Raw genomic sequence first — 144179 nt, 5'->3', positions numbered from 1 at the left:
ATAATAATAAAAACAGAGCTTTTTAGACAGCTTTAAGATTTTTGTGCGGGGGAAGTTTTTACGCCTCTTCAAAGTCTGGTGAGCCTTAATAAAATGCGATCTAAGTACTTTATATTTCACATAATATTATTGTTTTTAATTAATAACTGCTTAAATTGGTAAATTATTATTATGTAAATGGTTTTTATGAAAATTTTCTATAAAGCTTTTTATATTCTGGCTCGTGGTGGAAGGGTCGAAGTTTCTAGAGATTACTAAACTTTAGCGATTTAGGTCCTTTAATAAGCGCATCTTTAAGATATGTATCTATAAGCTATCTATTGTATCAGACCCTCAAGAGATTAAGGGCAAAGCCCCAGCGGCGGTCCTGACTCGAAAGAACTAAGACTGTAAAGTCTTAAGTGATAATTGACTAAATACTTTGAGGTGCATTTAAAAAAAAAAGTTTATAAGTGTATCAACAACTAATTATGAGTATTAGTAAAAAGTTATTGTCTATTCCATAATCAACTAAAATAATTGCATAAGATCAAGTAGTACTTGCGTTAAAATTTAACGTCAATATATTTGTCATCAAAATGCATACCTGATCCGAAAAAATGGTCGTATATAGGTATCAGTTCGGCTGAATTCTTTTGCTATTGCCATCGAGAATGATATTTTTTTATATGTAACTTTTGTGCATGTGTGTAGCATACAAATAAATACTTAAATGTTTTTTTTTATAAGATTGTGATAATATAAAAAAAGATCATTTTTATAATACAAACTTGTTGTTTATATTAATAATGAAAGCCTAAGCATAAGAATTGCGTGCTAATACAAAGTCAAATAATCTCTGTAATGTGCTTACAAGTAACTGGATACCTAAACCTGCATTATATTATTGCCAAATATACCGATATAGAAATTATCGTTTTGGTACATATAATATAACAAATAGTCTGTTTCCGCCTTATTTCATTGCATTGGTCAAAATAGTAGGAAAGAGAAGAACATTCACTTTTATTGAGAGAGTATTTAAGAGTGAGTGAACATGACGTACTAAACTTACTTTTATTATAAACTTGTAGTCCACTTTAAATAAACAAGAGTTCAGTCAAACGATAAAGAATGCAACCGCACTTTTACTTCAAGTCATTAGAATCTAAGAATTTAACTAAATCTACAGACGACTTGAAGACTACGTAACAAAAGACTTGAAGAAAATAAACTACTTAAAACATTACTTGTAAAAAAATTAAGTGATAATTATACAGTAAATAAGCAGGTAAGTGAAGAAAATTTTAGTATTTGCTTTTTCATTGCATATAATTAAAAAAATCAAGAAAAATCAATGGCGGGCATATAAAGTACTAAAAACTTATTTTATAATGCTCTATTCCTATTTTTATATTAAATTAGTCCTAGATTGAATCTTAGGACTTATTTAATATTCTTCTTAGCAAGATAAAAGATAAACCACCTAGACATTTGAAGAATCAAAAATCTAGAAAATCTGGAAACACACAGTATTTTTAAAATAATAAAAGATAGATCTTATAACCAAACGCAGACCACCCAATAGCACATCTGTTCTTAGACGTTAATCAGCAATAAGTGTTGCTAAAACTACTACTCTTTATTTGGAAAGGATGCACGCCATGTAATATGCTATGCATTGTATAATAATAATATTGTTCTTTTACTCTTTGGCTACCGAGTGCTGGTGTGGCCAAGAAGGGATGCAATTGGCCAGCAAACGACACCGCAATACTCTCACAAAAATCATAACCAAATCCAGAACATCATTTTCGAAAAAACTCGACGCCATTTACTGATTTTTGTCCAAATGGTTAATAATATTAAATTCCGATAAAAGCACTAAAGCTGTATTTATCTGCAGAAAAAACGCATATGCCACAAATAAACATCGCTAACTAAAAACATATATCAATACTCTTAAATGTCGAAAACCAATACTTTGAATTAACTCTGAATACCAAACTAACTTTGAAAACTTACATTGATAAAACTGTTTGTAAAGTTAAAACTACTCGTTCTCGATTGCATCCATTTTAAACAGAAAAAAGTTAGTTAATCACTAAAAAATACATTGCTCCTCTACAAATCGATTACAAAAAAAATCACTCGATTATCCATTAGGACTTTTCACTTTATTTACAATAACAGTTAGCAATATAATCGGATTTGATTATTTTCATTGGTGAACTATATATATGTTCAAATATCTAAATTTGTACTTATAAAAAAATACTATTAGACTTTCCTTAGCAGCTCAGTAAATTTAATGTGGAAATGACCGACCATAAACTATAAATATTGATAAACGTGAGAACGTTAAAAATATGTACGTATATATTACATAAACTTCCTTTTAAATAAATTTATTAACCTGATATATTGAACAAACTCATATATATATTTTATGTGTAAACCTTTTTTTATGCGTATATGAATTTATACATATACATAATACACCTATAATTTTTATATTGAAAGCTTTTGAAAGCTTATCGCCTCGAGCTGTTTCCTTGGTGCCATTGTTACGGTGTCGCACTATAAATTGCCTCAGTTCACTGTCAATGGCATGCGAGATCGTAATTTAGATCTGTGATATGTTCATACACAAAGAGATTTATTAACAAAATTACCATGGTAATTCACGAGTAATAAATCCAAAGCTCTCATAAAATTAAATTTAAAATGGACACTTGCTCAATTGATGTGTGTAATGGATCATAATACAATCCATTAGCGTTGGCTATGTGAATGGATTGATTTAAAATATATTACATAAAAGCTTATTGCTTCAGGAGCAATTTGAAAATAATTTGTGCGAAAATGCCAAAAACAAAAACTATAAAAAGAGATTTAAAATTTAATTTAACAAAGCTTTTAGTAAAATAAAATACTGAATTATTCACGTAATAAATTTATTTCGTATTTTACTTGTTAATCGTTATAATATAAATAATAATTAATGAAACGACTTGGCAAAATAAATATCATTCTGTAGATAAATGTCACTCAACAGTGAAATAATGATATTTACTTTAGGCATATGTAAGTAAACATTCATATGTACATACCGTTGTAGAGCCCTCAGTTCTATTATTAGAATTGTTAGTCATTTTGGTAAATCAGTGTATATGTTATAGTTATTATATTTAATGTGAATAGAGCTAGCGAGCTCAATTAAATGTTGGTATGGTTTATATTTCATCGTTTGATATTATTGAATGCCTAGAGGTTATTGATAAATTGTCATTTGATACATTAAGTTATCGATTATTGGCTTACGATTTAAGACGCATAGATAAGGAATGGAATAAATAAAGACAAAGTAAAATTTTTGTTGCTATTCTCTGTTCAGGACAGTGAATAATCAACAATTTAATATGAGGTATTGACACTCGCAGGTCATAAAAAAATTATTTTGACCTTCTCGAGGATCAGACCATATGATTAAATTCTCTTACCAAAAAATTACAAATTACAAAACTAACTATTTTGACAATATTTTTAGTGGCAATATGCACATTTAAATAATAAAATTATATTTACTTAAAATATATTATAGGTGGCATTTTTATGTGTTTTTCGACACTTTGTTTTAGTTATATTTTTGTTTGACTATGTTATTTGATTTATCTATGACATTGGATTTATTGGCACTACAAATGCTACACAGATCATTTTTTAAGTACACAAATACTAAATTGTATATATATGTTAAAAATAAAAGAATCACCTTGTTTTTTTAATGCGGATAATTTTTCCTTAAATTCAATCAAGACAAAATATTAATAAGCAAATTATTTTGAAAAATACTATTTTTATAACTAAATTAAAACTGTTAATTCTAAAAATATTCGCTATTTTATAAATATTACTATTTTCGTTTTCGTTTTTTAGAATAATATTATTATAATAGACATTACGGCATCTCTCTCTCTTATTTTCAAGCTAAAGATGCTGCTCATTTTTTTAGTAACCGGTTTACGTTTTCGCGTTTTAAATTACTTCAATTTATTTTCAATTTCCTGATAATTTTTCTCTGATTTATCAATAATATTATTATCAGAAAGGCAACTGTTTGCTTTTCCGATGATTAATTTTTACCCTTTTATTTTTTACTATTTTTGCATTAAATTATAATAAAAAAATAAACCTAACCTAACATATCCTATATCACTTTTTTTTAATTTGCATATGTATTGCAAAATTTTTACTTTCACTAATAAGTATAAAAAACGTGCAATAAAAATTCATTCATTCAAAATACGGATTAATTATTATAAACAGTAAAAATGTTATCTATTGAATGCAAGCTTAAATAATATTGAATTCTATACTCAAATTTAATTTTATATATGTATATACTTTTTACCAATTGAAATAGAAAAACCTTTGCACTGTCCAACGGATCTAATAGAAAAACCTTATATAACATAGTAAAAAAATTTAAATTAAATATACTAAAACAAGTTCATGCTGTAATTGTCACAATAGATAGTATAGTTATATAAAAAAACCGACTGAAATTACTTCAGAAAAACATTAAACGAAAGAATAACTTGTAATATATCACCAAAAACTTCTGAAGATCTAGAAAATGCAATTCATTATATAAATAAAAATATATAAAATGCAGCATGGAGAGCGTCTCCTGCTTTAGAAAAAAAAAAAAAAACAAGGCGATCTAAGAATATTTTAAAAGCTTCTATAAAATACTTGCTCTAAAGAGTAATAATGAGAGTAAAAAACCGTCAATAATTCAGTCTACCAGAGTTAATAACAAAAAATCGTCAAAAAAGACAATAGAGGAAAATCTAAAGCTTTCGGCAATCACTTACATAATACAATGTTATCATTTCCGAGAATAGACAATGGGATTTACGAATTTTTAAATGCACTTTTTCAGATGGGAAAACATTTTTTTTAATTCTGAATAAAATAGGTAAAATAAATTATAGAAAAATATATAAATGCCAAGAAGACACAGAGATATGTCTTGATAAGCGGCAAAGTGATAAAATAAATGCCGGTGAAAGTCTTTAAACTAATGACCATTTAAATCAACTCAGTTTAAGATTAAACAATTTTTTAACCCAATAGAAGATTGCCTAAATTTAAATTTCACTAAAACCAGAAAAAAAACTAGACGATATTGTCACTTACAGACTTACAAATCAAGTCAAAAATAATTGACATACCTTTAATATAATTTTTCTTTAGAAATAAAAATTCTACAATTAAGCAAGTGCAAAGGGTGGGAAAATATGAAGACTTTAAAACTACTATTTGTTAGATATAACCAAGGCTTTTGATAGTGTGTGGCAGTATGGCACCCTAAACTACTTTCAAAAGTTAAAAAACTGCTTTCACACAACGTCTTTTTAATAATCCAATCTTACCTGAAAGACACTTTCAGGTTCAGATCATAGAAGTAAACAAAAAACTGTACCAAATATCATCAGATGTGCCTCAGACGTTTTTAGACCGATGCTGTATTTGTTTCTCAGATAAACTCAACAATAATTACTATATTTGTTGACGACACTACAATATGGGTGTTAGATATTGACCCAAAAATAGCATGGAAGAGACTAATGGAACTTAACTAGTACTAATATTCTTGAGAGATTTTAGAGTAAATTTCTCAGGTTAGTGACTAGTGCTCCTTAGTTTGTACCTAAAATATATAATAAGTGACTGAAACTGTATCAGTGTAAAAAAAATAATTTAAAAGATGATTGAAAAAACACTAATAAAAAGTAACCCTAACAAGCTAGTAATTAATCTGCTAGAAGACAATCTTATAACTAGCCATAAATTTAAACATAAATCTAATAAACATAAGCAGTATCATGACCATTCACAAAAGTCCTAGCATGGATTTATTTTATATTTATTTTATATTGTTAATAAATTTTATATAATTTTTTTTCTTGACAGAATATAAATATACTTCTCGTATATTTCTCATTTTTAAAATGCTTATCTTTTATTATAAACCAAATAAATGTTTATATTATAAGATGCATTATGCAAAAAAGAAAATTGTTTTCCTTGAAATATGATGATATTTTAAGCTAGAGTCACGCCTGTTATTTAAATCGCGACGTTTAAAGTTACATCTTTTCTGGATAAAATATTTCATATAATAACATTTATACGAGAGCCTCGAAATATATTTTTATAATATGATGTTTGACGTTAAATTTGATTTTTGGGTAAGCATCCCATTTATGCGGTCGCACACACGCGAATTTGTATAATCCGAAGTGAAAGATTTACACAAGAAGGCTTTCAAGGAATAGTATGCAGACGTTTGCGTCTTCTCCCACGGCCCGCTTGTTAAGTAAATGTATTCAAATTTGGGAATTAGAGAAACCCACTCGGATTTAATTTTTCTCGACACTTGCCACGTCCAAAGGGATGATCCCCGTCGAGTGAAAAACGTCTCTGTGAAGGTTTAAGGAAGACGCGCGGAAAATTGGATGCTGGATATCTCTCCTTTTCTTGTGCGACAGACATCAGCCGCCGCGTCTTGCGGCAATTTGTTTTAATTAAAACTTCGCATGTTACAAAAGGTGAACGACGACACAAAAGTGATGTTGATGAAGATTTATTATTAAATTTTAAGCTTTTTTCTACCTTCCTTATCGCGATGTGAAACACACCGAGAGAGGTAATAAATATTAAATTTTGTCGGTTAGTGAAATTAACGCTTGAGATTATAGCTTTGATAATTACTATTGCAACATTAGGTTTTACACAGTACTGCTCGTTGAAATCTATCACAATGAATTAATAACAAATATACCGATAAATTATTAAATAATAATAAATTAATATATCAAAAAATACTCGTTGTATCTCGGATGCGATTAATCGCACTAGATCATAAATCATAGGATCTTTATCGGGCTTAATGTAACCACTAGCATGTGATCGATGCAAAAGCATCGCTAATTTGTCATTAAGGGCAATTTGTTGATTATTTTTTTACTATGTGCAAAAGATAAATAGAGTTTTAATAAAATAAAAATTGGACACTGTAAATAAACTCTTATTCACCACCAATAAGAATCAGGCTGTTATACACACATAGCAGCTTTTGTACTAAATATACATCAATGATATTTGAGACTTTATTACTTTTCATTGTAATAAAATGTTTGAAAATTATGTTAAGATCCAAAGATCCAACTTCCAAGTGTCTCCAAGTAGCTACAATGTTTGCGCTGCTGGGAGTAGAGCCAATCTATCTATCAGCGTAGCAAAGGGCTGCAATCTTACATTTTTGTAGGGGTCGTTTATCTTAAATTTTGAGCAAACGGATGTAAACCCCGAGGGGTAAATTTGACCTCATTGCAAGGCAATTATTTCCTCCGGTTGATGCGATAATATATATGAAACGGTTTTACTGTTTAAATTTTTTTACCATAGCCTTATTTACATGTATCAATATTTATATGTATCGAGATTGAAATTTATACAATTTTCAGACCACTCGTTGAATGTGAAAATATTTTTTTTGCGACTAACAGAACGCTGACGCGCATGACTATCGGAGATGTAAAATTTATTTAAATTACACTCCAGTTATTTAAATTATGATCGTTACGCACGCATTATTATGATATTAGTAACATACTACAACATGTTTGTTTATATTTTAAATAGTCACATTTTCTAGGTGGTCGTTGTTAAAAAGAGTCTTCTCTTACTAAACACAGTCACGACACATTCACTTCCATCAGGATCAATTATCTGAAATTCACACAATGCCAGACTTTTTTACTACTTCGCTTCTAACGTAGGACAAATAAGAGCTCATCCGAATTCGCAATAAGCATAGCTACGCCTAATTACTACTTTCCACTTTACTTCAACCCTGATCCAGCTACCAAGTCTAAGATCCACAAATTACAATCGAAGATAACGTGACGTGAATAAGACTACGAATATAAACAGTCTCCTGCAGGTTAACTTGAACGCGGATCTCACTCGCCACAGTCTAGGTAGGAGGTCGCGCCTAGCATCCATCTATACACTGTACTAACGAGAAAGACAGACAAGCCCTGGGTCATATTATGCAATTACTAAACAAATACTGGCTGTCCAGAGTCTTACATCCACAATTATTACATTGTGTTGGTAGTATATAGCATATACTACAAGCACAGCATTACAATAAACAATATCATAGAAAACTTCAGTGGAAACAGCAGTATAACAAACTAATAAAAAAATCTATGGTTACTTATCTTTCCAGTATATTAAAAATAAATTAAGTTATCACTCTTAAAAAAAAATACAAAAATAATATGCAATTTATGATTTAATATACACATATATATATACCTAAAAATATTTTAATATTTACTGTTGAAAGTCCAATTTTATATATATATGCTAGAATCCAAAAAAATCAATAAAGCGAAATCCGCATATAAAATTTTCTCCCTGTCAGACTTTTTGACAGTCGGTGAATGTTTCATTTTGATAGCAAACCAAAGATTGGGAAAAATCATGATTTTATATTTTGTCGCCGCGGTTGGCATTTTATCAATGTGTTGCGAATTAAATCCCCCTTTCAAAAAAAAGTGATTCATGTGTCAGATAAGGGTGAAACGCGTCAATCAATTATGGTATTTGAATAATATTGTACAGGGTCCATTGTTCGTGGGCAAACAGGCGAAAAGCGTTAAAATTAAACGTATTCGCCCAATCGGTTAATGGAGCTGTTGACCCTGGACAAAGGGCGTGCCGAAATTTTTATGCACTTAATTAAAATGACCGTAAGGGTTTGACCCGAAGCTCGCTTGTGCGTTTCCCAAATTAGGTAATCAATTTTAAACCTTACTCTTGAATATATACGAGCGCTTGGGAAATTATAGGATTAAATAATTTTGTCAAACTCCAATATCCGCACATTTAATGTTCCATATACAACTTGGAAAATGTTCTAAATTGAAACGTTTATTCAATTGTACCGCTATTAACACAAGCGTAAACTAATTTATGTTTATCGAAATTATTATTTATTCGTATATACGCACAGATGTGGCACATTCAATATATGATACAACATAATCTGAATAGCGAATTAAGGTTGACCCAAAAAAATATTTTTAAATTATTTTATTTTAACAAATAAAAAATCTCAATTTGCTCCCATTATTTCTATGGATTTAAGTTAAGCAATTTTATTTTATCACACTATTTAAATAGGTACGAAAGTCGTTAGAAATAAAGTGACAAAAAAAGTAATAAAATTAACTTTTATTGTGATTTTTAAAACATGTATAAACTAAATGGGAATACAATAAAAAATTAAATTAAGCTTGAAAGTGGAAAGCTCGTTTTTGTGACATTCCCGGTATAAGTATATTTTTGTTAGACACTACTACTGATTTCTTTCCTTAAAATCAATACAATACTATCAATATTTTTTTATTGCTTATTTGATTTATGCACATAATATATATTTTAACTAAATACATATAATCCCAAAAAAGTAAGTCATTTTAACAACTTTAATTTATAACATGTTAGTTGAAGGAATATATCAACTTGTAACAATTGTATAAATCTAAAATATATGTACTGAATTTAATTACTTATAAAATACACAAAATTAAAATATAATTTAACTGTCAATAAGTTACTGTTATCAAGCTTAACCGACCAAATCTGGTTTAAAATGTATACACTAAAACGAAAAATTAAATACGAAATAGTAAAAACACCAAAAGCTTCACACTGACTGACATATTTACAAATATGGAGCTTTTTTATTTTTAATATTTTAAAATCTAATTGAAACATAAAATATACTCTTGCTTTTTTTACTGTCAATTACGATGTCTTTAAAAAGCATTTTCTATAAATACGTGTCAAAGCTTAACGTAACTTCGCAATAATAAATTAGTATAAAATCTTAAAAGAACCCGAACAAGTCTGACCTTTCATGTCAGCGATAAAATTACGATTATTTAAAAATAATTATTCTTTCTATACCAAATTTAATCTATTTAAACTTGTTATTAGTTTAAGAAATTATATATTCTTTTTAAATGAAAACAATAGATAGTTAATGTTATAATCATTTAGACGTTGACAATATAAAAAACGACAATCTATCGTCATATTCAGAACACATAAATATTAAAAAAATATGCCTGTTTTATAATTAATAGTATACGTTAGTCCCTGCAGTTGTGAAAAATATATGATATTCGAGACATGCGTCGATCAATGCGCATTATTTTTAATCATAATCGAAAAGTGACCACAATGGTTTTGCTTATAAAGAGTCACTCGAGAAACATTTTCTCAAAAAAACATCAGTTATATTACTTCATATAAACTTGTAAGTCTGTATTTATGTAAAACAATATATTGTCGATTAATAAGGATTTTCTGCTTGATTTTTAACAATATCATATGTATATTATAATTAGTGTTTCTGTATTAAATTCATATTTTTAGAGTATTTTTCTAAAATATACAATTTAATATAAGCATAAAACAATAACAATAATAATAATTTTAATTATCAAATATAAATATGCAATCATAGATTTAACATAAGTAAAATAATAAAATCAAATTTTGCTTTTGCAAGACAAGATAAAAAACAATGGAGAAAATGATTTAAAGATTTTTGAGGTCAAAAAGGTACTTATCGTTTTAAACGTTGATAGCATTGTGAAATGAAGGTGTCATTAAAATCGCTTTATTATAATTGCTGACATCAAAGCCTGTTAGAAAACGTCGAGATCAAAGATTTGATTTTGTAATCAGCGAGAGAAATGCTGAAATTTTTTCTTAAGAACTTAGCAAAAATCATTTATAAATATTTTAAAACTCCATATAAAAAATAAAACTACATCCACAAAAAAGTATTATAAGATTTCGCTTATCTGAAAAGCTTTTTAATATATTATAAGAATAAAGAATGCATTTATTTGCAACACTTATAGTAATTATCTGTGTTTTAATTATAAATTATTATAATACTTATCTCAACTTTTTGAGTGTGAATTTTTTCTCAAGAATATTAATAAATTATTATAAATTAAAACACTAGTAGTTATTTTCTCAAATTGTATGTCATTATTGTTTCAAATGAGAGATAGGTATGTACGTTTGTAGATACAAATATATGGTAAATATTATCATTTCACATCTCAGCTACATAAAAGTAAATAAAATATAAAATAAGCCATATTCTATACGTAATAAAAAAAATGTAAATTGTAGCCTTTACAAAAAATGAGGTTTTTCGGCATCTTCAACCCCAAATCATTTCCATCATATACAAATGCAAAATAAGCGTTGAAAACTGCCAGCGTCGCGTTATCAAAATCGATTTCCAATAGCATCGACCATTCGGATTTCTTGGAGCAGGGGTTGCAAAGAATTTCTACAAACGATGATTTGATTCAATTAAAAGCATTGCCTCCAGCTTTAAATCAATTTTGATAGCGGCCTCACGCAACACGTCCACATTAGGCCGTATCAATTGGCTCGTTTCGGCTCCGGCGATAAATTTGTCGAGAGTATCAGAGTGTAATGACGGACACGGGTGGCTCACACCCTAACTCCACACCCTCACATACATTATTGATGCTATGGCCGTTCTGAAGGTTCAGAGGGGAACCCTGGCTGGATCAAAGTGCGGCACGTCGCCCATACAAAAGGAGATATCGAGGAAAAATGGCGTAATGAAAGTCGGTAGGTAGATGGATGGAATCTGCCCGGGATGAATCCGATAAATATACCATTTGTCACGTGGTCCCCTAGCTTGCTTTTGCAACCCGCCAACTTTATTGGGGGGTCTTTCGAAACGCTTGTAGGCTAATATTTTACGAAATCCCTTCACGACACCTGTTGGTTCGCACCGGATGCCTAATTATCATAATGGATTCTGTCAAAGAGTTACAAATTCATTTGATCTTATCGGTTTCGATAAATATTAGGTGTGGCAGAAAATACGTAATAATTAAATATCGTAAATATATGTATTAGAAAATTAGTTGATAACCAAATTGATCACCAACTTATTTTTGTTAAAGAAAAATTCACGCATTGACCGTGAGAAAAACAGTTTGTCACAATATGCCTTAAGAACGCAATAAATAATATTCTATTAGTTTTACAATCCCCTAACAAAAGCTTGCGTTATTAATGGGAATAAGCCAAAAGCACAACAGCGGTCGTTCGGTGCCTTTACAAATACAAATGCTCTTTTCCACCAGTTACTCTTGACTTATGCCACATGAGTATTAATCTGAACTTGTAACATGTGGAGCTACGCCGACCATTGAGAGAAACTGAGAAGACCAAGAAAGCAGCTGCTTCCCTTTTCACGTCAACACTAGTTCAGCTACGAAACCTCAAATCCAGAATTCAACCAAATCTTTGAAAACGACTGAATAACGATACGCAAACAGTGCTACTAGAATATTACGTAAACGTACATACAATAATTACGCAAATACGTTATTCAAATTTTTTGAACAATTTTATAAATTTAAAACAAATAATTTTGTTATTTATTATTTGAATGTATTAAATTCTAATCTAATTCTAATAAATCTTTAGATTTCTATTATTTAATGTTTTGCTCGTATTCTAGAATAATGTAACTTAAAAATAAGAGACAAAATGACGATTTATTTTTACCACACAATTACGATTCGTAATAATGAATGAAATTTGCCATATTTTGTGTATTTTATGTATTATGAATCACAATATTTAATAAATAATTCAATAAATTTCTGAGTATATTTTTGTAAAAAACCAGCAAACTTTTCATATATTCAAAAAAAATTTAGTCAAAAACAGTTATATTTTTGAGTAAAGCGTAATATTTTTTTAAATTGCCAGTTTTCGATGCTTCTTAAACTATTTTTAGTAAAAACATTGGCAAACATTCTAATTCGACAAATTGTAAATCAAAAGTAATAATAAATAAAATTTATTATGATAAGAAACCCTTTTGTAACGTGATTGAAATAATAAATATTTTAATAATAATATTTCACATGAATAAATTTATTTATTTGTTATACCAACAAATAAACTGTGCTTAGTTAGCAATAATTTACGAAATGGTTAAAACTTTAAACGAGAAACGTTTGTTTTAACTATTTTATGAAGATTGTTTTATTAAATATATTTTTTATTACGATCATTAATAATTTAGTTTGCCTGATTTCTTTTGTAATTAATTTCACTAATTGCTTATTATGGATTGAAAAGCTTATGTTTTATAACAGTTATAGTAAGCAAATACAGAATAAAAATTCTAAATAAATAAAACTAATTAAAATTTGTTTTTTGTCGAATAACATTCTTTTTAACTGTTTATTTTGTATTTTTATACATCATACATATAAATTGTATTAATAAAACTTTTATAATTATCTACTCTAACTCCATTACAAAAGATGTAAATTCAGTAAAAGTAATTTTTCGCCAAATTGAAATTAGCACATAAAATATACATAAATTAGTATGTTTTATTATTAGGCAGATTTACTGTATTATATATTAAATTAGATGTTCAAGCAACAACACCATACATATCAGTGTTGTAAGCCAATGATTTTTATAATTTTATCTGAGAGAATAAATTAGTTTCAATGGATCATTACTGATCAGATTTTCCTGATTTTTTCTAAATTTAAAATGATGAAAGTTTAAAACCTATCCTTAATCCTTTGCTCTTTGATGACACTTTAAATTATAATATATAATATAATTAAGTTATTAAGAAAATCGTTGCTTATTGAAAAATTCGTTGGAAAATTATCAAATATAATATAATTAAGCCATCATAAAAATTGGGTAATTTTTGTGATGCAACACTTAAATTTATTGATTTAATATTTAAATAGCTTATGCCATAAACAGGTGCTTCTCCACATATTAGCAAATTTCTAAATGGCGTGCATAAATATCAACCGCGTTGAAAGGGTTAAATGAGCTAATTTCTCTTTGAGATAATCTAACATTGATATGATATAAATAAAAAAACACGTATCTGAATTAGTAAATAAATAATTTAATATGTTTATTTTAGAATTAATGTCAATACGAATATCCGATTTATTGTATGACTGAGTTTATTTTTAATCTATATTAGAATAAGTTTATGAGTGTTTCTCAACTTATTAGAGAGCTAACATTAAGATCCCATTGTGTCCGATTTAATATATGGCCATTTGAGTATATGACTATTATCTATTTAAAAATACATATATAAAACGAATATTTTTTATTATTTTTAACTACTTGATAAGATACTTGACTTGACATATATCGTACTATAGGTTATTTTAATCAATAATCTACATTTTTACAGCAGCATATAGTATGTATATTTTTCTGGGAATGTAATAAACATTTTATTAATCGATAAGCAATTTACGATACTTACAGATAAGGCTTTAAATCCTACCACCTTCAGAGCTAATTTAATTCCATATCCTCTTTCAATCAAGTTTTGCCTGGATCTGATTACAGCAAACAAGCTTTAATACAAGGGCAATCAAGATAAACCCGTACTTGAAATAAAAATTATCACAAATATCTAAGTATAGAATTATTAATTAATAATAATGTAAAATATCGATTAAGATAAACAACTATAACTAATAACTTAAGCGCTTTCTAACAAATTTATACCGCATGTGTATAAAAATTATATCATATATTAGATACTCTCTCGACTGTTTATATTAAATTTTTCATTACATTAAAGGTTCAATAAAAACTTATGTTAGGCGAGCGTTAATACACCTAGGTATTATTAAAATTTAATATTTATGTATGTTTGTGTATACATAGTATGTGTGTTATTTTACTGGAGCTTTCTTTTTACTGCTTTTTCTTCGATCCCCATTACATTTATTGAAACAGTAAATGTATATCGAAACGGTTGGGTTTGATCGTCATCCCAGCGCCTATATTTCACGTTATACCCAATGTTTTGATTGATTAAACGAAATATCTAAAAAAATGTGTGTTATTAATTCCAAATACGCATAAATCCATATGAAAGAACCTGTCGTGCCAAAACCGTGTATAAAAATAATACGTCATGCATGGCATAAAAAATATTTTTAATCCAAAAAAATGCATTAAATCAAAACCGACCCGTTTGACAACTTTTACATAAATCCCATATTTATGAAAGTCCGTACACATACAATATAAACACTCAGGGTGTGTGCTCCATATATCGTGTTTTGCATATCATATCTAAAACTAATACAAAAAATACATGCACTTCATATATGGACAGTTCGATACTTGTGTTTATTTTAAAGGGATCTCTATTTGGAATTGTTTAATATTATGTTCGTTTTCATATAAAAAATGAACACTCTTCCACTATTCTGACCCGCGGCACGTTTCTAGCATAAATCTTTAACATTCCTCGAACTCGCCTATCAGACTTTCCGTGAAGTTGCTCGCCTCCTTCATTATTCATTACGGCAAAGTGTTGCATAAACCTTAATTATACAGAAAATACAAACAGAGCTCAATCCCACTGATTAACGGCGGGAGGGGGGTTGGATTTATAAAACTTCAAATTCAATTTTAAATAGTTAAACATAAAGTTAGAAACATTTACCAAATAATTTCATTAGGATTTTCTCGTAAAAGTTTAGACGTAAACTGTGTTAATAAAATATAAGTAAGAGTATACGTTTTAATATTAATTAATTTTTAAGAAACATTCCTGATTTAATACATAATAGTCACATCTCTAAAATATAAATCATAAAAAATTGATAACTCTGTCACTGAAATGTGTGCAAGACTGCAAAACGTGTAAAATTTAATTCCCCATTCGGTTCACGAAATTATCAGAGCGTACATAAATTAACTGATAAAAACTGTCTATAAAAATAACATGTAGTATAAGCAAACCTTTAACTATCTAAATATATTTATTTTATTAAATAAATCATGGTTTGATGTATTTTCTTTGATAAAGTTGAAAATTTTACATATAAAGCAATTAATATGTGTAACATAGAACCAAATAATCAGAGTAATATTTTATTACAAATATTTTTGTCAAAATATATAGCAAAAAATTAACTCGCACATGGAAGTTATGCAAACCATTCCACTAATATTTTAATTTTTTAATGCTGTGAAACAGTAAAAATATATTTCACAGACAACTCATGCAGAAAATATTTATAAAATACTTTTTTCATATATTAAAAATTTATACACCAGACAATTACTATATAGTAAAAAAGAGTTTTGTACTTTATTTATAATGCTAACTTTTAAAATTGATTACTACAAAAATATATTTCACATTATTTACAATTTATACGTTTCTTCTGATTCCCGACTATTTCATGCATTTTTTAACGGCGTTCGCTTAAAATATGTATTCTATTCCAGGGAGCTATTACGATGTGCATTATAATATATCCCATGAACGTGATCGGGAATCGTAAGCGACTGGCATTGCGGTTTCTATATAATGCATGCTTGTGAGATAAAATACAGAAAATTCAAATCTATTATCCGCTCTGGGGGCTGACTATGGAAGAAACGTTAGAAGACAAGGCATAGATCAAAGTGCCTAGTAGAACGGTCGTTGTTTTTCCTGCAGCTTTAGTGAGAAATATTTTCACAACTCGGCGCTAGACATTTTCCCTTTTAGCGTGGTAAAAGCTGGCTTAGGCTTGTTTTCTGCTGAGAAGGCTTTATTTACATAAAGACTTGCGTTCACACTTTGATTGGATTTTATAAAGCATTGCTTAAACGCTAACAACTATCACTCAATGCTAATATGAAAATCTTTAACTAAGAGCATTATAGCTAATACAATAGCAACAGGAAACTATTTAAACACCTATAGTATTATATATAATGCTTTGATAAACTTATTAGCACTTCTTTGATAAATTACATTCTCGCAAAACTACTATATTTAGAAACAATCTAAGCAAAATATAAACATAAACATCAATTTAATCCAAAAGTAGTTGGAAAACATATTTTTTGATATCGCTTTTAAAAGGAACACATGTTTTGCCCATTGCTCTGTCGTCTTTAATTGTGCGACAACCATAAATATAAAAATTTTAATAACCAAGAATAAAATGGCGAACATTGAATGTTATATGAAAATAAAAAAAGGAAATAATGCAACTACCGCGACTAAAAAAAAATTTAAGTGTATGATGAAAACATGTTAAAAATGTTATATGTCGGTTTTAATATATTTCAACAAGTTTCAACCAGGAAATTTATCCTTGGAAAACGAATCCCTTGGAGGTTAATGACATAAAAATTCACATTGATGACAAACAACTTCAGGCAAAAGTGAATGCAAATATTCGACTGGCCTTTAAATAATTGCGGAAAAGTTTAATATTGACTAATTTAATATTATAAGAATAAAAATAGTATTAAAACTTGTATATCTATAGAATTTATTAGATAGACACAACTAGCAGTTCTTTGCTCGCTACTCGCTAGAAATAATCAAGAATCCCCCTTAGATACAATTTTGTTACAGAATTTTAAATTTATTTAACACAGATTAAGTTTTTATTATTTTGCTTATGAAGTTCAGTATAAAAATATTTTATACTGAACTTCATCAAATCTCATACAATAACATTTTTGTTTAGTTTTATTTTTATTTATATTTTTGCTCTTCTGTTATAGCTATACAAGCGTATGTACAATGCGTTACAACTGGGTAAATCTGTATTAACTTAGATATGATAACTACTTACAATAAGTATTAACTACCAAACTTTTCAGTGTGAGAATCACTCTAATTTATATAATTAAATATAAATTATTATGTGTATTACAATAAATAATCAATAGATGTTAGTTTGCAGCTGAGACCAGATTTTAATAATATGACTTTTTCAAGTCTGCAGCCGTGGCTCGAGCCCACGACCTCTGGTGTACCAGTCTTGACCCTACGGACTACCCAATCCTGACCTTATCATATAGGTATAAAATAAAGAAATAAAAACATATTTCCACTCGCTCTAAGAACTGGAATGATTTTTATATGTAAGGGATAAATATAAAACTAATAATTTGGATATGGTTTTATTGTATTTAACAATGTATGTTATATTAGGTAATAGATTAACTATAAAGAGTTCTATAAATAAATTAAGTATTTTATAATAAAAATACACCAACTAGCTTATCACTGCTTTGCTATTTATTTTTATTAATAAATAATTATGTATTAAAGTATGCATGAATTTTTGTATTATAACAACATATTTTCATACTTTTTAATGATTATTTAAATTACAATAAGCTCGAGCTCTATGGAAAATTAGGGAAAACATCAGATTTGTTAACCATTTGTTTGCCAAAATTCGATACATCAGGTCTTGCCACTTAAGCAAAAAATCCTAGTCGGACGGGTATATTTATAAAAATATATTAATGTATTATGTAATAATGGATATTTAAATAAATTGCTCAATAAGCAAAAAGTTTCTTAAGCCACATTAAAAAATATTGATCTTGTGCATCTCATACTTTATAGCATAAAGTATAAATATGTTAAATAAATTAAATAAAATTGTAGCACATAAATCACCTAGTATGAGAGCTAGTGATAGAAGCAAAAAATACAAAACATTTGTTTAAAAAAAAAGCGAAGATGTGAGTGTACAGTACAACAAAGTATAATATAAGGAAATTCAGGCTTAAACCACAAAGACAAGTTTGATAATCAACGTTAAGTAATATTAAAACTAAACTTAAGACAGCAAAAAATTAAATTTTATTTATAATATATTTTTCGTATAAAATTAAATTTTATGGCAAATAAATCAACAATAAGGTAGGATCGATATTGTAAATAAATTTAATTGCCATTACTAAATCAGTATTTTTCAAATATTGAAAAATATATGAAAGTCAGTAACAATGCATTTTTTAAAAGAAAAAAATATTTGTCTTGAAGAACAATCTAATTAAAACTGTTGTTTTAAATAGTTAAAGTACATAGCAATACTTTTAAGAAAGCTGCTTATTTTATGGCATTAAATCACTTCAGGTTATTTTAAGTCAATAACGTAAATAAAACAAATAATTTTAAGTAAGGTTTTTAATTTGTTAGACAAGTTGTCTTTACTTTGCTGCAGAGAAAACAAAATAGCAGCAATGGAATTTATATTAAATAAAAGCTTACGTGGATGTGAAAGATTAAAAATTTCAAATTTATATAAAATGTTTAATTTGTTTCCAAGTCTACGAACTGAACGAAGTAATATTTGTATATTTATTTGATATTCATAGAAAATGCTAGAGATTACTTTTTTACTCGTCTATGAGAAACGAGCTTTAATATTACTCATGTTAATGCGGTCTTAAAGCTTTTAAAAATCGTCTAGTAAAAATATTATTTTTATTAAATAGAAAACCTTTTAACGTGTGAATTATTAAAAAATAACATTTTAATTGCAATTTTAAAATGTATATTAATAATTTTCATATAAAAAATATATTACATTTATTTTATTTAACCATTATTAAAAAAAACTTTTTAAGCAAGTAAAGCTGGTAAAATGAACAAATTCATTTTATTCGATTAAATAATACTTTTATTTAACAATGCAGAATTAAATGTATTATCAAAGCTTAAAGCTAATGAGCTGTTTTAATATAAGGAATCATTCATATTTAGCACATTCATTAAAATAATAAAGGAAATATAGAATTATCATTATAAAATTAATACCTTTATCATTATTTAGAAATATTTTAATTTAAATAATAATATCAATATTAATTTATCCTTTTTTATATTATATTTTGCATTAAAAATAGTACTACTACTATTTTTTAGATATTTTTACAAGTATAAAAATCACACAAATAAAATAAACATTACTAAATTATTACTATGGGCAATAAAAACAATTTGCATAAGTTTTTAACCTAATACTAAATAAAAAATAAAGACTCACCGTTTCAGATAACTAGCAGAACTCAAATTTCTCCTATGTTTTAAATATCACTTTTTTCGAGAATAATTATTATTATTGAATGTATAAAATAAATTGAACTGTAGAATTTGTGCACATATTTAAATTGCATGAAAATAATATTGGAATAAAATAATAATTTTAAATAGGTTTGAGGGGGTGATGCGGAGGGGGGGGGCTAAATTAAATATGTCCGTACATATGTATATTTTTTACTTTTTTTATATAATAAGTCCAATATCGTATTATATCTTCACTGTTCAAAAGTTTAATTGTTAGCCGTTTCCCGCTGTAGCCGTCGTAGAGGTCGTAGCCTCAGTGGCGTAGAGAAGCTCTACGGCGACTGGAGCGCAAAGGCTGGTCGGTGCCTGCATGCCACTCACTTGTTGCGACATGCGCACGACTATACCTCATTTTACGTAGGTATAATCACACATTATACACCATTTTAGTAAACTCAGATATAAGTTTATTATTATTTTAGGGTATTCTTATATGTATGCAAATTGCAAATATAATGTTTAATACAGCTGCTCTAATCAGAAGTACTTAGGTAACGTTCTACATAGAAAATCGGATGCAATAAACGGTAACCGCTTCGGTAAAATGCCCTTGTCCCTTAGTTATCGTGTAACTTTTCCTCGAGAGACTCGTTTCTTAAACGTGCTAAATTTTTAAAAGAGCTTCCCTTAACCAACTTCAGTGGTATATCTACGGATGGACTTTTAGGGACGTGAAACTAAAACCCTCTTCTAGTGCCGCCATATAAACCGAGTACGTTAATTGTAATTGGCTAAAAGGTCACATACTGAATTTTAGTATTTGCTTCGTACAAGTGTCTCAAAAGTCAAGTATTATTTGTCAAGTCAAGTATTTATTTTTAATAAATATGATCTAAAAAATATACAAAATGGCCATTAAGAAATAAATTACACTTGCTTCTATTCTAAATACAAAATCACCTATAGTAAAAATATTTTTACATTTACTACTAAAAGAATATCATTATTAACATAAATAATTTTAAAATATTAATATTTTTGAAATAATATAAAAGAAATTTAAAATATTTCTGGCTTTGTGAAATTAAAGTAATTACAAATACATAACAAAATAATCTAAAACCATTATAAAATATAAACTAAAATATTTTTATACGATTAAGTATTTATCTTAAAGAAATATGTTTTACTAAAAAGATGAACGATTAATTAACAATGTTTATATTTTTAAATTTAGCTAATTGTAATATGGAATATGATTCCGAATATAGTTTCATTGCTACTATTAAAAACAAACCCAGAGTTTTTAATCTCATCGAAATTTCAGAAACCAAAGAAATTGCCACAAATATAACTTCCGGATTCAATGAAGCTCAGGAGAAAATCGATACATATTTATTTTTTTAATCGCTCGGTATAAATCAATTTTTATTACATTAAACACATAAGAGGTGTATATGTATCTGAAAAAATTCTGTAAATCTTGACGATAGAAAAACTCTAAAATATTGAAAAATTTCCCTTCAACATTTTTTCCGTATGATCCTAAATGCTTATATCATATTTAAAAGGTAGTAAATTTATGCTACGTCATCCATTTACAGCAAGTATAATTGAAAAAATTTAGCGGGTATGGCTACAAATAAAAAATCAACCACCTATTCCAACTACAAATGCTACTCCGATAGAATTATGAAGGTTGAAAAAATTACCTTGTCGTAATTTAAGAATATGTATTGTATGCAGTTCCCAAAATGAAGAACTAACCTAATTTGTGCCAGATGTAAAAAAGGTGTACACGGAATATGTGTAGGCCAGCATAAATGCGAAGAATATGTATAATAAACTTTATTTTTTATGACGTAAATATCATATTTTTATTTTGCAAAAAATGTTTGCATATGCAGCTTAATACTGACGTCTAAGAAATATTAAGAAAAATTGTAATATATAAATTAAAGATGTAAAATTTATTGTTCAATTTGGTTTTATATTATTAAAAACCATATATTATTTTATAATATTTTTTTAATATACTTTATAATTAACTTAAGGTTTTGCTTTGTACATACGTTTTACAACTGTTATGTTTTTATTATAGCGTATAAAATATATTACGACTGCTTTTCATTTAAAAGAATTGTTAATATTTTTTATATCTCTCTTTTTAGTTAATAAATTGTTGGCAATTCTTACATAATATGAAAAAATGTGTGACACTCAAATGAGTATAAATTTCATTTATAATGTGAATTACACTTGCTTTAAATCTAGATACAAAAACATCTATAATAAAAAATATTTGCTCACTTGCTAATAAAAATAATATATATCATTACTAACATGAATTCTGAAGTTTATAATTTTTTTTTAAATTTGCATATTTTTAAAATCGGATAAAAATATTTAATAAAAATTCAAAGATTTTAATGCTTTATAATATTTGTGTAACTACAAATATATAACTAAATAGTTAAAAATCATTTTTAAAATATAAATTGCTTATTTCATTCTGTAATTATTTTCAGAAAATATGATTTTTTTAAATATAAAATGTTCATTGAATTTTACAAATATTAGAAGTTTTAGATGTACTAAATTTTAAAAAGTTACTTGTACTTTTATGAACATATCTGTAATATATTTAAATCAATGAATTTATTTTTACTATAATACAATACATAGTAATTAATTTTTGATTTCTTCGTTAATGATTTTAAATATTTACAATTAAACTACTAAAGAGACTCGCACTGTTATAAATTTCAGTTAAAAATATTATAAAACAAAAATATGTTTCTAATAATCGTCGCTTTTTCAGAATTTGTTAATATATAGTTTGACATAAATGTACATTCGCACATGTAGTACGTTTTATATTAAAACTGACGAAAATACTCAAGAAAATATATTTTAATTGGAAACTGGGACGTTCAAACACTGCAATGGTTTTAATTAATACAGATGTCGTTTTTTCATTTAATATCAGTACATTCTATAAATTACTTTTTTAATTTTTTATTGTTTTTTATATTAGTGTCAGGGGTAAAAAATATTGTCTCTAGAGCAAGCCACATTTAGTTAACCATGGTAAAAGAAAACTCATTACAAATATACCCCAGAAACTTTAAGAGATTGTCATTGAGATTTTCGTACAAATGAATCTCTGCATTGTTAAAGTTAAATGTCAATGGAGACTAAGTTTTAGTGCAAAGCTAACAGTTTGTAAATCAATCTGCGTCACTCTCGACAACTATGCTGACAAAACTTGAGCCGAGAGAGCTTCACCACGGCAAGAGAGAACCGATGCAATCGGATCGCGTTTGCCTCTCTTATCCGTTTCCAACAAAAATAATGCTGCTGGGAGATCATCAATAAACTTACGACAGCCCAGGTAGGAAGTCATACAGTGCATCGCTTAGCGCGCAGAGCCTCGATGTAAATCTCGGGCAAGTATATACATATATAGCTATTTAATAGCTTATGAACGAAAATTCTTACGTCTAGATTAGGGCTTCCATCACGTATAAAACGCGCGCTTCAAAAATTACCAAGTACTCTGTTATTTTTTTTATGGATATGCGGTTATTTTAAATTTAATATATAACTTGATATCTCCATTTGAAATATATATCTCACACAATTTTGAATAAGCAAAATTCTCTGGCTATTCTTCTATTTTGCAAATCCCATTTAGAGATTAAGAGGGTAGTGAAAGCGGTGTATCGAAAAGGAACAGGAAATCCGTATTTAACGAGTTGATAGTATTGTTGCATAATTTAAGTTTTATGACACATTTTATTTTGGGATCCACAAACCTCAAACAACAAAAAAAAGGTAGTATTTGCTTAAAATAAACACAGCATACTGGGGACGGTCGTTCACAAAAAACATCATTTAAATCTATTGTTATTATTTACTATTAGAATCTTGATGGCTTGTTATCCATCGGTTGATGAAGAGCTCTTTAGCAATATATGTGAACAGATTTTTTTACACCTTAACGCTCGAGGACTCGTATGAGTCTTGAAAGAACATTGTTTATTAACCGTGAACTTAGGTATGAATCCTGCTTTAATAAAAAATACTAGGTTACCAGCACGTTTTCCTCTATGTGATAATCAGAGATGGTAGTATACTATTTCTACGTACTATCAAATTAAAAATAAACTATATTTTACTTCAAATTTTTGTACAAAAAGACGTTGCCTTTTTGGGGCACGTTATTTTTTTATGAAAAGTATGCAACATAATTATTTATTTCATATAAAAATTAATATTTTATGTTGCAATTCTTTAACAGAAATAAACTTCACTGTCAAACTATCGGGCTAGGTAAACATAAAACCAATTCAATGAAAAGAAATCGAAACATCCTGATAGTACATCAATTACCAAAGCTTTCCAATCTAAAATTCTGTATTTTATTGCAAAATTAAAATGTAAATCGTTACGGTATATGTAGATAAATTAGATTACACAGTAATCAAAGAACTTCCAAAAAATTTCATTCATTAACTTACAAACATTTTTACCGGGTGTTTGTTATTTTATAACTTCCTCACCATGGGAAAACCGCAATGATTCACAGATTAATAAACCAATGGGAAAAAATTACAATTCGGATAAATTATTGCAGTATTGGTTTATTGCCATGATTAAGTAAAATAATTAGAAAAAAAATATTATTGCACTTATAAGGATTTCTGAGGAATAAAATCCTGAACGAATAAATGTGTATTTTTCATTCCTAATATTTTGTGTTAATTTAAAATGGTTGCAATGGTTACAAACCAGTTATTTATAACCTAATAATATGTATGATTAAATGCTACTATAAATGTATAAATACATATAAAAATTTCCGTTTCTAATATAATATAATTTGCACTCACCAAATATTTCGGCGGCCTTTCCCTGCTTACAACTGCCACAGACACATTTATTTTTATCACTACACTTATTAACCACACTATATCACTTTATATATATTTTTTATTATTTACACTATTCACGTTATTTTATATGTATAAAAACACTTATTTTTTTCACATTTTATTTTTATTAGCTGATGGTTTTTCAGCTTATCCAAAAGCCTTTCTGGTGGATCGAAAGCACGGGAAAGGCAATATGTGGTAGAAACTGATGAAATGTCTTCAGAATCGATAGATTCCACTTAATTCTGCATCCACTCTTACTCACAATTTAATTTTACTGTTACGATTCAAATTTGTATAGACACTGAACGAATAAAACAATGCGCATTAAAATAAATAAAAAAACAACCTTCTTTGTTTATTCCTTTGTTTTTCGAAATATTATGTATCTAGGTAGCAACGCGATCAACACCTCATATATTTATTATATTCAAATATACATTAAGCCTTATATATTATTATTAAGGCCGGTCGTTCTGTTTTTTCCGTGTCTATCATCTGGATGTTACGAAAAGTAAATATCATTCTAAAATCTCTTTTCTTATTCGTTTTCCAAATTTGGATAAACGTTTTACCTTTCCTGCCATGTTTCATCTGTAGGGGCCTGAATTGTTTAAATAAATATTTTGCGAGTAAAACACTATTTTAAAAATTGTCAGCATAAATATGGTGCCACTTGTCCAGACATGGGTTTAGTACTTTCATCGCTCTCTTTCGTCCATTTTGGTGATTAAAATATGTTTTAATTAAAATCACTGAGTGAAGAGCAACTTTCACAAAACATTTCGATCGATAGTTCAGAAGAGACTAAATACAATGCATTCCTTCGATTATAAAATGCATTTTTTATTTGTGTGGAATTTCCAAATTCGGGATGCATCATCTAAGATATAAATTTTAAAAAGGTATGTCTCAATATATTTAAGGGAAAAATCATAAGGAAACATATCTTAATTGGTTTACATGTTACAGGGAATTTACTAAAAAAGAGAAGTGCTTGCCATTATTCTGCGAAATCGCCCGGCCACCAAGTAAAGTTCGGCAAAAAAACCGCGGGCGGTAAGCTGTTAATACTTCAATGCAATTTTGGAATCAATTACACGGAATAAATTATTTGATCAGGTAATTAATATTTATTATCGATTTAGAAGTAACAAGAAATATTTATTCTTCACTTTTGAAAATATGAAAAGAGCAAATTCTGCTTTACTTTAATATTTTCATTCAAAATTGTATGATGCTTTCAAGTTTATAATTCGCAAGAGTTGACAATGATCGGTACTTGATAATTTGACTCATAGTAAAAAAAAATATTATATATTGAGTGTACATGAATATTACCTATATTATAGATAATAGATTTTTTTATACATTTTTTGGTAGTATACCTAATAAGTTTATTTAAAATAAGCTATAAAGGTTATGTAAACTTTATTTTACGTTTATGGCACTTATTGCTTATATTGTTGAAAGAAATTTTAATTTAATTATTTCAACAATGAATGTAAATGTGTGGTTAAATTCAATTAAAATAATTCATGGTTACTCTGAACCCTCTCAAAACGAAATTAAATCTATTATATTTATGTCGAATTATCAAATATTTTATAACAAAGCTGAAACGCTAACAATGCGAAACAGAGTGGTATGAGTAACGGAGTAGTGAGAATTATTGCATTTTCATAACAGAAATCCTGTCTATTGTCGAAAACAGATATATGGTTACGTAGTGATATATAGCATACCAACATGAGGATGGTTTAACTGATAATTGCGTTTTCCCAGTTCCAAACCGCAAGGCTCATTTCCATTGGAGACGAACTTGCCGCAAACCAAATTGTGTGCATGGATTTTTCCATTTGCTTATTACAAAGGAATATTTTGATTGCTCTACTGATTAGGTATTACTAATAATAGCAAAACATATACCAAGAAATCTTATATATATGCAACTATATTATTTTAACAATGAAAGTATGCTTCGTTCAGAATTGTGTTCAAATTGAATTTTCTCAGCACTGCGCTTTATGTAGCAACTCGTAATAATATCTTAAACCAGAGACTTATTTCGTTAAGTTCGTACTTACGGTCGTAAAGTTGATTACAATGCACCGATTCACCACCAAAACTAGGTGTGTAGTGACTTACTTTTGAGTCTGTCTTTTGTCTGGGTCTCTACTTAAATTATAACTTAGTCCAAGCGAATAGAATCAGGCTAATTTCCTTTGTATCGGTAAACTTTCAGTATATATGTGATTGTATTGACAACGGGAACGACTTTAATAATGTTCTTTGATAATATTTTTTATATAAATTAACCCAAAATACCTATATTTTTTAAAAATTAATTATTATATTTTTGTACTATTTTTTAAATTCTCTATTTATATAAAAATAATATAGCAGCCATAATTGCTTATTTCCCTAATATATATAATTTACAACTTACATTTGGTCAGTCCATTTAACTAATATATTCATTAGACTGATATTTAATTAAAGTTTTACCGCTATTCATATTTTAATGTATTCTGTATATAAATATTGTTTTTACGTTTTGCGTCAAAAGTTTTAATGCTACAGAGAGATGTCTTCTAGTTGCTTTCAACTTTTATTTAAAGGTTTCAGCTGCGAATTAATAATGTAATATTTACTTAAAATACTATATTTTTCTCAACGCTGCTTACTCGTCTAAAATCCTCCATCTGATACCTTATGAAAGAGCGTGTCACGTATAAAACATCAAGTAGTTAAACACTCGTGTAATTTGTTGGCAAGTCTATTCAGTGGGGCCGGCAGAACGTTAACTTATTTATCTTCGTCTTGTCGCTGCTTTGATGCTAATATGTCCTAATGGACTTTACTTTTATATAAATAGATGTGTTTAATTAGTGTCATTATATTATTGTATATGATAATTCATTAGTACCGTACAAGTTTAAAAATTAATGGAGAGTAAATAAAAGTTAATTAACATGATTCATAAACCGATAGATTGTATTATATGTGTCTATTATTTAACTTCACAGTTAAAATCTTACCCTTATTTTGTATAAAACTAGTCCAATCGATAATGACGCACGATCATAATATACATACGTAGTATAAAAACAGTATGTTATTATGAATATATATATAGAACTACCATTAGCATTATTATATATTAAAATAAATTGGTAATCAATTTAGTAAAATTTTAACTCATTGATCAAATGTTTATTATTTCATGCATAATTTTATTGAGAGAAGTATTGAACTTATATATTATTATATATAATGCAGGCCAGCAAATTGAAGCACGGGTGAGAAAAAACCCGCTCACTTGGCCGTAAAAAGCTGGGTGTCCGCCCATAAGGGTTGGACTCATATGGCCTTATTACCGGTAATGGCAGTGGTGCACGCAGTGTATTATACGTAGTTATACCTCTATCCTTTGCATTAACGATTTTTGCAAGTTTCGCTTCAGGGAGTGAACATATTTCGTTTGGTTGAATAATCAAGCGATGCAATTGGCCCACTAACATCAGCATCTGCGATTCGTTGAAGCTATCTCGAATCAATAGTATAAAAAATATGATACTTTGTCATATCGCGATTCGAACCAATATAATATATTTATTCCTACGTCAAAGCAGTCTTGATACTATATTTTTGGCACCCAAAGCGCGCAAAAGTTGAATAACCGATTATGAAAAATCTGTCTTTGAATCGCATATGAACCCTAGTATTTAAATTGTAATTATTTTGCCTATTATTAAATTAGTGATTAATTTATAATTACAAATCCAATTAATCATTGCCATACATATCATTAAATCTTAATGATATGTATGTTATATAAATATTTTATAATAAGATTAATTCGGCTCATATAGAATATCACATACATATAACCTATAACTCACAAGTTTAAGTTCATTTATCATTAACGATATTTTGCAGTGAGATAAACAGCGACCAAAGTTGTCTTCAAAACTTCTTATCACTTATTTCACGTTACTATAATTTACTTATCTATTTATTTTAATTATATATTGCCTACAAAACTTCATTTTTATTTACTAATTCAAAGTTGGATTCATATCTGTCATATATTTAAAACTATTTTCAATAAAATAGATTCATTCATGCGTTAACTAAATTCATAGCCAATCATTCACACACATAATTAAATTCATTCTCAAAGTTTCAAGTCTCGTTCAAAGCAAATTAATTGGTCTATCTAGATTTCAATCGGTATTGATTGTAAGCACTAATGATTTGTTTACATTTATTAGGTGTATCGATGCAGAATAATGAAACTATTGACTGTTAATTATTATTAAAATACAAAAATTACTTATGCCTGAATTCATAACGAATTTCTATTCATCCATAATTAAATTTACTCTCAAATTCAGAATTCACCATAGTCCAATTACCAACTTGTCCACGCACACTTTATCGGATAATAGCGATTACTGCGGGCATATTTGCATATCAACTAAGACAAAAGGACTAATTCTAATATTTCGAATTTGCATGGTGGATTATTGTCCCAAGCGCGCCCAAGGTGAATGTCGGTTATGACATAGATGCTGTGAGCCGTTTCACATTCGGACTGGGAGATTATTGTCAATTAAATGCCCCTTGCGATGTTCAACACCACTCCAAGGAAGAGACACAGACGTAGTATGTACACAATTGTGGAGAATTGCGGAGAAACATATCCCCAGCAGATTTTACCGCAACCGAAAACCATATTTCGTTGCGGGTCAATTGTTTGAAGTTAAAATAGTTTTGCACGGAGCGGTCAAAGAATACATGTATACACAAAAGAACTTTATTTTTTAACGTATACATATATGTATGAGTTATATAGATTCATAGATACACAATAATATTCATGTATTATAAAACCATTTAAAAATTTACAGATTCGGCTTAAACAAAACCATTTTCTATTGTGCTTGAAATTGTATAAGTTGGTTCCAATATAAAAAGTCGACATTAAAATTATTTCATCCACCATTTTCTTCAAACCTTGCGCCTTCTTACCATAATTTATTTTGATCATTGCAACCCTGGTTTAATATTTTGCATCAAAGATATCAACATTTTATGATAATGTAATTAAAAAAATTACTGAGAGGTGAAATAATGTTATATATTTCGAATAAAACAATATTTTTAATCATTAACATAAAAATAAATATTTTTCTTGTTGTCGTAAAAGCCAAATATTTTCTTTAATAAATAAATAAATATCACCACATATATTGTTTGAGGTTCGTTAGCTCAAGTAATTCATTAATACATATTTTTTATATTTAATATGTACGACCTAGCTCGATTTTAATTAATCATTACGATATTAATCTGTGAGATAAGGACACCCTAGAAAAGCCTCATTAGATCTTTTAGTCACGATAAAAATTTATAAACACAAAAGTTCATATAGGATCGATGAGATCGATATCGATATTATTTTTGTAATACACCCATACCTCACTATCCGGCCGCTCTTTATACGGCCTTTCGCTATAACGGCCCTCTTCAATTAAGGCACGTTTTCGATTAACGGCCTAAAATGTTTCGCTATAACGGCAAAAAAACTTTTTTTCGATGTCGATTTTAAAAAAAAATTAAAAATAGATTTAATTTGCATAATTTTAAAATGAAAGGTGAAGCAGCTAGCGCCGATGAGGCCGCATCTAAGGAATATACCAACATTTTAAAGGGAATTATTGAAAGAGGTGGTTATAAACCTGAACAAGTGTTTACCGTAGACGAAACAGGGCTTTATTGGAAGCGAATGCCTGATTGCACGTACATTTCAAAAACCGAAAAATCTGTGCCTGGTTATAAGGTGTCTAAAGAACGATCAACTTTGCTACTTGGTGCAAATGCCGCGGGTGATTTTAAACTAAAACCACTTTTAATATATTTGTCCGAAAATCCAAGGCCTCTTAAAGGACTAAATAAAAAACAATTACCCGTCATATGGAGATCCGACTAGAAAGCTTGGATAACTAAAGCTACTTTAGAGGATTGGATCAAAAATCACTTTTGTACAGAAGTGAAAAAATATTTGCGAGACAATAGCTTAAGCAACAAGGCTTTGCTAATTTTGGATAATGCACCAGGGCATCCTACTAATTTATCCGAACTATCTGAAGATGTCATGATTGAGTACCTTCCGAAAAATACAACAGCTCTGATCCAACCAAGGGGTGCAATAGCCACTTTTAAGGCATATTACCTATTATAAGGGAAACCGATGGTAAATCTTCAATTAAAACCTTTTGGAAAAACTATAACATCAAGGATGATGTTGACAGCATCAGTGAATCACGGAAGGAATTAAAATTAACAACAATGAACCATGTTTGGAAAAAAATATGGCCAGAATGTGTAAAAAGTACTGATGCAGAAGTTAATTGCCTTCCTGAAATTAGGCAAAACATTTTGGATCTAGCACATGATCTCGGCTTTGAAGGTTTGAACGAACGTGATGTGCTTGATCTACTTGAAGCTGATAGGGAACCCCTTTCATATGAGGAACTCATTCAGTTGCAAGCAGAACCGGCATTTGATGAAGAGACAGAGCCTGTTGTATTCAAACAGCTAACATCAAAAATATTGTCAAAAGCTTTTTCCTATTTCGAACAAGGAATAAACATCTTCCTTGAAAACGATCCTGATGTCGAACGTAGCGCTAAAGTTTCTCGAGGAATTAACTCAGCCATTAGCTGTTATTAATCACTGAAGAAAGAAAGAGACAAAAAGGCAAGACAAACAACGTTGGGCAATTTTTTAAGCCAGGCCCATCCTTACCAGCGAAAAATGAGAACGACAGTGATCTGCAGGCTACCATTTCTTCATCGTCTTCAGATTAAAGCCATTTTAAAAAAAATTATGTATGTATTCATACACATATTTTATGTAACATGAAGTTGTTTCATTTTTGTTAATGGATTATTGTTGGTTTTTGGAGTCTGTTATTATTTTATGTACAAATGTATGTACTTGTTATGTATGTATTTTTGATTTAAATGAAATAAAAAGATAAAATGCATTTTAAATGATAAACCATGTTACATATTTAACAAATTTGGAACCGATCCCATTGAATTTGTATGAATTTGTATTAGAATAATTGATTCGTTATACGGCTTTTCGCTTTGCGGCCAAGTTTCGTGGAACGTATCTAGGCCGTAAAGCGAGGTATGGGTGTATACTAACTTATTATAAACGCTACAAGTACTTGCGATTAAGAGACAAATAATGTGATCTTATGTTATCACGACTTGGGTTTGTTTTTTGTTATTTTTTTATATATAAGGACAATTAAAAAATATAAATTATTTTTTAACTATTAAATAAAATATTATAGAATTAACTTTTTACTGATCTTAAACATTCCTGGGGCTGTATATATTATCAGTCTGATGCAAATATTCCTAATGCTTAAAATTTGTATGTATTTAAATAAACATTTTTTTGGTAGAATTACTGAAGATTTAATCTGAAGCTTTTATTATACAAATTAATTTTTACATTACTAATACTCATATATTATCAATATAGCACTATATATTTCAACTCATCATAGAACGTCGGTTCGTGACAATGTTCACAAAGTCATTGATCCTTTTCTTTGTCGTCACGTATCGCGAAGAAAAGTGCATTAAATTTTAGTTTCAGAGCTTAAAACACGCGTTATATAGTCATATAGGCATACAGACTTGGTTTTATATCGCTGCTGCTGGAACTATATCGAGTAAGCTTCGAACTTAAGTAAAAAGCTTTCATTTCCTATTTGTCAAAGACGCTATCACCTTGGACACATTTTCAATAGTTTTTACCGCCCCCATCTGCATGAAGTCATCTCCGTATAGAGTGAAGTACTACACAACCTGCTTGTGACGTGTCTCCCAGTCTCATCCGGATTGCCTCCTACTTCCATGATTTAATGGTGGAAAGAGGTTAATGGCGTGCTTTGTGCGGCCCGATAAGCTCCCAAAGCTCGGCGTTTACGTCTGGCGAATATCTAGTCTATATGCAAAAACTCGAAAATGCAACTTGCACCGTCTTCTAAAGATACATACTGAAAATGCGCATTTTTATTTAAAAATTTAACGAGGGGTGGAGATTTAAAAATAGCTGATAAATCTTGTTTATGTTTATAAAAGTCAGAATATTCATTTTAAACGAACGATATAAATTATTACTGATAACATTTTAAATAGTATTGCAGAATTTATTGAAATATATTATAAAATTAACATACGTATTTTACACAGATGAACTAATAAAATGTTTCGTTTATTACTTAATATATAATTTAATTTATTTATGACGTTTTTGCTGTTGTTCGTTTAATGCCAAATGCTTCATATATTTACATATTTTAAAAAGAACTAAAATCTCTTATTATACTTTTGCTCCATAAATCTGGCTTCCTACTTATAATAACGGTACTTTTTACGCTAATTTATTATTGTTAAAATAACGATTATTTATATTAAAAATCACCCATGTTCTTATATTGTTTGTGCCATTTACAATAGTTTTTTTGCGTTCTTTTTTAATGTTTCAAGTCAGGTAGTTCTACCTTTATATACCCTATTGAAAGACATGGATTCATTGTCTTATTAAAATCATGAAACAAATGTTAAAAATCAATATTTCTGTATTTGTATAAATTGAAAGTTAGTACAAGACTTGGCAAATACAATATAAATAAGTACCCCTTTTAACTGAAATTTGGCGTGGCTTTTCTCAGTCTATATTTTCACTAAATTATTTTATAGCTCAAAAATTAAATACGAATATGTCTGAAATACTCATTAGCACATGTCTTCTAATATCTATACTTGATTAAGAAATCACTGTCAGTGGATATAAATATTTTGATTACACCCCTATATTTAACAAAGTCATATAATCAGTGCTTTATGATATATCGAGCACATTAAAGACATTTCAAACACATGTTTTTTACTGAAATTAATTTTTATTAAGTATTTTTTTTATTAGTATTATATTATTAAAATATGTGGTAATCGAGAGGGCACGTTTTTTAGTAATAGCGCATTTTTATAAATAAAAAAATCGAGTTTAGTGCCGTAGCTCGAACCCGCGGCCTCCGGATTACTAGTCAACACTTTAATGACTACGCTACTACAACCTATACATTGATTTTAATAATTTACATTATTTAAGGTATTTGTTAAATATATATTTAGAAAGTAAATAATTAAAAATAAATTCAAAGTAGTTTTCATGTTTTTAATTAATAAGAATTTTAATATTGTAGTTATACAGCGACCTGTTTCTTTTACATATAACTACATATTTTATATAAATATGTATTTATGTTAATGTGTTTCCAATTGCACTACTCTACGGCAATATTTTTTCATTGTTCAAATATGTTTTATTAAAAGCAGGTTGCCCTGTTAAACAAACAGTGATTTTTTTGTTATTATATACGTAATATATTGTATTTTCCTTTTTTGTTTTTAAAAACATGTTCATTCAAAAAAATACGGCAGCGATTTGCACATAAGCATTGAATTTTATATACGAAGCCTGCGTTGTATTGTTTTAATGCTAAAAGCATACATGCATTATTTCTTTACTTAAAATACGCCAAGAAACATTTTCAGCAACAAAGCTTTGTTAGTGATTTTTCTTTGAGACAATGCTTTGATATGCATTAAAGAAAAAAATCAACATCAACTAGAATCTAGGTGACAGATTTTTAAATAATCAGTAATTTTCCATATATATTATTTAAATTGTTACTCAAATTTTTAGCATTAAATGTTTATTTGATACTTAAGCAGAAGAGTATATAGAGTATATATCTATACGTGTTTGACTGTCAGAAGTAAATATTAAATGCAAAAACTTCACATACATAGGTGACTCACTTCCAATATGACATCGTTTTAAAACGACTACCTTATAATAATATCTAGAATATCTTATAACCGAGTGTTTCAAAAGCTCATTTTAGCTCTTCAAAAGTGATGCAATTGTGATTAAAATAAAAATAAAATCCATGTGAAGCAAGCGAAACGATGGCAGGGTTAAACAACCTCAAAGGTCGAATAGGGTTATTGGCTTTACCTTGCGCTTCGTAGCAACACACATATTCCTGACTAACCCTATTTAATTTTTGGACCTCCGCTGTGTTACTACATACCGCTGTACGTGATTCAATTGCGAATATTGCAGTAATTTGACTTGTGTTTGTGATGAAAGGAATCACAATTTTTAGAATTTTCCTTTACAAAATAAATATCTGTTTAATTGAATCAGACGTTTGCCCATAAATTAAATCATTAAACGTTAAGATGGGATCCAATTATCTCTGAGAAATTGGTGCAAATATTAAATTATGTAGAGAACTTCTAAAATTTCAATACGTCATTGAATTTCTTTGAGCTGTAATAATGTAAACACACGGGCGCTTCGCTTCTCGAATAAATTAATACCGGGGAAAACTCTAAAATTATAAGTGACTCATCTAAGTCGTATATTACACATTCAAGCATTCGTATAAGTAAGAATACATAAGCCGTTCAAGTTTAAAGTCTGTCAATGACAGTTACGTTGTTTCACAATTAACTTAATAAATAACTTATTGAAACTTTCTACGACAATTGTTTTGAAATGTTAAATCTTGTATTAAGACTTGCTAACTTTTGCTGTTTGTTGATTGTTAAATAAAAATCAGTTAAGCTAACAGTAATACAAGTGGAAGATTTTCCATCGGAATAAGACAGCAATCCGGTGCATCGCAATATCCCGTCTTTGTTTGCGTGTTCCGTTTCGCATCTTTATAATTCTGTTATACACAAAACGAAAATTTCTTGAAAATTGCATTTTCTCACATACAGTTTTATGACCCTCGAAGGAGAGATGTACAGTTACGCCATTAATCTCGCCGAGTAACAACATTCAAGACGTAAGATTTCCTTCCAAAGTGCTTTTAAGTATTTTCACACTTTTGTGCTGTAAAGAAATAAAATTTGAAGCATCGCAGAAAAGTGTGAAGAAATTGTGTTTTTAAAATACGTATGTTAAACAAAACTATAGTATTTTTTTTATTTAAAATCGTAGCACAATTATATATCAAAGATGTTTTGCCAAATATTTAGTAAAGAGTTTATACGCTGAAAGTTGCAAGCCATTTTTGTTACCTTTACAGCTTTAACCTTATTATAATATTGTACAATAGCTTTTATGGTGGTAAAAATAGAGGCGATTTTCTTTATTCATTTGCAAATTACGCTATTTTCACTAACGTCCGCGTGACGTGGCAGATTCTATCAGGCATTTTAGTTTGATTTTACTGAATGATTCGTATCGTTGCGAAAGGATTAACTGCGCTTAAAATACATTGTTAATTTGTTTTTGTATACGACAATGAATTAAATAACAGGTAAAAATCTGTCGTAAATTTGAATAAAATAAAAGTAACGTTCATAATAATAAAATATCTCATGTCATATGTAAACATTCGAAATAATAAATTAAATAATATTTATCGTTGGCATTTTATGTAGTTGCCTATTAAGTATAATAACTAAAGTTGACGTGAAAAGGGAAGCGGCTGCTTTCTCGATTCTATTAAGTCTCGCTCGAAACTTTCGAGAGAGTTCAGATGAACGCTTGTGTGTCAAGTTGCAAGTAACTGCTGAAAGTTATTGATAAAAGTTCCTGACGTAAATATATTCTTAGTAAAAGTGTCTGATTTTTGCATGTTATTTATGCAATTCTGTACGCTTCTTTATGTATTACTTATAAAAATCGTTGCATGTAGATTTGGCAATACTTTAAGCACGTTCTACAACTAGCCATCGGCATCTATCAATGCAGTATATCTTTTTGTGTTTGTAAAAGCATCCAACTGCCGTTATTGATGAATTTGGGTTTTCTTATTTTTTAGAATCTTTGATTGTTATATGCTTATTTATTTACGAGATATTTTTGTTTATTGCGCTTTTAACACATATCTTAAACAGGTCCTTTTCTCACGCTATTTGCGTATTTGTAATAAGTACTTTACATTTGATATAATATACAGAAAGATACTTGTCATTAGGTACATGATTTATATATTAAAATGATTTAAAAACTATAAAAAAAATAGAAAGTTAAATTTAAAATATATAAAGAAAATAATTTAACAGAAATTGAAAAATCAGGTTATTGCAATTTATAATTGTTTATATTATATTATATACAAATGATATTGCGAAATTAATAAAAAAGTAAAAATGAGCTATGATCGTTTTGATTGTTTATGTAAAAAATAGTATAAGCCCGAATTTAATAAATTATTGCTTTGAGAAAATAAATTAAAATTGAATATATGTATGTATGTTAAGCAACTATGGTTACTGACTTGTTGATAAATGTAAATTAAAATGAGTTACAAATGCGTAAGAAGTATAACTTAATTTAAAAATCATTTATGAATACATAGTTGAATAAAATTGTTCTAAAAGTATGAAAAGTTAGTATTACAAAATTTAATTTTCTTAGTAGAAGAGAACAAAAAAATATAAAACAAATATTATTTTACTTTATTTTTAATAAAGAAAAATTGTATAAAATTAAGGAATGATGCTATATGCTAAAATATTAGTCAATAAAAAATATTAAAATATAAGAAATATACAAAACAGTCTTTAAAGAAAAGTACAAATTGTGGATTTTTTACAATATTATTAACAGTATATTTTATTACTGAAGTTGTTTGCTTTAGTATATTTTGAAGTATTTAAAAAAAATTAACCATTACTATAATCTGGATTTTGTAGAAACCATTATGAGACTACTGTTTAATTGGTCAAACAACTGTATTTTAAGCTTGCTAATATTATTTTGATAATCGATAGAAATCTATATATTTTTAGCTTTTCAATAAAAAACATTTTATTTTTCCAATATCCATAATCGTAGCATGTTTGCGCCTTTTACTTTTATATTAATTTTCACTGCAGTAAGATTTTTTCAAATATTTCTTAGAATATAAATTTAAGATGCAGTCAAATAATTTTAAGATTTACCTGAAAATCTCGATACAAAATATTCATTGCGCTGAAGTTGTATAGAAAACATTTAATTTTACAGATATATTTTTTCGCTTTAAATCCCGAAAATTTGCTATAATTTGTGGAAAACATAAATCTAAAATTTATATAAAAAATAATATTCATACCTACGTTATGTCCGGTAAAGTGGTACAAGGTTTATCCGATTTTATTATTTTTTACTCATTGTACCTGGCTGATCTGACTCGTGGCATTTGATAAGAGAAGTTACTATAGCCGTGCGACAGAACAATTTTACGGTAAGCGAACATTCCCTTGTGTTATACACCCCCATTGTACCCTTGGGGCGTATGTGAATCTAGAAATTGTCAAATTCCCAAAATCCACAAGTTGTATTACAGTCGAATCTCGCCCTATACTAAATAAAGCATCCGCACGTGCTTATTGATTGTTTCTTTTATTATTATATATGGATATATTTATATAAACATGTAACTAAATATAGAAATAAAGATATTTTTGTATTCGAAAAATGTGCGATTTTCTATCGCCAGTCAAGAAAACAATGTACGTGCTCCCAGTTCAAATATTAAGAGCTCGGGGCGATTAAAGGATAAGAAAATCCTTTTTAGAAAACATTTATTAAGGATATCTCGCACGTTGAATCATACATATAGGTGAAACTCTTTTTATTTAAACGGTATTACCGCAGATACGTCACCTCTGTATAATTTATTATGCTTAAAATAATATTTATATCACATTTATTTTATATATAAATAAGCGTACTTTAAAATCATGTTGTTTCAGTAATTAATATTTAATAAACGTATACATATTTTTTTAACCATTTACATTCATTGAAGCCTAAAGATTTAAAAAAAAACACAGAACACAAGAAACTTACAATATTGTTTAAATCACACACTTTTTGATTTTTAGAACAATAAAACTATTGCTTCTAAAATATAACTAAACAATTACAACTGAAAGTTGCTTTGTATAATAAACTAAATTAGATACCGCATTTTGAAAAATAAGCCTATATTAATAAATTAAAAGGTAGTTGTCAGACCTTGCTCTTTTAATTAGGTCATTAAATTTTAGTAATTGAAGCAAACCTTTATTACTCTAGTGTTTGCATCGAGCATCTACAAATTTATATTAAAAGAATAAATTAATCCGCAGAAAAGCGAACACTATTACTGAAAAGGCATATATGATATACTATTTAATTACATTTTTACTAAGTTTAAACCTTTCACTTTATATTGTATTACCACAAAATTATTATACTTTAATAAGCTCATTTTTAATCGTTAAATTCTACGGTTTCACCCGTTATAAAATGTCTCGAAAAAATTGAGAAAGTTTAAATAAAAACGTCGCAAAATGGTTAATGTATTTTTTACGTATAAAACTTTTATAAAAGTATTATCTGGAAACTTTAACTGAATACGTTTATAATGTAACACAATTTGTGCATTTCCACTCTGAATCGAAATGGATATGAAAACTTTACACTCTAACGTTTTATTGTCTTTTTCTGTTCCACGAGCAATTTTCCCGTGGTACTACCACTGCACTCCGACCGTAATAAAATGATGAAGCGAAGTTCTTTTCAAAGGATTATTATTAATGTCTTCGCGGGCTTGAAATATGGAGCAAAAAAAGGGTAATTCCCTTGTCGTGCTCGTTACTAGGTAAGTTTAAAGGTAGAGGTGCTGGCTGGGAAGTTTAACCAATTAAATTACACCAAAGTGCTCTTAAAACTTGTCCCTTCGACAATCCTAGGGGAGCTGATTCCGTTTAAATTCACATACACTACCCAGCACACCGTTGACAACCACTGGTCACCCTTTAGCGCCAACGATAACAGATAAGCTTTACGGTATCTAACGGATGCTTGATTATACGACAGCACACCCAGCAGCGCAGTTGTCAGATGAGTTTCAAAGATAACATACAAAAAATAGCCTGAGATACTAAGTAAGTAATTAAAAATGTATCAGCGCTAATGTTCTGTTTTAATCGCAGTAAATTATTACGAAAAATATACTTTTAATACGAAGGTGAGTCAAAATAAAACAGGAAATGTTTTTTCAAACAAATTTAGTATTAGGCTCAAAAGAATATATTACACAAAATAAATACATTAATAAGGCAATAACTTATTAAAAGCCTACAGAGTGTAGCTCAAGCCCACGTTCAATTATTATTGTAAAATCTATAAAATAAACCTTTTATCTTGACTGTTTGACAGTTATATTTTTAGCAAATTATTTATGGTTGCGTTTAAGATTATGACTATTATCAATTTTGAAAAGTATTCTATGAAATGCATCGTTTTATAACCCTTACCTTAAATTAATTTCATTTTATATTTTAAAGTTTGCTTGCAAAATATTTTGATTCATAGTATTATTAAGTTAATTTTAAACCATTTTTTTATAACAAACTGTAAAAATAAAATCTGTATATGTGGTTAATACTAACACTTACTCAATTGATCCATATTTACCCCGTTCTAAAGCATTAAGATTACCCCTGTCAGGTTACAACAATATATTAAATAAATAAATAAATCACGACAGATCACAGCTGTTCCGATAAAACCTCAGCCGGCAATAATACAACTCGATACGCCAGCAACGCTTCTCCGATTTCCAAGATCTGTCATTTTAACCGCCTAATATTAGCATATACATGTTTCTTATATATTTATTAATTCATATATGTTTATAAAATAAATTGTAACCAGCTTTTCAGGCGTCTATTTGGCTGTAAAGACACGCCCCTTCATCCCTTAAACCCATGGTGACCCCGAAGTGATTTAACACTGAAGCGGATATTCAGATATATTACATTTTATATTTTAAAAGACATTTATACTTCAATACAATGTTGTGACTTTTTTCGTTCTTTGTCTCTTTTGGTCTTTTAAGCATTCAAATACTATATCATTAAGCTATTGCTGATAATGTATTATAATAATTTCTTTATATAAAATTAATTATGGTAATAAAGTTAATGATAACATGATTTTTTTACTTAGGAATAAATTAAAAATATATATATAAAATATCAATTTATGTTCACTGCATATTTATTAAAAGCTATACTTCTTGTTAATATTATATAGTAAAAGAGTTTCGCAAATATTCGTATTACACCCTTATAGTTTACTTTACAATAATATGCTTGTCATTACATTTTAAATAATAAAAATTCCATTTAAAAATATTTTAATAAATTTTTATAAATATAAAAAGAGCTTACTATATTAATCCATGAAATTAAAAAATGCAAATTTGCACTGATCATTAAAATTATATAAATTAATAACTTCAATATACTTGGCTAAAATTTAAAAAATCAGTATTAATGTGAGATTAAGCTTTAAAACAATGACCCACACAACTTATTTTTACAATAACGAATTTAATTCAGATAGTTATGGAAATATACTTATGCAAATTAGAAGTCTGCATACACGCGATAGACAAATGCGCTGATTATGGCACAAAAGGGCGAAGATTTACTTACAGTTCAATGGGTTAATCTAATCCATAATTATAATACATGAATTTCCGACTATAATTGCTTAATATAAAATAATTAGATTTCTGTACAAAAGTTGTTTCTAAGTAATTAAAAAAATATTATATCTTTATGATTTTTTTAACAAATGTAAGCCATTACATTTTATTAAATTACCAAAACATCTCTTAAGTCTAAGCTTTTGTCACTGCTTTATAATCAAATACTTAATATATGGATTAGTATCGTTGTAATAAAATAATATTTTTTTTATTTAATAGATAAAGAGTTTTAAAATTAGTGAGCCGTATTATTTTTAATATAAAACATTGTTAAGTTTTTGTAGGTAAACAATTAAATTCTTGTACAAAAATAATTCTTATAAGCGAAACACATTTTTTTAATAAATGTGCAATTAAGACCATGAAATTTATTTATATTAAGTGTTCCATCTTTATTATTGACGATAAGTTGTAATAAAATGGAATAAAATTAAAATCCAGTAAACAAATATTATAGCAATTCATTACAATTAATAATTTAAAATATCAATTGTTTGGTAAGCACTTTCATTACACAAAAGCACTGTTATTTACCTTTGCCTTAATAAACATACATAAAAAATAAATTATCTTAACAATCATGTTGTGTACTCCACTTATTATGTTATCATAAGCTAAAATATTTATTATATTTTTTTTATTTGATTTTCACGTGTAAGTTTATTAGTTTTATAAAACAAACAAACTTTCTCAATATGTACAATTCGCTTAACTGTACAATGCGGATTTACTAACACATCCGAACGGTTTATAGAGCTCGCAGTATTGATTGCTCGGGACGTTAATATGGCAATATTAAACGACAATGTGTCCAAAGAGTAGGAAAACACAGATGGAAGGGGCTTCTTTTTTATTGAACTTTGATCCGAAAGTTTTTCAATTAGACCTATTCGTCACAAATAAAATCAGGAACTTCCCTCTCGGAAATCCAAATAAAATATATGTATACGTTTCGTGTATTTTGTACGCTTAAAATACGATTTTTCAGGATTGACTGTCAACATATTGGACAGGGAAGTTTTAATTGTGAAAAAGGCTTAGTATATATATACAATCAAATAAAAAATGCGATATATGTATATGCTTTTAAAAATGTAAAATATAAATAAAACCTTAAATCTATTTCATACAGAGATGTATATAAATTTAATATATTGTATTTACTCACATGGCAACCTGCGTCTAATTTTGTTTGTTAACATAAATTTGCCTTAATGAAAGGTAAGATTTAGTAGGACCTAAGGCTCGGCTACAAATCTTAAACGCGTTAGACTTCATGCTAGATTTCACGCACAATAAATTACATATATATATATATGTTCAAAGCGATCTAAAAATCTATGTGAGCATATTGTATTTAGTGAATATGTTTTATACGTAGAAACATAACATACTCGTAAATTAAGAGCCTGATATTGAGCTCCTTATTAATTTTTTTGTATAATATCTTCAACGAGCTAATAAAATAAATAAAGCCAAAAATTAATTCTAATTTTAACATATATAATTACTATTTAAATTACTTGTATATTATTTTTTTTAAAAATCTTTCTTCTTCTCTTCTGGATGCCTAATTTTTTATACCAGAAGCCAGAACAACATTTGGCATTTTTTATCAGTTACAATTATCCGAAAGAACCTTATGAGAAAGATGTACGTAGAAAATTTTAAATATGTTGGTTCAAAATGCAACATATTTTTTTTCAAAAACATAATAATAATACACGTAAACAAAGGAAAGTTTTTTAATTATAATATTAAAAAATTGAATTTACTCCGATTGATTTTCGAGCCGCCGTTAATACATTCTGTTGTTTCGACCAATGAAAAATAAGCATTCAAATATAAAACAAGATGGCCGACAGTAATGTGACAACAGTTGTTAATAATTTTGCTACGCGACAGTAATTTTCATTATGTTGGCATGTGCGTTGTTCGATTTGACTGAATATAAATAATTGGATTGCAAATTACCTAGGTATGTTATAACTATGAAAATGAAATATATACATTAATGTGTGTAAGGATTATAAGAATATATTGATTAAACTAGATAAAAAATCATCAAACAATCTTCGTTATGAAATCTTCAAATTTTGAATTCCCGTCGACGGGCTCCAAGACCGAAAAGTGAGTTTTTCCTTTTACAATACATACAAATTATCATTGCTTCTGATTTAATACACATATTCGTTAAATTTGCCGAATTGCAAATAAGCCAGATATGTTTTAAATTTTAACGTGTATATACCCTTAGTATGTATGAGAATTGAAAGATAATGTCAATCAAATCGGTGCTGTGGCAGTGGGAACGCTATACATATCAGCCAATGGACAGCTTATAAATGTGTAGTTTCTTAGATAATATCTAATAAATGACATTTTACAATGATTATAAATATGTGATTGCATACCTGGAATAATCGACAGCCAAAATATCTAAGAGTGGGTTATTTTTAATTCTGACGTAGCAAAATATGTATCTACGTCATAATTTTTTTTCAATTTTTTTCTGTCATCATTTTTCTTTTGGAACAGCCTAATTTAAGATATTTAGTTACATCAAACTTATGCAGTATGTTCTTTATAAAAAGATAACACTTGCTGACAGTGACTTCACTTTTTTGTTTATATACGTATATCAATTCTACGTTGTCGTCATATAGGTCATCAAATTGATTGATCAAAACGATTTTCAGATTTTTAATTGTGGTGCTTAATTTTTTTAAGCTGTGGTTTTAAAGATTTTATAGACTATTAAACGAAACACAAGTGAGATTAAAACAATCGCAATTAATTAATGACATGGGATTTTCACGTAGTAATCGCCTCGGGTTAAAACGTTGCAAGACAACGATATGAACCACGGTATTACGTGTGTGTTCAACCAACGTTGCCGAGAGCAAATAATCCCGTCTTCGCAGGAAGAACAGAACAACCCTTCGGCTAGCTGGAGGGAACGCTGGTCGGTTTGCATTCGTGTACATGTGTGTATATTGCAGTGTGAAAACAGCTATGTGGAATGTGCGGGATTAGCGTAACTTGTATTAACTACATATATATATACGCTAGTATATAATTTGTGTACAATACGCTCCCCTTTGGCCGTACGAACGCGAACACGAGGCCGTAAATCATACGTTCAATGGCTCAATGATACCGTCTACAACCCGCCCGGTTAACGATATTAATTTTGTGACGTCAACGACCGCAGTCTCTGGATTAAAGATGTTTAATTTAACCCGTGTGGTTAAGCATAAACATATGTAAATATCATTGCTTTATTCACAACTGTTCTGAATTCAAGATTTATGTACAAACCAATGTTTATTTTGGTTTGTTTATTAGGCCACGAGGCTCATATTTTCATATATTCGGCATTTGGTTTGCCTCGAATGCCTTCTTCCTGCGTCTGTCTCAGCTCGTCTGCCATCTTTCTGAGCTCGTATCTTACAAATAGTCAAATATTTTATATTAATAATTCGAAACGGCTCTGTCGAATCACAAATGTAGATGTTAGTTGGCCAATTGCATCGCTTGATGGTCCCACTAACGATAAATAGTTACTTTTGAAATGGCGACTTTTGCAGATCATTAAAGAGATAAATGACGATAATAATTTTTGTGTAGTATAAATGCATTTTTATATAAACTGATTTTATAGTAGTGCTTACGAGTAATTAACACCTCGGGGCAAATGTGTTAACAGGTCGTAAGTAAAATCGTATAATTATTACAAACTTTTTTAGCACATAATTATCTCTTTTATTAGTAGACCTTTTGTCGAGGCGAGTTGGTATTTCCTTTTCATAGTACTTGAAATGGTCGTTTCACTGATCTTTAAGTTAAAAATGCAACTGGTTGGAACCTTTACAATAGAAATTCACTCCGAGAATTTTTTGCGCTAATCCATGCAGTGGATCTTGAGTTGCCAACTAGACAGAGAAGACAACGCTCTTACTTTTTTGGCTCTTGTTTTAAATGCCTCTAAGCAAATGATCATGTTAGCAGTTTGCCATTCCTGTCATTTAAAGATTTCGTTCTTTTTGCCTCGACGCTATGCTTTCGACTTAAACAATCAGATGTTAAGGTATTACTGTCCTTATCGAGGCCCCTTGCGGCTACATTTTTTTGAGCTGCATTTATGCAATCAGACGTACTAATGTATTTATTATTGAAAATTAATAAGTGGTTATTAATTATTAGATTTACTAGATCTTTGTTGAAGAGGCGCATATACTGACATACAATATTGGTAGTTATGGGCACTGTGTCATTATGGCTCACCACCGCTTAGGATAACTAGAGTAGAGTACGCTCGGGATAAGGATGCCGGTTTGTTATTATGTGCGTGTACATGTATATGAGAGGGAGAAGCGATGTAGCGTGTACTTCGTTGTCTCGCTTTCTCTTTTAAGGACAGTCGCTGATTCGTCAACGCTGGTATTCGTCATTAAAGTGCAGTGTGACACAAAAGTTCGATCTTCTTTAGTGATTTATTTTAAATAATTTTGTGTTGATATTGGTTTAACCCAGATATGCCCACTGTCTTATGGGTATGTCACTAAACTCGTGCCACTGTTTTTTATTTATAAATGAAATTTTAAGAGAACAAAATTTATTGGGCATATCTGGGATAATTGATATTAAGGCTTCAAATATACACTGTAAGTTATTCGTTCTCTTACCCGTGGATTAAAATATTTTAATTATTTTTCCATTAATCAGTTCATTGTTGCTTTTTTTTACACTATTCTCTGTAAGGCCTAAAAAATATATTATTCATATCGTTGCGCCAATGATAACTTTTTAATTTATTCAATGTACTCTAATGATTTAATAGAGTCGTCGAGCCATTAAACAATCTGCGAATAATTTCTTTCCCCATTTTATATCTTTTTGCTTTTGAAGAATAGCTAAAGACTTAATTATTTTTTTGACTAGTGAAAGATTTTGAATTTTGCAAATATTTAATTAATGACATCAATGTCTGGTTTCTTCGATTATATAATATATTTTTAATTGTCCATTGAAATTTCCAACTTAGCTCAAATGTATGTATGTTAAATAAATATATATTTTCTTTTAAAATAAAATAAATAAATATTCTGAGCGAAATTGTTTTGAGCCACACAGTTCACACACACAATAACAAACCGGAATCCTTATCCCGAGCGTACTCTATAAATCAAATAATAGCATATAGAAGCTGTTAAGAAACTCTGGCACAACAAAGAGCATTCCAAAGAATATGAACTTCTTATTCTGCCTAATAATACAAATTTAATGAAGAACAAATAAAGAATTAAAGCATGGACGGCTATTAAGACACGCTTCAAAGTAAAATTAGGCACAAATCACTTCGCCACTTTAGACCATACAATCCAGTATGACTAATCTGGACATTTATGCTATTTATTTTACAACTGTGCCTATATGTAACCGATTATTAGAAAATAAATATATTCATAACAGATTCACGAAACATCCCATTTGACTGACAAGTCAACACTATGACTCAAAAAACTCTAAAGTGTATTAAAAAGATTTTAATATATAATTTCTAGTTTTAACACAATCTAGGGCTTAATTTACTAAACTGTTAATTTTATTTTGCCTTTGTTAAACTTACTAATTACACAGAACAGTAATTATATTTTCCAATTTGTCTGATTTAATATTTATATATTTAACTTACTCTAATAATATTGCACAGGATTTTTTAAAACTTCTAACATTCAAAGTGAGCGTGACCTTTTAAAATGAGCATCATCAACGATGTACTTCCGGCCACTTTTATAGAGCTCGTTATAGTGCTTGAAGGTATGCTCTTTATATGTTATCAAGATATCGTGGATTTATTTCAGCGGTTTTATCTCATTTCTGAGAAATTTTATCATGCCACGATACTCTAAATTGACTTTTTCACGTATTCCTATGCGCTTACTAGTTGACTGAAACGTGTTTATAAAAAATATAATTTTATAAAAAAATTATAAGTTTACCATATTTACTAAATCTCTTACTTTTCTTTTTCATTCAAAACTTCCAGTTAAAACATTCCTTACCCTAATTAATATATTAAAAAAGAATGTGCATGTTTGTATAAGTTGTAAAAAATAAATAAATATTTATATATTGTTTTAAAATGCTTATAAATATTATATTCAAGTTGTAAGTTGCGTCAGCAGAAGCCATCAAAACGCTTGTTGAAGTAACGGCTAAATCCCAAAACTTATAAATATATACTAGTTTCATATAGTTTAACATGATATCCAAACACTTAACTCGATCATTTTTCTAGTACCAGTGCTTTCTATTTTAGAACACTTTGATCTCCACGCTAGAAAAAAAACCTTCACTTAATTTTAATTAAATGTTAGCTATATATTGTAGTTATTATATATTACTTTTCAGTATGTCGCAACTGAAGTGCAGTGCTTTAATAAAAAATAACTCTTATCTATCATTTAAATGAAAGCACTATGTCTCATTCAACCTGTCGCCGCTTTCATATTTTAAAACTCACGAAACTCGGTTTGTGTTCTCGGTTAAAATGTAAATATTGTATACGCCACAATCTTGAAATATGTTTTAGTTCAGTGTATTTATTACACACGTTTCCATTGTCTTATCGTTTCATACTGAAGCGATCGTTCCATTAGTTAATAATTATATTGCGCTGTCGACGAAATATTATTAATAATTATTTCGCACGCGTTTAATCGTATTTAATTTATTAATAGTCTAACCCGCACACGCCAAACCTACTGCCATTGTTAAGTCAAAATTTCAATAAGCACACAAATACGAGTGACATTTCAGAGAAGTTTGTCTGCCAATTTGGTGTTCCCGCATATCCTTTCGTGTGATAAATAGTTGAGACACAAGCGTATGTTTGGCATAATAATATAGCATTAGGTTGTCCCATATAAAATGTGTGAAGAACACTAAGAATTTAAAACATCATATTTCTCAAAAAAGTGCGTAGTAAACTCTCACTGAAACATTATTTTTTCATAATAATATGTATGAGATAATAAAATATTTTTTGATATAGTAAATGTTATACAGGCATTCAAAACATACATAATTAAAATAATTGTCTATGTACCTAAAATGAATAGCTTTAGAATCGTGTATGTTGCTACATATTAGGTTTACCCAATTGACAAAAGAATGGACGATGGACAAGTAATCTAGTAAGGTGGCTAAAATTCTCTGAATTTAATTAATTTTCTGAAAAATGAAAATCTACCAACATTATGAATTGAATGTATTCGGCTATAAGGGTATTGCATACATGTGATAGTGGTACATTTTAAAGCGAGAACATGTTCTCAGAATCCCATTGATTCTAGCGATTAGTCTCTTCGCTACAAGCGGCTTCATTTTCAATTCACTTTGACTTTGCCATGGTAATAAATAAGTCAATATGACAGGAATTGACTTTAGATGTGAACGATTCTCTAGTGGTCAATTTAATGTCAAAACATATAAAACAAATTATTCAATTCTGACAAATAAAAATAGGCTTGAATCAAAAATGAAATTAAAAAGTATTTTTTTTAATTCCTAATAACACAACTAATAAATTATTTATATTCTCTACGAATCGTTTACCAATATGAAATTCATAACTAAGCACCTAGATTAATTTATAATTGAATCACTATTACACCAATATGTTCCATTACAAAACAAACAAACATCGTCATCCAATCTCGATGCAATTTCCCGTCCATTTTCCGATTGACGTTAATTAGCATACGTCGAACTGAAACGTGAAATAGCACTTGGCACTGTGAATTGTGAGGGGCCTCGTTAATTTTTAATCGAATCGCTGATTTTCTACTACGGCTCCAGAATGGCACTCGGTTTTTCCCAACATTAAACATGTATACGGATCGATCTTTAGATTTTTTAGGTTAGGGTTCAAAGTGCCCGAGAGTGTGTGTGTGCAATCAGTAATCTCGAGAGCTTTACATGGCTCAATTTGCATGTTGTTAGCATAAGTGCAATTCATTTGCATCTTATATAGTATGTAACCTACACTAAACAAGCCAAATGGTGTCAATTAATTTGAGAATAAAAAGTACACCTTTAACGTGTCGTTAACTTTTACGTTATTTAAAAATAAATTGAATACTGTGTTGTAAAAGCAGAGAATATCCATTTTTGTAATTTACATTACATACGTAATTATCAAAAGTTCTGATTATTTTTTTACATTTTAGCTTTTTGCAAAGGTAAATTAAATCATGTTTCTTTAAAATATGCTTTAAAAACATGCTGATTATACAAATAAAAAATCTATCCAAGCGGAATAACGAGAAATGTTGTTAAACTATATATTGATATATTTGAACTTTACAAATAATATTACTATTATAAGAAAATATTTACTTTTAATTGAGATAGTAATAGATATTTTAATTAATTATTTTATAATTACTACAAATGTCTTCTTATAAATATATATTCACTAACTTTACCACGCCATGTCACAAAAAATTGGAACATTTCTTAAATATTAGGTAATTCTGGTATTTTTTTTTTTTGTTTAATAAAAAATTTAAATATCGTTCTTTCAACTATATTTTGGTTTTCAACATCGATGATGTAACAAAAAACTATAAATTAGACAATATCGATTTACAACATAATAAAACGTTGAATATTTCATTTTCGTTGGCAAAAAATATCTAACAATTGTTGTCAATGCTTATCAAACCAACTAAAGAAATAATCAGTTTATTCATAAATTATTTCGTGTGCTTGACGTGTCCTCGAGTGCTTGACGTGTCATATCCTAGATTGTTTTCTCATGAGATCACCTCATTGCTAAAAAGAAAGCACGCCTTTCATAAGTTATGGAAGAGATCGGAACATCCATCTGCTTTCGAGGAATTTCGTTCATTAAGAGCACGCGTTTAATGTTTGATAATTTCCTGTCATCGTAATCATTACAAAAGTGGCCAAAAACAAATAATTAATGATCCCAAAGCGTTCTGGAAATTCATTAATACTAAACGCGCTACTCAGTCGACGTCGAAAGTGATGAGCCTCGACGATAAAACATTGGACGATTCACAAAATATTGCTAACGGTTTTGGCAATATTTTCGTTCTGTTTTTGAGGAATATTTTTCGCCTTCTGCTCAGTCGCTTCCTTCTTCATGTTCTTAGTCTTCAGTACTAACCATCAAAGAAACTGAGCACTCAGATCTTAAATACGGATTTAATAAATTATAAACAGGGTGTTCTTCTGGAGCTGATTTAATTCCCGATTTTATTTTGAAGGGTTGCGAAGTCAGTCTCGCTGCTTCTCTAAAATGTATTTATGATCTGATTCTCAAGACATCATCATTTCCTGATCTATGGAAATGCACAAAAGTCACCCCTATTATATATAAAGAATTATAGATCAGTCGCAGTGTTGTCAGCTCCTGCTAAATTAATTAAAATAATTATTCATAAATATCTCTATAATCACTTTCGGCAAGTTTTGTTAGACCAACAGCACGGGTTTCGTCCTGCCCGTTCCACTGTTACTAACCTTCTGTCGTTCACAAAAATGGTGACAACATCTCTCGATGCGGGAATTCAAGTAGACGTCGTGTATACAGATTTTGAGAAAGCCTTTGACAAAGTTTGTCATAGGTTATTATTAAAAAAATTGTCGAACCTCGGTTGCTCGGATAATTTAACTTGGTTATTCTCGAGTTATTTAAGCAATCGTAGACAGTTTGTAACCTATGGTGGCCGATTGTCGAAAGAATATTTTACCCCTTCGGGGGTTCCTCAAGGGCCCAATCTGGGCCCTCTGCTTTTTGCGTTATTTATCAATGACATAAATACATCAATTACAAATTCAAGTTTTCTTCTGTACCCAGATGATTTAAAATTATTTAAATTCATTCGATCTGTTGTGGACTCCTTCTCTCTACAAAGTGATTTAGACTCTCTGTGGAGATGGGCTTCCGTTAACCGTCTGCCCTTTAGTGTCGGAAAGTGCCATACTGTGTCATTTTCTCGATCCCGTTCGCCATCAGCTTATTTGTACCATCTCGGTGGTAACATTTTGACTAGAGGAACTTCCACTAAAGATCTCGGAATCACTTTCGAGAGCAAATGGAAATTCTCTCTACACATACACGACGTCTGCCATAAATCTTCCAAGATGCTGGGCTTTGTTATGAGGAATGCCTTTCACTTTGACGATCCGTCAGTTATTCGCATCCTCTATGACACCTTAGTTCGTAGCATTCTTGAATCGGGATATATAATTTGGAATCCCCCGAATAGCCAAATATTCCATTTTAGTAAAAAAAATTCAAACCTTTACGAAAAGACATTTGGTTATTATCCATACATATATCCCAGCGCCTTTCTTTTAGGAGCGTCGCAATACGATTCGCTGAGTTCTCGCAGATAGTTGTATGTCGCTAAGCATTTTTTCAAATTACTAAAAAGTGCTGTCGACAATCCAGCTATTCTCGAGGAATTCCAGTTTTGGGTTCTGGAACATTTTCGAGAATCACGATCGCGTCCTCTTTTGATAACCGTTAGGGCTAGGACTTCCGCACTTACCGACTCGCCTATAGCTGTGGCCATCCGGCTCCTTAATACGCTGGCATTACATATTGACCTGTTTAATATTAGCTACGAGGAGCTGATCCAGTTTGTATCATTTAATTTTGATATTTTATAATTTTTTGTTATTTTTATTATTTTTAAGTATTGTTCTATTTATGTATATATACGTTTTTTTTTTGTAAATTTTAAATTTGTTTTCGACCATCGTGGCGCATTGGGGTAACCTGTTAGGCCACGATGGTCTTAATTTAATCTAAAAAAATAAAATAAATATTGCTATAAAATGAAATAATAACTTACATTTATTAAAAACTGCATTCACTTAAATGTAAATCTACTACATTAGCTTTGTACCATAAAGTCTTGCTATAATGAGTATGTACTCTAGTAACAACTATTGCCAATCTTATATTTCTTACAGTACGAATTATTTAAATTACATATTTTTCTGGAACATCATTATTTTGTAATACTATATATTTTCTATAACAAATGTATACGCCAATAGGTTTGCTAGAAATCTCGCAAATTTTTATATGGTTATGTATAATACACATACCCTTTGAAAGGTAAACTTTCAGAGATCAAAGCGCCGAATCCAAACAGGACCGAAAGTAGCCTCTCATGGCCAGAATTCAACAATTTCAACGACAAACTTGTGCATTTGCAAAAGCTTTTCTCATTTGCCAGACGAGCGAATCTCTTTTGGGTCACTCAACACAAGGACCAACTAGGAATTTGCAGTAACGTTGCTTTATACGTATCGTCGCACGTAGTAACGTAGAACCGTGACCTATATTACCCGACGATATACCCAAATTCAGTTGATACTCATCCACTAGTATTGTATTATTTAAAGCTATCTAACAGTTAAACATTTTTGAGACAATATACACATAATTCTTATATTCTTGCATGCTAAGAATATTATCTCGAATGTCGGAAAGAAATGTTGATGAAGTGAGTAATTAAAAAATCACTCTTAAAAGAATCTCAATTTTACTTCTATGATAAACTTAACAACTGCATGTTTCGAGACAATCAACTACACAGTGATTGTTATGTTACTCGTTAAGGTTTGAAGTTTACTTATGTAAATGATACCTCGCGGTGTTATATTATATATATGTTTAAAGTTTTAGTAAATAAGCTGAAACTTTTAATCACTTTAATATATTTTTTCGCAAAAACAGCAACAAGTAATCAGATGGCGTAAGATTTCTGCGTATTGTTTTTCACAATACAGAGCGTAAAATTGCCAAGCGGAAGGGAGCCGCTATTAAGATTTGCAGACTATCCCTTATCCCTCGAGACAGGGGTAATCCTTGGCGCTGATGAGAAATGGTGAAGCGGCAAACCACCCTTGATACCAACATATTATATATCCGTCGCCAAGAAAACACATTTGATAAGCGTGTCGTTTCAACGTCTGTTTCAAAGCTTTTGTAAACTCACATCCACCGCTAATTTAAAATAAATATTTTATAACCACGCGTGTATAATAAAACATCATTTGGTGCGACTTTCGGTGATATTTTACACAAGAAAGAAATTGCCACTGAGATTAGGTGTATATCCATTTAATCTCGAACAAAACATTACGTTCCTCAAATATTATTTGGTGTGTTTTTATGAACTATAAAACAGATTCGTGTTAATCAATCTGATATCATATAATTGGCGGATAATGAAGGAGATATATTTGGGGCAAATTCTAGTATTCTCAGGAAACTGCTATTGAATATAATATCTACTATTAATTAACATGCAACTGTCATGTCTAGAATTAATATCAGATATGAAACATTTATTTTAGTTAACTTTTCATTGAAACGCTCTACGTCATTGGCAATAAATATTTATTGAGTTGAATTGAGTCAGTTATATTATGTTTAATAAAATCACAAAAAAGTAATTTAAAATTATTAAATTTAATATTAAACATTGCTTTTTGTGAATCTATCTAACTTACCTTACCTTAACAATCTAGAAACTACGAGGGATGATATATAAACAACAAACTCCATAAAATAATGACCGATCACTTTACCAAACTCTGACCTTAAGTTGTTCTTATTGTTCGAACTTAATGAAACTTTTCTATGAATATGTCTACATTTGAAATGAAATACTATAAAAAAATGTTTTAGACACTTAATTTTATTTATTTTCTGTGTCACACTAGTTTCTTTATATTTATATTACTCATTATCTATTGAATTTCTGACTAAAAAGTGAAAATGAATCAAATATTCCTAATTATTATTTGATGAAATTTATATTATATAAATAAAAGTTTATAATTTGTATATAAATATAAAAAAATATTAATGCAAAAGTATTAAAGCTGTAAAAAGAGTCGTTAGAATGCAAATTTGGGTATTTACAAGTCAATTTAAATTAAAATCACTGAAGGTTATTTAAAATAGTGCAATAAAAAAGCTTTTCGATGCTCACACGATAAACATATTACATAAAAATTTTGTTAAAAGAATTTTCATGACATGAGTTACGAATAATTCGTGACCATGGCTGGAGCATCGCAGCCGAAATATGGAAAGAAAGTAAGCGAAAATCGCGATGAATCCTAATATAAATATATTAGGATAAGAATACATACAATAAGTATTTATTTTGGATGTAAATATGACATATTCATCTATGTAGATCTTGATTCATGTGGTTTTCAAACTCCCCGCCTATTTCTAGAATCAGAGTTTGCAAACTACTAGTTTCGTCTCACTTTTATTATTTTCTATAATATCTACCTTCTACTTCATTATTACTTCAAAAACAAAAATATAAATTTCATTCACAACTGTAACAGAATTCAGTAAAAGATGAAAGAAAAAGACCAGAAGTAATTTTTCATTTTCATTTCCACTGGCGTTAAGGTGACACAATCAAATTATTGGGAATGGGAATTATAATTTTTATGGAGGTTTCGGGGGCGTAGCCCTAAGGGTGGTTGATCTCGCAGCCAATGAGACTCTTCGGTGAATCCTATTAGATTTTTTATTAAGTTATAATTACAATTTTGACTATGGACGATTACGGCGTACGTTCGTGGCGCAGGTGGTGATGGCCGTAGATGATACTCAGGGTTCTTAGGCTGCGTGCGGTGAGTGGTCAGGTGTGATCTGTCGGTGAAGGCGCGTGGCTGGTTCCTCCGGATGGCTGCTGGTAGATCTTGGCTCTTTGGTGGTCTGCGTCGCTGGCTCTGCTGTCTGGTGGCGTCTCTTGTCTCGTGCCTCAGCCGTCTCGTATCTCGGACCGTCTCGTATCGAGCCTCCGATCGTCTCTTGACCGTCTGCCCTCTCCTCGTCGGAGTCGGGGATGCACGCTAGCTGGCCAATCGCGATTGTGCATCGATCTTCTAGCTAATCGCTGCAGTGGCTTCTTAGAATTCGAGAAATCGGATGTGTATTTCTGAAAGCGAGTTTTTTGCTTGGCTACTATTACTAGTACTGTTTTGTCACAAAAGGGATTCTCTTAACGACCAGTGTTGTGTGGTCAAAAGAAGTCCCTCTTGTGCCATGATTTTTGTCTCATTGTTAATGAATGAACGTTTTTGGTCACGGTCATTAACAATGAGACAATCGCCCTTCTAAATGTGCCTATATGTGTGGTCGCCACAAAGGTGATTATTTTAACTACTTTTAATGCATTTATTCTATGGATCAAAAACGATTAAAAGATAAATAGTTGTAGTTGAAAATAACTGATTTAATAAAATAAAATTTAGATAGTCGCAAAAAAGTAGTAGAAACTATTACAGGCAGTGCTAACAAAAAATGTAAAATACCAACAAAAATATATATATATATTTAAATATATTATTAAAATGCATACGTAAGGTTTATCATGAAATTTTCTGTCAAAAACGATGTTAATTTGGCATAAGACATTAAAGGCCAGAAAGAACCCCTATTAGAACATCGCGTAATTTTTCAACCTTCCTTCCGCTAAAAAATATATGCATATCTCGGTAACTGTTGATATTTGTATGAAAATATCACCTTTGGAATAAAATGTTGTCTAAAAATAAACCATAAAAAAATGCGATGGATAGTATAATTCGTAAAGTTTACCCGATTTGTCTATCTCAATAAAAGCTATCAAATGAAACACTCTAGAGATATTATTTTGCTTACAAAAGATTCAGCCGTGAATTTCGAGCGTAAAACCATTTTTTTAAGAGAAATAATATAGCTAGATTCTTAGTTGTTCAATTTACAATAATATTGTATAGATTTTTGTCTCCAAAACTGTTATAATACTTATATTTTCTTACTTTTAATACATAAATATATAAAAAAAAATTACTGAAAAATTTTGACGTCAGCAAATTATTGTTTATTTTTAATTAAACCATATTTTTTGGCCCATTAATTAAAATTACATTTATTTATGAATAAAGAATATTGGTTTATGTAACTTTTCTACGTACTTACACAATAAACTTTGTCCAAGTGAGAGCTAACTAATTTTAAATAAACGAGTTTATTTATCACTTTGCGACACGTAATTAAAAGTTATAATATATTGCATTCAATTAACTGAGGAAGCTCGCAGTTTGTCGTCGAGACTTGAAACAATTCCCTTGAATCCCGTGAGTTATAATCATTATTATTTCAAGTTACAAAAACAAATCCAAGGATCTCTCTCTAATGCAAATAGTATTAAATTTTATTCACACCCGTAATTATCAAGATTTGCCTCGAACGCCGTCAAAGCGGACGACCGTAATATATTCATCAAAAAGATAATCTCAATGGTATCGGTATTAAGTTAATTTATATATGGAGCACAGTTTGCCCAATTTCATTAGGCAACTAAACGGTTTTTGCACTGTATTTTATACAGGCGCTCCCTTAATTAATTAAAAAGTTCATCCTGATACTCATGGTTAAGTTTCTCAAATTGAATAAAATGTAAATAATAGATTCATTCATTTATAATATAAACCAGCGGCCTATATTCTTAAAAAATAATAATTAGCTTAATTAAATATTTTAATAATTTATGAATATTATCTTATAAATACTTAATATGCATTTAAAATTCGTATAAGTTGTATGTTTTCAAAGAAAATGGACAGAGATTTTGATTCAAATACTTTTCTCGGTAATTCGTTATACATATTAACACATCTTCATAAAAATTACCTATCTATATGTCACATTTTTGTTACCTAAATTCTAATATATACTTTATTTATATTATATACTTCATCTAAAAACGTCCATAATAAAACGTAAATTATTTGCATTTATACAGTTTTGATTTATCGACATTTAATAATATTTTACTTAATCTGAACCGACATCAAACATTACACATATTATATATTTTATTAACTTTTTCACTAATGTTGGGTTAACAATATTTTATTTGTGTTTTATCCTTATAAAGGTATACACCTTACTTTGTTTTGTCGGGAACACTCATAATCGTTAAAAGAGTCCCTAAAAGTAATGGATTTTTGTCCCTTGAATTTGCAAAGGAACGGCTTGCTCAAAAGAAACAAAGGACAATAGAAAGCAATTAACGCTAAAATCTATTGTGGACCATTACAAATACCTTCTCCTAACGAGCAGGTAGTGAAACTTACAAATGTAATTGTTGCCGAACTAATGCAAATCCGAACGAAAGATTATAGGCAGAGTAGGGTCATTGATCTCCCCCCCTTACCGTAACACTGCCATAGAAAAATCACTTCCACTTACACAGTACTACCGCTTTGCTTCTGATTTGTAATACTAGAGAGTTCAACTTAAACTTAAATCTAGCAGATATACCGAATCAACAAAGCCAACAATTATTTTCGAACCCAAAAAAAAAACAGACGCTTCCACTTTAATTGTCCGTTTTGATATATTTTGGAATCTCTAAATATTTAACTTTATCTTCAATGACTTAAATACTTTCTAATAAGGACCTTAAATTATATCTTGCCATTTTTAGTACTATTTATTTAATATAAATAACCATTTGCTAGATCTCAAAGACTTTATCGGGCGTACGATGTTTTTATAATTGGCTTTAATTCTTTTAATTAACTTAACTATATTTTTTATATAAACTTAATATATACTAATACAGATTATTAATCAGGTTTCTTATTAACTAAAAATGCAATTTATATACATTTAGAAAGCAATATAACGCCGTGTTTATGTTTGTATATACATAAAACTAAATGCTTCTGTATGCAGCATCCCGTGATTGCCCCGGCAAAGAGAAAAAAAATACAATACCGGAAAATAAAAAGTATTGGATAAACACTAACTTAACTCTTTCATACAATATATAAATGACTTAATAATACATATTGCATGTATCTTATGTATATTTTTTTATAAATTTATAATTAAGATATGCACTAAATCATTACACATTACAGGTATCTATTAATAAAATGGAATAGTTGGATATTCAAGAGATATTATAGATTAATAATTTAGTATTTATATATAAGTTAAAATAATATGTTACCATAGTATTTAATAAGAAACATAGATGTACATATAGTTTATACTAGAAATAGAGATCTTTATTTAGATAGATAGGTATAAGAAAACGAGTACGACCAGGGGTATTTGTGAATTTGTATAATAATATTCCTAACACAATCCGAAAAAAAATGTAGTGGGTTAACACTTTTGTGCATTAAAAAGTAAATTATAATAATAATGTATTTTTTGTGTTTATATTATATTTTAAAGTATGTTTTGATTATATTTATTTAGTGTATAAATAATTAGCTATATTATCTAAATAAATTAATAAAATAAATAATAACAAATAAATGAAAATACGCTTATACACACACACACCATAGCGCCTATTTCTCCCCCACCTCTTCATAATTTTCGCCGAAAATGTCTTTGTGATCTTGTTAAGTAACTGGATAGCTCGTGTAAAATGAGCGTTCTCAGCGCTGACGTCCTGTCCGCTACGGGCAAGAATAAGAGACGCGATCGCGACTCTCTAGGGCACTCTAAATCTCACAGTTAAAAGTCACCGAGCAATAACGGATTATCGCAACCACCCATTAGCAAATTCAGAAGGTGACTTATTAGTTTATATTTATATTAAGGAAATACTTATGTTCTATTGCTTGATATTCATTTCTGGTGATCAAGTCTTTTCTACGTTTTTTAATGATTTTTAGGTGCTACAATAGTATTATATCTACCATTATTACGGACTGTATTATGTTACATCAGTGACATTGAAAGAAGTTACAAAAGCTCTCTTGAAATTCAAGAAAATTGCTCTAATTATTTTGTTTGTATCCTTGGCTAACAACCAAGTGGAATGTTTTTCCCTGAATCCTGAGTGTTGTTCACATAGAATATTTTGGGAAAAATGAAATCCTTAATTGTTTAATTACTACTTCTTTCATCAACTTTTCTATAAAAGGCAACATGTTAATTGTTTTTATTTCCTCGACTTTTTACTATTTTTTTTATTTCATGTATATGTATAATAATAACAATCTTTAAATTATCATATATTTTTCTTTCGAAAAGTACTATATTTACTAAATAATGTAATTTAGTTCCTAGTATTTTCCATGTTTCTTTAATTAAATTTTTTTTAAATTTACAAATTTTATTCACTGATTTTTATTCACCAATTTTCACATTAAATGTTGCATCGTTGTATTGTACTAATTTATTGAACTGCTGTATTGAATTCACAATCTCGTCAGTACTCTCAATGTAGTATGTATTTATTTTTCCTGCTATGATTATCTTTATATATACATATATTGACAGCAATCTTCGTATTTCTTATATCATTTCTCTAATTAGTAATTATTTTTTTATTGTTTTCCACATTTTATTAGGGTATTTTTTTATTTTTTGAAATATTTCATATGATTCATCTCTTTTTTTCAAATTATTTTTAATGTCAAAATTAAACCACACTTTTGGGTCGAATTGATATTTTGCAATTAAATTACATTGACTTATTATTTTAATATCCACAATAATAAAATAACATTGACAGTATATTTGAGTTGATGTATTGTGATTTATGTGAAATGTTAAATAAAATCTTTAAATATATGGGCCATCATGAGCCATTGGGGAAACTTTTCAAGTCATGATGTTCAGATTTTTAATAAAAAAAATAGTTGTTGGTCAATAATCATATAAAAGGGCTTCTCGCGAACATATCAGTGACATTGAAACGAAGTCCTACTCACTCAGACATTATCATATTACTTTTGAGCGGCAACTGTGGTTTAAAATGATTTTATAAAACTATTTCTGGCACAATAAAAAAAATTAAATATGCTTTGGTTTTGTAATGTCCCGGATGAAAGTTGTTTTTGACATTGCGGTTACAAATAAAAATCGCTATGCGGTTTCATGTTTATTATTTTCTATTAAATACGTAATCCCATCGATGTGAAGCATTTTCCGCAGCGTTGATACTACAACGTCGGTTAATGGAAATGTTATTAAAGTCCTTTCGGATGTTTCGCGACCTCCGCGGGAACAAAACAGATCAAGCCGACAAAGAGGTAGATTTCGTTGGTGTGGGGTTCACGAGGCTCGTCACAACAGTTTGCTTTGAAGCGTCGTTAGCCTTAATTTAACTTTAATTATGAATAATAACGGGGTGGGTATTTCGCCAGGGCCGGTTTTAGTATTTTTCGCCAGCGATTCAATTACTCCGCTCTGTCGGGGAGAAAAAGAGCCTCTCGCCCAATACAACGCCCTGGGAAAACGCGAGGCTGGAAAAATAAGAGTGAAAATTACACTTTTACAAGCCCTGATTTATGGTTGAATAGGCTTAGGTGTGAAAATAAGTTTTAGATGCCAGGAAAAAGTTTTTTTTTGTCCGCTTTTATTTCAACCGTAAACGGTTGAAAAATAATTGCTTCGATCTAATCGCGTGTTGCTGTACCTAGAAGCTTTTATATATTATTTACGAGAGCACCATTTTGAATAATAATATAAAATAATGTCAAAAATAATCTTGAGTAAAAAAACATTGCTGCATAAAATTAAGATAATTTCCAAATACCATTATATTTTCGACTTCATGCCACTGTAGAATAAATTCGCAATTATATGCTATAAAAAGACTCAGTATTGAATGAAGTCTCTTAGGAGTTATGTGGTAAGATGTAACACGATGGTCTACTTTGCAAATTGAAAAATATCTTTCCATAAAACTTGTAGTTATATTTAAAAATCGATCGTCCTTTTTTCACCGCCACACTAGCAACTAAAATTTTATTGTACAGTGCAATTTAATGTGTTCCTGTTTACACGTATATAAAATGTAAATACATCTGGTTCAAGTGAAGTGTGTAATCTTATAAAAGGATCTCTTTGTAAACATAATTTATTTACAAATTTCACACGACTTAATTGAAATGAGTATATTGTCGTTTCCGTTCGAAGAAAATCCCGCGATTTAAATCCTGCCTTTGATTTTCCGTCTGATTTAATATTTGCTCAACAATTTTGTAAGCGTAATTAACATGCAAGTGTGAAATGGGCTGAAATTTAATTTATAATTAATTATACATAATATATGATGAAAAATATTTTTGCGGTAATTTTATTCCCAAATTAAAATATTATTGCTTCTAAGAATTTATTTGCAATGTCAAGTGTCAAGTATTTACGTGGTTTAACTGCGTATTTAATTAAAGTACGAAATATTTTTATTATACAGTAATATTGTGTATAAAAAGTTATTAATCGTTTTTGCTCGAATAAATATTTAAGAGGATAAACTTAAAAAAATATTTCAACATTTGAGAATCAACGACTAAAATTAATGGATTTAAATTACGTAGACAAAAACGCATTGTACTACATCCAGATGTTTTTTTTTCCGAATAATTTACTGATTAAAAAGTTCCACTTTGTCGAAAAAAATTAAAAAGTTCACTGAGTACTTTTATGCGATAGCGTTAAAGGACTTCGATATAGTTCGTTAAAAGTTGCGCACAATTTTCAGCTTAATTGGTTTATGGTTTTTTAATTGAAAAACTTTTTAATTTGAAGCATATTTGTATTATTATCAATAGAACGATTTCTATCCATTTTCAATGTTGTAAAATGTAAATATTTGTCTCAACAACAGTAAGACGAGGCTGAGATTGAATGAAAATATTTTTACTGATCTATGGTAAAGCTGCTTAGATTTATACTAAATGCATTAGAATTTTTTTATTATTTAGATAGCATATGATGTTTGCTTAATATTAGAATTAGATATTATTATAATAAATAAAAATATCTAATGTAAGAATCTATTCTTTAATTTCAATGGGCCAAAATGTAATTAGTCTCTCTAAAAAAGTCTAAATTTAATTGCATTTTTAATTATTACTACCAGAAAATAATCTTGTGATTAGTTATTTAGGCATTCTTACTATATTTATATACTAAATATATTATAAATTGATTTTTCATAAAGAGTAATTTATAAATGATTAATAACGAAATAATATAAACACAAATGATAGTTTGTTAAATAAATTAAAAATACGTTTAAGATACGTACTAATAAAAGTGTTTTATCTTTGCATAAACCTTAAAGCACTGTAAGTCTTAGAATCGCCACTCAAGTTTTTACTTAAATACCTAATAACAAATTAACAAAAACTGTAAGCTTAAGATATAAATACAGAAAGTAGAAAAAATAAATTTGGCACCCTTTCGACCGTTTAGCAATTTATTTAATATCAACACAAAAAATTGTCATTTAAAAATAATAATAATAACCATTATCAATATATCTCTAAATGATGTATTTTTAAATATTATTGACTTATATTAATATTTGGTTATTTTTAACAAAACTCCGCCTGGTTTCTTTTCCCGTCGACTAAGGAGCCAATTATAATTGATAGGTGTTTTTTAAAAAACATACTTCTTGCTGTCAATTAATGAAACTATTTTTGCCACATATGCTCTGTTCTTTTTCCATAACCTTATAACCATAAATAGTTTATTTACGATTTATTTAGCAAGTATCTTTTATTGCATATAATAATCAGAGCAGAAAAAAATTGTCTGCATCAATTTAACACATGCTGCAAGTTAATCTTTACTGTATATGAAGTTTGATAAACTCTGCTACGTCGCATAAGCTCAAGTTGCTAACCGAGTATAAATATTGCTTCTATTTTAAAAGATATCATTTCTTTTTAAATATTCCCTTGCATATGGAGGAGTAACATCAAGAAACATGTTTTCTTGTAATTGGTAAATTAGCTTATAAGATTGAATTTTGACGTAAATTTAATTGATCAAAAAGCGAACAGTTTCACGTCAAGCAATTAAGCATAAACAAAACATTTCCTTAGAATTGAGCTAAATCTTGGTATGAAAAGCGATACAAGTCCCTCGGGGAATTCGTGATTATGTCGCAACTTTGCCACAACGTTAATACGTTTGTATCTACGCTGCTGCCAAAAGGCAAAACTATCGCTCTGTTGCGTATACGGTTTCGCTCCCAGAGAGGATTTTATAATTGCGTCTCGAATTCACCGCCGAGTCCCAGTTATCTCCCAGTCCGCCTCTGGTTCTGAAATTATCGAAGGAATTTGGCCAAAGTTTGCGATATGCAAATTAATTTTTGAGATTCCAGTTCACATACCGATTACTCTCCCAAGTATGTTTACTATGCTCCGTGACGCTATGGAAATAAAATTATATCGCAAAGAGCGTTTTTCGGATCGTTCTGATTGAATATGTCTCGGGAATAATTTATATATTCAAAATGCGGTTGTACATTTTGCACATTTTGCCTCTTGGGAAATTGTACATTTTTCATGTGTGCCGAATGTGTGAAAATCTATGTTCGTCGAAGAAAAAAATACGATTCTAAAGGTCTAGCACGAATGGTGAATGTATTATGTTTTTTTTTAGATTATTTCGATTTTATTGTAGTTTTAAAATAGATTTAAATTCGGGATTGAAATTTAATTTTATTTAAATGTATTTATTCAACTTTTTGCTATACATATATTGATAATATATATATTTAAATAAATTAGTCTTAAAAACATATTTATAAGTGTATGTAATGTATATATTTTTATGCAAATTTTAATTGTTTAAAAAATGGTTTTCTATATAAATACTACACTACCTATTTCAAATTATTTATATTTTAAAGTCAAAAGAAACGAAATAACAATAAGTCTAAGTTATATATATATATAACACCCAGTAATCAATAATTCATTAGCGTTTTTAAATTAACACAAATTATATTGATGTTCATGTGCAATACCAGCGCGTTATTTTAGTTCCAATTGGGTACAAACATTTAAAAAATTTTACTTCCAAAATTTAATATTTTGTCAAAAATGTGCAATAAATTGATAAATGTCATAATTGCGTCATAAAATTTTCAAGTCAACTTCGGGCGACTCAAAGATGACAGCTGGGATAAGCCAAATCTGACGAATGATGTGGAAAGCTTGATCATCGGTGTCAACTTGGTGAGCTCCATTGGTCGTAAACTTAAGCTCTAAGCTCTAATATAATTAAAGTCAAAATTTAAGTTCTGAAAAAAAATATAAGCGTCATATTTTATTTATTTATTTTCATTTTTTAATAAATCTTCCATTGTAACCTGACAGACGTAAGCCCAATGCGTTACAACATGCAAATCTGTACCAACTGAGTTATTCAATCAGACATAATGAATACCTACAATCAAGTATTAATCACTAGACTAAAAGTCTGCGAATCGGTGACATCTATATTATTAATTTTAAATAATTAAAAATCACTGCAGCTGTAGCCGGTTTTTTAATAATAACGCATTTTTATAAATAAAAATTCGAGTACCGCATCCGGGGCTCGAGCCCGCAACCTCAGAGTTAATAATCTGAGACGTTACGGATTAAGCTATTCCGTCCTTTTTATATTATTATCTTCAAATATTTTTGACCATAAGCTCTTAAATATAAAACATGCGTAGATTAAAAAATATCCATTAATTAATCTAAACAACATTTTTACTCTTTCGACCTCAATTTTCAATTTATTTAGTTACCGAGTAACTAATTACTAACAATTAGCGAAAGAATCTTGTTAAGTATTTGTAAGAAACTGCAGTTTTTTTAACTGTAATGTATTGGATATTTTATTATTCATAATTCAGAGAAATCAATAATATAAATTATATTTTAATTTGTTCTATAGATGTTCATTAATTTAATACACGTTTGATATCAAAAAATGTTGTTTTAAAAACAAGCAATACTTCTTTTTTTAATATAAATACCAATTATTGTAAAAACAGACTAATTAAATTTTTTTAGTTTTAGTATTTGTATTTCACTCAACTTCAATATAATGAACGAAAATAAAACTATTTTGTTTAGCTCTTTAAGTTTCTTAATTCAGATGAATTACCAGAGCAAAAATTAATTCTTAAGGTAGATGAATTTATTATGAGGAGAAGGAATTTAAATTTACTAAAACTACAATGGAACATGGTTGTTTATAAAAGGGTTAAACACATATATGTTTGATGCAAAGATTATGGCAAATTTTAGGTAGAAATCTGTTTATTTGAATTGGTGTATGTATATAGTATATATTTATTTTTAAATTTCCATTGTTACGCGTTAGGTATTAGCCTAATACATTACAACGGGGTAAACTTAACCAATCTATAAATAAGTGACCTTTGTTCTATCAATGATAAACTATTTTTTATAACTTAATATCAATAAAATAATGATTAAGCTCAATTTTCACTTTATTTTTATTTTTAATAAAATCTATGATTACCGATTAAAATTATGATTATATAATGATCACTAATTCTGATCTTCCAGACACGGTAGAATTAAAAACACTAGGTTTTATGTGGGATTTGAGCCCAAATCTTTCAAGTATTTCTCACTGACAAATCTGGTTTATTAGTTATTTACTTAGTCAGCTGTTAGTCTTTTTATGCAATTAGCAAATTGATGGACATTAATTAGAGTAATTAAAATTCCTTAATTTAATGTGTGAATTATTATAAACTAACCTTCTATAGCCCTATTGTGTTTATAGATCTAAAATAAGTAAGGAATGGATCGCAGTTGGTTGTAAAAACATAATATAATAAAATGCGAAAAAAAAATACATAAACACTATTTTTCATGGCAAAAAATAAATTAGAAGATGAATGTTTTTTTCATAGGCAATTAGCTTCCATACAAATATAATTATTATCAAAAATGCTCCTTTATGATCAAGTGTTAAAAGATAAGTTATAAATGAGAATAAAACACGGACACAAAAGTATAATATATAGATGAGATAAAAAAATTTAGACAGTTTATTTGATTTTCGGTCAACCGCAAGCAATTTGATTTTTTAAGCACTTTTTCATTATTGAACAATGTCATATTTTTTTATGTTCGAATTCGGGGAAATATTTTCGATTAATTCCGCGTGAGTGCTATAAGCGTTCACGCTCCGCAAATTCTTTATGTGGCATAATTAAAACGTTTCGACTTTTGAACAACGATTCGAAATGTCTAATTGATTTCATGTGACTTTCCCTTTGTTGACACTTTTGTCGGACCGTTTCTTATAAAAACGCTGAAGAAAATTTATTTGGCATCGAATGAGTTTCTGCCATCTTGACAAATTAACGCTTCGCTTTACTTTTGCTTTCCAATTTGTTTATTTCTTAGCCAGTTGGCGCTACTTTTTTTTCGTCGTTGTTGTCGCAAGCTCCGGAGAAGCAATTTGTGTTTCATTTTGCTCTCGACAAATTCGATTCGCTTCTGCACGAAACCGTTCCGCAAATCTAAACGTAAGACTTTTCAATGAAATTAACGAAATTTTAACGTCGGTAATGTGGGTAGCCGTGAGACATCTCTTGAGACGTTTTCTCCGAGGCGTGCAAGCTTAATATAAAAAATAAAAAGTTATAAGTATTTATATGCTGATCTCCAATAAACCGATAATTACGAAGATCAAATAACTGGATTCAAATTTATATTACTTTTCCCTTTGAGTCTATAAAAATAAAAATGTTTTTAAAATTTGTAGCCAGATTCGTAATCGATTTTCAGTCCCTATTAATTGCACTTAATGCTAAAACGGGATATATTGGTAACTGCATAAATATCAAAAAAATAAATGCGAATAGACAAAATAACAACAGAGATTTCTGTTCTGCCCCAAAGTATTTACATAGCTCAAGGAGTCAAGGATAGAAGCATCATTAATCTACTCTTTTGCCGATCATATTTGAGCTAAACCTCTAGTATAATAAAAAAACTTCGTAAAATTTACTATAACTTCGACTTTTACATATTAAGTAAAAATTGGACTACCACTTCGCTTTCGACTGGATACGGGTTCGAGTGAACTAGCGTTTTCGCGAGTTCAGCCGAACATGTATCCAGTGAAGATTACGTGACAACTTAAACGAAGCAGTTAACTTTATTCGCTAAGACTATAATCTTCAGGACAAGTTGAAAACTACTTAGATCCAACGAACGATATAAATCATATATATATTATAATATCCATTTATTGCACAAACCGTACAAAAATGTTTAATTATCTCTTAATATTATTAAGTAATTGCTCGTATTTTTTTAATATAAAAAATATGTATTTCATAAGATAGAGATTTAATAAGTAAATATTATCTTCTAAAATCCTGCTTTCCAGTTTAAATACTTTTTTCTCAATACTACTCTTTAAAACCATACATTTTTAATTAAATAAAATAAAGCTTGGATCGGTTTTGCATGTTTATTTTTTAAAAGCTCTTAATGCAATTTTCTCGTAAACCTTAAATGATGAAAATGTTATGATGTTACTTATATAATATTAAATTTATTCCTACATTAAACCTTTAAGTAAAATACTAAAAATAGATTTTTCTATATAAATAATGTAAGTATTATACAACCAGATTTATATACGAGACAATTTTTTGCTCCCACACATTTCATTTGAGATTTCCCCTTCGAATTCACGAGGTTGCGGAAATTGCAACTTGATTTTTTATTTGCGTGCCAAATTGAGGCTTTTATCATACATGTAAGCGTGAAAAATTTACTTATCTTGTAACCGGGGTGGATCCATTTTATATCAGGCAATTGAAATTTTTATGTGATTGGTTTTTATATCATACATTTATTTATTTATTGGTTAATATTTAGATACATTTTATTGGATTTAATAAATCGAATAATTATTACAAGTTACTTTAAATAGATACATTATTCACACGTTTAACACATTTCATCAGAAAAACTATAAAAGTACTAATTTATTTACTTATTGTTCGATATTTCGGCTGACATGCTCCAGCCATGGTCACGAAGTTTTATTCGTTTATAAGACAAACAAATAGCGATTCGTCTATTTGTTTGTCTTATATAGTATTTGTGCTTAAAACTAAATGCATTTAGTTTTAAGAACATTTGCATTTAGTTTTGGGAACATGGTATTTGAACGCAGGTCTTTTAGGTATTACTCACTGACCTATATCACAAACGCTATTTTGCGATGTATACATTGATGCTCAAAGAGTTTTTTTATTATATATAAATGTTAAAATATTTTTTTTGTTAAAAAATAACTTTTGACGAATATCTGTTTAAACATATTTTTTACTAAGCATTTCTAAAATTGTTTTAGTAATTTGATTGATTGTTGGCATACTTTTATCAGGAAATTGGGTTTAAATCGTTTAAAGCATTATATAATAATCATTGAATTTAACTTCCAGAGCCAATAGGGATTGAAAAACACTAAAATCTATTTAGGATTCGAGCTCGATTCTTTCAAGTATTAGTTTGCTAGTGATGGAGTACTTAAAATGTTTATCATCGCTTCGTTTTGCGAATATTACTTTTTTATTTTACTTTCTATTGTTGAAAATATACGGTTATAATTCTTTAATTAATAAAAAAAAAGTGTTTTGTATGATAGCCATAGTAATTTCCTGTATTTTTTTATCACAAATTGAAATTTGTTATAAAAATATCTTTCATAATTCCAAACTAAGCTGTTTTTACAACTTTCCTAAATCCAAGAATCTTTCCCAAATGTTTATTTATTATACTAACATATATGATATATATAAAATATATTGTAAATACATGTTCAATTTTAGAATACACTTCGTCGAACTTGGTTTAAAGTTGAAACAAAATTTACTGCAATCGCTGGAAATTGAAAAGTCAAAAGTGAAATCAGAATGCTTGAGAGCGGCACATGAAAATTGAAGTGCAAAGTAATTTTCTTAAAAGGAAGGCCATTAAAGTTGATATGAAATGGCATATACACACACTTTGTATCAGGTATGTTTATTGCGTTTCTATTTTCAAGCTCGAACGATGAGATTGAGAAGCTTGTAATTAAATGTCATTCACATTAAGGACAGAGCTTTCTGCGTATGAAGGAACAGTAGCGTAAAAATATTAATAATAATTTATTATTTAGCTAAAAAATAATTAATATAATTAATTATAATGCTCATGATTTTTTTGAACAAGTGTATTTAATTTCTTATAAATAAATTATACTTTTAACATGTTACATTTTAGTTAGCAATAAAATAAGATAAATGAGGCAAAACTGTAGCTATATAACTGTCATTAAAATCTATACATGACATATTTCATCCTACTAAACATATAGTTTTCACCTATTATATTTCATTTAAAAAAAGAAAATATGCAAACGATAATGGTTTGGCGTCAATAATGAATATTATAAATCGTGCAGAACACCCAATATTGCATAATAGCCACACAAACATTCAAAATCCTTAGTCATCATAATTTACCGCATCATTAAAACTCAGCCCTTGAATTTTTTGTGACACTCTTAACCATACAATAAATAATATTTTTGATAATTATCTACGATTACTTAACATTGAACCTTGAATTTTGCTTTTACTAGAGGGTAAGGTCTGATACTAATGCGTCCAAGCTTCTCGAAGGATATGTATAAAAAAAATGAGACACTAAGTTACATCACTACTCACTAAGAATCACTGGAACGAATCATTGAGAATCACTACGTCTGACAGCAATCACTTGAGAATCATTGTCAAACACTCACCAATCACACGACAAACAGCAAAGACTAAAATAATCACCCGACTACCTCGTCGTGTGATTCTTCTAGTACCTCAGCAAAGATTCTCAGTTTTCAAGAGTTCCCTATTCAACTCCACCACCTAAATTTGACATCTATATTCCTCATATGTAAAACAATATTTTTTTTGGACTTTGAACACCATTATTTATCGATTGAGCTTTTTTTCTCGTATAGTCTGTAATGCGTATGTCAATTTTCAGGTATATTAGACGCGTAGTTTGTATTTAAGGCCTAGCTCATGCAAAAATGAATTCGTAATTGGCAAATCACCATTGGTATATTTGCTGAAAAATTTGGTACTTTGTATTAGCATTTTATTGACATTTTCGCCATGACACAAAACTGTTAAATTTTCAACAAAAACTGTATAGTTGCTGATATTCCAGAATTCTAACAGGTAATGAATCATATGTGTATAGTTTTGACATTGTACTAAGAGTTCAATTGTCTCAACAAAAGCGAATTGATGAGCCAGGAATAAAAAAATCACGTCAAGTTCGATCGAATGTCAAGGTTCCTCTTACTTTTTGTAGATTATAACGGTATAAATCACTACAAAATCCCACCATTAGATCATACGGGAAATAAGGAGTATTATCTTGCAGTATTTCGCCATTTACGTGAGGCATTGTGGGCAAACAACTCTTGTATTTTGCACCACGATAACATACCAGCTCACGTTTACTACTAATTCGTGATTTTTAGCCCAAAACAACTCTATCGTGATGCCGCAGCTAGATATGCCTCCCTGAAACCTTTTCTTATTCTCGCAGATAAATAAAATAGTGCAAAGGTTTTGCAACCATAGATGATATAAAGGCAAAATCACTGAGTAAGCACTATACCAAAATATATATTCCACAAATGTTTTATAGATTATACAAAACGCTGGCATGTGTATTGTATCTGATGGGGACTACTTTGAATGAGATATTATTAATATTTCAATTTATAATAGTAATCTTCCGTTTTTTATATCACTTGCGAATTTATTATCCTATGCACATTTAATTAAAATTTCAGTAGACTATAATGATTTTTTGTATATGTATTAGTTATAAATTAGAACATGTTACTAAGAAGATTCGCGATAAAATATGACTTTTGTCTTGTATTAATTAATTTTAATTTAATTCTATATATCACCAGAAAACAATTTTATTATATTCTCAATAAAAAATTTAATTTTCTCTTTCCTCACCTTTCTTATTTACTGTTAACAGTGTTTATAGAGACGAAGTTTGAGAGTCCCTAGATAAGGAGCCTTGCCTCGGGCCATTCACGTTGTCAAGGGCGGCAAAATGGAGGAAAAGGGTTGAGCGGCATCAGATACAGAGACATTCGTCGCTATCTACCCTCATTTATTTTGGATGAATTTTAATATTGAAATATTAACATACGTAGCGTTCGACACGTGTCTTTCAATATTTAAAGAATCTGTGTTTTATCGTTAAGATATTGTCTTTTATTTAAATAATATATACATTTTATTATAAATATATTCGTTTTATACGATGTCACAGGCACAATAGCGCAAGAAAACCTATATGGTATTCCTTAGTGTATTGCTGGGAGGAAAATGTCAGCTCACACAACAAGTCAACAAAGAGATTTAACTTTTCAACAAAACTCATTTCTAACCGTGACGCAATACCAGATCATCTAACAAAAAAATACAAATAATAAAGGATAGAGAAAGAAAGTGCTTAATTTTTATATCTCTTATAAAATATATTTAAAAAATAATAATATTTATTTTATAAATTTTACATTATCTCCTTTATCATTTAATAATTTATCAGACCATTAACAGTATACTGGTTGTCATTTGAAATTTCTTCTTCACATCGGCAGATGTGAGGATATGATTGTCTGCATCCAGTATTGGAATTCAATTAATTGTCTACATCCATAATTTTAGTTAAATTTACAGTAACAAATGCAACAATTTATTTTAAAATATTCAACATAGCAGTTGGAAGCAATAACATAAAAACGGGAACCATATACATACACGAAGTCGATGCAATTACTGGCATATGCATACAATATCGATAATGACATCATCGGTCGTTCCAGGCCGGTAGCTGTAAAGGCTTTCCAGGCCCTAAAACATACATCGAGAGAAATTGAATTGTAAATAAAAACAGACAAAAATGTATATGCCAATAATAAAAACTGATACACGTACATACATATAATATATACACAAATATATTCACACGCCATTATCACAAAAACACAAATTTAAGGATATCTTCAGATTTGTTTTAATCGAACATTTGATGTATTTCATTATTATAAAAACATAATATCAATTAATTGGCTTTTACAGCAGCTGGTCCTTTTGATGTAATTTTAATTCGGGCAATATCTTAGTATAACTTGGTGGATGTTGGTTTTTAAGTGCTCCAACGTTTCGGGTTTGTCGGCGTAGACACGATTCTTAGCATAACCACACAAAAAAATCCAAACGCATTAAATCGCATGATCTTGGCGAATAGTTGGCGTCACCAAAACGTAAAATAATACGACCTGAAAACTTTTCACGCAAAATATCCAATCTTGCACTACGTTTTAGAACTACGTTTCTTCCACATCAATATCTTCGATTTCGTGACAAAAATAATCGATTATCATGGGCTTACCATTGACTGTTACAGTCCGACTTTCATCGTTTTTAAAAAAGTAAAGCCCAATGACGCCGCCTGACCACAATGTCACTAAGCAGTCATTGGACATGTAATGGTCTCGTGAATCATGTGAGGATTTCACTAGCCCCATATGCGGCAATTTTGCTTATTAGCGTACCCAGAGAAGTGGAAAAGTTTCTCATCGGAGAATAATATTTACTTTAAAAAATCAGCATCAACTTCCTGCTGCTCTAACACCAAATTTGCGTAAATTATTCACTGTCCATGGTCTCTGGACTTCATTCCGTCATCATGAAAATATTTGTTCAAAAACTATCTCGGAGTTTTTAATGAGGACAAAGAGTTAAAAAAATTCGTCACGTAAACGTTTGTTTAAAAACCATATTGGTGTTTTTTTTTTAAGAATAAATTGCCGACGAATCGGCAATTCCTGATGTTCAGACACACTTTCACTTACAGTATCAATATTCTCGGCTGAACTGGCGACACGATGATGCACGTTGTGAATTGTTCGCTCAGTAAGACAATGAAATTTACCATTATCTTTTCGTGAATTTCGATACACAGTTCGTACAGAATTATTATTTCTGTAGAACAATTTTACAATTTTAACGCGTTGAACGGTAGTGAAGCAATACATTTCATAAATGTGTTGTTACAAACTAACATTTAACATACGTAATTATTAACAGCTGTCTGATTTACAGTGCTGCCAATATTCCTAAAATTAGAATCGGATCACTCTGTATTATATATGCAATAGCAGGATTAACAAATTTGTATATATGAGTCTTAAATAAATTCCAGAAATAATATTATTGACGAGATTAATATAAGATTTGGCACCCAAACAGGCGCTTCTTCTGTGTTTACATTAATTTTTAAAATCAGAAGAGCTACAAATAAAAATCCTTGAACCGTTTTTTTTGTGTATAGATACAAGACGTGGTCATTAAGCACCATTGACTCTCAATGTAAATAAAATGCAAAAATAATCAGTATGAATGTGCAAAGGTATGTCAAATGAAAACATGAAATATTTTTATCATCATATTTATTAAACAAAGAATGTAAAATAGAGCAATATGTTTTATGTAATCTTGGCATTTAATACAGGTTTTCTAGCGCTTTGAAAGTTTATGACTAATCATTGATTAATCACTATATCATGATTAATCAATATAAAATAAAACAATAATATTATTTTACATTATTTCTTAAATAAATTATTTTCTATATTGCACAGCTCTTTATACAATTCTAAAGTGGACATCTCCACCATATTTGCACACTCCCTTAACAACCAAGCAAAACTTGATGAAAAACTGGTATCCAATTCCTCTTCGAATTCTTGCTTCATAAATTTATCAAAATATGTATAATGTTGTATCCAATAATCATCATAACACACATTTAGTTGAACAGACTTCTTTTTGACTGATATTTTATTTTTTACTTCATCTACATGCTTCTTTTTAATATCACATTTTGATACTACATCGGTATCTAATTCATATAATATATTTGTAATCTTTTTACTTAATTGTAAATCATTCCATTTTGAAGTTTCACAATTTACTACTTTAACATCACGATTACTCTTCAAAGATATGTGATTATCAATATGACGATAAAAATAGCTTTTAGGCTTTATATTTGTATGAACTTCTCTTAAACATACTACTTGAAGACATACGTTTTTTTCCATTAACATATTATCTAATTTTTTTGTATTAAAAAAATATGATAAACTGCAAGATGTAAAGTCTTCTTCAAGTATACTTATATTAAATATCTCATTATTTGGATTAGTCCATAAAAGTAAATGTTCAATGTATGAAGACATCGGATTCAGTGAGCAAGAAAAAACTGGAAAAGTTTCTTCTATATCATTGTAGTTATAATTAATATCCTCCATTATGGTTTTAATAAGAGTATTTGTTTGATTTTTAACAACATATTCTGCATCATCATCTCTTCTCATTATCTTCTTGTGATGCAGAAAAAGATCCGGATTATCGCAATCATCAGGATCTAAAAGTATTTTTGTAGGATAATGATATTGACCGACACATATTTTTCTATATTCTATATATTTTATCCAAGATTTCCAGACAAATAACCTCTTCAAGCTATCATCTTTAACTTCTGCATTGCTTTGTACAAAACCGTGATTATATAAGTTCTTCACAATTTTATTTAATTGAAGTATTTTGTTAATTTCTTCCGTTTGAATAGATATTTTATTTTCAGTGACGCCGTCCAATCCAAATATCATTTTCATAGCTATTATTATATACGATAGTGCTATAGCTTCATAATTTGGCATACAGGAAGATTTCATCGGTTCAAAATGTGGCACGTTCCCATTTATATTTATTAATTTCAGTATGAAATTTAATAAATCATTCGGTAGTTCCAATTCTTTTAAATATCTTTGAATTAATGGTTGCATATTAGGCGCCTTTATCTTATCCAGATTAAATTGTTTAGCAAATAGTCCAGCAACTTTTCTTATACGTTCATGAGACATAGCATTAGGTGTTACAGTAAAATGTGGATCGCTCGATTTGAAGATCATATCTTCAGGGAAGAAATGATCGTATCGGCCAAAAGACAAATGTCCTTCTCTGCACCACCGTAGCATATCTCCAATGTGGACATCATCGTTGTTTATGCGAAGAGCTATCGCTAATAAGACATATAAATTAAATATTGATAGATAGTTGATACGGCTGTATAGATGCATATTGTGTTGTTTCTTCAACAAGCATTTACAATCGAACCCACAGTATCCGTTCTCAGTGTGATCTTCGATTTCTTTCGTAGACATATATTTTTTAAAGAATCTTTTACTCATTTTGCTAAAATTAACAATGCTAGGTTTGACTTCTTCGGATACTTTTAAGTCTGCGAGTGTTTGAGAAGCAGCAATATTTGATTTTTGGCTTGAACTGATTTTGTCGTAGTGCTTTGCCAATATAAGTTGCTGAAACAAAAATGCTTCATATAAACATGATTATAAAAACAATATTCGATATACACAACTTTTTAATAAATCTCCATTGTTAAAAAACTAGATGGAATATAGAAAATTTATAGGGGCAACCCTAATACTACATGCATACATTAGTTTTTTATAAAAAATGGAGGGATGAAGGAATGAGGAATGGAAGATAAAATATAACTATACCTAAAAACAAGCTGCATATTGAGGAATTAAGATTCTAAATGTGGCCGATAAAGTCTTGTCAACCACTCTATCTAACAGATCGAAGCCTACAGCATCGAAAACTAGTGTATAAATTCTATCCACTGTTATATGTTTATAGCTCTATAATATCATGCATATTACGATCGAATCTGATTGAACAGTAGATAAAAGCGTGACAATGCAGTAGTCACTACTCTCGCGATAATAATCCATATTTCATCACAAACAGAAGCATAAATATTACAGTTATATTTACGCTTCAATTTATTGTTTAATTGACTTCAACTAATGTACATATACAGCTCTCAGATAAACACATAAAACGGTGGATAAAATTTGGACACTGGCTTTCACTGAAATACAATGAAGAGATACTGAGTGAGTTTCAATGTGATTTCCAAACATACAGATCTACCATAGATCACATACACCTCATGAGACAAACCATTGAGAAAGAGTATGAACACAACATATAACTACTCCGCCTACTTAAACTTTAAACAGGCGATCAATAATGTGAATAGAGAAAATATTCATTAGGAATCTGTGTAAGATAAGTCATACTAATGAGCACACATTGGTAAATGAGCTTTCCGCGCAGTAAATGAGCTTTCCGGGAATTTTGAGATAAAATCTGGGGTTAAACAAAAAGATGCATTATCCCAATGATATTCAATTTATTTCTAGAGGCGAAAACTGTTCGATAAATGTATTTTTTATGCATGATGGATCACAGTGCCAATTAAGGATAAGAAGCGGCAGAAATCGGCTTAGATATTAATAAAGTCAACACTTGCCTTTATATCAGATTTACTTTAAACGAAATTGCTATTTCATCTAACAATACATTAAAGAGTGAAATTTTATCAATGAAATATAATTTATTAGCAAAAGTAAATATCGTTAACAAAGTTTTGCTAAATTCAAAAATGCACAAAGATTTAGTTATGCAGCATTAAAACGAATTAAATAATTTACATAAAATATACAGAAAATATAAAGGAAAAGTAAATTAAAATCGATTATTTATAAGGGCTGAGTTCAAGTCTTCGTTTGAGCAGGGGTGGCCAACCCGCGGCCCGCATGAGGGTCCGCCTTGAACATTTCCGGCCCGCAAGATTCATCACATTTACAAAATATATTTATTTTATAATGGCCAATACACTATAGACAATTTTTCACTCCAAAAAAATGTCTATTGTGTATCTAAATCTAATATGAGGAAACATAATTTTATATGTGGCCCGCGTAGTTATGGTGCATTTCCAAAGTGGCCCGCAAGATCATTTGAATTGGCCACCCCTGGTTTAGAGAGTAAAAAAGAAAATTCTTTGATTAAAAGGGAGAAGATGAATCTTCAAAGAAAGAAGATGAATTAAATTTTAGAATAAACTATTTTTTAAAGATAATTGATATCACAGTAATATCTTTGAAAAATATATTTAAACCATATGAAAGACATCAAGTATATTTGGTTTTAATATAAGAATTTAATTACTAATTCAACCGAGCAATATATATTTAAATGTTGTCAAGATTTACACTTACATTTAGGTGATATTAATGGAACAGAATTGTATAAGGAAATCAAGACGTTTCGATCGATTACAAATTATGTTGACAAACCCAATTACTATGGCTTTAGCACTTCATAGTTTTTTATAAATTAAAATTAATTAAAAGTTATCTCTGATCATCTATGATCAATACCAATTAAGATCTTTATTTATATAGAAAACAAAATGGCAAACTCCATGAATTTCGTGAATATTATTAAAAAAAATTCTGCAAAAATGCATTTACATTGAACATTTATTTTATATTTTTTTTCTGCTTTTGAATAAAATAGCTTTAAATATATAGAACTATAGCGACCCAGATCAACGTCCGTCCGGGACGCAGCAGACACTATATAAAGTGAAGTCTTGCTGAGCCTTACACGCGAACTAAGCGGCGTTGTACAATGACACCGCATCCCCGCTAACGCATCCAACGCGCGGAGTGGGGACACTTTTGCGCACCCGACTGGGAATATAAGGCGGTGCCAAGAGTTCACATTTACATTCGACTCTGGACACAACTTGACTACAACTCGTCGCTCGGATCACATCTTCGCTCAACGGTCCCCTTCGAACTCGGATCTCCACCTCGCCTCCTGTCTGAGCAACCATCTCCAGGACACACGCTTGAGGATAAATATCGACGAATGTCAAAGGGTTCTACGACTACAATGTTACCCGTCAAACATGTCAAGAATCTACTGGAAGGTTTCATATGGGCTACTTTGTACAGTTCGCTGTACAAACGACCTATCACAAATCGTCAACCGGCACTGCTGAAAACTACAAATTGAAGCTTAAACTGACCGCTTCAGAACATTTTTTTATATTTATTTACTTAGATTAAATTAAGACCATCGTGACTTAACAGGTTACCCCAATGCGCCACGATGGTCGAAAACAATAATTGTATTATCTAATACACAAAAAAAAAGTATATATACATAATTAGAATAATACTTAAAAATAATAAAACTAAACAAAAAAATCATAAAATATCAAAATTACATGATACGAACTGGACCAGCTTCTCATAGCTAACAATAAACACGTCAATGTGTAATGCCAGCGTATTAAGGAGCCGGATGGCTACAGCCATCGGCGAGTCGGCAAGTGTTGACGTCCTAACTCCAACGGTCATCAAAAGAGGAGGCGATCGTGATTCTCGAAAATGTTCCGGAACCCAAGACTGGAATTCCTCGAGAATAGCTGGATTGTCGACAGCACCTTTCAGTAATTTGTAAAAATGCTTAGTGACATACAACTATCTGCGAGAACTCAGCGAATCGTATCCTAACGCTCCTAAAAGAAAGGCGCTGGGATATAAGAACGGATAATAACCAAGTGTCCTTTTGTAAAGATATCTTAAATACCTTTTTTAAATTTTTTCCACTAAAAGGGAATATTTGGCTATTTGGGGATTCCAAATTATAGATCCCGATTCAAGAATGCTACGAACTAATGTGTCATAGAGGATGCGAATAACAGACGGATCGTGAAAGGTATTCCTCATAACAAAGCCGAGCATCTTGGAAGATTTATCGCAGACGTCGTGTATGTGTAGAGAGAACTTCCACTTGCTCTCAATAGTGATTCCGAGATCTTTAGTGAAAGTTCTCTAGTCAAGATGTTACCACCGAGATGGTAGAAATAAACTGATGGCGAACGGGATTGAGAAAATGACACAGTATGGCACTTTCCGACACTAAAGGGCAGACGGTTAACGGAAGCCCATCTCCATAGTCTAAATCACTCTGTAGAGAGAAGGAGTCCACAACAGATCGAATGCAAATCGAAGAAAACTTGAATTTGTAACTGCTGTATTTATGTCATTAATAAATAACACAAAAAGCAGAGGGCCCAGGTTGGATCCTTATATACATATGTTCTCAACTTTTCTAAATTATTTCAATGTTAAATAAAACTCGTTCTTTATTGATTGAGGTACTAGGGTAAATTTTCATGTGACAATAATTTTATTTGGCTTTCAGTATATATTTTTTTGTAATCGAAAAATATTTAAAGGCCTTGTCAAACAGAAAGCGAAGCGAAGGCGTGGCGAAAGCGAACCGAAGCGTGAGCAATGCGAAGATGTCATACTAGACGCGTGGACATAGCGAGGCGAAAGCGTGGCGAAAGCGAGCTGCAGGACGAGGGATACGGAGACGTCACATAGCTAGTCGTGTGGAAAAAGAGAGCTGACGCCAAAGTATTCGCTAAATTAATTTTGAAAATGTAATTTAATAATAATATAATTTAAAATAATATAATTTTGAAAATAATAAGGTAATTGAATCTTATGAAGACTGATTTTACACTTACTTTCGTATGTCTAATGAATAGTTTGTAAACAATCACAACCGGCACGCTTCGCCTTCGCTTTGTGTCTCGTGTTCGCTGTCTGTCTGTCGTCTGCCATACAATGTCATATAATACTACTATCGCGCTCACACTTCGCTTCGCTTTTGCGTTTCGCGTTCGCTTTTCTGTGTGACAAGACTCGAAGGGCTCGGTGTATTACAAAATAAAAACGCTTCGCTTCACTCTCTGTTTGACAAGGCCTTAAGGCTATTTGATTCAACGTCGCATTTAAACATACATACATAAATGTTTATTTTTAATGACAATTATATATAAAACCTTGTAATTTAATTAATTTAAGCTTAAGCTTTCATTTTTAAAACCATTCAACATCCATTACCGGATTATTTTATTCAATGATTTTCTCCTAATTAAAAAAATTCAACTGCATCTATACTCTCAACGAATTTTTAGTGCTTTTCCTCAACTTAGCCATCGTACAATGTGTTACTTATATTAATAAGCCATTGTACAGAAATATTTTTTATGCAATAATGTATGTAAAAATGTAATGTATGTAAAGTATATGATTATAAAATATATATAAGATGTAAAATAAATAAATTGTATAGTTATAAAATGGTCTTAATGTAATTTTTTTGGGCCCCGTAAAAGTTCACACCGGCCCTAGTCAAACCGAATACATGATTAGCACCAGAGGGCAAAGTATGACAGATAATGTACAAATAGAACAGTATCTATAGGAGTAAATGGACAAATTCACATACCTAGGATAAATTCAAAATCCATAAAACAAAACAAATATTAAAATGCAGCGTCTCGCTGACAATTAATGTTACCATGCTAGTAAACAACTGCTAGGGTCTAATATAATAAGGGAAGGAAACATAATTGAACTGTATAAGACTATAATAAGACCTGTTTTCACAAATGGCTGTGAAGCAACCTAGGGTTCTTCGAAAGTAAATATTTGGGCCCATAAAATAAAGAAACCATCACCAAACAACTTAAGACCACCTCAAGAATCAGATGAATACCATCACCAGAAGCGGATAGAAAAGGCTGACAGAAGAGAGCAATGAGTTTGAGATTACTAACAAAAATACGGAGCGGGGTAAAAAATGGTAATGAATAAAATAAATATTAATCTATTATGATTAATTATATATTATAATAACCTTTTTCTTATTTTTAGCTTTGAATATTTGTAATCGGTCCATCGTTTCATCGATCTGGTCATCAACAACTGTTTGCTTCTTTCTTGGTTTTTTTATATTATAGAGATATTCTAAATCCCTAGAACAAAAATAATATAAATCACATAATACAATTGAATATAAAACAATAAAAATTCAATTACTTTTTATGAAATCTGTGTATAAGTTTTGGAGGTGTCGGTTTAGAAGCTTTTGTATAAAAGGCTACTTGATTAATCTTCAAAAACATACCCCATAGCTTTAATGTAGTCTTTTTAAGTTCATATTCCTTAGAAGAACATAAACCCAACTCACTAGCTAGCCCAGCCAGAATCATATTGTATCCGTGCCAAGATGACCAAATTTTACCAACTAAAATAATATAATTCAATATAATATTTAAATAAAAGGTTGATGCAAAAGTTATTGCCGTTTATATGATAAATGGTTGTTATTATTAAAAAAGACTCTCTAAACCCTATTTTGATCAGTTACCTTTTCATCTTCAAGCGTAAAATTCACAATGGCTAAGGATAAAACGCATATCCGATAATGTATGTTATACAAATTTAAAAAAAGGAAGTAATATAACAACCACTGGAAATACGGTGTGGAAAGAATGGGTTTCTGTAAAATAAGTATCTTTCTAGAAATTTATTCCTAGCAAACCTTTTTAGTACCCCACCGATGTACCGTCAAAGTTAACTTGCAATATGATCCATAGTGGATAGGCTCGATTGACTTTAATTGAAATTACAGAAAGGTAGAATCTGTCAAATATTATACAAGGCAACTACCTGCAAATCATTAAAATCAGGACTTACTTTAGATTGCCTTAGGAAGTGCTGTAAAACAGTTTATTGAGTGCTCAATGGAATATTAACGATATGATCTATTATAAACATCTAAAATCGAATAAAATAAAAAATACTATGAACAGTTTGACAACTTGAATAAGGCATTTAATTAAAAACGGTGCATTCAGTGAATAGAAAGGTCATCGTTTTTACCAGGGCTGTGGAGTCGGAGTCGGAGTCGGAGTTGGAGTCGTGGAGTCGTGGTGTTTTGGCCGGAGTTGGAGTCGGAGTCGGAGTCGTGAAAAATGAGCGACTCCGAGCATTTTTTTAAATTATGAAATTTATGAATTTTTAATTGCGTAATAATAAATGTGTATAGCGTAAGAATATTAAACGTGTAGAAAAACACCAAAAATTCCTGATAAAATTAATATTTTTTGAGTCGGAGTTGAAGTCGGAGTCGGAGTCGGAGTGGAGTCGTGTTGTTGGTAAATATCGGAATCGGAGTCGGAGTCGGAGTCGTGTTTTCTTTTAACGACTCCACAGCCCTGGTTTTTACTATTATAATGTCAGACTTGTGGTAATGATTGACCTAAGACGGAAAATTTTACAATACCCTCCGCTTTTCTCAGATTTAAGAAAAATGGTTTTCGTTTGAAATCAAAACCCTTTATAGAGACGAAATTTATAAATGAATTAGTAATTAAATGAATGTTGCATTCAGTAATTGAATGCAACATTCCGTTCATTTTAAAAACAGCAATTACTTTAGCATCAACTTAATACATATACAATAATATTGCAATAAAATAATTTATACAATTGTTATCTGTAGTTTTCAATTTTTGTTTTCTAGTAGCTTTGCTACCCACATAAACATCCTGCGAGAATTCTAGTATTGGTTGCGAATCAGCGGCTCTAGTTCCGCATTCGATACAATATAAAAATCCATCTTTGAGGATTACTTTATTCTCTCCACAGACTGGACACGGTTGTTGTGAGTTTATCATGTCACCTCCGTCTAATCTTAAGAATTAATACTCACTATTAGAACATAAATTTAAAAATAAAATATATTTTCAATAATAAATATGTATACTTACTTAATATGAGGTATCTACTTAATATGAGGTATCAAATGAATATTACAAATAAAAATTGATATTTACGAAGTATAAAATTAAAATAATTGTACAGAAAACACTTGATTAGAAAATAAAAGATGATGCGTATTACATAGGTTATGAATTGAATCTGACAGCTATCAAACTTTGAATGATGTTGCTAGTTGTAAAAATAAATACTTTTCACAGAGAGGCAAATTATTATTTTTCATACTTCAAAAATACGTAAATAATTAATATAATATTTAGATTTTAAAGACAAAAATTTTAATTTTTTTTTAATTTTTCTTTGGAGGAGAGTCAGAGAATTCATAACAATGTGAAACAAACAGGAGTCTGGCACAATGACATCTTGTGAAATAGGAGGGGGAGGGGGGTAAAAATTCACGAAAAACCTATGACCTAATTAATGGAAGTTGCTTAATAGCAGTAATAAATAAATCCGTACAATACTGAATTCGAGTAGCAAGGGTAAAATCAATTTTTATCATAAAAATTACATTATTCTGGTCTGAGCTGCCAAAAATATTTATTATTTAAAATTCAGAGATGTCATTTCAGCTTTTTCCAGGGGGAAGGGCGAAAGTGTGCCAGTCAGTGGCCCACTTTGCTTTTTTAATATTTCAATTTTATTGAGATTCATACTCATAATATTTTATTTATTGACATGATTTTTTCTGGCTAAATTCAATGGGATCCCTGTTTGGAATCCATGTCAAAAACAATAAAATCGTGCCGTCACCGTCGCAATGGGAACATTCAGTTATCTAGCTTTCATTATAAGACTTTTTACAACAATATTACGATTTACAATAAGTGAGAATCGAATGAAACATATCAAAACCAAATTTCATCCAATAGGAGAGCTCAAAAAAACAAATTATTTTTCTAGAAATCAAAAATATACGTTAAAAGCAATAAAATCGTGCCGTCACCGTCTTAGTAGGAACAATCAGTACTGAGCGTTCCCACTGCAACGGTGCCGACAGTGTTATTAAAGTGCCGCCAAGTTTTGGCTATATTAAAATCTAAATAAATACATATAAATGGGCTAATAAGCTAATGAAAATTTTAAATTTATAATTAATTTTATAACTTTGGCGACGGGATGGTGACGGGTGGCAATTAGACGCTGCAGTAATGTTTTATTGCGATATAAATTGTTTACATGTTTTTATCAGCAAGCCGGACCCGCAACCGGCCGTTGCGGTAGGACCCGCAACCGGCCGTTGTGGTAGGACCCGCAACCGGCCGTTGCGAGTCCTACCAGGGCTGCCACTCCAGAGAAAAACCGTCACGCCAGTGTCGCTAGAGCTGCCAAGTTTTGGCCATAATAAAAATCTATACATAAATATAAATAGGACCCCATAGAACTTTTACCAAGTTGCCGTTTCGCAACTGACAAATTAAGTTTCATACACATTTTAAAGCAGCATATTAGCTCCTATAAGTTAAATTATATTTTTGCTAATAAAAATATATATCTACTGGTGACATGGCTGGACTGATAATATAATGTAAAGATCATTTGCGTATTTTTCTTGAGAGAAATAAAAAAGAGGCCATTTAGAAAATTTTATTGAAATACCACCTCAGAAAAAAAATTCAAAAATAGAATCAAATGGCGTCTACATTCAGAGCAAATAACACGCCCATTTGGAGTATATGCTGCCCCAGGCGACCGTCCCTTGGGCCAGCTCTGACTGATGAAAAATGTATTTGGACTTTACTAAAGAAAATATAACTTCACTGAAAAATACACATTCACTATATACACCGTATGTAAATAAATAACAATAATTACATAAATGTATACATTATTACATATAGAAAAATTTAAATTTTAGGGACGATGATGGTGATGGGTGGCAATTAGACACAGATTGAGCCGCTGCAGTAATGTTTTATTGATGATACGAGTTGTTGTTTACATCGTTATAAAGGGGCGCGCGCGATGGCACGCGTCCGAACCCTGTAGTGAGAATATAGTCACGCCAATGCTACTCAAGTGCCGACCAGTTTTGCCCATAACAAATCTAAATCGGCTCCCATAAAATCATAAAATATTACTAGCGCCTGCTAGATAAATGAACTAGTCAGTGGTATTTTTTAAATATTTAGATTTCAATAATATTCATAGTATTGCACGTTCAAGGGGAGGCAAATTCCCCCCCCCCCCCCTTCAAATGCCGTCCCTGTTAAAAATGTAATATAATATACGAAATCACTCTTAAGTTCACAATTAAAGAATAAAAAAACCGTTATTTCTAATGCTGTCAGAATACTATCGTACTGATGCGAAGCTGAAGTCTATTAGACCAATGTGACATTAATATAAATAAATATTAGTTCATATTATTCTTTTAAATATATTTATTTGAGATTTTAAGTAAATTTTTAGTGTATATTATATTGATACTAAAATTGAAATAGATTTTACGAATAATTAATCAGGACCCCTTTTTTACAATAATAATAACTGAATAAATTAGATAATTTAACCCCCCCACACACACCCACCATTTTCTCTATCTTTTCTAGAGAACAGAGACTTGTATCTCGATCTTTATTGATTTTAGATTGGTTGATTGCAATGATGAACCAAATCTCTGTGACACTTTTTTGCAACAAATCAAATGAATAACGGTGTATGTTCAAATCTCTACTACGGGGTAAATACGTTTTTATCTTTTCGGGCCTAAATGGCCATAATAATGGCCATGTAGATGAGGGAGCGTTTGAGTTGACACATGAGTTTCGCTGGTAGCGCGAAGCGGTTTACTCGCTTGGCGACGCAATGGGAGGAAGAATTCCAGTCTCGTTTATTTCATAATACGTAATCTTTTTAAAACAAACAAAAATTCTGCAGCTGCTAACCCGTGTTTCGTTGCAAACCCCTCGTCCAGACTAGATGACGGTAGCCGGCATTAACAACGGCACAAACCACCCATATGTTGATGCTTTTTTTGGGATAGGCACTATAGGATAGAAAAGATTCCAGCATTGTTGGTTAATTGCTAAGAAACTCGGAAAATTCTTTTACTCTGGGTTTTTACCATATTAAGAGCATCGGTCATTTACGTCACAGCTACACAGCCTTTTTTATTTTTAGGAATTAGTAAGTTAATGACTAGTTTATTTAAAATCCAATGAGGTAATAAAATTAAAGTACTAATTGAGCATTCAAATAATTATAATTAATATAAAAAAATATTATAAACTTAGTACATCACAAAATTATTGATATTTACAATAAATACGTTTAAAATCTAAAAGTTCACTAAAAATATCAATGATCGTTTTATAAGTCATATTAAACCTACATTTCAATACTGTTGAGTTTCACTATATTAACACTAAATTTTAAAACTTTGTTATTTGCTTGCCGTGGAGCTCTTCTTCCGATAACGATCTAAATGACTCACTATTTGGAATTATACTATTGATACCATTCATTGAAATGACTTCCACAATTTTTTCCATATTGTCAGTTTTATTATAGTTCGTTACTGAATTGTTCTTATCGTTTAAAGTTTTCACTTTATCGTCGTCGTCAATCTCGTATGCTAAATTATCCATATCACTTTTACTAGTACTAATACTCGATATCCGGTGGACGGAATTATGTTCTTGTTTCAAATATCTTCTCGGTTTACCCGGCAGCATTCTACTGAGCTTCAATACCAACGGATGTAAAAGTTTTTCATCATAGATATCATCTTCTTCAATTTTAAACATCAAACTCACAATTATTCCAACGATTACCGTAACCATCGTTCCCACCATAGCGTAATACATGTAAGTCATCATATATAATGGTTTAAATGGATTCCTAAAAAAAATACTTGAATTATTATATATCACTTAATATAAAAGTAAAATAATATAGAACATCACATACGAATCACTAATTGTCTTAACTGCCTTTGTGGTATTAGAATGATTCAGAAGTTGAAGAATACTCGTTGTATTTCTGTTTACTTCTAATGGTGGTGAAGGTAAAAGCCATTGTTGTCCCGGCTTTACTATATGAGCGGCAAACGTTACATTGGTACAACCCTAAGTATAGATTATAAGATAGATTATTAATTTTATAACGTTGACCATAAGATAAAATATACATACGTCTATAGATGTAGGCAGCATTTCTACTGCTTTTAAATCAGTCATTAAATGTCCAAAAGTGATCCACCCGACGAATAAATGTGAAACGATCATACCAGCAGCGGCACCCTTAAAATTATAATATTTTATTATAAAATAATATTTATTCATTATTAAATTGTATAATATATACCTTTCTAGTCGCACATGGCACGAGCATAGCTAATACAAATACACCGAGAAGAGCACCAGACGTTGCCGATGTCATCAGCATATTACTCTCAACGATGCCAGAAAATAAGCCAACACTAAAGCTGATTCCCATTATTATTATTCCATAGAATGCTCCCAATATCTTTATGATAGTTAATTGCTTCTTGTCTTTTAGGTTTTTAAACGCTGGGGCATGTGAGAGAAAATCTTCCCAAGTGACGGTAGCCAGAGAATTCAAGTTGGAGACCACCAAGCTTAGAGCTCCGTTGAATAAACTTCCCATAAATAATCCCATCAGTCCTGGCATATAAGAAAACTTATCTTCAATAAAAAATGGCAGTATTTCATCCATTTTTTTAATGTAACCAGACTCCAGCGGATCACAGGTTGCATATATACTATAAATTCCCATTCCGACGATCCACGATAAGCTAAACAATACTATGATTATCGGTATGTTAGCCAAAAGTGTTCTAAAATTATATTATACATTAGATATAATCTACATAACATATGAGCTTAATATAAAATCATTATATTCTTACTGTCTAACTTTCTTCTCCGAGCTCATGCTGCAGTATCTTTGTACAAAATTTTGTTGGCATCCATACAACGAGAGAGACATGAACAACTGTCCAATCCAGGCAGACATTGTATCAACGCGTACATTTAAATCCCATTTAAAACTAAAAAAAAACAATAAAGCAAAATTTATATCTAAAAGATTTTTTGATACAATTTTCTATAAATAGTATTATGTTTTAAATATGGTAAAGGTTAAATTAAGTAAGGCTTTCCAAAGGAACACTATGATGGCAACGATTCAACAAAAAGCAAGATTAGGGGAAGCCAGGTAAAAAAGTTGATTCAACGGAGTGAATAATTATAGGAATTTCTAAGCATGGATATGTGAGGTTTAGAATCAAAATCAGACATTCATTTACTTTTAAGTAAAATACCTAAAATTATTATATATATGATATGGTAAATTAATTATATTTTATTAAGTTTTAATAATTTAATAATTACTCAAAAAATTTTAAGCGTCCATCTTTCAACGGAATTTTAACAACGTTCACAGGTCCTCCAGCTTCGTAACAGCATTGAAAGATTATAGCAAAACTGATAAGAATCATTGTTATGCCTTGAATCACATCGGCCTTTATAGCAGCACCAAGGCCTCCCTACAAATAGAAATACATATAAATTATTTCAGTATTCAACTGATATTAATGTTTATTATATTTTTACTTACGAACACAGCGAATATCACACTGATCACAGTAATTCCTAAGATTGACACCCAATAAGGTAGTCCAATCACCGTATTTAAAGCGATGCATGGCGTAAATACTGTAACGGCCATATTAAGAACTTGCCTCCAAATATAAGTGGCCGATGCAAGACAACGCACCAATCGAGACTTGAATCTTAAATCTAAATATTGATAGACTGATGTTATACCCAATGAGTAATAAACGGGAACGAAGATGAAAGAGACGAGCGGATAGGCAAAGATCATGCCGTATAGAGTCTCCCACATTGCACTTCCTTTATAAAATAGTTCAGATGGAAAACCTGAAAATTAATTATACCATTAAATAATGATAAGTTATATGAGTGGGATTAAATATTTACCTAAGAATGATCTGACTCCAAGTGTTCCTCGGGCTATCGATAACATCATTGCACCCATAGATATACTCCCGTATGTTGCAAAAACATAGCTCGCCTTTGTCTTGGGATTCCTTGTCTTGCCCCATAATGGGATTATTGAGCTTCCAATTATGAATATGAAGAATACTATATAGTCAACTACTAAATAAGCAGCTCCCTTTGACATTTTAGATATTGTCTCGTTTCACTCCAATACTATTTAATTGTATTCATGTTCTATATTGTTCTCAGTCTTAAGGAGATTGCTGTCTTATTGAAAAAACAATCGTGCTATATGTCACGTCTTCATCGTCGACCGACATGAAAAGAAAAATAATAAATGTTAAATAACATTCGCATGAGTGTATATTCAATTGCTAAATTCAACACAAAACTAGCTTATAGTGGTAATGTGGTAATTTTGTTACAAACTAATGTCACAACAAAATAATTTAGTCCTAATCTATTAAATTAATTATTTAAAATTGTACATGGACTACATACTCAACAAATTATATCATTAAATGGAAAAATGTATATCAATTTTCCATAATTTACTAAATAGAAAATTTAGCAAACCGGAACATTTCCATAGGGTTACACATAATATATAAAATTTTACATCTAGATATGTCATTCTTGTATATTTTATTTACCTATATAAGCATATTCTGATGTTACTTTAATAATTATTGAGACTTTTATTGATAATGAACTTACTGTGATCAAATTGAAACCTAAATCAACAAGCAACATTTTATTATCTGGAATTGGGAGGTATCATTATATATGGTTTAAGGATAATTTTAATTTTCATACATTGGTTTTATCAAAATTAAAGTAATCCGACAAAGTTAATATTATTAAAATATAATAGTATATTATAATATACTATTATATTTAAATACATTATAATGTCAAACAAGGACATGTCCAAAACTACAATTTCTACAAAAAAATATTTAATATAGAATACTATATTACTCCATGATTTTTTATTAAACATAAAACATGAAAAAATAAATCTAAAAATAATAAAACAAAGTTTTATCACAGCACGTTTAAAAACAAAAATTAATTCTCAAAACTGGAGAGTTAAATTTTATTTACATTTTATGCTTCAGAAAGATAAGGCAAATATATCCCAATTCAGAACGAAAAAGTAAATAAAATAGCAGCATTTCTACCTGACAAAAAAACCTTTTTTAAGCCTTTATGAAATGCTGCGAACGTTGAAAGAGAAACAGACCATATCTGCCTGAATTTTACTGCTTAGTATTTGTTAAAGGGCGGTACGAGAGCTGATTATGGAGGATGTGTACAAAGGAAATAACTGTTACACATAAAAAACAAATTTGGTGTAATAAAATTGCAAAGTATATTAGAATATTTTAATAAGTTTTAATCGAGTATTCTAAAATATATTTCAAGAAAGTGTAAGTTATGTTGTATATACATATCTAATTGCTATATAGTATGTATATAACTATATATATTTGTTTATTCTGTAACGCTTCAATTAGCTTAACATTCTTGAATAATTTATAAAGTGACTCATAATATATTTTCTATTCAAACATGCTATTATATCATACATAAAAAAATGCCTCTCGCATATGCACAATGGTGCATAAAATTATATTTGTGAAATATATAATATGAACACTATTGTGATTCTATTCTATATGTATACGTTGTATTATGACCGTTTATAATTTTATCCGATATTTTTTTATAGATTTATATAATTTCCTTTATTGACAATAATTGGAAGAAATCTGGCATATAAATCACAAATAGAGGTAAAGTATGTTAATAAAACATATTTTTTTGCTTTATTCATTGTTACCTTTTTAGTTAAACTTATGTTAACTATATCTAGAATTAGAAAGAGGTAATAATTTTCCCTAAATTATTTATTATTATGAAAAATAATTCCACTAATAAGAAACTTACAATAAATAAAATCAGTGCTATCATACAGACAGACTGGAGGAAAGAAGGTGACTGAGGAAATAAGAAAAGCCTTTAGTGTGATATCATTAAATATTTATTTAAGCTTCACTTTACTATAGTAATTTATTATTATTTAAAATAATATATTATTATAATTACTACTAGCATACGTAGACTGCTCTTATTATGTATTAATTTCATCATAAATCATTTGTAATTAAAAAATAGCGTAAACCAAATAGTTTTAAAATATTTGTATTACTAATTTTATAAAATACTTTGTTTATATTAATATTTAAATGAATATGCAAAGATAAAATAAAAGTTTAGTTTAAAAAACTTCCAATTATAGTTAATAACTATTTAATTAAACACAATAATGTAAATCCTTTAAAAATACGTAAATCCTTCAGAAAATATTTTAAATCAATATAGTGGTTCTCATTTTTTTTATAGTAAAATATAAACGCAGAATTTTTTTATGTGCATATTATTATAGATATCTCAGTATTATTGATGAACAGAGAACTGATGATCGTTGAAGAAAACAAACTTTAATAGGATGACGACTTGTTATAAAGGACCAGAAACGTTCGATCTACTTTGATTGATTACAAAATGTCGAATTAGGGAGGAATTTGGGGCTCTAGTATTTATAACCGAATCGTAAAGAAAATTGTTGTTACTATCAATTTTTCATATTCCGAATAAGACATAGATAATAAAAACATTGGACTATTGAAAAAACAAGATTTAAGTTCGCCTACAGGCAAATTTTAAAACGAAAGTCTGTGAAAAGCCCTCATACATTTTTATAATTTGCCAATTCCCACGCAGAGCGATTTATTCTTATATAATTATTAATGTAGTTCTTAGATTACCAAAGCAAAGAAAAGGCCGATTAGAATAGTTAAGAGAATCGTAAACAATTTTTTGTCATTCAAATACTTCTGACCTCTATTAAAAACTTGGACTTACCCTTTTTTATGCAGCGGTATAAAAAATACAAATTTAATTCTTAACAAAATAACTATTAAAATATCGAATGAAATATAGAAATGCAATCGTTAAAACTGTTCCTCAAAAAATACATTTAGACAGATTATCGTTTCTGAGCGAGCAGGTATAATTTTATCTTATACAATATACAATTACAGTGAAATCTCAGTATATCATAAATTATTAGAATTACATAAATCGTTTTTAATTTCAAAATAAGTACATAAAAGATAAAAAATATATTAAATTTTTATTAAAATAAAAAAAAAATTATTTTAGTATTAAATTTTATTTTCAATATATTTTTTTGTTGTTATTATTATATCCCTCATAAAACATAACTTTATATGGTAGCTTACGTTAAATCCTAATAAATTACTAGATTTATATGATATTACATAAAGTTTATAGGTATACTAAGAATTTATAAAAATCAGTATTAAATTTTATTTTAAATATATCTCTTTATTTTTATTACTTAATCGCTCATAAAACATAACTGTAAATGCTAGTTTACTTTACATTCCAATAAATTATTGGACTCATATGATATTACATATAGTTTATAGGTATACGTTTATTAATACGAGGGGTGACTCTTAGTTAACGCTAATCCAATTTCACACGTGATTTATGACGTCAACAATAATACGTGCAAATTTCTCAACAATTAGCAAAGTTTTGAGTTTACTTATGAAATTTTTACAAAATCGTGTATTGCAATGTTACACGAATATCACAATGAATAATGTAAACGTTGTATCCTCACACCTTTTCTATTATCGGAAGTGAAAATTGATCTATAATAATCTACGAATTGAACCGCAAATATTTAAACTTGGCCTAGTAACGATTTAAAATTGCATTTTAATAACATAAAAAAAATAAAACCGGTTGTTAAACGGTTAACTGTAGGAAACCGTTGCAAATTGTGTGCATAGCAAATGACGTGACTTACAAATGTTTATTATTATTATATTAAACACGAAGTCAAGATAATGCTCGAGACAAATCGTGGTACTTGTTTATACCAATTAAAACCTTATGACGTATGTCACGTGGATCAAATTCATTTATAAGCATAGTTAAGGTCGAAATTATGACTGTAAATTGGTGACCGCGTGCGAACAAATGTTATGGAAAAATACATTATAATAGTATTAAGGTAAGAATACGTCAAAGAAAAAAAAGAAACACTTTGGTGCAATATTTTGTGACTAAGCATAGTGAACTTGAACTAGTGTCAAGGTAAAGTTGCACTGTATGACTAATGATCTAGTTTTCAACCTTTTATTTTTATCAAATAGAAAAGATAAATAAATTGGGCAAATATTTAACCAGTCTATATTGAATACATATAAAATCTGGCATTTTTTAAATTTGACAAAGTGCTTGTTTTATTTTTTTGCACGTTAATATATGATAATCTCTATGCGCTGAAGTAGCTCATTATTTTATATTTTTTATGATCTAACTCAATTAATATTCACAATATTCATCCGTAAGATAAGGGAAATCTAGAAAAAACTAGTATGTGATGATCGATCGGAATTATATTTATATAATAATCACTAATTCTAAACTCTCAGACACGATAGAAATTGAAAAACATAAATATTCATATAAGATTTGATCCCAGGGCTTTCGGGTATTATTCACTGACTAAACCAGGGGTGGGGAATATTTTTACGTTGGAAGGCCGTATTAAGTTAGTTCCTAACAAAAAAGGCGCATTCAAGAAATTTCAATTGATGACCTCAAAATCAGTACCAGAAATTTTGGGATCATATCATGAGTTGATAACGCTCTTTTCCCAAAAGCTTGCGTATAAATCTTTGATCAAACGAAATATATTGAAATATATAAAAAAAAAAAAAAAAAAAAATTCTGGTGTCAGTCAAAAGGCCACACCAAAAGAGCCAAAATACCACATGCGGCCTTAAGGCCGCAGATTCCCACCTCTGGTCTATAGTGCTATTAAAAAAATCTGAGTTGGCTACTACGTGGCAAAAGAAAAAAAATGGGATAAAAAATAAAGCATTGCTCTATTGTTACGTAAATTTTCAATAGTGCTAAATATAATTTATGTGACAGTACGAATCAAGTACGCACCACGAAGTAGCAGCAGTAGCTTAAATTAGTCACAGCAACACATCAAAATAGAGCAGCGTCATCAATTTCTATTATATTATTAGTGATGGGCTATTTATAAAAAATATTATTAAACTATTTATAAATAAAATAATTAGACAATCTATTTTTATTGAAATTCAATACGATGATGCATGTCTGTGACCCCCGACAAGTGTATATATGGACTCGATAAAATTCTCGACTAGATCAGACATGATGAGTTATGATACTATGATAATAAAGCATATGTTGAATTTTGTAGCACTACATGGGCTTACTGATTAACATATTTATATCATAAACATAGTAAATGAAAGAACAGATGCTTAGGTCCGAGAAAATGTACAACAGGTAATGCACAAAAATATTTAAGAATTCACTTTAACTTAAATATAAATAAAACATTTGCTTAATTTACACTATCTTTATTTACTTTCCATTGATTTATAACGTTATATTAGTGTTTTTAATATCAATAGGGCTTAAAAATATTTTTCTAGTTAATTATTTTATAAAAAGCTCAAATATAATAATGTATTTTATCAATACACTAGCTCATGTTTAAATGACACTCAATCGTGTATGACGCATAAAAATAATTAGCTGAAAATATCATAAAATATTAATTGCTTAGAGAAAATATAGACCACGTCAATAAATATTTACACCCATTGAATAATAAGTGAAGAGCGTATTAATCGAGTAAAAAAATTATAATACTAAAATAAATTAAAAATAACTTATTGTAGTATTTAATAATATGGTACATACAGTAAAGAAATGACATCGTATCCGGTAATTAAAATCAAAGAAGAGTCTCTTCATCAATTTTCAGAAAAACCCTATTGCTAACAAGTTTTACTAGTATATAGTATATACATATATGTATACATAGGTGTAAATTTGTGAAGCAAATGATTAGCACTATTTATATTTAAGTATTTTTCTAATATTACACTAAGTTACCATAGCGCTTATGATTCACGACCTTGTGTTAATAAATAGAGACCGTAAAATCGTATTTAATTAATCACAGTATCTCTTTAAATTATAATACAATTACGGACTATAACAACAAGACGATTATAAAGGCGCATCCATACGTTTAAGACTTGCCGAATGCCAAGCGACTAACTTTGTTGCGAAGAAACTATTATTTATATTACACGATTTTTTTTGTTATTAGTACATACACTTCTTTGCGCTTCTGGGTAAAAAATATGTAAATATTTCAATTTGCATAACTGTTTGAATGAATCTAATTACTTACTTCTCAGTAGCCATTTAGAGAGTTTGAAAACGAACGCATTTTTTGAACAAAAACAAAATTTTCAATGTATAATATAAGAGACTTCAAGTAACAATAAATCAGTAAAATCAAAACAAAAAACACATTACACGTACCAAGAAATATTAAGAAAATCGATAATATTTTTTTATACCATATGAAAACAAGGTTAAAATAAGAGAAGATATATTTAATTTAGTGAATATACCATTTTTAGCGAAAATGTTGAATATTTTACCATGTACGATGTATCCGTCAGTCAATTTGTATTGTAATATATAATACCGGTATTTATTCTGTTTTTCGCCATTTATATTCAATCATATTTATGCATGTATGTATCTGTATATATATAAATAAGGAATTTTATGTATACTATTCACATAAATGTAACAAACGCTATTCACTTTGTTACTATAACTACTTGGTTGTATAAATATAAAAGTAATGATTCTATTGTTAACTTTACGTTTATACTTTTACTGTAAAATAACTGTTTACTAATCATCGCTAAGTATTGAATACATATTACATTAATTTGCTCTTTTTTTAATTGGGTTACAATAATCTTTATATAATATATTATTAGGTGTATGTTATCAAAAATGATTCTGAAAAGGCTTTTACAATGTATGCTATACCTGAATTTGTATTTTTTAAATTTTATCTTATCGTCATAAATATGTTATTTAAAAAATAATAATAAATGTATATTCATTATATTCAGAATTGCAGCTAATCAGTCTTTAAAATATTTATATCATATATGCGTATATTCATTACAATAAAATATAATAAATAATTAAAAAAGCATCGTATAAGAACAGAAAATAAATGTGTCTGCCTATCTGTCACAAAAAATCCTCCCAAACGGTGAACAGTAGTGACGTGACATTTGCACATGTCATTCTAGCTGCCATTTCTATGGCAACTGTGATATTTTCATAAGGCTTAAATTGCATATTCACATAAAACACTGAATTTTATATTTTAAAATTTGATTCGGATAACCATTTTTATTTCCCAATCAAGAGCTTGTAAATCGATCTCGCTAAATCTCCGAACCTTTTTCATTTAGTCATGTCTTTTGTCCGGACTTCTCATTTTATGATCCATTTACCCTATCTAAGTTGACCGCAAAAACACACTGAATATGCATTGCTAGTTAAAATTAACATTTTATCAAGAATGACACCATTTACTACAAACTCTCCCTTTTCAGATAGTTTATTATATGATTAAAATTTATATTAAAATGTTAAATGATTTTCTCACGATAATCTCTGGTTTTACCGAGAAACTAGTACAGACTGATGTGACTGAACTTATAAACAAGTTGATTATAATTTACATAAGCCTGCGTCTTTGTGTCCATGTTAAATTTATATTATTGCATTTATAAGAAACGTGTTATTATAAATATACAATAAAAATTATATAGTTAAATTTAGATAACTCTAACTAAATTTATTTGCTTTTAAAATTATATTTTTTTCTTACACGAACATTGTCAAGGTTATCTCGTGGCCAGTATTTTTCAGACTTGATTACTTGCGGGGTTATTACCAATCACAAAAACATATTATATATATATAAAAAATACAGAGATTAATCACCAATAATGCATATAAATAATTACTATTTATTTACAAAATATTTATTTATTGCTCTGCCGTTTTTTTTTTTAAATAACCATAGAATTACTACCATTAAACGAAGAAAAAGTACGTCAAAAATCTCGCGCTAACAAAATAGAATAATCTTACATATAATTGTTTTAAGCCGCTTCCGCTTCCGGACGTGCATAACTTAAAATTAAACATTCTCCGTTTAATTCTCTACTTTGTAAATCGTATCGCTTTGTATGAACGGTGTATAATAATACACGTAAATATATTTAATTATAATAATAAAAATAAAAATTGAATTTGCCGATAATGCATTCGGTTGTTTCGACCAATGAAAAACAAGCATTCAAATATAAACCAAGATGGCCGACATCAACGTGACAACGGCTTTAAATAATTATTATTTATAAATAAATAAAATTTTGCTATGCGACAATAAATTTTCATTAATTCGTCTTGTGCGTTGTTCGATTTAACTGAATATAAATAATCGCATTGCAAATTAACTAGGTGTGTTATAACTATGAAAATTAAATACATACAGAATACATTGATTAAACTAGATAAACAATCATAAAACAATATTTGTAATGAAATCTTCAAATTTCGAATTCCTGGCGACGTGCTCCGAGGCCAAAAAGTAAGTATTTATTTTTATAAATAATCGGATTGCAAATTTACTAGGTTTGTTATTACTATGAAAATTAAATATACATAATATGTTTAGGATAAGAAGAATACGCTGATTAAATTAGATAAACAATCATAATGAAATCTTCAAATTTTGAATTCCCGTCGCCGGGCTCCAAGGCCGAAAAGTAAGTTTTTCCTTTTATATTACATAAACATTATTATTTCTTCCAATTTTAATGCACATATATGTTATATTTTAAGAATTGCAATTAAACCAGGTATTTTTTAAACGTGAACCTGTAATATATCCTTAGTATGTATGTCTCTTCATTTTCTTCAAAATTGTCGCAATATGTCATATATTAATTGTTTGTCATACGTAAATGTTATTAGATCTATCATTGCTTATGAAAATTAACTGTAAACTATAGTATATAGTGGGTAAAATGTAACTTTTTGTTTACACTAATACGATATTTTTCCTTATTACTAACATTATAATATGTTTAATTAACTTTGGTATGCTAATTGGCAAATCACCGCTGTTAGTCTTTTAATATTTGATCTAGAAAGACATTAGTAATTTTGATAGAATAACCAAACACTTACTGGCACACTCATAATTTATAGTTTTAATTATATTGTCTATAATTCCAATGCAACATCACTTTAAATCATCTTCAATTGACACTTTGTAAGAAAAATGCTGTGTTTTGCACTTATTAATTATTAAAATATTTAATGCTGCGCAGAAAAAAAACATTTACTTTAAAAAATATATAAATCAAAATATTTTTTAACAAAAATAGACAAAGGTCTCAAAATTATTATTATTTTTAAAGCGCACTTTTGGTCTATTGTAACAGTTGATATTTTCAGTTTATTGTTTCTTTCTAATTAGTAAATGTAATTAAAAACTGGCTTTTATATTTACACATAAAACATATAAACAACTTTTTTTAATTATAAAGTAACTTATGGTGTAACTAAAAAACGTTCTTATTACTAAAATTTTAATTTGTGATAAAATTGTGTTATATGCAGCGTTAAAACGGGCCCTCAAACACCTAAAATACTCTAAAACACAATCAATAACTTATAATTGCTCACATTGCACTAACTATAGATGATCGATTGTGTTGTAGCATCAGTAAGGTGTAACAAAATATTATTTAATATTTTTGAGAGGATGTGTAACCGATGCTATTTATTATTGTTATTTATTTAAACTGTAAACCTACTTTTAAATAATACAAAATATTACGTTTTAATATTATTTTTTATGTTGAAAATATGTTTTTTTTGGTTTATTAATAATTAGTTAAGTTACAAACCTATTTTAAAAATTAATACAGTGAAATCTCTTTGTAACGAATACCGAAATAACGAAATTATCAGTATAACGAATCTTCAATTTGTTCCTGAAAAACTTTCATACAAAATGTTTTCATTGTAACGAAGACACAGTATAACGAAATATTTTGATCCGAATTTATGAATGACGTTACAACTTGACACAATATTTCTCCTAATTCAGTTTGTCCTTGACTTGGCGTGTGTCAGATGTGTTCAAAAGCGATATTACAGGTGTTTCGATTACTCTAAAACTTTTTTTATACAACATTTTTTTTTAACAAATTTTGTTGTGTTTCATACAGTATCCTTAAAAATTGACAAAAAACAACCTGTCAACCTTATAAGAGGTTATTTTGATGCTGTAATATGGTAATTTAAATAAAATAAAAATATACCATCTTCCTTAAATTCAATATAACGAGCTTTCAGTATACCGAAATTTATTCATTGGTTCCGTGAGCTTCGCTATATTTAGATTTCACTGTACAATGTTTAATTTATTATTATCTAACTAAGTTTTAAACCTATTCATAAATTATATATAATATTCAGATTTATCATTAAATATTTAAGTTTCAAATGTAACGTTAAATAATATAAAATGTTTTCTTCTTAAAGAAATATTTAGTCAAGTCGTAAACCTATTTTTAAAAGAATTGAAAATGTTATGTAGTTTTTTATAGATTGAACAATTTTGACTATCATTGAATATCCTCAATTGAAGCATTAAATTTGAACCAATAAATTAAAAAATCTAATTTGAACCATTCAATTTATTATAAAAAATCATACTGAAGCAAAAATAATATTTAAATATTTGAGGGTCCGGTATTCGCACACTCGCTAGCTAGTTAATATTTTAAATTGCCACAATCAATCGCTGCATAAATACAATGCCTTATGTAAACACTAAGAATAACAAAATACAATATAATACACGATAGCCGGATCCTGTGAGGAAAAATCGTGCCTAGAATCGATTATTGTCTCATCATTATTGTCGCAAGTTACCGACATGATGGTGTTTTAAATATTGACTAAATCGTTCCGGACGTGATTAGATTTTATCAAATAAAACGATAAAAAAAATGATCAAATCAGATCTAATTTTATTTACGATTAAGCGCAAATTATCACAGATAGTTATAACTGTTGCATATTTTTTAAAATGCATTTAATTCGACATCCGGTCTTTAACGTTTACATTACATCATACTAAATGTATCACTAAAATTATATGTATTATATAATATACATATATGAATATATATATATATATATATATATATATATATATATATATATATATATATATATATATATATATATATATATATATATATATATATATATATATATATATATATATATATATATATATATATATATATATATATATATATATATATATATATATATATATATATATATATATTTATAATAATAGTCTGTTATTGAATAAAATACGAACGTAAAAATATTATTTTTGAAACGAAACTGAATTACAACTAAAACACAGAACGAAATTTCAAAGTATTATTTTTTTATATTTCGTAACATGCTTCAAAAACGTCGTCAAAGTACTATAGTAGCACGCTAGACCAATATCTGAAAGACCTGGGTTTGAAACCCATATGGACTTTTTTGTTCCTCAATCTCTATCGTGTCTGGGAGATCGTAAATTAATGATTATTACATAATAATAATTTCAATATAATATCACAGATTCGTAGATTTTCCTAATCTCATGGATTTATATTGTGATAATTGAGCTAGGTCGTGCATAATGACATATATTACAGTAAGATTTTTATGTCAATCTGGTATCTCACTATTTAAACAGTTATTGATTATGTTTACTTCGTTGTAACGCATTTTGCTATCGCCTGTCATGTTGCAACGAAAGATTTATTATAAATATATAAATTACTAATAAAAATAGTGATTCGAACCCAAATCTATCATTCCGGTAAAATTTATAATCCTGATTAAATAAAATAAATAGCATACATGTCAATCTAGCTCAACAACTGTGTAAATCACTATTAAGATTAAGAAAACCTATTTTGAAATGATCGTTGGATTTTAATTGTATAATTGTACAGTATTGTACTCATTAAACCTGCTTTATTTATACAGTTCGATTTTCCGAAAGCTTGACATATTTTTCACATCTTAATTTACTTATATCCGGTTTAATACTGTGTGTGCATTAGTGATGATAAGTGGGCATCTGTTATTCGTGAACGTTCGAAACACTTGTTTCATTTCATTATTGTTTACAAGTATATCTACTTTCTAACACTGTAAATATTCGACAAGTAAATTGTTTTATCATCGAGAAACGAGCAGCTGACAAATATAATATGTATAGAAATTGGCCAAATCAACATTTATAACTTTTTTTAAAACAGCATCCAATTAATTGCTGCAATTTAATAAATTCCATCTGTATATTCACACTTGCATTATTGAAATTAAAATTTATTATTAGGTTGATTCATATCATCGATCATTTCTTAAGCCAGACGAGACTATTACAGCAGAATCATATTGTAAGGAAATTGAAACCATGCGTAGAAAATTAACCATAAAACATACTTGAAGCGATATTGCTTCATGATAATTCGATATTTCATACTTCACTAATTACTATTGCAAAATCAAACGAATTTGCCCCATCCCCCTGTTCCTCTGACCTTTCTTCTACAGAACCCTTTTAAACCCTATAATAAGAGTGATATTATCAAAGCAATTGCCGACTATAAAAACTCTAAAAGTTAACGTATTTATTATCAAGGACTATTTAACATAAAATCGTTGGCGAAAGACCATTTCTATAAATGGGGCATATTTTAATTAATAAAATTGTAGTTGAAAGCGTTTTATATCTCACTTAAAAAATCAATCACTTCATTTCGATCAAGATATTGCATTTTCGCCCAAATTTCAAAATCTTTAAACCTATTTTCAAATTCCATAATTCAATAGAATACTTCTGAATATTTGTCAAATAACAATTTAACCTTAGATGAAACAAGTAATTTTAAAGATTCATGTGTGCTAAAGCTGTATTTTTCAGTCATGATATTAACCGATACACTTACTTAATATTAGTATACATTTCCCTGTAATTTTATCTTTAAGTAACTGAGGAGCTTTATAATGTCAAAAAAATGTTGAATATTGCTGCTATTTCGTATACCACATATCAACAACAAATTGCTATTTTATTCATAATAATTTATCCAATAAAACTTGAACTGCTTCAAAACTTTATAAAACGGATATGATAGTACTAAAATATAATGTGATCGAAAAAGGCTATGATTTAAATGAATACATTTTCTTTATGCACTATTTTATAGTGTAATTTGATATTATATTATTAGAAAACATGAAAACACTAAACTAGACAATATCTGATTCATGTATTCAAAGTTTTGGTTTCACTAAAGATTTTCATGGCGGGATTGTTGAAATGTCATTTCAAAAGTTTTTACTGATTTCCTCTTAAACATAAAACTAAGTAGTTTCTTAAAAGATTATTACTGTATTAAAGTTTACCTTGAATTATTATTTAAGGATTTGCACAGCAGTTCACTGCGTCCTTCGGATATCATTTCACAATGTGAAGTGGAATAGTATAGCAGATTAAATTTAAAGACAAAGAATGAGAAATACATGTGTTTGTGTATATTCCTTCAAAATGTGTGTAGCTGCTACTCCACGATTTAACCTTCAAAAAATCATGTTAAATTGTATAAGACTTAGTATTTCAGTTTGGTCAGTATAAATATTAGACATTAGACCTATATTTTACAAATAAATTGAATTTGCTTGACTTTATAAATTTAAAGTCTTACTTGAATGTCCACATATGCACTTTTTGTCTTGACACTTGTATGAGCGTTTAGTCCGATCCCTTATTATATTTATATATGTCCGAAGGCTAAATAGATTCCATAGCATGTCACATGTGGTCTGAGAGTCGCAAATTTAACATAAATAACTTAAATAAATATTTACAAAATAATAATAAGCATAGTAACCACATTAAGTCAAAACTTCCAATATTTATTTAACGGGTATTCGCAGTTAATCCTTTGAGGAGATAATCTGTTTGTACTATTCTGTGGGTGGTTGAAGAAAATGCAATTGACTGACTGTTTGCCTGATGATTAGTACAAATACCAAGCTAGCAAATACCGGTTGTACTGTGTATTAAACATATACGCATATGCATTTATACAGAGCCATTACTATAGGTCCTTGCCCTGACAAAGAATTTCACTCTGTTTACTATCTACCTATTTTTATTTTATTTTAAATCTTGTATATTTTTTTATTAATTATGTGCTTATCCAATTTACTTAATTAAAAAAGGGGTAAATAAGAATAAATTATACTACATTTAGTGCATAATAATTAATGCCTATTATAGTATTCGTTTTAGAGCACGCATATTAAATAATTAAGATAATACTACTCAACCAGTGACTATCAACAAATTAAACTTATCGTACTTTAAATATTATTATATATTTCAGATTATAACATAATTGTTGATTAATAAAAGCAAACAATAATCCCCATCCCTCACAAACACAGAAGCTATCCTAACCCGCCAACTACCAATCACATCTCCACCTATAACAATTGAGCCAAAAAAACTAGGAATACCAAAAAGACCCATTTCGCACAAAATGAATAAAAACATAATATATAATATCACAGCAACTTGTTGTCAACTCCTATAGTATGATTGTGTTAGTTTAAAGTGCATGTGTTTTGGATAAAAAGTGGAAGTTTGTGACGTTTACTGTACTCAACTTATAAAATGTAATAAATCGTTATGATGTCATTCATTTTTGGCTCTCTGACTCAAAAGTATGCCGATTAAATATTAATTAATTAAATATTTAAAAATAAACTTTAAACCTAGCAGAGCTAACTTTTTTAATATATTATATAAAATATTGCAACGTCACAGTGGGTAGGTAGATTTTTTCGGCTCGTCGTATCTTTATATTAAAATTCCACGCGAAACTTACTGTAGTAATCATCTAACTCAAGGATACAACCAAAGTTAATCGCCACAGCACAGTGAAACTTTTTTGTAAATTCGGTTTTCAGCTCAAATTATATGTACATTATGTACATAAGTGTATGAAAGAAATCTTCATTGTTGTTTTTTGTCAAGTTATAAAACCAGCCTGCAATAATACCATTTTATTTTTTAACCAAATATTTTCTTCAGATGTCGTTATTATTATCAAAGTAGCTCCAGTGGCGTAGCTAGGGTATGTGCCGCCCCCACCCATACAATAATAAAATCAGCATTTCTTAAAATAATAAATTGATTATTATTAAGCTTTTGTTATTCGTGGATTTATATATGTTTTAGTGCATTCAGAGTTAAGAACCGCACTAGACGATCCCATCGCGAATATGCCGCCCCCAAGGAAGTGCCGCCCGGGGCGCCCCCCCCCCCCCATCCCATAGCTACGCCACTGAGTAGCTCTCATCCAAAACTGATATAACGAATACTAATATAATAAAATTTCAACTGGCTCAAGTCTATAATGGGGTGGTAAATTATTTTAATCATGTTTTTTATATTCAATATCGTATTTCTTAAATGTTTTTTTTCACTTCACTACAAACTTTTTAAACAATCGCAGATATATTAATAGTTATAAAATAAATAGCATTAAAAATATAAGTAAGCGTTACTCATTATTCTGACTCAAATTAATGATACTTTGAAGTTTTCATATTAAAAAGTCATACTAGATAGATCTCATAAATATTAATAAAAAAATATTTTTTAGATTGTTTTTTTTTCACTAAATGCTGCCATCGTTGAGAATGGAACGATCATTACAGTCTGAATTGCATATATGCATTATAATTGTGTAGCTGTCGTATTTAATCCATTTTATGGTGATTATTCTGTGATGTTCTATTATTATAAATTAGAGCTAAGTCTTAAAAAATTATAATTATGTTTCGATATATTTTCATGCCTTTATCAACCAAATTAGGAGTGTTAAATTTACCCCGGATGAAGCTGAGGGACAGATATATTTAGCAATTAAATTAAAACACTCATATATGTAAATGTATTTCCTTTACGTGTTATTAAAATCCTAACACTAAGTATAGTATAATATTTGTATTGGAATTTGAAAACCATGAAATAAAATTAGGATCAAAGCGCGCTAAGTATTTATGAAAACTCATGACGTTTCCATGTGCGCAATAAACACAATAAATTTGCACATTTATACGATCATAAGAAAAAAATCACTATGTTGGCATTCAATTACGACTATAATAAGATCAAACAGTTCGTGTAACTTCAATTACAATAGTTCAAAAATACATAAGTTATATGGTCAATCATTGGGTGCATTGCCCAGTTATAGTACTTATAAGGTTAAAATATGGTAGTGAGCAAGTCATTAATTAGATCCAGTAGGTTATATATTTATATTATTTTCAGTCGCTTGGTGTAATAATGTATTACTTATACGGACTCTAACTGGTTGGGGTAGCTTTTTTAACATTACTCTTCTACAAGAATATTGTGTAGCTCTTTTTATTTATTTATAGAAATCCTGATGGATTATATCCATATAAGGACATGAAATGTAACAGGGTAGATCGTAATCTTCATATTTTATATACTAGTTTCATTTGCTAATAATAGTGTTAAATATATTGTAACAATAACACATATTAGCAAAATTTAAAGTAACGTGAAAGTTATTGATGAGTTCAAACGATTTTTTTATTATTATTTGCAATTCTATTAAAAAAATACGACAAAACTTTCATTTGCAATGACTTGAACCAGTTAACTGATTTCTAAAAAAAATACTTATACATTCATTTATATTATATGTATGCACTCAATCACATGAGTGTTTATTTGAATGTATTTAACCACTGTAAACCGGTTACGATGAACTAAACACCTTGTTTATTTCATGCATAACCATAACATATCGATACATTTGTTTATTATTTATTAATTTCACTATATAATCGTAATGGAAAAATATTAAAAATATTTATATTATTATCATATAATAATATACAGTTGATATTAACTTAGAGTCACTGATGTTAAAGGTTAAATGTCATGCAATGTTTTGATAGATTTTTTACAAAAAAAATAATAGGTAAGCTTAATTAATATATTATACATAAAACCTTTAAATTTGCATATACATATTTATATTTGGGTTTTATAAAAATATGGTTTAATTTATTAAATACTTACCAAATAATGTTGAAAATGAACACAATGAATCAGGCTAGAAACACACTCTTGTTATGTGTATGATATAAACTTATTGAAATATTTGCTTCAGTTCATTTGACAATAAATATAAATTATACAATATTTCCAAACAATTCGCGTTTAAGTCATTATTCCAACAATAGCGATTGTAACACGACCTTTCGTTGAAACGTATGAAAGCGAACTAAGCAGCCGAAGGGGATTTTGCGCTTTATTGCGAATATGTACGGTACTAAAAACCCGTTGAAGATTCAATTTGTACTAAACCAGTCGATCGCTAATTTTCAGTATTTTTTTCAGTTTAGCATATGTACTAAGGCTATTTATATGTTTACTCTATTTATAGAAATTATATTAGTTTCATACCATCTTTAATATAATAAAAAAAATCTAAGTGTATGCAACGATATGTACTATTCACATACTTATTAAAAAAAAAATATATATTATTTTACTAAGTTTAATATTTGATAAAAGTTATAAGTTAAATGCAATTAAAAACAATTATCTATTGTATGAACGTTGCCACTAAAATCAATTTTACAAATGACTAGAATTATAAATAAAATCTAAACCATGTATAGAAATTCAATTAAATAGTAAACAATTTTGGATCATAAAAAAGGTTCAATTCCTTTGCACGACAATGCGCGAATACAAATCGCACGATTGGCCGTGCAAAAGTGGAACGAGTTGAGAATGTGTAGATTTTACCAATGCTTATTTTAATTATTAAAGTTAATTACTATCTAAGAATTTAAAGGTCATAAACCACAATTATTTTCCTTGTAACTTAATATTTATAGAATAAATTAATTATTTGTCTATTTGATACTCGGCTTTGTTTAATAACAATCCTTTCATCTTGATTATCACTTATGTAAATATACATAGCTTATCATAAAGTTATTTAACTTTTATTCAAAGCAATTAGAAAATTAGTATGGAAAGTAAGGGTGAAATTTAGAAAGCTTATTGTTTATATTGTAATTATTCACAATGACTCAAAATTATGTAATTCAAATTCGAAAATATTGTGAAGTTTTAATATCTAACGCTAAAAGTAATTCATTTCAAGGATCAAATAATAAATGTTAGAAAAGATAGCTGTGTGTAATATAATCAATTCTAATAGATTCTTAAAATATTAATACCAGTTTTACGACATACTAAAATAGTAGCAAATGAAGATAAGTAATGATAATAACGTTAATTTTTAAAACTTTAAAAGAACGTTTTTCCGAGTGTAAATTATTTCTGTCTATTTTTTTACGTTTTTGTGTCATAATATTTATTTTACCTGAAAGTTTTAGTACAAATATTTTTAAGGCCGCTGTTTTATTTCCAGCCTCCCGAAAAATATTATTTTATTACATAATTTGCTTTTTTTATATTATAGTCATCAAATAAGTGTGTTGTTTTTATTTTTTTATTTTTTCAATACAATGTTTACATTTACATATATTTTTATGTATAAATGTAAATCATTGCTACGAAAATCTAGTTCTAGAAAACTATATTATTGGCATTAATTTTTTCTGTTTCTTTTCGTTGTTGACTTTTAACGTTTTTTTATTCTGCTAATCGTTCTTTCGTTAATAAAGATTGACTCAAATTCACAATTTTTCTTCATTTATCACAAAACTTCTCTGAAAATGGTAAGCATGTGACATCTTTTATAAAGTTTAAATACACATGCTATTTATGAAGAACGAGATAATTCCCATTGTATTAGGCTATCCAATAAGTTCGTGCGGTTTTGCGATTTCTAAATTGCATTGATTAAATAATTATATATACATTAAACTAATAACTACTATTAAAACTCCTTCGTTTACAATAATTTTCTGGTGATGTTTCGGCACTTTCGTGATTCATCGCTGATAATTGCCCTTTTGACATGATCCAGTTCTCTAGCCAGTTCTGCGATTTGTCATCATCACTGAATGTATTATAAAGAAGTTTGTTACAAAGCGAACGGAAAAAATAAAAATCTAGGAATATGATGAATAAAGCACCTCTCAAACTACTTTTACAGTGGTTATTTATGTGACATTAGCAATATGTAATCGAGCGTTGTCTTTGGAAACGTTCTGGCTAGAGAAACTTATACTTAAAAACTCTCTAAAAATGTTCTCTCTATACGTAAACGACGTCTAAAAAAATCTTGCAAATTTTTTTTTTAAATATGTTGATTTCAATAATATAAATAATTTTACAAACGCACTTATTATATATAATATATGTACATGTTACTGTATCAAAACCATTTTCATGTTTACAATTAGCTATTGGCTAAATTAAATAATAAAATAAAACTTGTGAATAAAATTTACAGCTTAAGCGAAAGTAAAATAAAAATACAAGAAACAAACAATTAATTTACTGATAATTTGAGTACATATCATTAGAGAACTGGAATTATTGCTATGCTATCTAGTCTCCAAAGCAATTGCTTAGTGCTTTGGAATTTTGTGCTTGTATTTATATTTAATGTTGTTTTTATTAGTGTGGTTTCGCGATATTTTTATAATACTTTCTGCTATGAAAATTACAGTGTTCTTTAATTGTTTGTATTTGAAAGGTAATTTGCATTTTTTTTAAATTAGTATAAAAAGGAGTATTAGATTTTATTTTTATAGCTTTGTTTTGAATGACTTGAAATTTAGAAAAATTAGTATTACTGGTGTTACTCCATACCAATAATACTCCATAGGAATAATTAATTGATCATAGATTAAAATTTTATTTTTTATAGTTTACGCGCTCTTTCTATTAAATATCTGTCTAAGGGCCGCAATGGGGGTAAGCCCTTTAGAGCAAATTTTCAAAATATAATAATTTAATTATTAAAATTAACAAAATATGAGGAACGGCCCGAGCAAACTTCCCTGAGAAACTCCAGCTGGAATTTTACGCAGGATCGAGTGTTCATTATTTAGTGAAACAACATAACATCTACTTTTCATGTATGAGCATATAAGCATAGGAGATAATTAAGTACTTTCAAGATGCTCGGCTTTGTTATAATGACCGTGCTTCCCTCTGATGAGCTGTCAGTTATTCGTGTTCTAGTTTGCAGCATTCTTGAATTGGGATCTATAATTTGGAATCGCTGAATAACTAAATACTCTCTATTTTGATATACTCGATATTTTTATTAACTGTTTTTGTATCGCAGCGCCTCTTTAGGAACGTTGGGATATGATTTGCTGAGTTTGTGAAGAAAGTTGTATATCGCTAAGCATTTCTTTATACTACTAAAGGGTGCTGTTGGCAATCTAACCATTATATTATCGAGAAATTCAAGTTTTGGGTTCCAAAAAGTCACGATCGCGTCCTCTTCTGATGCTCGTTAAAGACACGAGGTCCTCACTAGCCGAATCGTCTATGCTTATAACCATCTAAATTCTTGATATGCAGAAATAGCATATTAATCTATTTAATATCAACTGCAGGGAGCTGACCCGATTCGTGTCATTTAATTTTAATATTTTATGCTTTTTTTCTTATACTCGTATACTATGTTTTATGTTTGACCATCGCAAAACATTGGGGTAACGTGTTAGGTCAAAATTTAATTTAAATAAATAAATATTAGCTTTTTTTCTTTACAAGCTTTACCCCTGATTCTTATTTTTTATCGAGTTTACATCTACCAATAATGAGCTTAGAATCGATCAATCAAATAATGAGCTTCAATTTTGATTATTATTTTTAAGCCCATTCACTCACTTTCTTTTTCGATTAAGTAGCACTTTTTGCTCGATTAGAGATTTAACTATTGGAGTGGTGTCATCTTTATATCATAAACAGATCCATGGGTTAACAAGCTGATTATTATTTTTACAGCAAAACACTAATATTTGTTTTAATATCGGATTGCTACTTTTATTTATCTTAAGCTGTATTCACAATACTTATTAATTTAAAATTGTTTTCATTAATTAAAACTAAATACAATAAAAATGGAAATGTATACAATAAAATGTAATTATTAATAAAGTCTAAAAAAAATCAAATACCGAGTCGTATGACTATTGACGGAAATTTGACATTATATTCATTTTCCGACACTAAAAGGCAGAGCATCTTCACCGAAAATCTAAATCACTTTATATTATAAATTCCATTCCTATACAAATCTTCTATTTTAAAAGTAAATATATTAATTGATACAACTCTTATTTATTGTTTAGTTCATCATCGCAAAATTGTAAAGCGAATCTAATTTTCATGGAATTTTTAGTTAAATTATCTCATTGATCCCTCAGAGTTTATTCAAGTATTTATATTCGTAAACATCAGCATCCATGAAGGTTATAAATATATTTTATTATATTTATATGGGGTTGGAGCAAATTTATAGAAATATTCCTCTCGTATGAAATTATATATAATTTTAGATAAAAAATTATCTCATATTTACAAACCGTTAAGGGAAAAAATCTATATTCGTGAATGATATGTATTTACAAATATAAATACTTGAATAAACTTTGGGGGAGCAATTATTCGGGAAATCAATTATCAGGTGGATCAATCGCCACCGAACCCTCATTTTCAACCAGAAATGTTTAAGGTAAATTCATTAGCTACAACATAATAAATATAGAATTATTTAATAGTATTCGTATATATCAGATTTGTACATATATGTCTAAATACACGTGTATGATAATTATCAGCATTCTTGCAAGACAGTACTAATGACAGTAATGACTAAAATTATTTAATTCTCAAATATAATAAAAATATGGTTATTGGCACTAGCTATTTTTTATTGTCATTATATTACATTGTATTAAATTAATACATTAAAAAAATCTTAACTAACTGCTAATATGTGAACCTAGAGAACGAATTGAAAACTGAAAAATATCATTCGACTGGTACGATTATGGAAAATGGTAGGAAATTTCCAACCGCAATGAAAAACCTCAGATTATGATACGTAGAAGTTATTACTTACAGAAATAAATCAATAATTATCTAGTCTGGGTGTGTAAACAACTAAACACAATTCTTATCAATTGGTACAAAGGTGTATTAAAAATGTTTTAGAGAATAATTCTTAATGGTATGAAGAAACATTTAAGAGGCCTGCATATCAAACCAATACGCTTTTAAAATGGCGGCGTATTTTTATTAATTAGAAGGGATCGTAATTGTGTGCTATCTGTTACATCAGAGTCAAATAACCGTAAAGATAAATTAAACAACCTGTATCGAAAAATACTTGTTGACCAACTATTCTATAGAGATTTATTTGCTTATACATACTAGTCTAGACTTTGTATGGAGGACGATATATGTATTACATATATTTTTTAAACATACATCTGTGCAAATAATGTCTTAAAATATTATTTGGCAAATAATGGTCAACATAGATTTGTATGTTTTCGTCACATACGCGCAAAACAGAATTAAATTATATATATTTCAATATTAATTCCATTTCTTTACTTTCTTGAATAATATAAAATATATACATAATTCAATGCGAATTATATTTATTCTATGTATAATCATCTATGATATTATAATATTCTATGAATATTCAGAGTGGCATTTGTGAAGATGCATACCTTTAAATAGCTTATTTTTTTAATAATTGCGTTTTGTGGTTCTATGTTAGCACTTATATTCTATAAGATTTTATACATCTATAAACAGCAAATATTGCCAACCATAGAATTATACGCAGCAGCGACAAGTTTTAGGTCAGTCTTGGGTGTTCTGATGACCTAACGATGTTGGGGGAGTCAATAGACCCCACAGGCACGGATGGGTTAATAATTACTTTGAGATTCGTCGACTATTTGCTGTGTATGATTCGCAATTCTTGATAGTGTACTTAACATGCTATGTAGTGCCGCAATGATCAAATCTTAGTCCGCTGCTGATTTTCCTGTTAACAAATGAAATAAGCAAACCAACTATTTAGTCAAATTTTTTTTAGACAATGTTAAGATACAATAAATATTATTCTTTTAGATGCTCATATTGGGGCTTTCGAACCAGATGGAACTGGAACCGGGTACCCACGTGTTTTTAAAATAACCGAATAATCTGTTAATTTTAACGGTCCCCGGTTATTTTAATTTCAATATATTTGATTTCTGAATATGAAGCATATATCTCTCATAATTTACAAGATGCAAAATTCTTTGGCTATTCTCTTATTTCGCAAAACGGTATGTCGAAAAAGGAAAGGAAATTCCTATTTAACAGTAAAAAAGTATTGTTTCACAATGTAAATTTTATGACACATTTCGTTTCGATAGCCGCAAACATTTACCACTTGAAAAAAATGAAAATGCATGTTTTGCAAAAAAATACACACGGCATACTCGGAGGACGGTCGTACACAAAAAACGGCATTTAAGTCTATTGTTATTATTTAACGTCAGTGAATTATTGCTCGCTTACTATCCGTCGGTTAATACCGCTAGCAAGAGATGTGAACAGATTTTTTTAAATATTCCAAGAGTGGCACTTCCAAAAATTTATGTTAATCCTTTGACACATAGAAATCCACTTTTACTGTCAACAATATATTGGGACGGGTGAGCCATTTCACCTGTTTTTACGATGAGCAAATTAATATATTAAAATTTCTGAAATATTTCTTTGCTATTTTTTCTTACTTTGCTTCCATGACAAAATTTAATCGTTACTGTGGAATTTTAAATTTATACATTTTGACTATAGTTAAACCTTTCTTATATATAACTTCAATGACCTTTTTTAAAAATTTGTCTTTGAAATTAAAAAAAAAACATAGTTGTAATGCAATGTATGTAGTAAAATAAAAATGTATAATTTTATTTTTTTCTACATATCTATATCATTATTTATTGTTTATTTGAATGATATGTGTGTACAAAAATATTTCGATTAAATAAAATATTACAAATTATACATCGGTTTTAATTTTCTATTCCAACTTTTTTTCATTTTTATACTTAAATAGTATTTGAGCAAAATAAGAAAATTAAATATTTTTGTTTATAATATACTTACATAATATAAATTCATATAGTAAACCTGTGTGTCAGTATATAATGGTGCACAAAAATTACCAGGAACTGAACCTGGTACTTATAGAAAAATAGCCGAGAACCGGGTAATGAATTTGGCCGGTTATTTATATGCCCTAGCTCATATGCTCTACATATCTAATTTAGAAATTGTAAAAATGGACACGTTACCTACTTGCATGCACGTATCTTCTTTTTTTATATAGATTAAGTTACTATAAATTAAAATATATATGATTCAATTTCGATCAAAAGCATTTATTTCTAGTCAGTAATACTTATCTATAATTAATAACCGTTCTCATTTTTTTGCATAGTCATGATATGTCAAAAGCCATTGAATCTCCTCTGTCAGCACCAGATGACACAAATCATATTACATATGTTATAATAATAAAAGCTATTTTAATAAAACCTCAAATTAAAACATTGATAAAATTTTATTATTAAAATAAAGCACTAGTTATCAAACATAAACAAAATATATTAAAAAAATTGTTCTCAATTTATTAATAAAAAAAACAGATCACCAGTATATTATTGTCTAGTTAATTAATTTGTATTTCAATCGTTTGCCTTCTTGAAGTAAGCCTTGCTTCCGGCCGGATCAGGTTTGATAGTGGCAGAGTTATTCTCAGGATCCCAATTTGCTGGGCAAACTAAATTAAAATCATAATATTACAATGAGATTCATTAAAATATAATTATATTTAAAAATAATAAGTTATATTCACCTTCTCCATGCTCATCGACAAATTGAAACGCCTTCACAAGACGCAGAGTTTCTTCGACAGATCTTCCAACAGGCAAATCATTTACTGTCATTTGCCTTAAAATTCCATTCTTATCAATGATGAACATACCTGTAAATTATTATAATTATATTTTACATATTTCAAATGATTTTTAAATAAGAAAAAATAAAGTAAATAACCTCTTAGAGCTATTCCTTCCTCTTCAATAAGAACATCATATGCTTTAGATGTTTCTTTTGTAAAATCAGCCAATAGGGGAATATTCAGCTTTCCAACGCCTCCATCCTGGCAAGTATAAAATATAAGTTCATAAAAAATTAAACAAATAATATTTTTCTCTTTATATAATTTCTAGAATACAATGTAAATAAAAATTTATATTAAAGTATCTTATATGTAATTGTGACATTTGCACATTTACAGCAATTGCATCAGATCTAATAGCATCACTACCCTTTAAATATTCTTGGGATTGTGAAACACTATGTCATTTAATATAAATTGAATAAGCAAAATCTTATATATGATAGTTAACACAGTAATTTCACGCATTTTCACGAGAGATGGCTATAAATATATATTTATAATTATTTTAAGCCTTTTAAATTTTGCGAAAATAGCAGACCGTAACATGTTAATAAATTTGTCTAAAAACACCGAGTGTTAAAATAATTATAATACCTTTCTGGGTGTTTGAGTCCATGCCAAATGACTGAATTTGGAATCGGTGGAAACTCCAATTACTTCACAGTTGATCTTCTGAAAATCTTTGGCTTTTTCACTAAAAGCTACAAGTTCAGTGGGACATACAAATGTACTAAAATAAAACACAATCATTAATCATATGTTTAAAATAATAATAATCATATTTTATATAAACACTTACAAATCCAATGGATAGAAGACGAGCACTACATATTTTCCTTTGTAATCGCTGAGTTTTATATCCTTGAAATCACCGTTTATAACCGCAGTACCCTTAAAATCGGGAGCGGGTAGTTGTACCCTAGGTGCCAATAAACGAGCACCTAAGTAAACGAACAATACAATTATTAATGAAAATCATAAATTAAAAGTAAAAAGTATATTTTAAAAAGCAATTATCTTTTTCATGAGATTTTTTAAAAATGGACTTTGTGTACATCGGGCCTGTCAAAGTCTATCACTGGTATGTCACCTTGAACATAGTTGTCGATGTGACCTTTTTTGCCTAGGGCGCTGAATATCCTCGATGGGAATGACTTGAGATTGTATGGATCACTAGTTTGACAGGCCTGGTGTGTATGTATTTGAAATATTGTAAAAAGTATTTAAAATGTTAGTTAGAAATTGTGTATTATAAACATTTATAATCTAATTAGATGAAAAAACATTGTATCCAATAATATAAAAAACAAAAACTTTTGCATCGACTTAATAAATCACTCACCAGTGTGAAAAGTGTTAAATTGTGGTAGTTTAAGAGAAGAAGAGCCGAAGACCTAAAAAACAAAACATACTTTAATCACTCATATATTGCAATTTAGACGACAACTAATAAGAATTATTGTTACATGTATGAGTCATTAAATTAATTGGTGTCAAATGTTATGTTATAATAGTAGCAAAGATATGCTAACGTGTAAATAAATGTTTTAAAAACTATACATTATATTATGCAATTTTTACATGTTTAGTGCAGAAACTGTGACAAAATATAGAAATAATATAATTGTTAAAAACTGCAAGCATATGAAGATGAAAAATCTATTGTACTTATGTAACCTAATTAAAAAAACTAGGCAATTTTTTAGGAATTTCTAGAAGAAAATGTAATATTTTATATTAATGTATTCTAAAACTTCAATGATACCTTTTTCGCTAGTCCACGAATTGCGAAAGACATTTTTATTGGGATTAGGGTGAATAGTAAAGAAATAATAGACCGGCACCAGCTCTGACAGAAATATTACTTTTATTAGTAGGTCTTTGGCCATAAGCAAATTGTTCTAGAAAATTACAACCATTATCTAAACTTCAAATATTTTTTTATACATTGTGTTCTAGATATTCCATACAATTTTATAAATTGCGTTTTTATTTTATTTATTTACTATAAAATCAATTGAGTTGCAAAAAAATATAGTTTATCATAATATATTAATCATTGTTCAAGGTATAGTGATGTCATTTATTAATAAATAAAATTATTAAAAGAAATATAAGTATTTGAGAATGTCAGTGTAACGCTCAGAAACCAATGGTCATGAGCTTTCCAATGCGTTTGGTTTTAACGGTTACGAAAGCGCACAACGTTTTGCTACAGAAGTTAAGTTGATCAGATTTTGAAAATATTAAAGGAGGACACTAAAAAAAAGATCATCTGGAAAATTTTCGTTCATTTTAGGGATGTTGCGGGAGCTAAAAAATGTAATTTCGGACCTTTTTGTTCGAGGAGGACAACGAAGGACAAAAGGAGGGAAAAAATAACATATGAGAGTAATCCTCATCAAAGAAGAACATCTGGTCATCTTACATAAATATACTTCACAAGTTAAACAAATTAGATGCAAGCGAGCGTTGGTCAAAACAGTTAACACCACATAAATTATATAAATTGGAGGATTATATAAATTGACAACAAGATTATTAACTTTACATAAATGGTTCATATGTTCTGACCAACGCTCGCTCGTTCACACCTAACCAGCTTAAATTTTATGACGTATTTATATAGCAAAACGTTGTTGGCCGCTTTCTTAGCCGTTAGGGGCAAACGCAGAGAACATATACATAACCACTGGTTTTTATTCCAAAATATATTATTTTTTATAAATATAATATATTAGCTTTATTACTGCATATAATTTAAAATTTAATAATGCAACTTTAGAGACTGTGGTGGTGACGAGTGGCAATTAGACACAGATTGAGCCGCTGCAGTAGTATATTTATTGACGGTTACAGTGTTTACATTACAAAATGGGGCGGACGCGCGACGGCACGCGTCCGAGCCCTTACAAGCTTGCCGGTAGAGAGCGAAAACCGTCACAACAATGCTACTTCATCGCCGACCATTTTTGGCCATAACAAATCTATATTGGCCCCCATACAACAAAACATACAAGTGTCTAGTTTTACGAGTTTTGTAAGTTTTCAAAATGATAATTAACGTTTCAAACCAGTTAAGACTACTGCTGTGTAAATTTCAAAAACCAGCTAAATCTTGAGTAAAAAATATTTACATAAGTTGCAATGCTATTTTCATTCATCCTGCGAAAAAATTTAATATAATAATAAACAAGGAAATATAAATGAGGTTGGAGTCCAATATTATTGGCACAATAGTTCCAGTAATATATATTCTTTAAAAAACTTTCTTCTTAATCTCATAAATAGTCTGATTGCAAATCGGTTACAATTTCACCAAAAAACGTCAGAAGTTTTAATCGCGTTTGATATACTCAACTTATATAAAAGCATTGTACAAAAATTATTTATAACTGTTGAGTCAAAATATACATTGCTGTATATTTTTGAATAACAAAAAAAAATTGATTTAATGTGAAAAATTTATTGAAACTTGTACCTTTAATATATATTCGTAATCTTGAGCTTATGCGCTTCATTAAATAATAATTGCTTACATTCAATACTCTCGTTATATAGATATTATACACCAGATATTTTTGATTTCACCGTTTTTTATGACTTCAAAACTAATCTTTTACAGAAATTATAAAAATTGCTACTACAATATTTTTTGTTTCTTCCGTGATTTTAACTATTTTAAAAGAAATATTTTTTCTGGTTTAACAATTTGCTGTTATGACCAAAAACCCAAGTGTCAAATGTATGATTGGCGGGAGGTGAAAAATGTTAGCCCCACAAATTCAACGCCTTCCAGAGGCCGTTGTGAATCGAATTGCTGCTGGAGAAGTAGTTCAACGACCTGCTAATGCTCTTAAAGAATTAATTGAAAACAGGCGAGTTAATATGCAAGAAATATTATATAAAAAAAATGATATTAGGTTATGTTATGTTTCTTTATCGCAGTTTAAATGTATAATTTTATTTTAATATATTTACAGCCTAGATGCTAAATCCACCTCAATTCAAATCACAGTGAAAGCTGGAGGACTCAAATATATTCAGGTAATACAATTATAAATATAAGATGAAACATATTAAATTTAAATATTTTAATATAATAACAGATTCAAGATAATGGTACTGGCATTCGTCGTGATAATTTAGAAATCGTATGCGAAAGATTTACAACGTCAAAACTACAGAAGTATGAAGATTTGAGTAACATTGAAACTTACGGTTTTAGGGGTGAAGCTCTAGCGAGCATAAGTCACATTGCACACTTGACGATTCAAACTAAAACGGCAGATGAAAAGTGTGCTTATAGGTTTGTATACAATTTTATATGCATACAATTATCATAAAATATGTATTGTGACGATTAAGAAAATTATTTTTTTAGAGCAAATTATGAAGACGGAGCTTTAAAGGGCTCTATATCACCTTGTGCCGGAAATCAAGGCACACAGATTACAGTCGAAGATTTATTTTTTAATGTGATCACGAGAAAAAAGGCTTTGAGAAGTCCAGTCGAAGAGTACCAGAAGATTTTTGATGTCGTTGGCAGTTACGCTGTACATAATTCGTCCATAGGTTTTGTGCTGAAAAAGTTTGGCGAAAATACCGATTTACGAACTCCGGTGAAATCGACTTTTATTGATAATATAAGAACTGTGCGTGTGATTTTATGATGTATTATATAAAAAAACTATTTTAATTATTTATTATATATTTCAGGTTTATGGTAATAACATTGCTAAAGAATTAATGGAAATATCAGCAGAAGATGCTACTTTAAAAATTAAATTACATGGCTATGTAACGAATGTAAATTATTCTACCAAGAAAGGGATTCTATTGCTATTTATTAATCATCGTCTTGTAGAATCTACCGGTGATTAAAATAAAAATATTTTTTTTTAATTATAATATATGCAATTTAACGGATTATTTTTTCAGCTATCAAAAAAGCACTAGATACGATTTATGCAACTTATTTACCCAAAAATGGTCATTCATTTGTGTATTTAAATTTAGAAATAGGTACTTGTATTTAATTATTATTTTGAATATATTTTTTATTATGATATTTAATTATAATAATAAATATATCAGAACCCCAAAACGTTGATGTAAACGTCCATCCAACAAAACATGAGGTGCACTTTTTATATGAGGAACAAATTATAGATAAAATCAAGACAGTCGTTGAAGCAAAGTTATTATCATGTAGTACATCAAGAGTACTCTATGTTCAAGTAAATATTATATTTTTTATGACATATGCTTTAATATATGAATAACAACAAATGTTCCCTCCTAGTCATCATTTTGTGTGTATTCAATGTGTTAATATTTATAATTTTAGTCGAGATTACCAGGAGCTACTAAACCTGATATAATCGAACTTGAAGATAAACCTTCCAAATATGGAGATAAAGCAATTTATGCTAAAAATTTAGTACGCGTGGATTCTACAGATCAAAAATTAGATAAATTCTTTGGCTTAACAATCAACTTTGATAATAGCGAAACTATTAATGAAAGTAACGTTGAGGAAGAAACTAATGGCGATGATGTTACATTAGAAGAAAACAATCATAATGAAGACGATAATAATACTGAAAAAATGGATTGTACTGATGATATAATCGAGAGTAAATCATCAAAGCCTAATACTATGGTTAATGTAAATAACACATCAAGTTACGTAAATCCTAAAGAATCGTTTAAGACGAGAAAGTTTTCAAAGCAAAGGATTGAAACTAAACTGACTAGTATTAAAACGCTTCGTTCAGACGTTGAAGAAAAATGTAATGCAAACTTACGAGAGGTTTTAGCGAATTTAATTTTCATAGGCTGTATTGATGAATCGAAAGCTCTCATTCAACATTCAACAAAGATGTATCTATGTAACACTATTAAACTCATGTAAGTTTGCTTTGTGTACTCGAAAGTTTTGTTTTTATTACATAAATAATTTTTTAGGGAAGAACTATTCTATGAAATTTTATTATATGACTTTCAAAATTTCGGAGTAATGAAATTTTCAACACCAATCGCAATTTTCGATCTTGCAATGTTAGCGTTGGATCATCCAGTTTCCGGATGGTCTCCCGAAGACGGTTTGTTATTTCTATAATTAGTATTATGACATCATAAATAAATTATTGGATTTTATAGGGGAAAAGAGCGAGTTGGCCGAACAGGTGAAAACTTTACTTACCGCTAAAAGACCGATGCTCTTGGAGTATTTTTCAATGGAAATCGATGAAGACGGCAATTTGTTATCACTGCCGCTACTATTAAGTAAACGTCACAATTTTTATCAGTCTAATCCAAATAACATTATCACTGAATTGATAATATTTTTTAGAAAACTACACACCGTACATGGGGGCTCTACCTTTATACATCCTGCGATTAGCCACTGAAATCGAATGGAGCTCGGAAAAGGAATGTTTCGAGACTTTTTGCCGAGAGACTGCGTTATTTTATTCGCAGCAAAACTCTAGTACTGACGAGGGTGTTGTAAAACTGCAACATTGGACTCAAGAACACGTTATTTACACAGCGATAAGAAAATATTTTCTTCCGCCAAAAAAATTCACAGAAAACGGTGTCATTTTACAAATAGCAAACTTACCTGATCTATATAAGGTTTTTGAAAGATGTTGATATTTTTTATCTTTTTAAATAAAAATAATTTATTGTTGACTAGTTATCTTTATTTTGAATAAAAAATGTAACAAATTAGATCAATACACTGCACATCATTATACAATAAAATATGACTTAAAGTTAGCTACCTTTACAGAAAAACTCCTCAGATTTAAAGTAAAAATAATATTGCAACTTAAGGAGCTGCAGTCGTCAAACAAATAATAGACATTACATATATCTTAAATTCAATATATATGTGTCTATGTTTACTCTGAACAATACTACTACTGATTTAAATCATATTTTGTAGTCCCCATCAGTGGTGGCCTGTAAGAATTTATAGTGATGGGGCTACAGCAATAAAAGTTGAAAGATTGAAAAAAAATATCCCTTATAAAAATATCATATGTACTAATATGAGATATATTTGAGAAAAATAATTTACCGAATAAATTACATATATAAAAATATTTAAAAACAGGATTATTATATTCTATACTGGAAGGGCTGCAGCCCCGCAGACCATATGGACGAACCGCCACTGGTCTATATCCTCCGCATATAAATATTTATTATATTGAGTTCTGACTGTTCCAAATAATGCTCAGCTACACTTTAAGACCCTGAGGAAAATATCTCACTTCCTCCCTCCAGTATAAATGTTTTTTATATTGAATGCCATCTGTTTCGATTTTGCTTAGTTGCACTCCCTTATAAACGATAGACACCCCTCAACATCCACTTGTCTGCTCTAAAATCATTGTTTTAGGGCCACCTATGCAAAACTAAGACAATCTTTATTGAGAACGAAACAACACATAATTCAAACAAAGGATTTTTGTTCCTATATTTTAAAAAACTGTTCTTCAAAAAATCTTTCAATATAAAACTAACTTAAAACAGAGGAGTATTACTGTATTTAAATATTGTTGAAAAATAATATATACTTATAATATATAATGGGATATTTTGACTAACCGCATTACGAATTACTATTGTTTTGAAGGAGTTTGATTTGAATTAACATATCGTACTCGCTCTTTGCAAAACTTTTACAATCTGCCTTATCGTCCCTATTCATTTTAAGGGTGAGACTGTAAGCGTTTTTATAAAACGATACTAGGCTTTCGTTTTCCTTTTTCCAAGCAGTTGGCTTTTGTATGCACACTTGGGTCAAACTTTTCAATACAAACTGAAGTCTTTGTTCATACAGAGCAATCAACTTAATCTCAGTTTCCATATCGTCTTCCGTCGTAGATCCTGAACTATTGAGAGAACCACTGTCAATCTCGATGTCGTCCAACCTTTTAACTGGAGCGTTTCTTTCTCCTATCAGCTTCAGCACCGGCTCACATTGGTACAATAATTCCAAGGCATCTTGTAAATATTTTAATTTTAATCCCGGTGCATCTGAAATAATTCAAAAATAAATTAATAAACATTTACTCTTAATATAACAATATTAAGAACTCACTGTTTGCGTGTACTTCTAATAAAGCCACATGCTTTAATTGAACAGTCATAATCATAGTTGTGTCTTCTAACGGCAAGAATAATAAATAAGCATGTTCATAATTTATTTTACTTATAGCAAAAGCAGCCTTTGTTTTAACAGGATCATTACTTGTATCCCTAAAATATACAAAACACATTTTTGATTGCAACAATAATCTTTGAGTGACTAAAATTAAGTATTATAAATACCTGAATTGACTATGATATAAGGAGGCCAATCTGTAATGCAATAATCCAGCACGGAATTGATACAAGCACTGCCTGGGTCCATCTGAGAGTGGACAGTTTCTCAAAGCTAATCGCAAAGCTTCAGCTGCTTCGCTGGCGGCCTATAATAAAAATATGAATGTCATATATAGGAATGCCAACCCGAGTATTGAGTCCCGGGTAACCTGCAATTTTTATTATGTATTCAAGTACTCGACTACTCAAATTATTTTGTCGAGTAATTCGAGTATTTATATATAAAATATAAATCTCAATGATGGATTAATCTTGCTGCAAAATTTTTTTGTTTAAATAATCATATAATCATTTAGCGATTATCAACGATTTTATTATCAAATTGGTACAAATCCTCAAATTTCTGTCTTAAATGAAGAAAATTCTGGTGAAGAAATCCATACTGACAGTAAAAATGCGAAAAATGAAGTCTGCCCTCAAAATAAAGATAATGCGTTTTATGTTTAAGGAGAGATTTATTTGAAGCTTGCAAGAATCATCTAGTTATAAAAAACACATTGCGGAACACTTTAAATTACTCTTTTTTTCAATTGTTGCTGGTATGCAGGACCTGTAAAAATACGTTTTATTTTTGACTGGTGGTGGAAGTCAGGTATATTGGTTATTTTTACGACGGATTCATTGCTCTCCATTACATCACAATTCACACTACACAAAACACTTCTAAATTTTTTTTTTTGTATACGATTAATTGTAATAAAAATCAGTTTTATATATCTTTTTTAATAATGAACTATTCTTTTATTTCACGAAACCTTGAAACAGATCATATTTATGCCAGATTTTTAATGGGCCGCTTTTGTATTGCAACTCTGTTCAAATCTTATTTTATATATCTCGATAGGGATGGTTCATTGACATGGAGTTGGTGGAAGGGTTTTTTATCACACTTGTCGCATTGTGTTAGTTTTACTTGACTATATAAATGATTTTTCAATGGATCTTTAGAGTTTGAAAACGTAGTATATATGAGTTTGGAATTTAAAATTGTATTAAATTATATTATATACTTTAGAAGTTATAACGATTTTTTTGCGTGCGAATAATTCTGCATAAGCCCTCGATTTTCACATGCGCCAAGCGAGATATGGCTTGCAGTTTGTACCCACAAACAATGTGTTAAAGAAGTCAGAATAAATTGTAATGGTCACAATACCAATTGAATTGGCGATAAAAAAATGAAGAAAAATAATTCTAATATATAAACATCTTGTTTCTAGTGTGTCATGATATATATTAGATGTTTCTAATTGTTTTCCGTAGATAAGAAACATTTGACGAAAATATATTGAATATGGCTTAAAAAATAATTCAACTTGATGACTCAGATGTAAGGATACTCACTTCTGGAATGTTTTGAGGCGAATCTTGTAGAAGGCAAGCTTGAGTAAATAAAGTGCTGCTCAATTCCCAACGCACTGAGTCTTTTACATTATCACAGTTCTCCCTCACCAACAATTGTAAGGCTTGTCCATAGTGCTCAATAGCTTCCGAGTAAAATTTCCTCTGTTCGGGACTGAAATATTATATTTATTTACATCAAAACAATCTACATAATGTACTCGAGTGTTTAATATAAAATCACCTATTATTTGCTTGGTTACAATGAGCTCTAAAGCGCATATATCGCCCCATATTGCAATGTAGCAATGCCAAATTGGGCACGTCATTCACTTGTTCGAATATCTTTGCAGATTCCGATAAAAGGGTGAAAGATTTCCTCGAAAAAGTTATATACAGAGGTTCTTTATTATTATTTTTAACTTCTTCCTTTTTCTTATAGCCGTATATTTGCTCTAAAATGTATCATCATATTAAACAAACTAATGCTTCATAATAATCAAAAATATTATTCAAATATTTACCTTGAGCTTTATACATGTACATAAGACCTAATTCATTTTTAACGGAAGCTATTCTCCTTAATAGTTCTTCCTTACGATCCTTTTGAGCCATTTTATGAGCTTTACTGTAACATTCGCCGCTCATTATCATAGAACTTTCCATACTAGTAGGCTGTTTAAAATCTACAACATAAAATACATCAATATATTGTTAAATCATAAAGTTAAAATAATTTAAATTTAACAAACCTAGTGCTGCTATATTGATTTTATCAATTTTGGAGCACTTCTCCAGATCTTTAATTAGCTCAGCCATAATATCTTTCTCACTGTCCGATGAGGTTTTTAAAATTTTAGAATATTCCAACTCATATTTGCTCCAATTTTTAGCAAATTGATATAAATTATCTCCAGCTCTCCTCAGCAAATTGCAGTCTTCAAAGTTGTTGGTGTTTAACATTGTGTTCAAGACTATCTTGCACTTTTGACTTATATTAATATATTTATACGACTGTCCGTATTTTCCATCTGTGAAATACTGCTCAGCGAGAGTGGCGCATAAAAGACTAGCTTTCTCATAAAGCAATATTTTCAAATGAACCTTCCACGAAATGTCTTCAGTTCCAGAAGCGTCTTGCAAAGTTGGCAATGAGCCATCTTTGCGTAAAATTATTCCGTCTAATTTTTGCCTCACGCTCTCTAATTCGTCTGATTTACTTTGACTTTCGCTTACTTTCTTCTTGTTCTTTCCGTCCCTCTTGCGTCTCCTACTCGTCTTCTCAGATTTAGTGGATTCGACTGCATCTTTATCTGCTTGAACTGGAGTGTCTGATTTTTTCCGTTCTCCATCTTTAGCTGAGCTGTAACCCATCGGTATGGGTTCAAAAGATTTGGCCATTTTAGGATTTTCTTCTTCTTTAAATACCTGTTCCTTTTCACACAATAAATTTAAATTGATTAGATCAGATATAAATGAGTCAATGCATTCAAACACTTACTGTATTTTCTTTATTATTTGCATTAAATAAAGCATAAAACTTCAAAGCTGAGAGTCCGTTATTTACGTGTTTAAGAGCCAAAAGACATCTATCTTCTGTTTTCTTTGTCACTGCTGGCGGTGGTGTCGAAGATGTCGAGAAATGGTTATTAGGAGCTAATAGAGTTCGAATTGTCACATCGCCACTAGTCATCTGTTCACTTAATTTACTAGGATCGGAATTGCCTGCGTTTATCGTTTCTTCTAGCATATCGCTCGAATCATCTTCTTTATCAAACTGCATTCTGGGAGGAGCTAGTTCATCATCAAACTCTTGCCGTCTACATGTTTCTGGATCGCCACATTCGCATTCGCTAGACGTCGACGCTGTAAATATCAATAAATTATGACACATACACATACAATTTTGGCCGTATTAGTGAGCATCTTTTAAATTGTATATAACACTATTATAGCTAAAGCTGTATCTTATATGTAAATATATATACAAATATAGATATTTTGATAATCAAATGATACTTACGTTTATTAAAATTTGGTGATGTCGGATTCGTATCCATCGGAATATACAAATTTGCAAGCATAAAATGCGATGAAGCAACAATATGAGGATATTGGTCGACCGGTAAAAGTTTTATGCAATTTTCCAACAGCATCTTGATATGAGCCGATTGACAAGGAAACTTCATATTCTTCGCCACTCTGTACAATAGCATTGCCACGGGCACCGTAAAAGGATTCTGATCCGACGAATTGCCAAAAGTATCGCATAAAGTACTCAGATCGTATAATTTAACGACATCGTCATGAGTTCCTTTAAAAAGCCAATACGTATGTCCTGCTTTTGTGGCATTACTTTTTAAGAAAGACAATATATTCTGTGCTACGTTTCTTATAACTTTTGGTGAAAACTTGGAATCTTTCATGTTCGGTAAATCTTCAGTCTTAATCGGTTCGTATCTCCTAACAATTCCGTCTAAGTGATAGCACATAATGACTTCGGGGACGTTACACATCAGATTATCTAACCAGTAATCGATGCCTGTTAACACATTGATGGGTTCGCTGGCGTTTTGAAGTCGCAAACTAACGCATGGGCGATCTATTCCACCAAAAATAGGCATATCGCTTCCGATTAACATTTGAATATCTTCAAAAGTCCACACAACGTTTCTATTATAGGTATGATTTGAAAAACTAGGAATGTTCTTCTGATCGTCTGGATCCGGAAGCGTAGGACCAGCGATCGGTAAAGTGGACGGTTGACATTTGATGAAATCTTCATCTCTAATATCATTACTCTTTGACGGCGGAAGACTGTGATACAAAAACTTAGAGACCAAACTCTTTTGCTGCAACGCTAAGCGACTCTTGTTTTTCACATATCTTAATCTATCTTCGGCGCTGATTGATTTTAAAAAATTCTCATAAAAAAATTTTTTCATCCATGACCATTCTGATTTTTTTAAATATTGAAAAACATCAAAATTGTCCAATAAAAGCGTATTTTCAACTCTATGCACTATCATGCTGACCTGAAATTAATATCACACAATTATTATACAATTATATTGATGAATTAAATAATATTGACAGTTTAAAAGAAGACCATCACAACTGAAAAATAATATATTTTGAGATATTTATATGAAATTACTAATTAATCGGAACATTAAAAAACCGACCACTGACTGGCAGAAATGACGTCCCTGTGGGAGAATGATAAAAATATTAAAATGTACAGAAATAGACGATAATAACTTCCAAATTATCGCAAATCTATACTGAAAACAAAAAAAGATAGTTGTAAAAGATAGTAGAAATACCCCAATATAGATAAAAATCATATATTCATTTGTTACATTATTTTATATTTTGATGTTTTATTATCATGCAAATTTCAAAATGCTTCTCCTGAACTCGTATTAATTTTTTGTTGTAACACTCTTCTTCAGAACCTACTATATACTTATGTATGTATATTCAAAACTTACAACGCCATTTTGGTGATATGGTAATTTCAGTAAATTTTTAATACATTCAGCTCCCGAGACTACATCCACTTCGCCTACACAATCGGGAAACATGTGGGCCATTCGAAAACTATAAAAAATAATTATGATACGAAAAGAAAAAATACGAAATATTGTTACAATTTCAATTAATTAATTAGATATTTACATACCTTGAAAATCTAACTGACTGATTTAAGAGAGCGTGCCGAAGTCCATATGAATCGGTAGCACTACTTAACCAATTAGACGGAGGTAACTTTAAATCTGTGTTACATTGTAATTTGGAAAATCCTATGGGGCATTTCACCGATGTATATTTAACGATTGCCGTCGATTTAATATCGGGAGACGGACTTCGTCTGTTCTTATCCTGAAAAAAAATTTCAATTACTTATGAAACATATGGAAACAAGAACAACACAAAACATATACATAACCTACATTTTAAAATGATTTAAAATTGTGCAATAATGATATTTCATAACATAATAGTGTATAAGAATGCTAGGTATTCTTATTTATTGTCATATGATACTTTTCTATTTATTTTACATATACTAAATTTTGAATTGCTTCGCCATATTTAAAAATTATAAGTGCATAAACTCTACTTGTACTAAATTTGATTAATTAATAAATTTGTTTATAAAAATATACTCACGTCAACTTCTTCGTCGTCGGACATATCAACACGTTTTACTTTAGCGGCAGTCATAACAGAACCGGCTGGAATGTTCAAGAACACTTTCCGTCATTCCAAGCAATGTTGCCAGCACAAATAATAAGTGCAAACTTTTTTATGAAAATTTTTCAATTTACATAAAAAAGTATTTAACAACAAAATTATTTAAAAGTTTCATACCATCGGTCCCGGTTTCACAAAATTTTCAAAATCACTTTTTTAGCTGTCCCGGTTTAAAACTTTATAATTATGGTAAGCCTGAGGGCATCGTGTGCTATTCAGTGTTATCGACGACACTGATAAACGACTAATTGTGATTTTTAACTAAGAGCTAAAAAACGTACAATAGTATGAAATGGGATATTAACGAATGTGTTTCAACTCCCAGATCAAACCCACTTGCAAACTGAAGCGCAACTTTGCTTACCATGTCAGAAAATGTTAAATTTTTTTTGCCAAACACACCGTAGTCAATATTTGGCACGTTGAATCAACCATGTTGTCGATGGCTTTGACAATAGCACTATATTTTTAATCATTTTCAATTTGAACGCAATTTCATGTACTTTTGATTTGAAGTGTTCCTTCATTTTCTTTCTTGATGTGGTGAATAAACCAGCATTTTCTTTCTTGATTTGTCGAATAAACCAGCTTGCCATCATATTTAGAGTGTGCGAGTGGTATAATATTTTTATTTAGCCCAATTTCAGTTATGGCGATTATGGATCTTTTAGCACTTTTTATACATTTTAGTATTTTTCAAGAAGAACATAGATACGAAACATTGTATTATTACTGTTAAAATATTTAAATTATTATTATTATCTGATTACACACACACAGTGTGTAACATAATATCTGATTACACACACAGTGTGTAATCAGATATTATGACACTAAAATAACTGCTAAAGTCTCTGGAGATAATAAAAAAAATCAACGTGGGAAAGAATGTGGTGGCTTGAGAGGGGAAATGTGGCAATTCTCGAGAGTAGCTATCACAAGAAGAATAAAAAAGACTCCTACGATATTTTTCAGATTTTTAGTCAGCACTGGTTTCAGCAATGGCTATGTATGCCTGCTACCTTGGGCATTATGTTTTACATAAAAAAAATTATATCGACCAATAGTAATGTGTATCATTATAATTATATTTTTGCTACTTGTTAGTTACCAAGGCGCCTCGCTCAAAAATCATCAGTATTTATTCCTCACTACGTTTCCCGCGTTGTTCAAACCCAAACCTAACCCAACCAAATTAGTAATTATAGCATTATATTTGTTTATGTTAGATTTGAGTTTGAACAACAAATAGACGTTTGGCAACTATGAAATTTTACAACTATGAAATTTAATACTATAAAATATTTTTATATTTATTTTCACTCCAAATATTAATTTCGTAAGCGCACGAACAGTAATTGGCTAAGAGGCACATGCGCACAGCAGTGAGACCACGCTAGAGAGAGTAACAACTGATAGTTTTTGGGCCTAGCGCCGCATTAACTAACAAGTATCCTATGTATGTTTTTACTAATCATGCCCTATATTTTTTTGATAATATTTTTAATTTATTAGAAAAAAATATTTTGCCACAAAGTGAATTTTTATTTTATTTTTTATCCTCATATTTTACTCATTATCCGCATATTTTTATCCTTATAAAAACATGGAACAACAATAAGGCGGCTTCCATAAATTATATCACAGGTTTTCGTGATTTTTTTACTCTCCCTCTTTTCTATGTTACAATATGTCATTGAGCCATACTCCTGTTTGTTTTACACTGTCACAATTCGGCTGACTAAACCTCCACTAAGCCTGTGACATAATTTAAATAAAAAATAGTTGTTATCTGCGTAGGCAAATTTATCCTGAATATTTTTAGTGTTTTGCGTATTTTATTTAAATCTGTAGTATCGTAGGTGTACTAATCTAATATTACGTATGTTAGCTTTTATTTTAGCATTTCCAAGATTTTTAGCTCCTATAGGCATGTTTGATTTTTGACAGCGCACATTCGTCAAGTCTACTATAGAAAAGAGCTCGTGCTCTATTCCATAAATTCAATGGCGTCTTTATTAGCAAAATTACCGACGATTCCTGGGCGTAAGTCATTATTACTATTGATTTTTCCACAATTACGTAATTTTTGAATTATATGCAAAAATATAATCTCAGTAACTGGTACTTTGCAGTCTTCTTCAATCAAAAAATCAATCTGGATTACTCATATAATCCTATTAAAATATTGTATATGATAGTACTATTTCTGTATGGGGTTGCGAACTGTCAAATAGATATATTGCTTTACATAATATGTTTATAGATCAATATGATATTAACACTTTCGGTTTTAATTGAAAGCTTTTAAAATTTTGCTTGCATGTAAATTTACTTACTTAATAGATGAACGTTTATACATGTAAATATTTTTTTTTTTGAATTATAAACCAAATAAAATGTTATTATCTGCTTTTGCAACCAGAACTATTGTTACTGATTTTTGTATTTGAATTTCAACTATTTTAATTGCAATTCTGATTTTAGCATTTTATTTAAATTTTTAAATGTGTTCAAAATCCAATTTGGTATCTTTATTGTAAAGAGATCTTTAAATTAATATAAAGTGCTTGCAAATGTTGACAATAAATCAGGACATTGTTCACTGAGGAAAGATCCCGAAACTGGTCGAGTTCATTGCGATCTTTTACTTTTTTTATTTTACTGTCTTATCCCTTATTGAATCTTGACAGTCATTGTGGCTACATTAATCTTAGTTACTAATGTTCTAAATATGACGGTAGTGTTCATTCCAAATGACTGCCCAGTATTTGTAAGCCAAGATATTATTCTTCTTCTCAGTCCTCTTGTATCTTGCCTGGGTGATATGGTGTTGGGGTTGGTATTTTGCAGGATGACACATCACATGACCGAACTAAAAGTATTTTCCTCTCTCTTAATCTGCGACATAATTTATACATTTTTCACTTCATCCAAACTGATACAGAGCAAGCATTTCCAGATCCACATTTTGATGGCTTTAGACTCTTGAACGCCTACTCTGTGAACGTTCACACTTGTCCGTATAGAAAGACAGAAAACATATACCAGCACACTATAGCAGTAGAATAAGTTGGTGTAATGGATTCTAGTGTTTCTAGTGTCACTGATTTACAGGCTTTGATTTTAGTAAGGTGTCTCACTACTTACTTAGTAGTTGTTGATTGTGTTTACTCTGTTGTGATGAATTGGGCTAACGCCTGTCCTGTTGCAACGGTTGATTTTCAATATATAAATGCATAGATACTGCTTTGAAATTTTTTCGAAGTCGCGTCACAAGTCCTTCTGCAATAGATATATTTCTAAAAATCTACCCAATACCCAAAAACATCTCAAAGCAAGCGCAAGTCTTGCACGCAATTAACCTTCTTCATTTAGGAGGATGTTATCTTGGCTTTTTTAATCCTGCATTTTAATCCTGTATATCCCAAATAGATGTATTTTGAGTTGAATCGTTTATCTTGTGTTTGTTCCTATTTGATGAATTGAAATTGAATTTGATGAATTGAAATTGAATTTGATAAGCAATGAATTTTTTGTAATTGTTTATGTCAATATATAATAAAATTGGAGTGTTTCTGGAGTTCCGGAGTTGATAAAATCTCAAAATGCACTTTTTGTTGTAGCTTGGTTATTGAAAACCCTACTCTGTAAGAAGTCGCAGAAAAGCCTGTATAAGTGATAATCTGTTGGCAAGATTGGCAATCTCAGAACCCAGACATATTATTCGTGGGTCAGGGGTATCAAACTCAATTAACAGCGATAAAAGAAACATCCACTTGTTTTATTTACATCTTCATACATCGACGATCGACGTAGAGGAATATGTGAAAGAATCTATACCGACATGTACAGATATTTCAACCGAAAATAATAAAACGAAAGGTGATATTGCCTCGTTTCGTTTATCGGTGTCTTTTTATAATAATTTTACACTGCTATGCTACGAGTTTTCGAATGATGTCTTTTTTCACACTTCCATGTCTGACAGTGAATTTTTAATTGGCAAAAATATAGTCATTTTAGGTGATTTCAATATTCCGTCCGCCCCATATTTGCGTGCAGAGATTGACTTCGCCTGTTCATTGTTCAATTTATCCGATATTAATGTTTATAAAAAAAAAACTTGATGTAATTTTAACTAACACGTATGTTAATTGCGATGACGTCACAAGAAATAATTATACCCTCATTAAAGAGGATGATTATTATCCAGCGCTCGCAATTGGCATTCGGTTCAAACAGTTAAAATCACGTCTATTTATGAATGAAAAAATACGTAAGAATATACTGTATGGATGAAAGTTTAGGGGCGTGGATTTTGAGCATCTAGGTGGTTTGCTGTCTCTTACAGATTAGACACAATTGTATCAAGCAATTGATGTTGGTTTTTTATAAAATAATTTGTATTTTTTAATTAATGTTTTTCCAGAAGATATCCTACGACTAACAGAATTTATCCAATATGGTTCTCGAAAGAGGTAATTGCAGTTCTTAGAAAAATATATGTCATACATAAAATATGGAAACAAACACGAAACTCTCATTTATGAAGAATTTCGTACTCTGAGATTGCACGCAAAGTTCATAATTTGCGATTGCCATTGGAACTATATTACGGATTGTGAAAAATCCTTGATTTTAGATCCAAAAAAATTCTGGAAATTCATAGACTCAAAACGGGATGACCACTCCTTGCTGTCATCGATGAATTGGAACAGCATCAATTTTGTACGTTCAGAAGAAATTGCCGATTGGTATGCTAAATATTTTCAATATCGTTATGCTGGGTCCCATTCTGATTTTACTTCTAATTACGATGAGACATAGCGTTCATGGTCATCATTATCAATTAAAAGATTTAGTTTGGTTGATATGGAATTCGGATTTAACAAGCTGAAGTCTATTTTTTCTCCAGGACCAGATTTTTTCCCAGACCACATTTTGAAAGGATGCAAGTCTGGTATTTTAAACCTTTTTCGGTTTATATTTCATTTAATTTTGAGATCCTCCCGTTTTCCAGAATTATTTCGAGATCATTGGACTTTGGTTTACTAGTAGACGTATATACACAGATTTTGAAAAGGCGTTTGATAAAGGTTCTGATGGTCCCATAAACTTATGCTCAAATTACTTCACCGATAGATATCTGTTCGTCAAGAATGAAAACTCATTTTCAGAACGATATAAGACCTCTACTGGAGTACCTCAAGGATCCAACTCGGGTCCATTGCTGTTTCTATTATTTAATAATAACATAGAAACAGCAATCAATCGTTCTTATTTTTTTATTATATATGGATTACTTTAAAATTTTTAAGAGAGGGTAGTCGATTTCGGATTCCCTCAACCTGCAGGAGGATCTCAACTCTTTATGGAAGTGAGCTTGCTATAACCGATTGCCTTTCAGTGTAAAGAAATGTCACACAATTTAATTAATTTTCAAGGTTGTCAATGCTTGCAGAATATTCCTACCATCTCAGCGGATATATTCTATACAGCTCTTCCTTTACTAAGGATCCAGTGTTATTTTCAAAAAAACACTGGAAATTCATCCTGCACATTGCAGAGACTCAGCAGATCGTTAAAGATGCTTGGTTTTATCTTAAGAAATGCACACTATTTCAGGAATACTTTAGTATTGTGCACTCTTTATGATGCTCTACTCAGCAGCATACTAGAAACTGGCTGTATTTAATGGATTTCAGGTGTAATGAATTGAGGCTAGAAAAAGTATAGCGTAAAATCCTTCAATATTTATACTTCATACTTCAATAAGTAATATGGGTACTATCTGTTCCTGTTTCCCAGTGTTTTGGGAGCGCTGGGATACATTTCGTTGTCAACTCGCAAAAGTGTTTATATAATTAAACATTTTTGGAAACTGCTTGAAGGCATAGTAGACAACCCTTTGGTGGTCGAGTAGCTCCGGAAGGTAATTATAATTCTCATTCACATCCACGGTTCTTGCCTGTGAAGTCTAGGACTGGAGAATTTGTCAACTCTTCTCTGGCTGAGGTTGTCCGCCTGTGTCTGTCTTTTTATCATGTTTTAGTTATATGATTATATGTATGTGTGTGCGTAAATGTATTTGCATGTATGTATACGTATATATGTAGATATTTGTATGTATTTTTAAAAAATAATATATTTTATACTTTTGACCATGTCAGGTCACGATGGTCTTAATTTTAATAAAAAAGATGTCCGATGAGTATGGGGGATGTGGCAATATTTCATGGTATGGTCTGCATTATGCGATGCAGACAAATCACTGTGCAGACCGCTTTTTGTTGTTTTAATTAATTCACTTTTCCTCACATATGCAGTCAAAATGGACTTTTTGTTGTGTAAAATAAACCCAAAAAAACTTTGTACTGCTTATTTTTTTGGTTTGTGCATTTAATTCTTATAAAAATATATAGATGCAGTTTTTAAGATGAATTATTGATTCTCGACAATTAAAACATTATAATTCACTACATACATATACTACATTATTTTAAATTCCAAAAACTGTACTAATAAACAATTGTTTGTTTTCCAGAATTGATGACACTCGCCAAACCAAAACTGGCCACCTTTATGTATTACGCAAAGGTGGAAATGGCCCCACCTACTCCTGGAGAGTTTGGAGAGATCAAAGCCGGCGTTGGTAGGATCCTAAAAGGCGTAGGATCTGGAAAATGGAAAGATTTCACTGTCAAGGAAGCTTGGCTGAACACCCTCGTCTTTGCCGAAGTTGGCCTCTGGTTCTTCGTCGGCGAATGCATCGGGAAACGCAATCTGATAGGATACAAAGTTTGAAGATGATAAAGTTCGCATTTTTATTATTTATGATGTAGGTTTTCAAATTATAATTTATAGAGTTATGAAATAAACAACAGTACAAAAATCGTTCTTTTATTTATTTCTTTGTATAAAATTAAAGATATTTTTTAGTGTTTAACTGTATTATAATATATTTACTACTATGTTTTTATTTTATCAGAATTTTAAGTATACCTACCACTAATAAGTGAGATATTAAATATAAAACTTACATAATTAGGGTTTAATCTTGGGAAATATTGAAATTTATAATTATTATGTAGTGAAACTTTCTTTCATTGAATAGATATAGCATCATATATGCTTGATTCATAACTTTCTATTTGAATAAGTAGTACAAATTCAAAGATTTGAATCATTATTTAAATCATTCAAACATAAATCCATATTAAATCAATGTAATAATTAAAAAACTTCTTTCCGTGTTCTTGCTATCCTGTCGTTATATTATGGTAAAAAATTACTTTTGTTCCATTTTATTTTCTTCAAGGAAAATAGTTCTTGAGAACGATTTCTCATAGCACAGCCAAATACATAATGTGGTTTTCCATATGTAAAGTTAAAACTATTGAAAAAAAATATATCTCAAAGTAAACTATGACCATTTCTTCAAATCATTAAATAATAACTTTTGCTCTCTCTCTCTCTCTCTCTCTCTCTCTCCATCTCCTCTCTTTAATATCCGCACCGTTTTAACTTCAGGAAATTATGTTAAACTTCCATGTGTAGTATCACATAGTGATAGAGATAGGATTTGTGTATGGAATGTCAATAGACTGGGGGATACAATGCCGAAATAAATTAAAAGCAAGTAAGCTGAAACTGAGCACACCTTTTTTTTGCCGACTTGAGAACAGTAAACGGTTTCTGTGATTCTCAACTTTTTCTTTGCAAACCCCAGTAGCCTTCTAGTTACTACGACTGGATATTAACCCTGTGGAGGAAATATTAAGTCACTGAAAATGAGAGGCAACAATCTAGATTTTTGACCCACCTACCTAACAAATTATATATATAAGTATTTTGGTGATGAGTGGCAATTAGACACAGATTGAGTCGCTGCAGTAGTATTTTATTTACGATTTGAAGTTACATGTTGTCTATTATTTATATACAGTGAATAACCTAGGATATTCTAGAAAAAAAATTATAAAGCAGTTTTTAAGTCTTAATTTTCAACACCCAACGCGCGCATTTTTTTTAGATACCCTAATCTTTTGCCAATAGTATTGTGGAACATGACAATCCCCAAGTTGCGTTTCATATTTTTAATCCGCTTCTACAGAAGCGTTCGTGACCAGTTACGATCCGTTAAGTCATCTTTTATTTATACTGGCAGCACTCAAAAATATATGATAAAGAGCAAGATTAGAATGTTATCGTTAAGCACATATCAAGTTAGCAATTTCTTTGATTACAAAGAATTCCTTGGTATCTTGTAATATTTTCTTTGCATATTCTACGGCATTCAGAAACACATGCAAATCCGAACTTCTCCAATATTTTGCTATTATTGAGGTATTCACTCTGTCTTACAAAATCTCTTAAGTACGTCATGTATCACATTACTACTGTAGTAACATTACATTAAAATGTAAAGGCTGGAGGGGTGGGTAACAATTACCACCGACTTTTTGAACACCTTGTAAATATTTTTTCAAATATGAAAAACTTTCTGATCAACTGAGTTTTATTCTAGTAGAGAATTTCGTATTTCGTAGAGATGTTCCGTTGGAAAGAATCCAGATGTAATCCCAGGAAAAACGGGTTTTGTGGGTGGGAATAAACGGCGATGGGAAAATTTGGAGATTAAAAATACTTAAGAAACAGATTGACACAGGTTTCGCATTTTAATTTTGTATTATATTATACATATATATATAGATTTCAAATATATGCTGGTCAGCCAAATAATTTTATAAAAGCTTTTATTATTTTTAAATATGTTGAATTTACGTTTCCTGATGCTTACTGAACTAAATGATTAACTATGTAAAATATGGTTTTATTATTTTCTTAGCCTCTTTATTAAAAACAAAATTTTACTTATAAATTCCCAAGATTCCCTGTTTTTTTCCAAAATTTCCGGTTTTTACCCATTTTTTCCGTCCCGTTCAAAATTTCCAATTTTGCCCATCACTAATATTCGTTCTTTATAAATATAAAATCCAAATGTTACATATTGAACTTTAAATAATGTTCTAGTTTTTAAACTTAATAACATAGCCTTCTCGATTTCTTTATGTGTTAAGGTAACCCTCCGAAAATGTGTCTAAATGAAACAGCGTCAACGAGGACAAAATAGTCGAGTTTTTTCAAAATATAATAACATACATAGTTTAAGACACGACTATTGTTTTAATTTTTCTAATTTTTTATTTAAAATCAATTTTCCCCATGTTAATGGAATTTATTTCTGTACTGATTATTGCATATTCGCATGAGATATATTAAAAATAAACAAGCGTTTAAATATAAGATTTTTTTAGCGATATAGTATTTTTAATCGTTAAAATGATTATTGAAAGCGTATGGACACGAAATGTAGCGTTACGACTCCATGCGGCTTCTCTTTGCGGGCGGAAGTTCGGCCATATTGCGGCAGCGCGTCCCGGCTTCTCTGCAGGTGTCGATCAAGCGGCTAATACAGGTGAATATAACACACCTGCGTTGTTCTTTTCGTCGAAAGGATTCGGGCTTCGCGTCGATGCGCTGTTTTTTGGCATAATTTCGCCTGATTCGGCGTTGGCGTCGCTCCAAGCGGTTATTGAACCGGCGGCTATACATACGCGTACGGCGTACATTTTTCAATAGGGCGTCACGCTGACGCCGATTATAGATTCGCATTATTGTGTCAAGGTGTCCCTTCTCGAGCGGATTAACGATCGTGCCGGTTCGCTTTCGTCGTATATTCAGCGATTGACGCATTTCGGCGCGGACGTGCTCGGCTTGGGATGGTATGTGCGTTTGCGCATGCGCGCGTCTCCTTTTAGCTTGGGCGGTGCGATTCGATTCTTTTTTAATTGTGCATGTATGGATTATTCATACTACTTATTTGATGCGGCATTACGAAATTTGATCTGTCTACGGACTCGCTAAACCCATTTTGAGTCTCTTAAAAAAAAAACAAATTTTAATGAATCAATAGAATATTGTCTACACATTTTCTGTTTGGCTGACATCTTGAAACACCAGCGCTGTCTCCAGACGCAATGTAGGAATCGGCAACGTCAGATACACGCTATACAATTTTGTACATTGCGTCTCGCTTTAAAATTTAAAAACTTTGAGCGACAATTCGGCCTTGAAAATAATATAGCTGCCAAACCAGTCTTTAAAGTAGTTCAATTTAGTTTATAAGGCAATTCTTCACTTGAACCCATCTTCTCACTGAATCCAGAATGTTCTTATTGCTCTGAAAATCAGATTAGAACTTGTTTCTATTTACAATTTGCCAACAAATTAAATTTGTTTTACAATTCAAAGTGTGTTCTTAAATAACTAAAATAATCTAATGTGTATATTTTGTTTAGCTGACAAGATGGCAAACCGTTTCAATAGGAAGAATATGAATAACATGGGAGGAGGTATGGGAGGCGGTCAGCGCCGATTCAACAACTACGAGAGGGGTAACTTTGACCGTTACGGAATGAACCCCTGGCAAGAGGGCGTCGCTCCTAACGCAGGCGGCCCTGCCGCAGGCGCCGATGCCACCCTGGCGCTCGCTAACAATTTAATCAACAACCTGCTGCGGAGGCAGAACCAGATGCCTCCCTCCTTGTTGGATGTCAACCCGCGCCGCGACTTCGGCGGACCCAACTACATGCGAGAAGATCGCTTTGGCAACAAACAAGTAAATATTTTTAAGAATCGCATTTGATATTTGCGAATAATATTTGAGAAAATTAGAGATGTTTAATGAATTTAACAATTGAGCTAACGCTTTCATATTAAGGGTTTTTGCAAGTTACATCTTCGGGGATGTGTTCTATTTTTAGAGTCTAATTAAATTTGTTCAGATAGAATTTAAAGGTAACAGGTTTGTATATTTATCATAGAAGAAAAAATATTGCATATATGTTTTTTTGCTAAGTTTTCCTTTTTATTATTATTTTAAATCTTATTTTTATGATTTATCTACAATATCTATATAAATGGTTGATCAATTCTAAAATTCTCTTCGGAGAATTTTTTAATGGTCTTCATATTTTCGACCAATTTCTATTGTTAATTTCCGTTTTTTGTTTAAAACTAAACGTTTCATATTTATGCTTTTATTTATATAAACAAACATTTATATGTGTATATATATATTTCTATATATAGTAGAAGATTCACATTGATACATATATATATTTTATATAATATATATATATATATACCCCATTATTTTCATTATACACCAGCCTTGCGCTGCTCCCGTTCCGACCTCTATTACTGGAGTCATTAATTTCCTCTAGATCGGTCGTAACATGCAAATGGGGGGGCAAATGAACAGGCGTGTCGCCTCTGGCGGTCGCAATGATCGCATGATGAATAAAATCCGTCGCCCCATGAGGCCAAACACCATCAACAAGGCGAAAACTGTTCAGAAAGTTAATCAAGACAAAAAGGAGACTTCAGAGAATAAAGGCGAATCAGTTGCTGAGAGGTAAGCCAAAAATGAATCTTCTCAAATTCTTTCCCAACAAAATAACCGCCGCCGCCGTCGTTTCGTCCTTTTCTGCGAATCGACCTCATGCTATCATAATTGTCTCACCGGCGATCTTCCGCTTCCGCTGCGTCGAGTGATTCAATTGGTGATTTCTTATGATGCGTCGTATTCGCTGCGATTGTTACCTGTGCGAATTGCGCTTTCATGCCGAACGTTCCGAGGTAAGCATATCGAGCACGATCGACAATGGCGGCGGCTTCCCCATTCGTCTCCACCGGCGACGAGTCTACGTTTGTCGGCCGACTAATGATATGTATGCGTTTTAATATTTGCTATTTGATGCAATTGTCACAAACTATACATTGCTAAAGAGTTGTCCATTTGATGTTCCATGCATATAGACAATGCAAAATCCTTAATTTATTTTTTCATATTTTGTATGAAAAAAAATATATATATATATATTTCATATATACCAATTATTTTACTTATTCAAGTAATGAGATACTTAAAAAAATAATGTAGATTTTGCATTTTTATGTATACGAGAGTGATTTGTGAATATACTTTTTTATTTTTTGAAAGTTTCTTTCGGGTAATATGCAATCAGTTTTTCATTTTTAGTGAAATTAAATTGGGGAATATTTTAGGCTTTGTGGGGCTTTTGTTTATTTATTTGGTACTGGAACTGTCAATTTGGATTTCAAGGAGCAAATGTTAAAAAAATCGTTATTTTCATAAATGAAAAATATTAAAGTAACATTGCTTGATTAGCAAAAATGCCGAGGGTGAAAATGGCGATAATGCAGCAGCTTCCAACGCCGAAGGCGAAGATGGCGCTAAGGACGGCGAGGGCGCCGATGACAAACAGACCGACTCCAAGAAAGCCGAGGGCGTTAAGACCGAGTTCGACGGAATTGCTTCAGAGTTTTTGGAGTGCCACATTTGCGAAAAGAAGATGTGGGACGGTCGCTCTTTCGACAATCACATCAAAGGAAGAGTTCACAACATCATGATGGATAAGACTAAGCAAAGTTATCATATGACGGCCGATGCTATGCGTCAAGAATTGAAAATCAACGAAATGAAGCGCAACAAGCGCGGATTTGTACCCGGGGCGAAGAAGGTGTTCTGCGCTATGTGCGATCTGTTCGTTTTCCACGCGGCTTCTCACAGACGCTCACCCGGACATCAAAAACTGAAGAAGTATTTGCACCCCTCTTGTAACACTTGCCGCAAGGAGTTTTCGACGAGGATCGAATTGGACGAACATCGCCTCACTGCTCCGCATATGCAGTTGTTGCAAGAGAAGCAAAAGGACGTGCAGTCTAGACCCAAGCCTGAAGGTCAGTTTACAGCCGTTTCGTTTTTTATTTTATTTATTGACAATAACTTAACAATTTTTCTATTTATTTATGCAGTTGTTATGATATCGACTCTTCAAGATGAATTAAACTTGATCAAGACTAAACCAGAAAACAAAAAGAAGGCAGCCGAAGTAAAGACTGAAGGGACAGAAGGGGCGGAAGCTCCAGCCGATGGTGAAAAGAAGGAGGAGAACAGTGCAACCGAAGGAGGCGAAGGTGTAACCGTCAAGAATGAGACTGAAGAACCGCCTCAAGAGGAAGTAGTACTGTTGCTCGACTACAAGGAGGGAGACGATCTCACTGACGTCACTAGAGAGAATGTACCGAGATACAAAAATGACCGCCCAGTCGGTCCGAGCTTTATTACTGAGTTTTCGTGCAAACATTGCACTCTCTGTAAGAAGTATTTTGACACTGACGAGACTGCCGAAGTTCACCTCAGGACTTACAAGCATTTCATTGCTTACATTCAATTGATTCATTCCAAGGGAAATTTCAAAGCTCAGGTTTGTTTCTCATTTTATGCTGTAATTTATGTTAAAAATTTGACATTTTTGTAATTTATGTATTTTGTTTGTAGGAAAATGCTGCAGCGGCAGCTAAGAGGGAGGCCGAAGCTAATGCTGATGGATCTGCCAAACGCATGAAAACCGAAGACGATGCTAACAACGAAGAAGAAGAACGCTTGTTAAATGGAAATGGAGGTAAATATTATAAAAAAAAACTCTTTCATTATATTGTGTTCTAATTATCGTTTTGACTTTTTGTTGTTGATATTTTAGATACAGAAATGCAAGATACCACAGCTTGCGATGAGAGTCAAGAGCTATCTCTGTTGGAGACGAGCAACGCCACCACTGACAATGATACAACTTTTACAGGTGCGACATCTGAACCGGTGGAGGAAGTAGTAAATCAGAGCGTTGCTGAACCGGAAGTCGGTGATAGTCAGATCGGAAAATCTCCGCGTCCTAATAGAGGACGGGGACGCGGTAGAGGAAATAGAGCAAGACGTGGAAATAGATTTTAAAAAAATGGTTATACAGTTACAAGAGATGTTGTATTTGTATCACTAATTTAGTTAAGATGAGAACATTTTTGCTCATCGACGATTATAATAAATGTCATTTTAGAAAACACATTTTCAAATAGCGATATGAAATTATTTTTTATTAAAACCGATGGTTCATTGTGAATTTCAGAACACATGTCTTAAAATTACATAATTTTAAATTTGAAAATATGGTTATTTTCAGAAATAGATGTTTATTATAATCTTCTTTTAAAATTAATTAAAAATTAAAAAATATATATTGAGTGGTTTAACGTATTTTATAATTTTAAATGTAGGTTTCGATCATCAGATTATTCTGTTTGTCAAATTATTAACAATCACAATTTTCCAAATGCATTTCTTGTCAAATTTTGATGTAGTTGAGGATATTGTGAATTACTTGTGAATGCGTATATATATATATATTAAATCGCAAGTTTTTTGTGTTTGAATCAATAAGAATGTATCAAATATACCTAATGTTTTAGGATACTATTACTTTCTTATATTCTATATTAACAGATATTTTAGTCACAAATTTTTAACTAGTATAAGTTAGCATGAATTGTAGACTTTCTTGCTTTTTAATGAAATTCTGGCTGTTTATTTATTTGGATTTTTTATATTTTTACAGAATACTGATTTTTTCACTGGCAATGTTAAGAAATGCTATTCCCAGCTAGAATAAGCGCACCGTCCCACTAACAAGCATTCATTCTCGTTTCATAATTTTTATTCACTACCATTGCAAAAAACATTCCACTCGTTTTGTCTTTCTTTTTATAATTATTAATTTTCATTTCTCCGCTGAAGGGTATAATAATCATGTATTTGAAATTAATGCTTTTTTGGAAGCATTTAGACGTTAGTGTTTAGTATAAGCGTATTTCATGCAAGTTGCTGTAGTATGATTAACATTTTGCACTCACTTACGATCGTTGTCGTATTTGAGCTATTTTAAGTACTGTAGTTTATTTTCTACAATAATTTTACTTATTGATGTGTATGAAAATCAATAGTAAATTTCTTTAGTGTGGATGTTTTATTTTGTCTCGTGTATTTTTCTCGTAAAGATATTCATAAGAATTTTAGTATGGATAAATAATATCAATGTTTATTTCGTTTGCTTATTATTATCATGAAAAATGTAAACATAATTTTCTGTATTGCATGATTTAATAAATAAATATTCATTCTTCAGCTATTTTTTTATTTTATTTCAATGACTGCCCTTTGAGAAATTCCTTCTGTAAGTCCACAACTTAGGCACACTGTCTGCGGAGGCGTCGCTGCATAGATGCGTATTCGTTATTGTACGCTTGTACGCCTCCTTGCTGAGTACATATAAACTAACGAAACATTATTTGACATCCCACCTCACTCCAAGCTTCTCAGTAATATCCTTTACTGCATAATCTGCAAGATTACTATTATAAAGACACTGGTACTTTTCGACGATCTGTGGCGACTGTCGACCACCATGAATAGTAACGCACCAAAAATGGCAATTGTCTCATTGTTAATGCCCGTAACCAAGAATGTTCACCATTAACAATGAGACAAACATCATGGCACAAGAGGGATTTTTTTTGACCACACAACACGGGTCGTTAAGAGTATCCCTTTTGTGACTAAACGGTGCGGATGCAATTAATCATCACAACAGCAAACCCTTTCCGTAGAATTCGAAAGTCGGAGCAAGCAAAAACTCGCTTCCAAATATGCAACATCCGATTTCTCGAATTCTACGAAGCGACTCCAGCGATTGGCTAGGAGATCGACGCACAAGCGTGATTGGCCAGCAAGGGTGCATCCCCTAAAAGAATATAAGCCCGGACTCCGACGAGGAGACGGCAGTTGATCCGAG

The 144179-nt window shown here is 29.8% G+C and overlaps 7 protein-coding genes across 13 annotated transcripts; 3 read left to right on the top strand and 4 right to left on the bottom strand.

The window, feature by feature from the left end:
• Positions 1 to 74063: 74063 nt before the first annotated feature.
• Positions 74064 to 83389, bottom strand: TAF1B (TATA box-binding protein-associated factor RNA polymerase I subunit B). Of its 3 annotated transcripts, none has more exons than XM_088200293.1 (5): positions 83216 to 83389; positions 82933 to 83138; positions 81480 to 81687; positions 81298 to 81415; positions 74064 to 76013 (listed from the first exon to the last, which is right to left on the bottom strand). In XM_088200293.1, exons 2-5 carry the CDS (start codon positions 83120 to 83122, stop codon positions 74235 to 74237), a joined length of 2295 nt encoding a protein of 764 aa, XP_088056419.1. In that variant the 5' UTR covers positions 83123 to 83138; positions 83216 to 83389; the 3' UTR covers positions 74064 to 74234. The 3 variants fall into 3 exon arrangements, with proteins under 3 accessions (XP_088056419.1, XP_088056418.1, XP_088056420.1); XM_088200292.1 differs by having other exon boundaries at positions 83234 to 83378; XM_088200294.1 differs by having other exon boundaries at positions 82933 to 83133; positions 83234 to 83371.
• Positions 83390 to 86411: 3022 nt separating this feature from the next.
• LOC148228136 (sodium-coupled monocarboxylate transporter 2) lies at positions 86412 to 106728 on the bottom strand. Of its 3 annotated transcripts, none has more exons than XM_088200400.1 (9): positions 106494 to 106728; positions 89192 to 89513; positions 88809 to 89131; positions 88583 to 88737; positions 88099 to 88239; positions 87534 to 88026; positions 87362 to 87469; positions 87138 to 87295; positions 86412 to 87068 (listed from the first exon to the last, which is right to left on the bottom strand). In XM_088200400.1, the coding sequence occupies exons 2-9, from the start codon at positions 89394 to 89396 to the stop codon at positions 86600 to 86602; spliced, it is 2052 nt and encodes a 683-aa protein (XP_088056526.1). In that variant the 5' UTR covers positions 89397 to 89513; positions 106494 to 106728; the 3' UTR covers positions 86412 to 86599. The 3 variants fall into 3 exon arrangements, with proteins under 3 accessions (XP_088056526.1, XP_088056528.1, XP_088056527.1); XM_088200402.1 differs by lacking the exon at positions 106494 to 106728 and adding an exon at positions 95286 to 95415; XM_088200401.1 differs by lacking the exon at positions 106494 to 106728 and adding an exon at positions 95264 to 95399.
• A 7253-nt stretch (positions 106729 to 113981) lies between these two features.
• On the bottom strand, positions 113982 to 116274 carry LOC148228135 (peroxiredoxin-2-like). The gene is made up of 7 exons (XM_088199269.1): positions 116168 to 116274; positions 115745 to 115796; positions 115202 to 115343; positions 114997 to 115132; positions 114495 to 114600; positions 114295 to 114423; positions 113982 to 114219 (listed from the first exon to the last, which is right to left on the bottom strand). The coding sequence occupies exons 1-7, from the start codon at positions 116198 to 116200 to the stop codon at positions 114125 to 114127; spliced, it is 693 nt and encodes a 230-aa protein (XP_088055395.1). The 5' UTR covers positions 116201 to 116274; the 3' UTR covers positions 113982 to 114124.
• A 1783-nt stretch (positions 116275 to 118057) lies between these two features.
• On the top strand, positions 118058 to 121101 carry Mlh1 (DNA mismatch repair ATPase Mlh1). 2 transcript variants are annotated; one of them, XM_088199268.1, is made up of 12 exons: positions 118137 to 118280; positions 118386 to 118449; positions 118512 to 118556; positions 118631 to 118711; positions 118787 to 119057; positions 119122 to 119278; positions 119344 to 119427; positions 119500 to 119642; positions 119753 to 120315; positions 120373 to 120509; positions 120568 to 120693; positions 120761 to 121101. In XM_088199268.1, the coding sequence occupies exons 6-12, from the start codon at positions 119152 to 119154 to the stop codon at positions 121060 to 121062; spliced, it is 1482 nt and encodes a 493-aa protein (XP_088055394.1). In that variant the 5' UTR covers positions 118137 to 118280; positions 118386 to 118449; positions 118512 to 118556; positions 118631 to 118711; positions 118787 to 119057; positions 119122 to 119151; the 3' UTR covers positions 121063 to 121101. The 2 variants fall into 2 exon arrangements, with proteins under 2 accessions (XP_088055392.1, XP_088055394.1); XM_088199266.1 differs by having other exon boundaries at positions 118058 to 118280; positions 118512 to 118711.
• LOC148228133 (erythroid differentiation-related factor 1) lies at positions 121091 to 128426 on the bottom strand. Its single transcript, XM_088199265.1, has 12 exons — positions 128323 to 128426; positions 127832 to 128031; positions 127641 to 127749; positions 126170 to 127181; positions 125648 to 126012; positions 124899 to 125580; positions 124671 to 124832; positions 124391 to 124601; positions 124150 to 124321; positions 122752 to 122891; positions 122522 to 122679; positions 121091 to 122457 (listed from the first exon to the last, which is right to left on the bottom strand). The coding sequence occupies exons 1-12, from the start codon at positions 128374 to 128376 to the stop codon at positions 122030 to 122032; spliced, it is 3693 nt and encodes a 1230-aa protein (XP_088055391.1). The 5' UTR covers positions 128377 to 128426; the 3' UTR covers positions 121091 to 122029.
• Positions 128427 to 130091: 1665 nt separating this feature from the next.
• LOC148228132 (ATP synthase F(0) complex subunit g, mitochondrial-like) lies at positions 130092 to 135301 on the top strand. Its single transcript, XM_088200308.1, has 2 exons — positions 130092 to 130452; positions 134954 to 135301. Exons 1-2 carry the CDS (start codon positions 130413 to 130415, stop codon positions 135211 to 135213), a joined length of 300 nt encoding a protein of 99 aa, XP_088056434.1. The 5' UTR covers positions 130092 to 130412; the 3' UTR covers positions 135214 to 135301.
• A 2505-nt stretch (positions 135302 to 137806) lies between these two features.
• Pep (Protein on ecdysone puffs) lies at positions 137807 to 143516 on the top strand. 2 transcript variants are annotated; one of them, XM_088200842.1, is made up of 8 exons: positions 137807 to 137887; positions 138771 to 139090; positions 139698 to 139888; positions 140666 to 141237; positions 141313 to 141764; positions 141839 to 141962; positions 142041 to 142139; positions 142947 to 143516. In XM_088200842.1, exons 2-8 carry the CDS (start codon positions 138779 to 138781, stop codon positions 142952 to 142954), a joined length of 1758 nt encoding a protein of 585 aa, XP_088056968.1. In that variant the 5' UTR covers positions 137807 to 137887; positions 138771 to 138778; the 3' UTR covers positions 142955 to 143516. The 2 variants fall into 2 exon arrangements, with proteins under 2 accessions (XP_088056968.1, XP_088056967.1); XM_088200841.1 differs by having other exon boundaries at positions 142041 to 143516.
• The last annotated feature ends 663 nt before the right edge of the window (positions 143517 to 144179 follow it).

Source organism: Plectrocnemia conspersa, unplaced genomic scaffold (assembly GCF_051122295.1).
Source record: "Plectrocnemia conspersa isolate PC_06_02 unplaced genomic scaffold, ASM5112229v1 ptg000012l, whole genome shotgun sequence".
Lineage (NCBI taxonomy): Eukaryota > Metazoa > Arthropoda > Insecta > Trichoptera > Polycentropodidae > Plectrocnemia > Plectrocnemia conspersa.
The sequence above is the reverse complement of the archived record's forward strand: the minus strand, read 5'-3'. Positions and strand labels throughout refer to the sequence as shown.

Bases quoted from the DNA above. Each gene is read 5' to 3' on its own strand.
- TAF1B (XM_088200293.1), bottom strand. From the start codon at position 83,122: ATGATAAACTCACAACAACCGTGTCCAGTCTGTGGAGAGAATAAAGTA. The intron at 81,688-82,932 runs GTATAAATTATT...ATATTATTTTAG, and splicing joins GAAAACTACAGATAACAATT to TTGGTAAAATTTGGTCATCT. The intron at 81,416-81,479 runs GTAATTGAATTT...TTTTTGTTCTAG, and splicing joins ATACACAGATTTCATAAAAA to GGATTTAGAATATCTCTATA.
- LOC148228136 (XM_088200400.1), bottom strand. From the start codon at position 89,396: ATGTCAAAGGGAGCTGCTTATTTAGTAGTTGACTATATAGTATTCTTC. The intron at 88,738-88,808 runs GTAAGTAAAAAT...TTCTATTTGTAG, and splicing joins GTGTGATATTCGCTGTGTTC to GGAGGCCTTGGTGCTGCTAT. The intron at 87,296-87,361 runs GTATGTATATTT...ATCTATACTTAG, and splicing joins TGCTGCCTACATCTATAGAC to GGTTGTACCAATGTAACGTT.
- LOC148228135 (XM_088199269.1), bottom strand. From the start codon at position 116,200: ATGTCTTTCGCAATTCGTGGACTAGCGAAAAAG. The intron at 114,424-114,494 runs GTTATTTACTTT...AATAATTTACAG, and splicing joins GGAAGGAATAGCTCTAAGAG to GTATGTTCATCATTGATAAG. The intron at 114,220-114,294 runs GTGAATATAACT...ATTTTAATTTAG, and splicing joins TGTCGATGAGCATGGAGAAG to TTTGCCCAGCAAATTGGGAT.
- Mlh1 (XM_088199266.1), top strand. From the start codon at position 118,171: ATGTTAGCCCCACAAATTCAACGCCTTCCAGAGGCCGTTGTGAATCGA. The intron at 119,058-119,121 runs GTGCGTGTGATT...TATATATTTCAG, and splicing joins TTATTGATAATATAAGAACT to GTTTATGGTAATAACATTGC. The intron at 120,694-120,760 runs GTAAACGTCACA...AATATTTTTTAG, and splicing joins ATCACTGCCGCTACTATTAA to AAAACTACACACCGTACATG.
- LOC148228133 (XM_088199265.1), bottom strand. From the start codon at position 128,376: ATGACTGCCGCTAAAGTAAAACGTGTTGATATGTCCGACGACGAAGAA. The intron at 127,182-127,640 runs GTAAGTTTTGAA...TATTAATTTCAG, and splicing joins CATATCACCAAAATGGCGTT to GTCAGCATGATAGTGCATAG. The intron at 122,680-122,751 runs GTATTTATAATA...TGTATATTTTAG, and splicing joins TTATATCATAGTCAATTCAG to GGATACAAGTAATGATCCTG.
- LOC148228132 (XM_088200308.1), top strand. From the start codon at position 130,413: ATGGCGTCTTTATTAGCAAAATTACCGACGATTCCTGGGC. The intron at 130,453-134,953 runs GTAAGTCATTAT...TTTGTTTTCCAG, and splicing joins ATTACCGACGATTCCTGGGC to AATTGATGACACTCGCCAAA.
- Pep (XM_088200841.1), top strand. From the start codon at position 138,779: ATGGCAAACCGTTTCAATAGGAAGAATATGAATAACATGGGAGGAGGT. The intron at 139,889-140,665 runs GTAAGCCAAAAA...TTGCTTGATTAG, and splicing joins GGCGAATCAGTTGCTGAGAG to CAAAAATGCCGAGGGTGAAA. The intron at 141,238-141,312 runs GTCAGTTTACAG...TTATTTATGCAG, and splicing joins GTCTAGACCCAAGCCTGAAG to TTGTTATGATATCGACTCTT.